The sequence below is a fragment of the Hippopotamus amphibius genome, chromosome 4 (genome assembly GCF_030028045.1).
Source record: "Hippopotamus amphibius kiboko isolate mHipAmp2 chromosome 4, mHipAmp2.hap2, whole genome shotgun sequence".
NCBI lineage: Eukaryota > Metazoa > Chordata > Mammalia > Artiodactyla > Hippopotamidae > Hippopotamus > Hippopotamus amphibius.
Genome location: NC_080189.1, coordinates 116,374,066 through 116,495,961, shown reverse-complemented (window position 1 = coordinate 116,495,961; position 121,896 = coordinate 116,374,066). Strand labels below are relative to the sequence as shown.

Below are 121,896 nucleotides of genomic sequence, written 5' to 3'. Positions count from 1 at the left end.
TAGCTCAGGGCCTCAGGCTCAAGGCATCTCACAAGGTAGCAGGCTGCCGGCTGAGATTATGATCTCACCTGAAAGCTCAAGCAGAGGAGAATCAACTTTCATCCCATTCACTTGTTTGTTGGCAGGACGGAGTTCCTCATTGGCTGTTGGCCAGAAGCCTCCCTCAATCCTCTGCCCTGTGAGCTTCTCCAAGGGTAGCTTACGACATGGCAGCCGACTGCCCAAAGGGAGGAGTGTGGGGAGATGAACCACAGTCTTCCTGTAAATGAATATTGCTACTAACACCCCATCACCTCTGCTGTATTATGTTCACTAGAAGTTAGTCACTAAATCCAGCCCACACACAAAGCGAGAGCATCACACAAGGGCTGGAAGGAAGGAGGAAGAGATCCTTGAGGACCATTTTATAGGCCACCTCCCATACCCACATGACCATTTAGAAAGGTTTAACTGAAGTATATGCAGTGTTCATCCTCTTGGTCTATCAGTCGTGAAATGTGTCACGTAACTCTTCCACAGGCTGCTATGACACTCTGCCCAAAGGATTATAAGTATGGTTATTAGCTGCTGCTGCTGCTGCTTCTTCTTAAATTGATATTAAATGTTGGGTATGAGAACATTTACATAAAGTGACATCCCTGTTTTTTATTTTATTTATTTTATTTTATTTATTTTATTTTATTTATTTATTTTTTTGGCCCTTCCATGCGTGGCTTGCGGATCTTAGTCCTCTGACCAGGGATCGAACCCATGCCCCCCCTGCAGTGGAAGTGCAGAGTCCTAACCACTGGACCACCAGGGAATTCCTGTGACATCCCTGTTTATTTGTTTTGTTTTGTTTTATAAATTTATTTATTTATTTATTTTACTGGCTGTGTTGGGTCTTTTTTTGCTGTGCGTGTGCTTTCTTTAGTTGCGGTGAGTGGGGGCTACTCTTTGTTGTGGTGCGCGGGCTCCTCATTGCTGTGGCTTCTCTTGTTGTGGCGCACGGGCCTCATTGCTCCGCGGCATGTGGGATCTTCCTGGAGCAGGGGTCAAACCTGTGTCCCCTGCATTGGCAGGAGGATTCTTAACCACTGCGCCACCTAGGAAGCCCTGTTTTTTTGTTTTTAATTAATTTTTTATCGGAGTATAGTTGATTTACAATGTTGTGTTAGTTTCTCCAGTACAGCAAAGTGAGTCAGTTATACATACATATATATCCACTCATTTTTTATTATTTTTTATAAGTTTATTTATTTATTGGCTGCATTGGGTCTTTGTTGCTGCACGTGCGCTTTCTCTAGTTGTGGCAAGCAGGGGCTACTCTTCGTTGTGGTGTGCAGGCTTCTCATTGCAGTGGCTTCTCTTGTTGCAGAGTGCAAGCTCAGTAATTGTGGCCCACGGCCTTAGTTGCTCTGCAGCATGTGGGATCTTCCTGAAGCAGGGCTCAAATCCGTGTCCCCTGCATTGGCAGGCCCATTCTTAACCACTGGGCCATCACTCTTTTTTACATTCTATTCCCATACAGGTCATTACAGAGTATTGAATAGAGTTCCCTGTGCTGTACAGTAGGTGCTTATTAGTTATCTATTCTATACATAGTAGTGTGTATATGTCAATCCCAATCTCCCAGTTTATCCTCCCCTCACCCCCCAACATCCCTGTTTGAATGAGTCTTTCCTTAAATTGGAAGAAAGAGGGTAAAACACAATGGAATGGCTGCTTCTACAGCTTCCTCGGGGAAAAGGTAGGGAAGTATAGTGTATATAGTATCATGTCTGCAGTGTAGAACCTTCCAGAAGACAAATAAGCTATAAATGACACTCACTTCTTTCCCTTTCCCTTAGCAACTGACACAATGAGTGAGGTGATGCCAGAGGACGCTCTGAGTAATACCTTTTTTCTTTCCAGCTTTCTCTCTCAATGTGACAATATTGTCCTGGGTTATGAAGGCAACCACTTTTTTTGAATACTTAAACACTTGGAAACCATGACGAAGTGTCATGCCAAAATTAAATTAAAATAATGAAGTTAGGGATCATAAAGTCTAATGTACTCATTCTTTAAATGAAGCATCTGAGTTGCAGACAGGTTACAAACGATTTGCCCTAGTTCACTGTGTTCCATGGACATTAGTGGGGCTGTAAGACCAAACCCAATTCTCTTCCCTTTGCGCTTTCATGGGTATGTCTGACCCAGGCAGAGATTTTTTTATATGTATCTGTTGGTCTTGTTAGGACTAGATTATAAAATTATGTCTTTTCTTATTCTATATTCTGATTGTGTAAAGGGGGACCTTTGTATTAACATGTGTATGGTATTCAGCTGTATAAGGTGGAGAAAGTACCCTAGAATAAGAGGAAATATTACATAAGACTGTGAACTTTGGAATCAGTCCAGAATGGAGGTTCTTACTTAGTAGCTGTGTCATCCTGGGCACATTATTAAAGTATGTTAAGCCTTAGTTTCCCCATTTATAAAAATGAGAAAACCAGTGTCTCTCAAATAGAATCATTGGGTGGATTAATGCCTGATACATATTAAGAAAGAGGTGTCTATTTCTCTCCATTCATCCATTCAACTATCCAGTGATAAAAACCTATATTACTGGACTTCCTAAGTGGTGCAGTGGTTAAGAATCTGCCTGCCAATGCAGGGCACACGGGTTCCATCCCTGTTCCAGGAAGATCCCACATGCTGCAAAACAACTAAGCCCGTGCGCCACAACTATTAAGGCTGAGCTCTAGAGCCCGTGACAAGCCCATGTGCCGCAACTACTGAAGCCCCTGTGCCTAGAGCCCATGCTCTGCAACAAGAAAAGCCACCACAATGAGGAGTAGCCCCTGCTCAACGCAACTAGAGAAAGCCCGTGTGCAGCAATGAAGACCCAAAACAGCCAATAAATAAATAAATAAATGTGTGTATATATAAACTTGTATTACCTTCAATGGAAATCACAAAAAGGGATATGTTTTCCTAGATGTGGACTGTTAAGAGTTGGTATATGGCTTGGTAAATAAAAATGAAATTCCAATCCTTAAAATATTCTGTTCTTTTCACTCTAGTTTATTCCTGCATAAGTACATAGGTTTTTCTCTCTCTTTCAAGAAAACGTTTGTAAGAAAGGAAAACTTTTTCGCTCTACCCTTTTAGATTCAATACGTGGCGTGTGTGAATTAAACTGACAACAGACAGATTAACGGGAGAAAAGGTATATAAATTTAATTGATGTTTTTAATTTTGCATGCATGGGGCTACACAGAAAAGAAATGAAAACCTAATGAAGCAATTAGACTCAGAAGCTGATATACCATTTTAACAAAGGGTGACTAGACAAAAAAAAAAAAAAAGGTGGCGGTGGACTTCTAGGGGCAGAAAATTGTAGGAAGGCATATATATGGGGTAACTAATGGAACCCATTTAAGATATGTTACCTATATAAATAACCTATATAAGCATTATTTTAATCAGGTTTGTTTGTGCAGACTCATCTTGGTGTTGGCTTTCCAGCTTCTTCAGAGCCTTAAATCTCCTAGGAGGATATTTATGGCAGTCCTCATTTCTCAGAAGTTTCTGCTTTTAGTCAGATAAAGGGAGCTCCAAGAAGTTTTCTTTTTTTCTTTTTTTTTTTTTGGCACACGGGCTTAGTTGCTCCGCGGCATGTGGGATCTTCCTGGAGCTGGGATCGAACCCGTGACCTCTGCATTGGCAGGCAGATTCTTAACCACTGCGCCACCTAGGAAGCCCATCCAAGAAGTTTTCTTTCTGCATCTGTTGATTCCTAATTGCCTTTGGCTCAAAATAATCCATATGCCAAATTGGCATACTTTGAGGAGGTGGTATAGTCTAATCCCTTTCCTATTTGTTCACTTTTTTTTTTTTATTGGTTACATTTGGTCTTTGTTGCTGCACCCGGGCTTTTTCTAGCTGTGGAGAGCAGAGGCTACTCTTCATTGCAGTGAGCGGGCTTCTCATTGGAGTGGCTTCTTTTGTGGCAGAGGACAGGCTCTAGGTGTGTGGGCTTCAGTAGTTGTGGCACTCAGGCTCTGTAGTTGTGGTGCATGGGCTTAGTTGCTCCGTGGCATGTGGGATCTTCCCAGACCAGGGATTGAACCTTTGTCCCTTGCATTGGCAGGTGGATTCTTAACCACTGTGCCACCAGGGAAGTCCTCATTCATTTAAAAAAAAATAAGAAATAATTAATTAATTTATTTATTGGCTGCGTTGGGTCTTCGTTGCTGCACATGGGCTTTCTCTAGTTGTGGCGAGCAGGGCTACTCTTTGTTGTGGTGTGTGGGCTCCTCATTGCCGTGCCTTCTCTTGTTGCGGAGCACGGGCTCTAGGCACGTGGGCTTCAGTAGCTACAGCACATGGGCTCAATAGTTGTGGCTCACGGGCTCTAAAGCGCAGGCTCAATAGTTGTGGCGCACAGGCGTAGTTGCTCCGTGACGTGTGGGATCTTCCTGGAGCAGGGATCGAATCTGTGTCCCCTGCATTGGCAGGCGGATTCTTAACCACTGCGCCACCTAGGAAGCCCCCTCATTCACTTTTGATTCTTCTGTCAAAATATGATTGTGGTCCCAGGACCCAAAGATTAACAAGCTACAAATCATAGCCTCAAGGAGCTCAGAGTCTTAATGTGAAAACAAATATAAACAAATCACTTCAATATAATATAGTGAATGTTGTAATTGAGTTGTTCAGAGGCTGCTATGGAAACCCAGGTAGGGGAAGAGCCCTAATCTGATATGTGTGTGGTGGTGGTGATAAACAATGGCCTCCCCAAGGAAATAATGCTTAAGCGACTAGTTTGAAAATATTCATGGGAGAAAGCGCATTCTAGGCAAAGTCATAAAACGTGCATCAAGGGAAGAGGAGGTCCAGTACATGCAGGTTATTATGGGTAGAACACAAACCTGTGGGAAATCAGCAGGAAATGAGAGTAGATATACAGGCTATTGTATTAAAGGCTTCTGCTTAAGACTCTGAATTTTACCCTCCAAGTGAGTGGCTTCTAAAGTGGCTTAGCACGAGGTGGGTGTGCAAGGTGATCTGTTTAAGCAAAAAATATTAGAACTTTTTTAAAAATTTCTTCTATTTTGGGATGTGTGGTATAATGTATAAATTTGTGTACTATTGCATATATACATAGTTTATATCTAAGTAAATGGACATGGGTTGGGAGTATATGCGAAACTATTGGGGAGACTTCCCTGGTGGTCCGGTGGTTAAGACTTTGACTTCCAATGCAGGGGGTTCTGGTTCGATCCCTGGTTGGGGAGCTAAGATCCCACATGCCTCTCAGCCAAAAAACCAGGACATAAAACAGAAACAATATTGTAACAAATTCAATAAAGACTTTAACAAAATGGTCCACATTAAAAAGATCTTAAAAAAAAAAACAACTATTGGGGAGGAATAACTTTGCCTCTATCCTCTTATGTTCTTAGATTGGGAGTGTGCAGATTAAACTAATAAAAGAGATTAACAGGAGAAAAGGCATACAACTTTCACTTATATTTATGTGCATAAGAGTTTGCGGAAAAGACGTGAAACACAAAGAAGCAGTTAGACTCAGGGCTCAGGTACCATTCTAACAAGGGAAAGGGGGCTTGGGTTTCAAGGGATGACAAATTGTGGGACTCACTAGGAAATGTTTGGGGGAACTAATAGAAGATAAGGATTATTTTAGTAAGATCTGTTTATGTAAACCCATCTGGGTGTCCCCTCTCCATTTCCGGTAAGAGTCACTTTCTTCTTGATGCTGGGGTTAAGGGTGCGGGTGGGGTGGACACCTTCATAAAGTGAAGTCTGTGCCCTGCGTTTAGGCAGGTAAGGAGAATTCTAGAGAACTCTTCCTGGATCTGTTGATTCTCAATTGCCTTCACCCCAAAATAATCCTTATGACGAAGTGGCACATTTTGGAGTGGCCTGTCTGATCCTCTTTAGCACCATTAACTGAAAGAATAAAAATAGAAAAGCAGTCAATAGGATTGGAGGCCAATATTAAGTTCAGTTTTAGACATTTTAGGTTTGAAGTATATGTGGTATCTTTCACCACAGTTATTCCACAGCAAAGACTTAGAAATATGTCAGGAATTATAGAACTGAGATCAATTAGATGACATATGGTTAGCTTTCTCACCACTTACCCACTAGTTCCCCTAAAGAATACTGAGAATGGTTATTCTGCTGGACAAATAGAAGTGAAACCAGAATTAGAGGTGATATTTACAAATCTCTGTCATTGTTGGTTACAATAGCTGAGAACACAATTTCTTTTTTCTCCTTTTTTCCCTCAGTTTTATTGAGGCATAATTGACAAAATTGTAAGAAAAGTAAAATGTGCATTGAGGTGATTTGACTTTTCCCCTTTCTTTTAAATCTTCATTTTAGAGTTCACTGTCTTAGCAGGATACATAATGCTGGAATAAAAGGTCCCAGGTGCACTGGTTTCACACCAGTGGGAAGGCAAAGAAAGGGCATTGAAGCTCTATTTATTCAAATTGCAAAGCCATTTAGATGATAGTGTTTATTGTTTGCAAAATGATCTAGTAATAGCTACCACTTGTAGAGCATAAACTATGAACACTGTGTTAAGTGCTTTTATTTAAATCACCTCAATTACTACTCACAAAACCCTAGAAGAAAGTACTGTTATTATCACAATTTTCAAGAATAAAATGCTGTGAAGTTCCAATAGCTAGTAAATGTTGGGCCTAGAATTTGGACTCATGAAGTCTGGCTTCAGAGAGGCACATTTTTTGCTTCCCTTTGTGGCTTCCAAACCAGTTCTCTTCCATTCTTTCAAGAGCCTTGGCCCCTTTGGGCTTGCTGCTTCTGTCTACACCTCCTGCTACGGCAATTCTTCAGAACCTTCTTATGTCCCTGTCTGTCCCCATTAATTTACTGAAGGTTTGGCTCTTTTGTCACTGTTTTCTTTGCAACCTGTACTTCTGTCAGTCTGTTAACCCCATCCACACTCAGGCACATACCTCCTTTCCCTGAACTTCCCTCCACACCCAGCTTAGATCCCACAATGCTTCTTCATAATCATTCTTTTGCAAACACCCACAATTCCTGTAGTTGTCTCTTCCTCTTTCGTTACTGTCACGAGAAAAAAAAAAAAAGCCGCAACCCTGATTAAATCTAATTGTCCATCTCTTCTGGAGAAATTGGCATATGTAGGCTGGATGGTTTTACTTTAAATTCCCGACCACAAACCTCAAGTAGCTTTGCCGGCAACCTCCATTGCTTTCACACTCTGTAGGGCCCTCCCAGGTACAAAAGCCTTTTAGATCTGTCCCAAAGGGCAGATTTAAACAGTTACCAATTAGGGGAGTAAGAAAATGCAGAAATAAAGGAAAGGCAGTCAAGAAAACAATAGTGCAGTCACAGGGCAGGGGCCTGGTTTCTCTTCAAGGGATATACACAACAACCTGATACAAAGCTCTGAGCTATTCTACAGGATCTAAGGCCCCCACTTAGCTGGAGGATGGTAACTTCAGGCTGAGTGTAAACACGTGGATCCCAGGCTGCTTGGAACCAGGAGGCAGATTCCTGGAATACCACCCTGTTGTCTCACCACCAACCTCTCAGAGGATGGTCACACACCCTGCAGTCCTGCCCCCAAATTCTGCCTATAAAAACTCTTCCCCGAGGGAATTCCCTGGTGGTCCAGTGGTTAGGACTCCTCTCTTCCACTGCTGGAAGCCTGGGTTCTATCCTTGGTCATCGGGAACTAAAATCTCACAAGCCTGTCGGTGCGGCAAAACAAACAAACAAACAAACACACACAACCAAAAAACAAAAACTCTTCCCCAAAAACCACTGGGGAGTTTGAATGTTGCTTTTAGCAGAAGCCTCCCGTTCTCCTTGCTCAGTCTTTGCAATAAACCTTTCTCTGCTCCAAACGAGACATTTCTGTTTGTTTGGTCTCACTGTGCGTTGGGCACGTGAACTTGGGTCTGAAACACTGTTTTCTCTTTTCAAACCTCCCACAATGTCTCCCTTACCCCACTCTTAGCTGATGACCTTGCCTCAAATTTCATTGAGAAAATGGGATGATCAAGGAGGAAGTCCTTCATGGACCACCCCCCAAATCTACAAGCCTATCTGTACACATATCCATCGTCTTTGTCTTCTCTTAGTATCATGGAGAAATACCTCTGCTTCTATCAAAGGCACACTTTCCACTAGTACTTTATTTATTTAATTAAAAAACTTTTTTGACCACACCGCACAAAACCTTAGTTCCCTGACCAAGGATCAAACTCAAGCCCCCTGCAGTGGAAGTGCGGAGTCCTAACCGCTGGACCACTAGGGAAGTCCCTCCACTTGTACTTTCAATGCCATTCCTTTCCATTGAAAAGATCTTGCTGCTTTGCTATCTTTTTTTTCTCTCTCTTGAATTCCCAAGATTTCCCTCCCTATTGGATCATACCCATTAGTGTACATTCACTATATCTTTCATTAAAATATACAAAAACATATAAAAAATATAAAAGATACAAAAACAAAATCCTCCCTGACTTCACATGCTCCCACAGTTATAGTTTTCTACTGCTCTTCACAATAAAATGTTTCAAATACCTGTCTTCACTTTTTCCGTCTCCAACTTAGTCTTGAACTATTCCAATCTGTCCCCACTACTTCACTGAACTGCCTCTGACAAAGTCAATATTGAGCCCCATGGTGTCAATCCAATGAGCTCTTTTCTGTCCTGTCATTTGTACTGTTGGTAACACTTAGTTAACCACTTTTCCTTTCTTGGAGAATCTCTTTTTTTTGGCTTTTACAACACTATCCCCTCCAGCTTTCCCCACACTTTACTCAGTCTCCTTTGTTAGGGACCTAACCTCTATATTTGGAAGTTTCTCAGGGCTTAGCCCTGGACCTTCTTCTCATTACATTTTCTTTGGTGATGTCATTCTCTCTTATGACTTTAAATATTAGCTATGTTGATGGTGCTCAAACTATCATCTCTGGGCCAGAACTACTCTCTGAGCTCCAACTGCCCATTTGATATCTGTATTTGGGTAACTCAGACCTTCTAAATCTTCAGGTTTTAGCCTGAACTTTGCATCATTAAAGAAGCCTTTCCTGGTGGCACAGTGGTTAAGAATCCGCGTGCCAATGCAGGGGACACAGGTTCGATTCCTGGGCCAGGAAGATCCCACATGCCTCGAAGCAACTAAGCCCATGTGCCACAACTACTGAAACCTGCACACCTAGAGCCCATGCTCCGCAGCAAGAGAAGCCACCGATAAGCCACCGCAGTGAGGAGCCTGTGCACAACAATGAAGAGCATGCCCCTCCCCGCAGCTAGAGAAAGCCTGTGTGTAGCAATGAAGACCAAATGCAGATAATAAATTAAAAAAAAAAAACAAAAAAACCTACAATGGAAAAGAAAAAAAGGTGTAAGATGTCGGAAGAAAAAAAAAAATAGGTAGCTTAAACTAGCTTAAATTAGTTAAACTAGACATTGGCTTCTAAAAGACAAAGCTGGATTTGTTCAAAGTACAGCACACCCCAGCAGACCACCACGCTGTCTCTCTCGTACGTCTGTTTTGTTTTGTTTTTTTTAAGCTCAGGGTTTGTCCTGCCCTATAATTACAATCTCTTTCCTTTGCCGTAACTTTTTGTGAAGCAGGATTATAACTAGATTTTAAGTAGAAAAAAGTCTCATGTAAATATATATATATATGCAGTTTTTTTTCTTTATTTTTTGCTGCACCATGTGGCTTGTGGGATCTTAGTTCCCAACCAGGGATTGAACCTGGACCCTCAGCAGTGAAAGTGTGGAGTCCTAACCACTGGATCACCAGGGAATTCCCCTTTTTCCATATGGTATAGATCTGTCAAGTGAAGCAGGCAAAAAGGAGAAGAATGGACATTTTTGAGGATTTTCTCAAATAATGAAATATCTAGAGGAACACTTAAATGCTTAATATAATGTAGTTTTAGGAAATAGTAAAGTCTGAACTACTATCAGAATGCAGAAATGATGGATTCTTCAGAGCAATGTATTTCTTCCAGTTAGAGATTGAATGATATCCTCACATCAGAAGGCTTCTGGTGGCTTGCTTGACATCTTCCTTTGGAAAGATGATTGCAGCATTTTCAGTCTATGTAAAAATGTGCATTAAGGCAGTGGGATATAGCAAAAAGAGCTTCAATTTTTGGAGTCCAGTGTGAGTAGATAATAGATTTACTAGTTTTGTGATCTTGAACAAATTACTTATCTTTCTGTGACTCAGTTTCTATAAAATGGGGATCATAATACTTACCTCAGGATTATTGTAATTTTTAAGATGTTTATTTACTTATTTGGCTGTGCCAGGTCTTAGTTGTGGCACTTGGGATCTCTTAGTTGCAGCATGTGGGATCTAGTTTCTTGACCGGGGATTGAACCTGGGACCCCTGCATTGGGAGTCTTATCTGATGGATTACCAGGGAAGTCCCTATTGTGATTATTAAAATAACAGTGTAAAATAGCAAATGCTTGGTAAAATGCTTTCTTTTTCTTTTTTGATCCCTGTAGTCATGATTCCTTTTTAAAACCTGATTTTTTTTTTTTTTTTTTTTTTTTTGGCACACGGGCTTAGTTGCTCCGCAGCATGTGGGATCTTCCTGGAGCTGGGATCGAACCCGTGACCTCTGCATTGGCAGGCAGATTCTTAACCACTGCGCCACCTAGGAAGCCCTGATTTTTTTTTTTTTTTAATAAATTTATTTATTTTTGGCTGTGTTGGGTCTTTGTTGTGGTGCAAGGGCTTCCCATTGCAGTGGCTTCTCTTCTTGTGGAGCACGGGCTCTAGGTGCTCAGGCTTCAGTATTTGTGGCTCTCAGGCTCTAGAGTGCAGGGTCAGTAGCTATGGCACACGGGCTCAGTAGTCGTGGTGCATGGGCTTAGTTGCTCCTTGGCATGCGGAATCTTCCCAGACCGGGGCTCAAACCTGTGTTCTCTGCATTGGCAGGAAGATTCTTAACTGCTGCCCCACCAGGGAAATCCCTGATTTCTTTTTCACACCTGATGAAAGGCAATGGATTGAGGAGAAGAAGAATTTATTTATCAACAGCATAGGTGAATCTTCTTAAGGTAATCAGACAAAATGAGAAAAAGAATACTTTGATGAAAACTTGGTGGCTACGGCCAGTATGGTGTTTTAGGACAGTTCTCTCGTAATTGTTTATCAGTGGTACAGAATAGCAGCATCTGCCTTTCTTTCTCTTTCATTACCTTTTAAATAATGGACGTGTTGGTAGTTTTTTTGTTTGTTTTAAATTTAAGTACAGGAAGCATCAACACTCTGGAAGGGCAACTTGTTTGCTAAGAATACATGGTAAGTGGAAGCAACCTAAGTGTCCACCAACAGATGAATGCATAAAGATATCATATATACATACAATGGTATACTACTCAGTCATAAAAAAATGAAATTTTGCCATTTGTAACAACACAATGGACTTGGAGGGTTTTATTCTTAATGAAATAAGTCAGGATGAGAAGGACAAATACTATAGGTTATCACTTGCATGTGGAATCTAAAAAAGAAAACAAACTAGTGAATATAACAAAAAAGAAACAGACTCACAGACATAAAGAGAACAAACGAGTGGTTACCAGTAGGGAGAGGGCAGGGGGACCCGGCAAGGTAGGGGTAAGGGATTAAGAGCTATAAATTCAATGTACAATAAATGAGTTACAAGGATATATTGTACAGCACAAGGAATATAGACAATATTTTATAATAACTATTAATGGAATACAATCTTTAAAAATTCTGAATCAATATATTCTATCCTCAATCATATAATACTGTAAATCAACTATACCGCAACAATTAAAAAAAAATAAATGGTAGGTAAAAACAGTCAATAGAGGCAAATGGCAAAAGCTGAATACAGATGAACCTACACGGGCGCCAAGTATCTGAGGTTGCTAGTAGCTTATTTTGTGGGTGGGGGGCCGCACGTCAAGCAAGAACCAGGACCAGTTCTGCATCTTTGTTTCTCTGGCCCCTGACCAGCCAAGGCCGGCCTGTCCTTACACCCAGTCAGATTCTGTTGGCAAACCCTAGCACTGTTTTGATAAAAATCGGGGGCCAGATGCCAGAGTTCATCAATTTAAGAGAAAATAAGTTGTTTAGATAAGCTGAGTTATTTTTTAAAGTTGACTTGGTCCCACATTCAGAAGAAATGACAAGACTGGCCAATTTTTTAATCCGGTGATTTCACTCGATAATTCAGGGAGATCATTCCACTGTAACTTAAAAAACCTGCTTGCTAGAACGCGGTACTTTTTAAGATCTGTATGAGAAAAGCCCTGATTCTTCTTCACCCTGGGGTACTTTTAGGTTCAACACTTAAAACTGCTTCTGAAAATTCCCCCATGGGACTTTCTTAAATCTAGGCCCACTCCTTACCAACTTGTACCTTCCTCACCAGCCATATTCTTTAGCCTCTCCAGTTTTCAACTTCCTAAATCTTTAACCTCACCCCACGAATTAGTCCAATCAAACTTTCCCTTCTTAAACCTCTTCCTTACATTCGCTCCAGGAAACCCCCATGAGAATCACGTGACTAAATTTGTCCTTAATGGCGCTCCGTAACTCGCCTACCGTTCCACCGCCCTTCCTCACCTCCTCTTAGCTCCGCCCCGCCCCATTCTCGCTTTCTCCCCCTTCCCCCCTCCCAACCCCAGTGCCTGCGCTTGCGCATCTCCAATTCAGGCGCTTTCCCTTTCCTGGCGACCAATCCACTTCCTGCCTCCGGTCCTCGAACACTCCTCCCCACCCCTGAGGCCCTGGTTTGAGGTGCTGGTTGTGGCTGTCCTGAGCATTGCCTGTCTGAAAAATTCGCTCCTCTCACCGAGCGGGCAATTCGAAGCGGTTGCTATGTGTGTGGCACCTCTCTGAGTATTTACTCGCAATCCTCCACCCCGGAGCTGCGCTAAGCGCGTGGCGAAGCCGGCGAAAAAGAGCCCCGGACTGTTTTCGATCCGGCATTCGCGCGGACAGCTGCTTCCTTTCCACCTCCCTCCGCCCCGCCCCCACTCGCAGCCCGGCCGCGCTGGTGAGTGGCGGGCGGGAGGGCAGGCGGGCGGAGGGAGGAGGGGGAGTTGAGGGAAGGCGGGCCCTTGGCTGCGAGCTAGGTGGGGGGAGGGGAGGGGAGAGCCCGAGCGCTGGAGTTGGTGCTGGGAAACCCGGGGCTAATGTTGACAACAGGCTCGAGGTGAGTCCCGGGGAACCTCCTTCCCCTCCGCTCCAACGATCGGGAGGAAGGGGGGCTGGGGGGCACCGGCCCGGACTCCGAATCCCTGGGGGACCCGAGAGGCGACTCCGCACCCCAGCGCTCCGGGGGCGGCGGGCAGGAGCCGGACCGCGGGTCCGGCGTCGTCCTCCCTCAGACACCTCTCGTCTGGAGGCGCCCATCAACGCGGGAGCCCCCGGCCCGGGGCAGGCAGCAGGGGCGGTCGAGGGGGTGCCTGCCCCACATGCCCGGGCTGGGCCTCGGGGCCGGAGGCGGGGAGCCCTCCGTGACGGGCTGAGGGGGCTTGGGGGTGTGGAGGAGAGCGAGGGGAGGTTGGGGAAAGCGCTCCGGGAACTGTGAGGGGAGCGAGAGCGAGCAAGTGGGGAGGGTGCGTGTGTGGGAGGATGTGGAGCCGGGAGAGCGGCCGGAGCGTGTCGGGCTCGGGCGGTGAGGGAGCGTGGGGTGCGAAGTTAGGGCTGGGGCAGGGCTGGCCCGCGGAGGTGAGCGGGCTGCCCCGTGGGACTGGGCGCTGCGGCGGGGAAGCGTGTGAGGCAGCGGCGTGTGGGGCGGGAGCAGGGGGTTGTGGGAGGCGAGGGTGTAGGGGAAGGGGTTTGGGTGTGCTGTGGGGTGTACTTTTTTTCGGTCCCGCGGGCTGGGGGTGCTTCACGTTGCCTTCATCGCGGGGCTGCTGGTCTTCTCTCGTTAGCCCTGTTGAACTCACGAGACGGTCGCGGGGTATTCGGTCTCAGGTTGGCCAAGCAGAGCCAGCTCTCAGGCTTGAGGGGACACCTCTGGACCGGACCGTCAGCTCCCTTGGTCTTTCAGGACTTGTACGCGGTGATGGATCAGACCTGAGGAAAACCATCCCTCACTTTTCTCCTTAGCAGAGTTGTTAGGTGTTGATGAGAACTGCACGGCTCCTCAAGAAAACCGTTTTTGAACCGTGGTGAAATTTGTAAAAACTTTGAATGAGTCCTTTATACAGAGGACGTGCTTTAAAGTCAGAGACTGGGTGGTAATGCCCCTGTGCGGTTCTGCCTTTAGAGCATTTTGAATGAATAACCCAGAATGAAAAGGAAAAAATAGCATTCTTTTCCTCTGGAGCATTTTCAGAGCAGTCTCATTGTGATTTCATACATAGTCCATATGGTACTTTGCGAAGGAATATCTTTAAAAGGGAAACACTCCTTTCTCTGCATTCTCCCCGTACATGCCATTGGTAATACCTGCTTTGCTAGTGAAGTAGTTTTACTTTCTTCTGAAAGTTCAGAGTATATTTAGAAAACCAAATAAAATATACAGCCAGGACACTATTTTGGGAACGAGGAAGGTGGTTTTAAAGCATGGCTTCCTTTTAAGGACTGTGTGAATGTAATTATACTCAGTAAAATAGCTTGTAAGAGCTAATCATATTCCAATTAAAAGGTCACTAATTTTTATCTTATTTTGAGATAGAATCTATTTAGAAGTTCTAAGTTTTTATTTGAAGAACTTTTTGAAACACTTCAGGTAAAATATATGTTTACTGAAGCATGAGTTTATAATTTAAAGAAATTTTAGCGTTTCATTAAATATAATCTAACACTCAGTTTGATTTTTGAAATTTGATATGATAGAAATGCATACTGATCTGAATCAGTCAGAGTCAGGGTATATAGTGGAAAAGAGCACTGGACACAGTTTCAACCGAGCCACTAAACTAGTTGTCTAATCTAGGGCAGGTCACTCATTGTAAAAATTGAGAATCGGAGTAGGTAAAATCTAGTACTCCTAACTCTAAAAATCTCTCATTTTAAGATGAACTTTTCAGTGTTCTCTGTGAAAGAGAATAAACATTTGTTGAATGCCTTCCTCGTGCTACTTCTAGGCTAAAAGTTTAAGAAATCTGTAATTCCAGAGAGGTAGCAATATCTCCATTTTATTGATGAATAGACTCAGAGAAGTTACATTACCCAGTTTCCATAGCTAGCAGTTTGCAGAGTTCGGATGCAAACTTAGAAGTATGACTGACTTTGAAAGCTCATATTATTTTCACAGATTGCATTGTTGCCTTTACATAAACTTTTAGAATTTCATCATATTTTTTGTTCACTGAACTTTAGTTTCAAGTGTACTTTGGGTATATGCTTGTAATAAAAGGATGAAATGATTTAAAGAAGATACCACTACCAAGACTTAAGGGTCTTACCGAGAATCTGTTTTGCCAGGCTTTAGAGTAGAATTTAATTCATGAATGACTACTACAGTTTGATACAGAAGGCACTTAAAAATCTGTTAAATAAATGAGTACTGGGGAGAGTCACAAAAGTTTGGGAGACTCTTGTGCTAATAAATGATGATCCTTTGTGAATTTGTCAGATTCCAACTGAATTTCTTAATGTTTTAATAGAACTTAACATCTAATTTCATCTTCATAGATGAGATATTAATTATACATTTTGATGCCATTCTTTTTTATATTCTGAGAACTATACTTCCCTGTGTCAGCTGCAGTGTTGCTTGTTGCTGCTTCACGTCAGAAAATGCAAATTCTATATAAACATTATTTTTTGGACATAATTACAAATATTCCTAAGTAAGATTATCTTGTTAACTAGGAATGACCTGTCCCCATATATTTTAGCTAGAATATGCCAAAAGTTAAAACATAATGTAAAAACTGCTTAGCCATTATCAGGGACTCTTTCTACTCTGAGGTACGTAATTCTGATTTGTTGTAGTCAGTATCGGTTGTCAAGTTTTCCAGCTGACAATTTCATACTCTCAAGGTTCTTGATAACTTTGGTTAAGAGTATGCGTTCAGATTCCAGCTCTGTCACTAGCTGTGGAGGCCTTGGTCAAGTTACTTGGTCAGGTCTCCATTTACTCATTTATAAAATAGGGAACATGATACCCACCTCATAAAGATTTTAGTATTAAATGAGATAATGTATGTAAAATGTTTACTCTGGTACCAGTGAGTAGTAGCTATTAGTATTTTCTCTTTTGAAAGTTTGCTTGCTTTAGGGCAAAGGTGGGTATTTAATTGAAGCTGCAAGAGAAATCGGTAACTTCACTTCCCAGATAATATAAGTATTAACACTATCTTGCTGCATAAATAAGTAGTCATGCTTTTATATATTTTAATGATTGTGCAAACAGGATTAACAGCCTTTTTTTGTCGCAGTTCCACCAGTGGGGTTAACTAAAGCCTTTGGGTGTCACTGTCCAAAAAAATGCATAGAACATGAAAGTGGAGAAGAATAAAACAGAAAAAGGGGAAGGAAGAGGTGGCTAAGAGAAGGTATAGACTATGACATGTGACTCCAAAATTACTGAAAGTGCTTCTGTTGGCTTAGATTGTCTTTGTGTGGTAATATTTTATTAGAGGGCTGAAATAAATGCTTTGTGTTTATAAAATATTTATTATTGCAAATGTTTTGTTTGCTAAACTAGTTTTTATTGATGTAATTTAAAACCTATTTTTGAAAATAGTTAAGAGTACTGTGTTTGTCTTTAGCTTGTAATAAAAAATAACTAGGTAGTTTAAGTAATTCTGTATTTTGTAAATGGAAAATATTTTGATTTTCTTGTGTATAACTTTAAGATTATTTAGGAGTTAAAACAAGAAGTACTGTCCATAAAAGAAATTATATGAGAATACTAAATTCAAAGTAGAGATGTATTTTTAGAAAAGAAAATCATGAATTTTGCTGGGGAATACATTTTGTTCCAGAATTTATTTCCAGTTAACTGTATGGAGCCTGTACTATAGAACAGTGCTATCCAAAAGATTTTTCTATGATGATGAAAATGTTCTGTATCTGTACTGTCTGGTGTTGTAGCCACTAGCCACGTGGAGTTGAGCACTTGAAATATGGATAGTGACTGGAGAACTGAATTTCAAAATCTGATTCATTTAAATTAATTTATAGTGTAAGTAGCCACATGAGGCCAGTGCAGTGGTTTTCAGCTGGTGGTGATTTTGCCCCCAGGGGACATTTGGTGGTGTCTGGAGTAATTTTTGGTTTTTAAACTGGGGAGATACTACTGGCATCTACTGGAGAGAAGGCAGGGATGCTGCATTTAAACTTTGTGCAGTGCACAGGATAGCGTCCTCCTCGTCCTCACCCAGAGATTTTCTTGCCCGAGATGTCACAGACCTGAGGCTGAGAAACCCTGGGCTGGTGGTTTTTGTATTGGCAGATATAGAACAGAATATACAGGTTTTTATAATCATCGTTATGTTTATTTATAAACTAATTTTGACTAATATTATTAAAGAGATGAAAGGTCTACTCCAATTTAGGATAGTTTATATTTGGAAGTTAGATGAGGTTAGAGCAATGAGGTGAAATTTATGAGTCTTCATAGGAGGCGAGAGCTCGTTTATGCTCCCACTTAAATACTTGTATTGAATGTTGTATGAAGTAGCATCACCAGCATTTCTTTTTTTTTTTTTTCTTTTTACTGTGCGTGGGCTTTCTTCTTAGTTGTGGTGAGTGGGGGCTACTCTTCATTGTGGTGCGTGGGCTCCTCATTCCTGTGGCTTCTCTTGTTGCGGAGCACGGGCTCTAGGTGCGTGTGCTTCAGTAGTTACAGCACATGGGCTCAATAGTTGTGGCTCACGGGCTCTAAAGCGCAGGCTCTAAATAGTTGTGGTGCATGGGCTTAGTTGCTCCGCAGCATGTGGGATCTTCCTGGAGCAGGGATCGAACCCATGTCCCCTGCATTGGCAGGCGGATTCTCAACCACTGTGCCACCTAGGAAGCCCCAGCATTTCTTAATGGCTGTCAAATGTGGGGGGGTAAAACTGATTCAAAATGTTCTTAGATACATACTGAAGTATTTATGATTAAATGATTTTTTTTGAAGTTGATAGTGGTTGAATCTGGGTGATGGGTACATGGAGGTTCCTTATATTGTGCTCTCTACTTCTGTTTGTGTTTATTTCCTTAATAGAAAGTAAAAATAAAAAAAGTACTTAGACATGGACATAACTAGTAATGATAGAATATTGAATTTTATCATAGAAATAGTATTCATTTTACATACATTTTATTTAATTTGTCACAGTTGCCAAATTGCATTAATATGTTCTGCTTAACAAAATAGTGTCACATCACTAAAAAACATCACAGTGTACACAGTGCTGACATTCTTTTACTCTTACAGATTGTCCTGGGTAACATAATGCCAGCTGAGCGTAAAAAGCCAGCAAGTATGGAAGAAAAAGAATCTTTACTAAACATCAAGGAAAAAGACTGCAGTGAAAGGCGGCCAGTGAGCAGCAGGGAGAAACCAAAAGAGGAGATCAAGCTTACTGCCAAGAAGGAGGTTATTAAGGTCCCTGAAGATAAGAAGAAGAAACTGGAAGAAGATAAGAGAAAAAAAGAAGACAAGGAACGCAAGAAAAAAGAAGAAGATAAGGTGAAGGCAGAGGAGGAATTAAAGAAAAAAGAGGAAGAAGAAAAAAAGAAACATGAAGAAGAAGAGAGAAAGAAGCAAGAAGAGCAGGCAAAGCGTCAGCAGGAGGAAGAGGCTGCCCAGTTGAAGTAAGAACGCTTATTCTAACTGTTGATATGCAGGAATGGGAAGATTGGAATGTTTTGGAACAACAGTAATTATTTGAAGTAAAACTTCCAGGGTGCAATTTCTTCAGAGTTGGGAGTATCTTAATTTACTTGTTCTGTTAATTTCACTGACTGGCGGCATGCTTACCGTGGTTTCATTCCTTACATTAAAAGAAAGCGAGCTTCTTTTTTTTTTTTGAAAGCGATCTTTAATAAATATTTTTTGAGGTGTGGGGCAGTCTGGGCTGTTTTGGTTTTTAAAAAAGGCTTCTTTTAATGGTATCATTTGCCATCTTTCTGAGTTGAAAATCTTTTTTTTTTAAATTTATTTGGCTGCGCCATGTGGCTTGTGGGATTTCAGTTCCCTGACCAGGGATGGAATCCAGGCCCCTGCAGTGGAAGTGTGACATCCTAACCGCTGGACCTCCAGGGAATTCCCGAGAATCTTTAATTCTTAATGGCTGCTCTTTGTAGAGTTGTTATTATATCAGTGCGTGTCTTTAAGGCAATACTAATGAAGTAAGCTTTGTGAGCCTGTTTTTATGGATTGACAAAAGGAAGCTTCAGGAGGTTAAATGACTTGCCTAAGGTCACAATAAATAGAGCAGCTGGGATTTGAATTTAGGTTGGGCTGACTTTAAAACCTTGTCCTTACGTACAATTCCATAGTGCCTCCCGTGCTTATCTTTATCTAAATCTACTTTTAACCTTGTAAATCTGCGTAGGTGATATAATGAACTGGTGAAAAACGAGGTAGTCCTCATGGGAAGACTACCAGGATGTAGCAGAAATGACAGTTGTTGAATAGTCCAGGAACACTTTCCTTCATATATATAATTTAAAAAACTCTTTGCAAACATGAATTTTTATGAATCTCTAGAACAACACAGTTACCTGCTTTCTTACCAAAGTTCTTTAGTACCTCTTACCTCTATTTTTAATGAGGAACTGGAGCCTTAGGTCTGAAAAGCAATAGTAGTGGCCAGTTTTGGAATATTCAGAACCATGATTCTTGAGAGTTTCTTGCTTATTTTATGTTTTACTTGAAAAAGAAATAATTCACAAGGATATTTAATTTCACTCACCCCTCCCATACAAAGCACTTAAAAAAAAACAGCCACCAAAACCCCAACTTCTTATTGGGAAATATTCAAACATGCAAAAAGTAGAATGGAATTATTTATCACCTCTCCCCATCTACCCAGCCATTTTTTTCCTCTGGAGTATTTTAAAGCATAACATTATTTCATCTGTAAATATATAAATATTAATAAGTAAACACCTTAAGTATATATATATATATGTTCATTATATATCAAAGTGTTTTTAATAAAGACGATAATTGAGTTTTGGAATGCATATACGTAATGAGTTGTGCTTTCTTTAACACGTGCTCTTGCTGCTAATCTTGTATTTCTGTGTGGCTGGGAAGCTTCCAAGAGATACTTACATGTCCGTGTTTCCAGTGATAGATGCAACTCTGTTAACATATTGTGGCTGTTAGTGGAAAAATTGTAGAATTATAGGGTAACTCAGGGATGGTTATCTGAGAAAGATGAAAAATCTATTTTACTAGAAATTTATATTTCAAAGTTACGTATTTTGGTATCTCACAAACCTCAAAGTCGCATTGTCCCCACTCTCCCACTCCTGCCCAAGTTATTTTACTACTGCAATTTAAACGTGTCCCTTCTTTTTAGTGGAAACATAGGTAGATTTGTTTTTAATTATTCTTTTCAGGATAAACAGTCTGTTAACCTTTTATTAAAGTGCTTTTATCCTATTCTTTATTCTTCTGGTTCTTATACAAGCTTTTTAAATTAACTCTTGAATTTTAAGACCTAAACCTAGCAAGGTGCTTTTATTAATAAAGGTATGTTTAATGCTGAAGTATGGAAAAATGGTACTTAACATTTCAAAACATTTTAATGCATTCTTTTATAAAGTTTATTCTTTAAAGTATTCTTTGTGGACATTTTTGGTCTGTTTTCCCAATGCTTTTATTTGCTTTAGGTTTTATATCTTTCCCAAACCTATTACTTTGTTTTTTCATATTAAACATCATGTGTTTTATCCATTTATTTGTTTTTCAGCTTTATTGAGTTATAATTGACAAATAAAAGTGTTTTATCCATTTAGCTTGCCAGTTGGCAGAATGATTTTTAATCTAGTTATTCAGAATCCTCCGTTCTGCCACTTTTGGTGTTATCAGTAGAATGCATTTTCATTATCTTAAGTCATTAATCAGATGTCTCTAAAGTAGTGAATCTTTTGTTCCTTTTGGATTCTGTTGCTTTTCTGATCACCTTTTCATTGGCTTTCACTCTTGTGGGATTCATCAGTGATGCTTCAAAATATACAGGGTATTTTACTTACTTATTTGTTTGTTTTTATATAGAGAGAAAGAGGAATCCCTTCAGCTTCATCAGGAAGCTTGGGAACGACATCAGCTAAGGAAGGAACTTCGTAGCAAAAACCAAAATGCTCCAGACAACCGACCAGAGGAAAATTTCTTTAGCCGACTAGACTCAAGTTTGAAGAAAAATACTGCTTTTGTCAAGAAACTAAAAACTATTACGGAACAACAGAGAGACTCCTTGTCCCATGATTTTAATGGCCTGAATTTAAGCAAATACATTGCAGAGGCTGTAGCTTCTATTGTGGAAGCAAAGCTAAAAATATCTGATGTGAACTGTGCTGTGCACTTGTGCTCTCTCTTTCACCAGCGTTATGCCGATTTTGCCCCATCGCTTCTTCAGGTTTGGAAAAAACATTTTGAAGCAAGGAAAGAAGAGAAAACGCCTAACATTACCAAGTTAAGAACTGATTTGCGTTTCATTGCTGAATTGACAATAGTTGGGATTTTCACTGACAAGGAAGGTCTTTCCTTAATCTACGAACAGCTAAAAAATATTATTAATGCTGATCGGGAATCCCATACTCACGTTTCTGTGGTGATTAGTTTTTGTCGACATTGTGGAGATGATATTGCTGGCCTTGTACCGCGGAAAGTAAAGAGTGCTGCAGAAAAGTTTAATCTGAGTTTTCCTCCTAGTGAGATAATTAGTCCAGAGAAACAGCAACCTTTCCAGAATCTTTTAAAAGAATACTTTACGTCTTTGACCAAACACCTGAAAAGGGACCACAGGGAGCTACAGAATACTGAGAGACAAAACAGGTGATTTTCAAATGTTTCTCAGAATTGAGAATTTATTTTGGAGCTCATACTTAAAAAATTGTAAAGTCTTCATGCCACTGAAAGAACTTGTGGAAAAGGGCTCATTGCAGGTGATTTCTTAACATTCCAGGAAAATTTCACAGTGTAACAGTCTAAGTACTCATGTTTAAATGTGAGTCTTCAATAGATTTTGTTTCTGATTTTAAAAGAAATCCAGCAAGTATATGGTCATTTCTACTTTGTGGATCTGTTTTCCTCCTGTGATTTAAAAAACTCCTTAATGTTGAGGGATAAATTTTCTTTTTCTGTCACTTTAAGTTATCTGCTATTGTTTTTCTGTGTGTTTTGCTGTTCCCTCTATAACAGGTTTGCTTTCATTGTTTTGTATTTTAGTTCATTGATGTCACTGTTGATACTCGCTCTTTTTAAAACAACAAGTGATTCATTATCAGTGTTATTTTAGATCACAAGTTTGGAAAATAGTGTACCAAAGTAGCTGTGAAAAAATTCTTTAAGTGCAACTATGCGTTTACAGGAGTATTTCTCCTGGGGACATCCATTCAGAATTCTAAAGGGATGATGTGTGTGCCTGTGGTGAAAATACCCTATTTAGGCCACCTTTGATAGTTATAAGATACTGTAGACTACTCTGTACATCTGCACCTAGAAGGCATCAGCAAGCTAGAAGTTGATGCAGTTGGTGAGTATTAGGTCAGCTTTATGGAGGGTTAGAGTTGGAGGACGGTTTAGGAGATACAGAAAGGAGGCAACAACAGTAGCCTTTGGCTGAATACTTTGCAACTATTTAAAGTGCATGTATAGGGGAGAACACTTACTCCTATAAGCCTGTAGTTGGGGAGGACTGACTGGTTTAAGTAGTTACCACTAGAAGGTGATTGACTTAATCAGAAAAGACTGCAATAGTATATGCCAGTAGTTCAGTTAGGTCAGGGGTAAGATAGGTGCAGAGACTATATGGATAAGTCCCTGGTGGCTGAAGATGACTCAGAGATGAGAATTTAAGATGGCAATGGTGCTTCTTAATGTTTCTTAAAAAAATAATTCTCGTTTTGTGCTTTTGAATAACAAGGACTGTTTTAAACTTTGAAGAGGCAACTTCAGAATGTATTTGTATAGCCAGTAATGGGTTAAAAAAGGAAAGTAGTGGTCCTCTTAATAATTCTCACATATTTAAGGTTTCTTAATTATGATTTATAGTGTTTCATCACTTTTCTAGTCTTTTTGCTTTCCCCATATGTCCTACCTAATACATCACAGCTGATTTTGAAAGTATGCTTTGAATACTTTTTATTGACTGCTTTAAAGGTTTTGTGTATGTGTGGCCTCACAGAAGCTTATAGGGTAGAGAGTCTATAATTTAATCCAATCATCCTTCCAATGCAAAATGGAATCCATTTTATAGATTTTCTGACACAAGTTATTCTTCTGAAAACTCGAGCTTAGGGCTCTGAGCCATTCCACTGTTGGACACACCCATTTGTTAGGAATTCAAGCTGAAATTTAACGCCCCATAAAATGGTTCCCTTTGGTTGACTCCTTTTTTCTGGTACAGACAGAATGAAGCTACTCAAAGTGGAGGTCCATGAACTGTTTACCTGTTCACAGTGAGTTAAGTAGAGAAACTGAGACTAAGCATATAGACATTTTGATAGCAATTTTCCATTGCCATGATATTGTCACTGTATCTTATAGCTGTGCAGTGATTAGAAAGAAAATTATTCCGTTATGGCAGATAGTTTGAGAAGCACTGGCATGGGACATGTCTCTTCTTTTACACCATGATGTCTCAAATATTTGCAGACTGCCAAGATGTTTCCCTTTCATCTTCTCCAGGCTGAATCCCTCCGGTTCCCTCAGTTTGCTGTATGATTTCCAGACACTTCACTATCCTTAGGACATTTGTTTTGGAGGCCTTCTTATCTGCCCATGACCTACAATTCCGTTAGTTTTTATAGCTGCTTAGGCAGTCTTCTGACTTTTTGTTAGACCTGAAGACTAATTTCTCAAATGAATTGCTGTGAAGGCAGTTCTTCACCTTGAAATAGTGAAATAATTTTTTTAAGACCTAATACAAACTTACCTCTTTTAAACTTTATTTAGATACTTTTGGCATATTATTGTTAGCCTAATGATGGTTGATGATGTGTGTGTGTATACACACACACTTACATAAAATTTTTTGTTTGTTTTTTTTGATGCACTGCGAGGCTTGTGGGGTCTTAGTTCCTTGACCAGGGATCAAACCTGGCCCCCCAGCAGTGAAAGCACTGAGTCCTAACCAATGGACCACCAGGGAATTCCCAATGATGTATATATAATTAGCTGTACTTATCCACTGGTTACATTTAGATTAGATAAGCAGACCTTTTTTTTTTTTTTTCCATTATTAAAGTCACAGAAGAAAATTTTGAACAAGATATATTGTTGAGAGCACAGCTTTGTGGCCTTTTCCTAGAAACTTACTCATTTTAATACAGAACTATTAACCTATGGTTGGTTATTAGAGGAGGTTATTTACTAAGTGTAAATTGACCTTAGCCTGGTAGCAGTTATTTTATCACAGGGACTGTCCAATTAGATGTAATAATTTGGGGGATGTGAGAATCTTAATCACAATGTAGAAAATAATTGGCATACAGCTTAATAAGTCACTCCTGCCTTAGGAAAGCTTTAATTTGAGCAGCCTCTGTAGTGAGGATTTAAATGCCTGACTGAGCAAAGAAGACAGGAGGAATTGGATTAGTGCAGAGTCCCTACTTGGCCTAATGTTAGTCTCCTTACTTCTAAGGGGGTACATTACAGTTAAAATGACCAATTTCCAAAAGTTTCTCCCTCCCAATCATTATCCAGTAGGTGTTTTGAAGTTTTTCTTTATCATAGGAATACATCATAGGCAGTCATTTTTCCCAGTAAGGTTTCTCTTAGGCATGATAATGCTAGAAATCTAAGTGCTAAGTAGTGAGTATGTAATGCTCGTACGTAGTTAAACTGCTTTAAACCTTAATTTAGTATCTCAATAATGATGGTTTTAAAAAAGTGAAATACTCTGTATTTTCAGTCTATAGATTATAAATGCTATTGGGTCATTTTAATTAACTTGGGAGATGGTACTGTGTTTAGGTGTTGTGAAGTGTTAGTCTGTACTCATTAAGGTCTATACTTAAAAATTTACTTAACCAATTAAAAAAATAGAGTAATAAGATCTCTGGTGTTTTCTTAAAAACACTGTGATGAATGAATGAAGACAGTGACTGAATGAGACCTGTTGAGTCTCAGCTGTTCTGTTCTGCTGTTACTTGGGCTGATAGGTATTAGATAGCTACTTCTGTTTCTAGGCCCCTGAGGGATTTACAGTTGTCAGCCAGCAAGGCAGTTGACCCTAGGGTTGGGTGGATTCTAATAAATTTGAATTTATAAGCTTTTTGTGCTTTAAGTACAAAATCTTATTTTTTAAATGCATTTTGGTTAAATGATTGCGCTGGGGAGTTAAAATTAATATTTACACATTTAAAATATCATCTAGTAATATTTGCCAATTTAGTATTGATAGCTTTACTTCTTGCTAAAGTTTGTTTTTTATTATGTTCAGTGCTCTTACTTTATACTTGAAATGCTTTGTATTTTGAGATATTATTCTCATTGAGGTAATATAACCTAGTATTTTTGGCATTTAATAAAAATTGGTTGAATAAATGATTTAATTTTATTAGATAGAACTTAATGTTAATTATGTAACAGTTCATTTCTTGCAGTATAGTGAAATCATGAATTCAGATGTTAAGTCAGAATTCTTGCTTGAGTAATTCTGAAATGTCCTAATGTCTTTTTTTTGTCCTTAATTGGTGGGAGTGGGGGCCCGTTTCTCTTTTTAGTACTGGTGAGTTATGACCTTCATGATTGCATGTTCAGTCCAACAGCAGTAAATGATTTGATTTAAAGTTTAGTAAGGAAAAAAATGTAGGTAGAATATAGGCTTTTCCCTTGTTAATAAAACCAGGGAGGTTTCTTTTATTAATGCAAATTCATGAAGTATTACTTTAACAGTGTTGAAACCTGAAAATACATTAAATAAAATAGTGTTGCTTTTACCTTTCACATTCTTTTCAGGTAAGTTGTACCTTGTCTTTACAAGGAGATTGCTTAATAAATTGTGTAGTAAGTATTTAAGCAGTATTAAAATGTTATATCACAGTGCTTTAGACTTACAGAGGCTTTAACAATTTCATAAGTGCTTCAAAATTACCTCCTTGCAGATATTTTGTAATTCAGAGTAAATGACTTTGACATAGTTGGTTAATAAATCTTTGGGTACAGTTATGCTTAACTGTTACTCTAGTCTGTTTTTGTATAAGGTTGTACAACATCCATAACCAAATTCTAAAATGAAACCACAAGAAAGTTTAAGTTCTCATGAGAATTTGACAGAGCGCTAAAGGAGATGAAAAGTGAAACCTAGTAGTTTTTCTTGGGTCTGCTTCCTGGTTATTTTTTCAAGATTTGCCATGTGTTCTGTGTTATTTTGCATGACTGCATAAGGACAAAGCTAAAATGAATTTTCTTTGTTCTTTTGAAGATTTTTTTCTTTTTAATTTGGCCGATAAAAGATCAAAATAATATTTGGTGTTGAAGTTCTTGCCTTTTCTACGGTGGACTTGGGCATTTTTTTTCTCATGAAAATACTCTTGTACAATGATACAGTGCATCAGGTGTTTGATCTCAGTTGATCCGCACAGTACCCTTGAAAAAATTACCTGTGTTTTGAAGGTGATAGGTCAGATTTAGGGATTAAAGAGCTTGCCCAATGTGACTTAGATAGCAAATGACAGAATCAGGTTCTTTCCTACCTCTTCATTCTGTATTTTTCACATCTTCCATAGTACTTATCTTCATCTGCATTTAGTACTTATTTTTAAGGTGTCTAGTAAACCTATTAGCCTTGTAGGACCTAAAAGTCAAATCCAAACAAAAGAAGGACCCAAAAGAGAATATAAAACAAGCACCTCAGTGTGGGAAGGCTTGCTTTTGGTATATGCATTTGAGAGACATTCTAATTCAATATAAGGTACCAAGTGGATAATTTTATATTAATTTGAGAGGCAGTATAATCCAGTAGTTATGAGAATGGATTTTGGAGCCAGACTGCTTTTGGGTTCAAGTTTCAGGACAAGTTACCTCACATCCCTGTGCTTTGGTTTTCTCTTCTTTAAAATGGGATAATAGTAGCACTCTACCTCTGAGGTACATGTGAAGGAGGCAGTGAACTCATATGTGTAAAAGCATTTAATAACAGTGTCTGGCACGTTGTAAGTATTCAGTAAATGTTAGTTTACCATTAATAGTATATTGCCTGCTCAATCCTTCAGAAAGGTTTTTGAATGAGAATTTCTCTTTGTGCCTTTTTATGATTTTGAAAATTGGTATGTTAAATTTCTTAAATTTTCATAGCTTATTTTAAAAATTCATTTTTGAAAACAAAACGAAATAAACACTATACAAAATAAAAGAAGCAAAGAAAATCAGGCACTAACAATAAAAAAAATGGAAAAAAAAAAAACGAATGTCTCAATACTAGAATTTTCTGAGGCATTTGTGCCTTTTCTTATTTATGAGATATAATGCTTGATTCCAGAATGGACTATTTGAGATTTTCTGTCAGTTTTACAATATTAAGTTAAATTAATATTAAATGTAATATAAAAACCACTCCAGAAATCAAGGATTGATGTACCTTAGGGGTGCTCCCAGATAGTGAGATCTCATATTTTGGGTGAAGGAGGTCTACTTGCTTATTTTTTTGTTACAATGAATAAGGCTTGGAATTAGTTTTGTTTTCATTGCTTACTTTTCATATCTTTAAGATGGTACCGGTTCCTCCTAATTGTGCAGTGATACCAGGAGAGGGAATGAACTTGTTTATAATACATTTAACAGTGATACTCAGTTATCTGCAGTTATGAAAGGGATTGGCAAACTATGGCCTATAGGCCAGATTAGGCCCACCACTCATTTTTGTACAGCTGGTGAGCTAAGAATGACTTTTACCTTTTTAAATGGTTCAAAAAAAATCGAAAGAGGAACATTTTGTGAAACATTACAATTACATGAAGTTCAGATTTCAGCGTCCATAGATAAAGTTTTATTGGAACATAGTCATACTCATTTGTTTACATATTGTCTGTGGCTGCTTTTGTGCTATATCAGCAGAGCTGTGTAGTTGCAACAAAGACCATATGGTCAGCAAAGCTTAAAATATTACCTGGCCCTTTGTGGAAAAGTTTGCTGACCTCTGATTTTTTTTTTTTAATTTTTTTTTAAATTTTTTACAATAAACTGCATATATTTAGAGTGTACAATTTGGTATCCCAGTCTCCCAATTCATTTCCCCCCAACCCTCCCCTCTTTCCCCACTTGGTGTCCATATGTTTGTTCTCTGCATCTGTGTCTCTATTTCTTCCTTGCAAACCGGTTGATTTGTACAATTTTTCTATAGTCCACATATATGTGTTAATATACAATATTTGTTTTTCTCTTTCTGACTCACTTCACTCTGTATGACAGTCTCTAGGTGCTGACCTCTGATTAATGACAGTCTCAGAAGAATGGCTTCAGTGCTACTTTCTGTAATAGATGTGCTTCTGAAGAGATTGTAATTAAAATGATATGTGATGAATCATATCTTCAGCTTGATTTTGCTTAGTGATATATTCCCATGGAATTTACATAAGAAATTTTGGTGAGATTTACACTGATGTACAGAAAAGGTACTTCGGTCAGATGTGCTATGTATGTTTAGTTCCCTCATACAGGTCTTCTAAAATTTAATCAAACTGAAAAACTTTTACTATGGACTTCATAAACTTATGAAAACTGAGATATCTATAGTACGTCCACTAGAAATTGTTTTATTTAAATTTCATTAGAACCTCCAAATGACTCTAGGGATTTTGAATTTTCAGGTACCTGTGATGGGTTCTCTCTCTGCTTGAAGTCTGTAGTCTTGTTATGTGCTGTGGGATTAGTCATATATTTAGGAAACGTATATTAAATAAATGGTCAAGGAAAATATATATGACTATATAAGTTTTGTGTATAACAGAACTCTTTTAGTGCCATTTCATTGGTATCCTGTACTGCTTTCTGACTGCTTAGTGTAAGATTCGACTAGAAAACCAGTCAACCAAAATCTCACCCCTCCACCCATGCTCCAGACTGTTCTCATTAGACAGTAACCTAAACATATAAATTACATAGTTAGGTAAGTTAGTACTGCTAAAAGTTTAACCATAGAATTGAGGTTTTGGGGAGGGCAAGGAGTATCCCTGAAGCGTCAGTTTTAACTGATTCTTAATACTGGAAAAAAGTTCATTTTCTGTTCTGATAAAATGGGCACCGCCTTGCTACAGCTTGTGTGTCATAAGTCCTTTGTGAATATTGTATAACCTAAACTGGATGTGTGTTCTTCGGATGACCAGAATGTCGATTTGCTAGAGAAGTAAAGTTCCAGGTGCATGGTATTTTGAGATATTTTCCAGTTTCGTTTCAAGCATTGAAATAATTTTGGATCTTAGTTGTCATTAGAGGTTTTGAAATCCCTTGGAACTGTTACCCCTTTTAACAGAATTTGCTTCTGAATAAATTCAAGTTTTTATTAATTAACATTTTTCCTAAAAATTGTAGAACATTTTAGAGTAACCTGCTTTTGAGTATTATTTATTCAAATTATTTATTTAATTTTAATGGCATTTTTAACTTCAAAAATGACATGATTTCTAATAAAAAGTTCTAACAAGCTCATTTAAAGTAATGTCAGTCATTTCTTTGATGGCTTGAATATTTTTAAATGCTTGGGTTTTGTTTTAATTTAAAAAATTCATTCATAAAGCTTACTGAAAGAAACTTTGTTTTTGCTTGTAAAGTTAGTCTGAAATATTTGAAGAGAGAGAAACTGTTTCTTTAATGACAATGTTTTTAGAGGAATACTTTTTAGCCTGGATTATTATGGTTAAACTATCTTGGCATTTTACTAATCTGTTTGTAGAATGGTGCTGTCTAATGTGTATTTAAATCATAAGAAAATGAGTGAAAAATTCCCACTTCAGATCCTAATAGGCCAGATTTTGGGGAAAAAAGGATTGGATTTAATGAATACTGGTTGATCTTTGTATTAATCTGTCTTGTGCTTGTAAATGGGAACTGATATTTCTAAACATGGAAAATGTTGATACTTGGAATAGTGTAGCATTTAAATAGCAGTTTCTGTGCATAAGAATGTGGTAAGATGGGAAAGTTTGGAAATTATTCCAAATAAGCAGGGATAAATAAGTAGCCATGGAGTTTCTACTTCACTTTCTATAATTTAAGAAGATAAAAAAACTCCTCTTAACTCATTTTCTTCACTGTTCATAAGAAGATTCAAAACAAGGAATAAAAATACTTTTAAATATTACTTTTGAAAATGACTTAATTTACAATTTATAATTGACTTTTTGAAATCCATGTTGTATTTGTATTAAGGTTTATAAATTTCAAATGTTAAACTACTACATAAATATTTAGTTGTAGAAAAATAGGGTCCACCTATGGACATTTCAACCATCTAAACTAATATAGTAAAATTTTTACTTGACGGTATACAATTTGAGAATTTTCATTAGTTTTACATTTCTAATTATGGGTGGCTTACTAGTGAACTGTTTGCAGAGTGGAAGAGTACTTGTGTCCTCTGCTCCTCGGGGTGGCCTGGCCTTGATTAAGTGGGTTGCTCAGTTAATATTTGTTAAATGGATAAATAACAAGTGCTTGCACAGTAGATTGAGAATTGACTATATGAAAGATGTAGGCTTTTTCAAGATAACCTCGAATCAAATCACTGTGAAAGTTTAAAGATTGATTCTTTGTATAACCTGTTGTGTTTGAAACCAACTTGTATAAGTCTGACAGGAATATGGCTGTAACAAAATACTAAAAATTATTTAGTGGCATACTGTTGAATTTTATATTTCTGCAGGCATAATTGTTAATCACACTTCATGTTTTCTGCAAAACTAATGTTAAAATTTAATTGTTTAAAAGTTTTAATTGTTTAGGTGAATTTGGTGATACAAGTTTTAATTTCAGATACATCTTGAAAGTGTTAAGTATTAAATATAAGTTGTTAAAGAAGATTGTGCTAATAAGCTTGTGTGATAAAATCAAATTTTATGGAACATTCCCAGTATAATAATACATGATCACATCTATTTTGATAGGATTATCAGATTATTTCATCATTTATTTATAGGCGTATTCTCCATTCTAAAGGAGAGCTAAGTGAAGATAGACACAAACAGTATGAGGAATTTGCCATGTCTTACCAGAAGCTGCTGGCAAATTCTCAGTCCTTAGCAGACCTCTTGGATGAAAATATGCCAGATCTTCCTCAAGACAAACCAACACCAGAAGGTAAGATATCCTTAAAAACAAACTGTGATTTTTTTTTTTTAGTAAGCACTAATCACTTGTATCTTTAGTCTTCTCAGATGTGTATTATTGAAAATGGATGCTTTAAATTTTTTAAAATGAAGTGGTATTGAGACCTAATAAGAACCTTGAAAAGCTACTTGAAATGCTTCCCTGAATGGAAAAGGCTTTGCACTTAGAAAATAATAATAAACTCATATGATGATATGATGAGTTTCTTCAGGTTCTTTTGTAAAATAAATCCTTAAATTCTCTCCAACAGGGGCCTGTCTTAAACCATACTTGGAGCTATGAAAAGATGTGCTTTATTTCTCAGATAGGTAATAAGGTAGATTGGACTTTTGTGATACTAATATTTCTGTGCTTATTTTTATTTTTAATTTAATTATTTTGAATGGTATGTTATCTTAAATTGTTACTTAGAACTGAAGTCTACCTTGCAGTTTTATAAGATAAATTTTGTTTTGTTTTGTTTATAAATTTGTTTATTTATTTATTTATTGGCTGCGTTGGTCTTCTTTGCTCCACATGGGTTTTCTCTAGTTGTGGTGAGCAGGGGCTACTCTTCTTTGTGGTGTGCGGGCTCCTCATTTCCGTGGCTTCTCCTGTTGTGGAGCATGGGCTCTAGGCGCGTGGGCTTCAGTAGTTGCAGCACATGGGCTCAATAGTTGTGGCTCATGGGCTCTAGAGTGCAGGCTCAATAGTTATGGCGCACGGGCTTAGTTGCTCCATGGCATGTAGAATCTTCCTGGAGCAGGGATTGAACCCATGTCCCCTGCATTGGCAGGTGGATTCTTAACCACTGTACCACCAGGGAAGTCCCAAGATAAATTGTTTATCATTTTATGAGTTATTTTCTATATTATTTTGAAGGTGTTTTAAACTTCCTTTTTGATAGAGCTCCTAATATATTACTCTAACATATTACAACAACTACTTGAAAAATTACTTTTGGTAGATAAATGTTAATACATTATTAATCTTAAAACTATCTGAAAATCCTGTTTACTTAAAAATCTTAAGAGTGAAGTATTTGTAAAGTATCCTTTTATAATACAAGAAGGTATTTTGTATTTTACAATACAAATATCAATTTCTCAATAAGAAAATACCCATTGTATACTGTGAATACATTTACGGTCCTTCCTTGGTATCTGCGGGGGATTGGTTCCAAGACCTCCAAGGATGCTCAAGTCCCTCATATAACATGGCTTACTTAGTATTTGCATATAACCTGCACACATCCTCCCATGTGCTTTAAATCATCCTGTAGATTACTCATAATACCTAGTACAATGTAAATGTAAGTGCTGTGTAACAAAATTGACAAAATTCTACCATCATTTTTAAATGATAATTTCACTAGGTATAGAATTTTAGGGTGAGATTTTTTTTCTTTCAGGACTTAAAGATGTTGTTCCACTGTCTTCTGTCTTGCATTGTTTCCAGTAAGAAAGCTGCTCTCAGTCTTATCTTTGTTCTTCTTTAAATAATGTATATTTTTTCTCTGGTTGCTTTAAAATTTCATTATTACTGATTTTAAAGAACTTAATTATGATGTGGCTTGGTGTGGTTTTCTTCATGTTTCTTGTGCTTGGGGGTCATTGGACTTCTTAAATTTGGGTTTATAATTGTCATCAAATTTGGAAAGTCTTGACCTTTATTTCTTCAAATACATATTTTCTTCCTCTCCCCCCTCCTATGGGGATTCAGTTACAACTGTTTTAGGTGTTTTGAAGTTGTCTTTTCTATTCTTCAGTATTTTTTTCCTCTGTTTCGTATTGGTTACTTTCTATAGCTGTATCTTCAGATTCACTGTTTTCCTTTTACAGTGTCTAATACTCTCATGTAGCGATGTGGTTTTTATCTCTAGAAACTAGTTATATTTTCCGTGGTCTCCAGCATGCATAGTGTGTCTTCTAGCTTGTTGAGAATATGAAATATAGTTGTAATAACTGTTTTAATGCCCTTGTCTTAATTTTATCATTTATATCACTTCTGCATTGGCTTAATTGATCGATTGATTGATTGACTGACTGACCTCTACACTTCTGGTAATTTTTCTACTTCTTTGCATGCCTGGTCATGTTTTATTAGGTGCATGCTGGATAGTTTTGTATTCTTAGAAATATCATTGAGCTTTGTTCTGGGGCACAGTTAAGCCACTTGGAAACAGTTTCATCCTTTCCAGCGTTGCTTCCTTAGGTGGAATCGAGTAGCTTTTATAGTCTAGAGGTAATTTTCCCTATTACAGAGGCAAATCTGTATTCTGCCTGATTTCCCATGAATTAGAAGATTCATGATTATTTATTTTCCTAGTCTCACCTAGTTCCCTCACACATGGGGGCTGATCAGTATTTGGCTGAACATTCCAGAGGGACCTTCTGCAGATCTTGGAGGCCTGTGTCTGCTGCTTTCTCCTCTCTGGTACTTTGTCTTGCAAAATCTAGCCACCTGGGCTAGTGTCCTGCCAGACTCTCAGCTCTGTCGTCCTCAACTCTGGAGACTGTTAGGGTCTGCGTGGCTTCTTCTTACTTGGCCTTGGTCTGGAAAGTATTACCAGGCAGTAAGCTAGGGCACTGAATTGTAGGGCTTAATTTTTTTGTTTCTTCTCTCACAGGAATCACTTACCTGTGCTACCTTATATTCAGTGTTTGAAAACCATTGTATTATATTGTTTGCCTGGTTCTTTAGTTGTTTTAGGTCACTTCTGTTTCATCTTGGCCTGAAGAGGCCTGAATTTTTCAGTGATCCAGAGTATCCTTTTTTACCTCACAGAAATGAGATCATATTATATATGCTATTCTGTAACTACTTTTTCTAGGTAACCATATATCTTAGATGTCATTTCAGATTAATTCATATTGAGCCACCTAATTCTTTTTTTAATTCTTTTTTTTCATTTTCTTTTTTTCTTCACCACCTAATTCTTTTAAATTGCTGCATAGTAGTATCCTATTGAATAATTGTGCTGTCATTTCTTTACCTTGTTTTATGTTGAATGACATTTATGTTATTTCTAGTTTTTAGCTGTTATAGTCTATGCTATAATAAAATCTCTATACCTTTGACTCTGTGTGTGCATGCTAGTATTTCAGGGATAAATTCCTAGAAGTAGAATTCCTTGGTCAAAAGTGTATATGCATTTTAAGTTTCAATGTATAGTGCCAGATTGTCTTTCAAAGAAATGTACATGCCACTAAGTGTATGAGGGTGTGTTTCCTTCCACTTTTACCATATTGCTGTTTTTTATTTTTACATTCTGAGTGAGGTTGAGCATCTGTAAGTTTATTGGCTGTTTTTTTTATATGTATTCTTTTTCCTGTGACATACTTGCTTGAGCCCTTTAACCTTTCATTAAAAAAAAAAATCCAATATTTATCTGTTTTAAAAAATTGAATGATAAAAGCACTTTTGCATATTAAGGAAATTATTCTTTTTAATGTGTTGCAGATATTTTCCCCCAATTTTTTATTGCTTTTTGACTTTGTACCTTTTTCCCTCAGAAGTTGAAATTTTTCACAATTTATAATTACTATGCAAATACATTATTTTTCAGATATGCAAAATATTCATGATATGTAAAATACTCATGCGTACGTAGAATAGAAAGTGAAAATCTCCTGTTATATCCATTCCATTCTCCAAGATAATCATGGTTACCAGTTTGATATAAATCTGTTTAGACTTTTTTTTTAATCAAAAAAAATTTTTTTTGGCTGCACTGCATTGCTTGTGGGATCTCATTTCCCTATCAGGGATTGAACCTGGGCCCTGGCAATGAAAGCCCGGAATCCTAACCATTAGGTCACCAGGGAACTCCCTGTTTAGACTTTTTAAAATACAAAATATATACATACGTATGCAAAATAATCAGATATCTCTATATAGCTTTATTATGAATTTATGTAGGATGTTATTTTGCATTACTTCCTTTTCTCTTTCAGTAGTGTATTTATGAGAGCTTTCGGAGTCAGTTCGGGTAGATGTACCTCATTCCTCTTAACATTTGGTTGATATTGCATAGTGTGTATATGCAGTTTGTTAGTCCTTATCAGTGGATATTTAGATTCATTCCAGTTCTGCTGTGTTACAAACAGTGCTATGATGAACATCCTTGTAAATCTTAGTTCACATTTTCTGTTATTTCTAAGGTATAGATTCCTAGAAGGAACCTTGTAGGATCAAAGATCATACTTATTTTAAATATTGATAGATTCTGACAAATCACACCCCCCCATATCAGTTTGTACTCTAGGTAATAAATATCTGAGTAATGAGAGTGCTTGCTTACTTCCCTACTATCTTGTCAACATTTGATGATATCAATCTTTTAAACATAATCTAATGGGTCAAAGTGATAACTTTGTTTTATGTAACATCCTGACTGGTACTGAGGTTAGGATCTTTTATATGCTCTTTGACTTATCTGTTCAGAGGCTTTATCCATTTTTTTCTACTGGGATTTTGGTCTTTACTTGCTGGAGCTCTGTGTCTTATGGATATTAATTCCTTTGTGTAAATATTGCCCGTAGTGTCTTCTAGTTTGCCTTTTGACGGTGTTTTTGTTGTGTTTTGCTTTGTTTTGTTTTTTGTTTGTTTGTTTTTTGGCCACATGGCACAGCTTGTGGGATCTTATTGAACCCGGGCCCTCAGCACTGAAAATGCAGAGTCCTAAGCGCTGGGCTGCCAGGGAATTCCCTGTTTTTATTTATATTTTTTATTAAACAGAAATTGTAAATTTACAGTCTTTTCCCTTATATGGGTTTAGTGTCCTGTGTTTAAACATGTTTTTTTTGGTAAGGCATATAAGTAATGAGTTAGGGAGCCAGTATTTTATTGTTTTTGTTCTTGTTTTAACTAAATGACTTTTAATAAATAATCTAACTTTTATCAGGGTTATTCTTATTTTTAAAATTTATTTATTTATTTTTGGCTGTGTTGAGTCTTTGTTGACACACTCAGGCTTTCTCTAGTTGTGGTGAGCGGGGGCTACTCTTCATTGTGGTGCAAGGGCTTCTCATTGCGGTGGCTTCTCTTGTTGAAGAGCACATGCTCTAGGCATGCAGGCTGAGTAGTTGTGGCTTGCAGGCTCTAGAGTGCAGGCTCAGTAGTTGTGGCTCATGGGCTTAGTTGCTCTGCGGTATGTGGGATCTTCCCAGACGAGGGATAGAACCCTTTTCCCCTGCATTGGCAGGTGGATTCGTAACCACTGCACCACCAGGGAAGTCCCTCTCAGGGTTATTTATTTATTTATTTTTAATAAATTTATTTATTTATTTATTTTATTGGCTGTGTTGGGTCTTTGTTACTGCACATGGGCTTTCTCTGGTTGTGGCGAGCGGGGGCTACTCTTCATTGTGGTGCTCGGGCTTCTCATTGTGGTGGCCTCTCTTGTTGCAGAGCATGGGCTCCAGGCATGTGGGCTTCAGTAGTTGCAGCACGTGGGCTCAGTAGTTGTGGCTCATAGGCTCTAGAGTGCAGGCTCAATAGTTGTGGCACATGGGCTTAGTTGCTCTGCGGCATGTGGTATCTTCCCAGGGCAGGGATCGAACCCGTGTCCCCTGCATTGGCAGACATATTCTTACACATTGCGCCACCTAGGAAGTCCTCAGGGTTATTTTTAATCTGCATGACCATTCTCTTATTTACAATTCTAGTTTGGAGAGAAGTACAGTGAGAATAGATAAAATCATGAATTGTCTCATGATCATGAAGTAGGAAATTCATTACTTGTAATGTTCTGAGCTTAAGAATCTATAGTTGTATGTAAAGGTAGACTGTGTGTGTGTGTGTGTAAATATGTATGTGGTTTTCCATCCTCTACTGAAATATCTATATATTTCTTCATCATTCTTTCCCTTCCTTTCAAGTTATTTATCAATTGACCATTTATGGCATTCTGTCTTATACCAAGTTTAATGCCAAAAGGAGGGCTGCTTCTTAGAGGCTTATGGTAAGATAAACCACAAACTTGAGAATATAATTGTGATATAAATGGTACAGAGGGTTGGAATCTTAAATAAATACTTCATGGGGGAGGTGGGACTTTAAGCTGGGTGTTTAAGAATGGCCAGGTTTATATATTTCTTCTATTGGTTTTAAGTTTCATGAAGGTGGTCCTAATATATCAAGTGGCTACTTAATTTCATATCAGTTGCTTAAAATATTTAAGAGAAAAGCGTCTTTATCATGTACTTTAGTCTGTCCTGATTTAGAGCTTTACTTAAAACACAATTTGTGATTTTTCTGGTAAAGATGGTTACATGAACAGCCCAGAGTGCTTGTGGATTGAAGAAGCCTCTAATAATCGAAACATTCAAGATTCATTGGTTTTAATTCCCTGTGATTTATTTTATTGTAGAGCATGGGCCTGGAATTGATATATTTACACCTGGTAAACCTGGAGACTATGACTTGGAAGGTGGTATATGGGAAGATGAAGATGCTCGGAATTTTTATGAGAACCTCATCGACCTGAAAGCTTTTGTTCCAGCCATCTTGTTTAAAGATAATGAAAAAAGTTGTCAGAATAAAGAGTCCAGCAAGGATGATTCCAAAGGTAAATGCTGGAGGACAAATTTTTTATATTAAAGTGCTATAAAAATTAGTTTCAAAATGATACTTGTAAAAAAAATTTTTTTTTAGTTGCTAGTTTTGTAATATTTACATTGAGTCACTAGATTAAATGAATGACAGAATAATACGGACATCTTAATTAATCTGAGTGCAGTTTATCTAATCAGCATTATTTTCCCCTCATCTTTACTACACATCCTCATGCCATGTTTGTCTCCATTCATCAGTCCATCCATCAGTTCATTTCTTCTGTGAACAGATGGCATACAGAATCGAAGAAGCTATGGTCTTTGTTTTCAATGAGCATAATGTATTTTTAAAAATCGGAATATATCAAATTTCTTGTCAGGTATAAATGTAGATTCTAAGACAAATGATGCAGATTTTGTGAATCTTCATGTATTTTTTGCAGCAGGATTTCTGTATGACCTTTAATTCAGAGATACTGATTCTTTGATTTCAAACAGAGGCAAAGGAATCTAAGGATAATAAGGAGGTATCAAGTCCTGATGATTTGGAACTTGAGCTGGAGAACCTAGAAATTAATGATGACACTTTGGAGCTAGAGGGTGGAGATGAAGCTGAAGATCTTACAAAGAAACTTCTTGATGAGCAAGGTAAACACTTTTACCAGAAATTTTAATTTTTGATTATTATTATTTTTAAACATTTTATTTTATTTTATTTTATTTTATTTTATTTTATTTTATTTTATTTTATTATTTTATTTATTTTTTGGCCACACTGTGCGACTTGTGGGATGTTAGTTCCCTGACCAGGGATTGAACCCAGGCCCTCAGCAGTGAGATTGCCGAGTCCTAACCACTAGACCACCAGGGAATTCCCAATTTTTGATTAGTGTTTATACACAAAGCTCTTGCCTGTGAATATGGGTCTTTACTCTTTAATTCCTTGCTTTCCTATTGTTTCTAGGCCATCACTTTTTTGGAATTTGATTTGGAACAAAGAATACATGTTCCATATTATGTGACTACAAACTTCAGTGATAATCTAAATCTTAGTAGATATTTCTTATACTTCTCTACTTGCTAGCATTGTCCTTGATATATTTTAATTCTGATATAATCTTTACAGTTTTAACGTAAGTGTATTTGAAAGTTGAGAGATAAAAAACAATTAGTGTATCAGTTCATCCGTGGTAATTTTATGTCTTTATAATTGAATAATGTTTTGTATTTAGTAATAAAAATATCACATTGTTAATTATTTCCTGAATACTTCCTGTGAAGTTTATTAGTTAGGATTCTTTATTAGAAGGATACCTTCTGTCAGTATTCACTTTCTCTCTATGGGCTTCATTGTTTCCTGCTGCAGATTCTCTTTCTCCATGTCATGAAGGGAGGGAGGCATGGCTGGAGGCTGCCCCTGGCTCAAAACAGCTAGTGACATCAGAGGAAAAGAGGGCTTCTCTCCCACTGTCAGTGTATAAGCCTCTTGGAAGGAGTTGGCTAGTCCTCTGTCATGCTTGCCTGTGGCTGAGAGGAGTGGTGGTGTCTCTGCTTGGGCAGCACACTTCCCCATCAGAATCCCATGGATTGCCTTCGAGGGCAAGTGATGATCGTACTGTTAATTGAAGACATGGGAGAAGGGATGCTTGACAGATAAAATAGCAGATCTGCTGTAAAGCTACATGTGGCTTATGACTTCTCATGTAAAAGTTTGCCTTTTTATAGTTGATATCTGAAAAACAATAGTGATTTAGGTTGTGATTCTAAAGATACCCAAACTTTCTAGGGTAATATCTCAAAGAAATGGTTCATTTTTTCTGAGTAAGAAAAGTGCTCTAGATTATCTGTGCCCCAGATAACTTCTTATTGGATGTTTTTATTCTTATATTGTCTGTGTATATTTTTAAACCTATTTAAAAACCAATTTTATATTAGAACAAGAGGATGAAGAAGCCAGCACTGGATCTCATCTCAAGCTCATAGTAGATGCTTTCCTCCAGCAGTTGCCCAACTGTGTCAACCGTGATCTGATAGACAAGGTATGGTTTCCTGTGTGACTTGACTCAAGCACATAGACCTTGTAGGATAGCTTGAATTAGGAATGTTTTGGACTGTTTTGGCTATAGAATGAACCATTGCTTCAAATAGAATCTGATATGGGAATCCAAAATGAACACATTCAGTTGGAGCTAATTTCTAGATGTTGTGTTTGGGGATGGAACTGTCTCTGGAATCCTGTCGGCTTGACACCTCTCTCCTCCACATAGGGATGCCACAATGAGGGAAATACTGGTTTAGACCAGAAATTCTTAAAGTACTCTCTGTAGATTCCTGGTGTCTTCTGAGGCACTCTCAGAGGGGTCTGTACAGTCAAAACTCTTTGCATACTAATACTAGGATTTTCTCCCCCCCACTTTTTCACTGTTTTTGACATTTGCAAAAGTGATGATGGGTAAAGCTGCTGGTATTGTAACACGAATTAAGCTGCATTGGTAGCAGACTCTGCTAGTAGCCATTGTATTCTTCATTGCCATGCATTTGCAATTACGAGAGCAATGCCACCTTCACTTAAGAATCTCTTTGATAAATCCATAAAAATTAGTGATTTTGTTTCATTTCAACCTTTGAGTACAGTTCCTCTTAACTTGATAAAATAAGAAGGACATGTAAAGCACATCTACTATCTCAAGGTTGCCTCGAGAAAAGCCACTTGTGTGATTGAGTTGCAAGCTAAACTAGTTGCTTTTTACATAGGATACCATTTTTATTGAATGAACTAATGGACGAACTGTGGTTACTCAAACTTGGGTATTTAGCAGACGTTTTTCTAACATGAACAAGGTGAGCCTCTCATGGGAAACAACTGAAAGTATTTTTGCCAGTGGACAAATTTGAGTTTCCAGCAAAAATTAGAGTTTTGGAAATCTCATGTCCACCATCATAAGCTTGACATCTTCCCAGTTCTTTTCTCAAGAGGCTTTATTGATGAAACTTTTCTGGTAAGATGGGTGGTGATGCTAAATAATGTAATTTAAAAATATTATGTAAGTGTTTGGAAGATCTGCATAGCTCAGTGAACCATTGTTCTGAATGACCAGTACAGAAGGTCAACAAAATCTTTCTTGGGTATTTAAAGTCCACTCAGAGTGCAGGATAGACTAATGGATTTTAATCTAACAGAGCATGAGAAGTTGATGAATGTGGTTTCAGATTTCACATTGCAACTAATGGTTAAGAAACTACCACTTGTCAAGTTTTGGTGAAGTATCAAAGAATATCTGTAATTACTGAAACTGATATTAAAATACACTTCCCTTTTCAGCTACTTATATGTGTGAAACAAGTTTCTTCATATACTTCAAAACAACACACAACAGATTGAGTGCATAAATAGATATGAGAATCCAACTGTCTTCTAAAAGAATGCCACTCTTCTGTCACTAAATTTCTTTTTCATTAAACAAAATATTTCCAAAAAATGTTAACAACTAATAGATTTATTGGTATTTTTATGTGAATTAATATTTTAAAAATTCTCTTCTAAAATTTTAACTTGTAAAACAGTAAATGCTGATAAACGTATTAACCCACGTAGACAAAGTTCTTTCAGGTCCTTAATAATTTTTAAGAGTGTAAAGGACTCTTGAGATGCAAAGTTTGAAAATCATTGCCTTAAACCTTTTTAAGTCAAGGTGTAATATATACTTTTATCCACACCCCCCTCCCCCAATGACATATCGAGGGTTTCCTATAGAGAACTACAGACATCAGGTTGTTTTTCAGCTTTCAGCGTGTTTAACATTTAGATGTATTTCAGTAACTATTCATATTTATAATGAAATAAGCTTGAAACTAATTCCAAATTGGCTAATCATCTCTTGGAGTGATTAGGTCAATGTACAGTTTTCAAGAACTTAATAATTACAGCATTAATTTCTGTGTTCTTAAGAGAGTCTTTTTCTCTCCTCTGTAGAATATAGCAGAAACTACCTTTTAAACAACTGCTTATTTTCTTAAGGTTGGGATATGATTAAACCTTTCGTCTGCTAAATTTTCATATATTCACTGGATATAAACAGCATGAGAGATACCTTGACATGCCTGCCACACCCTTGCACCCATTTTGAGTGTTATCCTGAAAGTTGAATGGGAAGATCTCATGTGACTCTGTATTGGAAAGTATCCTGCAGTGCCCAGCTCAGTAATGACCATATGTTAAATTCTGGGTTAACTCTTGGGGGTTCAGATGGAAAACAGGAGGCTACCCTGCCCTGTTGGACCCCAATGGGTTCCTCTGGGAGTCAGCTTCCTCATGAAAGAAATTTCCTCCCTGTATATTGGCAGAGGTCCAGATGGCTTGCGAGGGAAAAGTAATTGGGAAATAGAAAAATCTAAGAATTCTTTTGAATTCAGTATTTATGTAACAATATATAAATCAAAGTGAAGATTTCTTTTAGGTGACTTCTGCAGGTAATGTCATTTATGGTGATGCTTATTTCTGCATGTATTTGATGATCAGAAGAGTTTATTTTTACTTAATAAAATAAAAAATGATTGTTGAACTGTCTTTCATTTACTTAAAACGTTTTAAAATGAGTTTTTAAAAACTGCTTGTTGAGTTGTCAGGCACCACTTGTAACCCAGGCAGATAGACACCACCTCAGTGACTCCTTTGCTTTCATTTCTCCCCAGAGGGCAGGGCTGGTTAAATCTAAGAATTAATATACATGTGAAGCCTTTTTTTTTCTTTTTAATTTCCTCAAATTTATTAATTCTGGCAGTTTTTCCACTCATGTAGTCTTTTATTCATTTATTCTACATATTTATTGAGCCACTACTGTGTGTATTAGGCATTTATATGTTTTACGAACTCCTAGTCTTTGCAGAGTTTTGAGCATTATATTTTTTTTTCCTTCTAATGGCCTTTGATTACTGTGGTAGGAAAAGTGTTTATTGCCTTCTCTATTTTTATAAAATGTATTTCATAGATTGTGTAAAGTACATTTGTATTTTAAAGGGTAATGTTCTAAAATAGTTATTGAAGTACATCTTATTTTTTGTGTTTCCTAATTTATGTTGAAACATAGGCCATTGGCCATTAAATTTTTTTCTCTGTATTTTTCAAAACATGTTGATTTGAGGGTGTGTGTGTGTGTGTGTGTGAAGTTTTCCAGTGTTAACCAGTTTTCTGAGTACATGACTTTTGGGATTTTTATTATACTAGTTCAGAATTTTCCACTGTTTCGTATGGGTGAATTACTTGAAGGAACTTCAGTATATTTTCAACTTTTTTCTTATTCTAACTAGCTGTAAGAAGCTTTAATGTTACAAAATATAAACTTTAATAAAATTTATTATACTCCCTTTACAAGCAGTAGAAAAAATTTAAATTGGTTTTACTCTTGACTAATAGTGATAGTTTCAATCTTGGTGAATACTTTCAATGTGATTAGTTTCCTGGGTTTGAATGTAATCAACATTAGTTGTGTCATTTATTTCATCAAAAGTTTTAATCAAATGGGAGGTGTGTCAGTGAGTGCATCACTGAAGAGTTGAAATCCTTTATATGGAAATCTGAGGATCTTTGTATCTGATCCTACCTAAAGATTGCGATTAATGATAAAATAATCAAATGAACCTGTAAATAGTTTTTTTCTTTTTAAAGTATAACTTAAACTTGTTATTTTCTTAAACCATGTATATTGAAAATCTTTGATGTTTAAAAGATATATATACCTGTATTTAAAAAATACCATTTACTCATAGTTTTGTTTTCTAATGGCTTCCCAGAGCATACACTTCTCCTAGCTTTTCTTCTATACTTATATTAGATGTTAGACATTGATGAAATATTAAACACATTTTCATTATTAAAATTTAGAATAGTGGATTGCTATACTAAGAACAGTTACGGGTATTTATTATAGTCCTATGATGTGATTTCTTTAGTTTGTTACCAGATCGGATTGTCAGCAGTAAACCTTTCTAGTCAGTGTTGAAACACTTACCCTTACATGTTTCTGGGGATAATCTGTGTTTCTCTCTCATCTAGTTTGTCTTTATTCTTTTTTTATTATCCTTATTAGCATTAGTAATTTTCTTGGTTCCTGGCTTCTTGCTACTTTGTAACATTCTGTCAGAAAACATTCCTGATATTAACATTGATTTATGAGATCAACAGCATGGATTGCACATTTCGTGTAATTATTTGCCAAACATGTCATGGTAGGTCTTCAGTCTACACACTCGAAGTTCTATTTCTAACACTAGGTTGCAATTAAAGTTTATGAAATGTATATTTTGAGATATATAAGGAGAGAGTAGTTTAAGCTTAGTGATCTTTAATGTTCGGGATATGCTTATAATACTAATGTCTTAAAACTATTGTAAACTCTTTAGTAACTATTAGAAATCCATTGTAGCATGCAGAGTTTTTGCTTTCAGTAGCTAAATCAAGATTTTTTTAAGAAAAAAGTTTGCTTTTTCTCCTATAGGCAGCAATGGATTTTTGCATGAACATGAACACAAAAGCAAATAGGAAGAAGCTGGTCCGGGCGCTCTTTATAGTTCCCAGACAAAGGTAGGTTTAAAAAATAATAATAATAATAATTTCTTAGTGTTTTTCCCCTGCAGTGATGATTGTAAGATCTAAGTTCTTGTTCAGTTATCTCTTTAAAAATATCCCTTGTCCACAGAACTTACTATCATTGTTAGCATATTTTCTAGAACTTATTTCTCATTAATTTTTGTTCATGAGCTCTAGTGGTAATATTCCTTCTGATGCTTTCCTGTTATTTTAAGAGAAAAAGTATAAGAATAATAGGAACTTAATAACTTAATCATTGTTAGAAGCAGTTTGTTTACACTTTTGCCTCTGTGGAGAGAAAATACTTAATGGTATATCTGTTTTTGGAGAGTTTTTATTTTGTGGAAAGATCAGATTAAATTAATTGAGTTGTGTTTAAATGAAAAATTTCAAGTTTTTTTTTTGGTAATTATGCTAGTTTGGACTTGGAAGTCGCATTAGTGATTATGTTGCTAGTAATTCAAGAAGCATATTCAGTTTCATAATGCTGGTAGAGAATTCTAATGCTCTAACCTACACTAAATTAAAACCCCCATTTCACCTGCATGTATTAGGACCACAATAGGTCATAGACTGTTGACCTTAGGAACCTGGAGGAGGTCCACTTCTGTGTGTTCAACAGTGAATAATTAAGGGATTTTGTTAACTATTATGATGATTACATACATCATGGCTAAGATGGATACTTTCCCCAGAAGATAAGGATTCTGAGGGATTTCACTAAAGATTTCTTAAGCAAAATTATAATTTGGTTCATTTATTGGTCTTTTATTGGTAACATTTCTCACTGAAACCAAATCACTACTCTTTTCCTTTATATTGGTTTTTATCTCCTGTCAGCAGCATTAACATGAGCATTTGATTTTTCATTTTAGTGGGACAGGGGAGATAGAATGTACTAATATAGTGAGTAGATAATTCAGAATTATCTAACTGAGAAAATCAGAGGTGAATTGTTTCTATTGTGTAAAATTATATGCTGCATTTCATAAACTCCGAGGTGCCATCAGTTATGAGGTGCGTCATTATTTCATGTACAGCCTTATTTCATGTACAATTAAGAAAGAAAAAATATTGCCAATTTTAAGGCTTTGATTGCGAGACATATTCTACTTTCAAACTCAAATATTTTTTTCCTTAATATTTTGGACAAGTTTTTTCAAGTGATTCTTTTCTTTGCCTATATAATGGAATGTTCACTTTCATAGTTTTATTTTCAGTTGTTTATTTGAATGAAGAAACATGTAGTAACAATTATCTGGACTTCTAGCATAGAATGAACCAAATTTAGCAAAAATAAAAGGCTTTGTTAAGGAAAGAAATTATGCAGTGATATTAAGTAGTTTATTTATGAGAGAGCATCTTGTCTCCCTGTATTCCCATTCCATCCCACTCCCCCACCACAGAGAAAACTCCTGAAAAACTATATACTATTACTTGGTCTTATGCCAATTACATCCTTTATAACTGGACTTATCTGCTTAGCTCAGCAGTTAGCTGCAAATTAGAAGTAGTTGGAATCTGCTAGAAAGAGACTTGAAAGTAGTAGGGAATGACAATTTATGGTTTAAGAGGAGAGAAAAAAGTAAAGTACTTAAAATGCATAGCCTTTTGGAGCTATGAGGGCAAGAACACATAGTCTTATATACCTGAAATATATAGATATAATAATTTAGCCTGAGTGATCAGGAAAGGTTAAATTATGTTCTAAAAACTATTCACTCACTAAGGGTCTACTCTACACTGTGATTAGTGCTGGAGATACAGTGGTGAACAAGACAGATTCAACTCTTGTATTCATGCAGCTTACAGTTTGGAGAGGAAGAAAGAGGATTCGAAGTGTAGTTGACCAGAAGAATCCCAGCGTGCTTTGGAGTATATAACAAGGGGAACTGATTGATTTAGTCTCCGGAGTCAGAGAAGGCTGCCTGGAACGAGGGTCATTTAATCTGAGACCTGAGAAAGGAATGAGCTAGGCGAGGGATGGGTGAGGAGAGGGAACATAGAGAGCATTTCTGATAGAAGGAACAGTATGTGCAGAGATAAAGGCAGGAAAGGTCACCCGTCAAACTACTGCAAAAACCTCTTTCTTGGTTTCCCTGGACATTGTTGTCTAGACTGAGCTGCAAGAGGGAGGCCATACTTACTTCTTTATCCTCAGCACTGAGCACAATGCCTCACAGACAGAAAGTGATGAAGTTATGTAACATGGTATTTACAGTGCTCTTTTTTAGCTAGCCCCCTTTTAGCTTCTTCAGTCTTCATTCTAGCCACTTTTCTTGCAAAATCCGGATCTGTAATGATTTCTTGAACACCCTTTGCTCTTTACTTCCAAGCCTCTTCTCTTTATCTGGGATATTGTGTATTTTTCCACTGAAAATCTCTGGCTTAGTCTTGAATTCTTAGCATAAGGGTTGTCTTCTCTGAACAACCATCTTTATTTCCCTATGTATATATAGGTGGTCTTTTATAGACTTTCAACATAATGCCTTCATACATAGAAAGAATAGGGCACATTACGTTAGGCATATTAGGTATAGCCCAGTGTTGGTTTGCTGCCTATATCCCTATGAAACTGTAAAAATACGGGTCCTTTAAAAGAGGACTAGGTCTTTTCATTTTGAACATTTACAACATCAAATGTAGTGTTTGATGTACAGTAAGTGCTTGACAATATTTGATGAATTAATATTGGTCATATGCAAGTTTAAAACTTTATTAAAAACATAAGTAATGCATTCACAGGACTGAAAACACTGAAGCATAAAACATTGTGCTGACAAGTACCCTTCCTGTCCTTGTCTCCCCATCTACCCAGTTCCTACTCCTCCCAATAGGAAACCATTGTCCTGAGTCTTGTGTCCTTCCAAAGTTTCTTTTGCATGTGCAAGAACATGCAAACATTCTTATATTTCCTTTTTTTATCTTTTTACGTGAGGGCAACTTATTGTACCTATTGTTCTGAACTTTACTGTTTTCACTTCACAGTATATCTTAGAAATCTTTTCATATCAATACGTAAATCTTTCTCTTGTTCTTTTCTTTTAAAGCTGCATTGTTTCTTTTTATGAATGTACTGTATTTTACCACTTTGGACTTTCCAGGCTTTGCTATTACAAACAGTCCTGTATTTGTACTTTTCCTTTCTTCTTCCTCCTCTTCATTACGTTAGCTAGTGGTTTATTCATTTTAGTTTTTTTCACACACACAAAAACCCAGCTTCTAGATTATCTGTGTATTTATTCTACTGTTTTACTGTTTTCTTAATTATTATTTTTGGATTTTGTTTTTATTTTCTTTGTTTTTGATTTCTTTCATTCATTTTGTTCCTTTTTTGGCATTTAATATATTGCTGTCCTCTGACCCTGGTTTTAGCTGTATCTCTTAGTTCTGACATGTGGTGATTTCTATTTTTATGTTTTCTAAAAATTCTCCAACTTCAGTTTATTTTTCCATTGTTACCTAAGGAGATATTTGAGAGGGACTTGAAATTTCCAGGTAGTGGGGTTTTTTTGTTTTGTTTCCTGGCTCGGTTAATAATTTATATTTTTATTGCACTGTGATTAGAGAATACTGTGTTATTTTTGCTTTTTGAAATTTTCTTATGGCCTATTACATAGTCAGTTTTCATGATCATTCCACAAACAAATTGGAAAAAGGAGGCCTCTCTGTGTGGCATCTCCCTCCCCTTCCCCCCAAAGGACAAGAGTCCTAGTGAGTGTCTTTATTCTTCTCTATGGCCAGCATTCCCTCCTTTATCCATTTAGCCCATCCAGCCTGAGCCGACCAAAAACACCAGAATGAATTATTCAGTAGTTACTTGAGTGCCTATGACTGTGAGGGCCTGAAGATTTTATATGTGTGTATGTGGTAGAGAATTTAGCTGTCTTACCTAGTCTGTATGGTTTGGTTTAGGAAGCACTAAACTATAAGGTTCTTTATAGTTCTTTTCTTTAAAAAAAAAAAATCAGTTTTATTGGAATATAATTCACATAACCATACAGTTCACCCATTTGAAGTATACAGTTCAGTGTTTTAAATATGTTCAACTATCGCAACAATAAAATTTTCAAACATTTTCATCCCCCTAAAAGAAACCGTATATCCATTAGCAGGCAATTCCATTTCCTCCCTGCCCACCCTCTTCCGTGTCCTGAGGTACCACTTATTTACTTTCAGTCTCTATGGATTTACTTATTGTAGGTATTTCCTATAAATGAAATCATAAAATATGTGGCCTTTTGTGCCTGACTTCTTTTGCTTAGTATAATGTTTTCGTGATTCATCCATGTCCTAGCATGCAGTAAAATTTCCTTTCTTTTGAAGGCTGAATAATATTTCATTGTATAGATATACACCACATTTTGTTTACCCATTTGTCTGTTGATGGACATTTGAGTTGTTTCCACTTTTTAGCTATTAGGACTATGCTGTTGTGACTCTTTGTGTACCAGTTTTTGTGTGGACATATGTTTTCAGTTGTCTTGGGTATATACTTATAAGTGGAATTGCTGTGTTTTAGGGTAAGTCTATGTTTAACATTTTTAGTAACTGCTAAACTGTTTTTCACAGTGGCTGCATTTTACATTCCCAACAGCAATGTATGAAGGTTCCAGTTTCTCCATATCCTTAACAACACTTGTTACTGTCCCCATTTTGATTTTAGCCATCTTAGTGTGAAGTGGAATCTATCTCTTTGTGGTTTTGATTTGCATTTCCCTAATGGCTAATGATTTTGAGCATTTTTTCAAGTGCTTATTTGCCATTTGTGTGTCTTCGGAAAACTGTTCAAATCCTTTGCCCCCTTTTAAATTGCAGTATTTGTCTTTTTATTATTTTTGTATGAGTTCTTTATACTTTATACACGTCTCTTATCAGATATAATTTGAAGATGGTTTCTTTCATTCTGTGAGTTGTCTTTCACTTTCTTGGTATCATTTGCAGCAGAAAACTTTTCAGAATTGATGTAGTCTGTCTTTACATTTCTTAAAGATCTGATCTGAAGCACTGTTTTAACTTTCAGTTGTGTTCTTCCTTCAGTAAATAAATAGTGGTTAAAAAAAATCTCAAAAGCCTGGCATTATATCTCTTAGCCTGTTAATTTGAAGGAATGCACAGAAATGAAATTACTAGAAATCCCCTTATTTATATAGTTGCATATCATTCTACAGTTAATTTGTAGTATAACTATCCACGTATATAATTGAAATTTCACATAAAGTACTTACATCTTTTTAAAAGAATTTTATTGAAGTACAGTTGATTTACAGTGTTAATTTCTGCTGTACAGCAAAGTGACTCAGTTATACGTATATATTCTTTTTCATATTCTTTTCTATTCTGGTTTATCACAAGATGTTGATATTGTCCCCTGTGCTCTACAATAGGACCGTGTTGTTTATCCGTGCCATATATACCAGTTTGCATCTGCTAATCCCAATCTCCCAATCTTTCCCTCCCCCACCTGACCTCACCCTTGACAACCACAAGTCTGTTCTTTCTGTCTCTGAGTCTGTTTCTGTTTGTTTCATAGGTGTATTCATTTGTGTTGTATTTTAGATTCCACATATGATATCACATTGTATTTGTTTTTCTCTGTCTGACTTACTTTGCTTAGTATGATAATTTCTAGGTCCATCCATGTTGCTGCAAATGGCATTATTTTATTCTTTTTATGGCTGAGTAGTATTCCATTGTATACATGAACCACATCTTTTTGTATCCATTCATCTATCGATGGACACTTAGGTTGCTTCCATGTCTTGGCTATTGTAAACAGTGCTGCTGTGAACATAAGGGTGCATGTATCTTTTCAAATTATAGTTTTGTCTGGGTATATGCCCAACAGTGGGATTGCTGGATCATATGGCATAAAGTGCTTGCATCGTAGGTATATGTGTATATCCACACCTAGATCAAGATAGAGAATACTCCTAGCCCATCCCAAGCTTCTCTCGCCTAAGCAAACTTTCAGGTGTAAAGTCAGCCAGAATCAAGGAATGTACCTAAGCATCTTTTAGTTCCTTGTTTTGAATATAGACGAATCTGGTATTGGTTTTAGTAACTTTGAAGCCGTATCAGTTTTGCCATGTTTTAGCAGATGGATGGATGTTCAGAATCTCTTTACATTAATATAAACACAGTAGTCTTCAGAGGTGAAGTGCTTCACTTAAGTCTTGGACAGTTTTTTCTGATCCAGCTTATAGGAGCATTTGCTGGAGTTTTGGTGGGAAACTTTGTAATTGGACCTCCCCTTGCTAAAAATGAGAAACTGAGTTTTGGGAAATCTGTTAGCATGTTATACCACTGGATGGCACTGTTGCATTGGGAATGTGAACGTTGTGGAAAAAGTCACAAGAGCATTTGGTTGTCTATTTCAGAGTAAATGATCCCAATCTTTTGTTTATTATATTTTGTCTTTTTTGAATCATCATCTGCTTTAGTGTTTCCTGTGAAGAAAAACCTTCGTATTCTTTTTTCTCCCCTCCAATAAATTTATTTATTTATTTATTTTATTGGCTGTGTTGGATCTTTTTTTGCTGTGAGTGGGCTTTTTTTAGTTGTGGTGAGTGGGGGCTACTCTTCGTTGTCATGCACGGGCTCCTCATTGCAGTGGCTTCTCTTGTTGCAGAGCACGAGCTCTAGGTGCGTGGGCTTCAGTAGTTGCAGCACATGGGCTCAATAGTTGTGGCTCACAGGCTCTAGAGCGCAGGCTCAATAGTTGTGGCACATGGGCTTAGTTGCTCTGCGGCATGTGGGATCTTCCTGGAGCAGGGATCAAACCCATGTCCCTTGCATTGGCAGGTGGATTCTTAACCACTGCGCCACCTAGGAAGCCCCATATTCTTTAATTGAGCAGTAATAGTGTTCTTTGACATTAATGTCTTTCTAGGCATTTTTGACACAGATATAATTAATAGCTTTCTAAATTCTTTAGATTTTAAAGAGGGAGAAAAAAGCTGGACTTTTTTGTTTGAAAGCTGATTGATTATGAGATGAAAGCCTTTAAGATTGCTTTTCTCCCCCTCCGGAGCAAAAGTATGTAATCTTGCTTTTTTATTCTTACTTGTAGTTAGTGTCTGGGTGTTTACTTACTTGTAGGATACTTAAATGTGTGATTTAGGAGACCCTGAAAGTATAAGCAAGGCTTTATTATTCTTTAAGAAAGTAACATTCTTTTAAATGGTTCGCTCATTAATTGTTGATAAAAATAATCACGCTTTCAGATTATAAAATTCAGTTTTCAAAGGATCTAAGTTTATTTTCTAGTTCAGTTTCAGAAAAGTCAAATAAAATATATATGTAACTTAAAATTTAACACAGAAATTTGCTTTTTATGTTGATTAAAGTGTTTTATAACTTTCATGTGATTGATATAGCATTTAGCACTGCATTCTCTTTGGGCCTCCATTTGTAGGAAGGTGGAAAAGACAGAAAAGCATACTTAAATAGGACTAACATTGAAAAAATAATTAATTTCTTATATTACTTACAACATAGGGGATCTTATTTTGTGAAGTAATGAATGAACATTCACAGAACTTGAAGACTAAAGTGGGGCAGGATGACATTTAGTATCAGTATCCATTTAATTGTAAAAAGTTAAGAGTGGAAAAAGGAGGAACTTTAGGAGCTTCGTTTGAGAAGGATATGGTGAGTTTATTAGGAGTAGAGGATTCTGAGAAAATGGAATAATCTAACTAACTTCCATATGACCAATTCTGAAAGAAACAAAAACTAGGATTACTAACTGCTTGGAAAGGCTTAATTAAAAGAGGTAACATCTTCTAGGGGATCCTTAAACTAATTTTTAAATTTCTATTGAAGCTGAAAGTGCTGACCCATGTTCTTAGTTTACTGATGTGAGTCTGCGTGGATAGCACAGGCTGTTTTACTTTAAAATGGGTTGGTATATCCACCTTTCTTTTGTGGCTGGGAGAAAGCTTTGAGGTAGATTGAGCTTAATTGGAAGAATAAAAAACTGAAGCAAAGTATAGGTGACTTGCCCAGGAAAAGAAGGAAAAAGCAAATGACATATAGTTTGGTTTAAATTTTTTGATGCTACATGTTATAATCTCAAATTTTATTGAAAATACATTGAAAAAGACAATCGAGATTAATATTAATTTTGTAAACCCAGGAGCTATTCTTAAAAAAAAAAAATCCAAGTGGAGAACCATTTAGAAAATATAAAATAAACATTAAAAAGTTTAAGAATAGGCCAGATGATATGCTAGAAATATTTTAAAACCATTCAAAAACCTCAGTGAGACAGGTAAAATTTTTTTGGAAAAAAATATACATTTTCAGAATTAACTCAATGAAGACAAAATTAAATATACCAGTGATTATGGAAGAAAATGTAGAAAGTTATCAGAGTAATTTCTCTGCTGTATTGTTTTTTCCAAAGCATAGGAAAGAAAACTTGCCATTTCATAATATGAAGAAATAGGCAAAGTCTGAACAAAAAAAAGAGCAAGGAAATTAGAAGTATGGAGCAGTCTCACTTTTGGATATTGACATAAAAGTTCTAAGTAAAACACTAACAAGTTATATTTAATAGTATATTAAAAATAAAAATTGAGCATAATCAAAGAGGATTGATCATAGGAATGAAAAGATACTTTAAAAGAAAACTTATTGGACTTCCTAGGTGGTTCAGTGGTTGGGAATCCGCCTGCCAGTGCAGGGGACACGGGTTCAAGCCCTGCTCTGGGAAGATTCCACATGCCACGGAGCAGCTAAGCCCATGCGCCACAACTATTGAGCCTGTGCTCTAGGGCCCGTGAGCCACAACTATTGAAGCCCCGTGCTCCACAAGAGAAGCCACTACAGTGAGGAGCCTGCGCACCACAACGAAGAGTACCCCCACTCGCAGCAACTAGAGAAAGCCCGTGTGCAGCAATGAAGACCCAACACAGCCAATAAATAAATAAATAAATAATTTTATTTTAAAAAAGGGGAAACAATATATATAACAGCAGTAGAGAAAATAAACTATATGATTATCCCATTAACTGCATAAAAGATATTTGATAAACTAGCTCTTGTTTGATAAAATATAAAATTTGATCAAATTTAATATTCTTATAAAAATACGATGATACTTCCTTAATATGGTGAAGAATATTTTAGAATAAAAGCTAACAGTATTTGTCTAAGAAATATCTATTGAGCACCTATGAACCAGTAAGTAAATTATATACATTAGGAGGTGATAAATTCAATTTTTCAAAAAATTAGTGCAGGGGATGGAGAGGTGGAATGGATTTACCATTTCAGTGGTATATTCAGAATGGGTCTCACAGAGGGGGTGTCATTGGAACTAAGACTTGACCTTCGTGAGGGAGTAAGTGGCGGAGATAATTTGGGGTAAGCAGACTTCAGCTACTGAGAACAGCTAGTGCTGAGGCTCAGAGGATTACTAGGGGTCCGGTGAGACTGGAGAGAATAGTTGGAGATGGGGTCAGGTCAATTCATGAGATCGTAGAAATGCTGTTGAGAGAGTTAGAACCTGAGCCTCCTGACTTCCAGTGCATTGCTCTTTGTTGCCCCGTGACCTCAACTCCTGAGTCTTATTTTTCTGACCTGTAGTTATGGCGGTTGGGAGGGGTAGAACCTGGGCGTAGGTTTAATGTCCTATATTTGTAATTGATCATGAACTGGAAAAGAAAGTATTTGTTGCTAAGATGGATACGAAAAAACTAATGTTCCCCAAAAAAGTATGATATATTAAAATATAGTCTAACTAAAGTTTGAAAATTTAGAAAATAAGTTTGATATTAGTGTGAATCCATCTATTATGCATGAAAGTTAAGTGTGCTGTTGCCCTAGGGTTTTTTTGTTTTTTGTTTTTGCACTAGCAGATGTTAAGAAAATTATTACATATTTGTGAAAGTGTGTTAGAGGATACTTCTTTTTTTGTGATATCAGCGAGGAGTAATGTGACCCACACGTATGCATTTTCTTTGTGACAGGAACTTAACCTTCAATTGATAAAACTTTTTAAATAATTTAAAGAAACATTTAAAATAAAGCTTAAGACTAAATGTTTTGATTCAGCTCTTTACATAATGGATTGTACTTTTCATTTCTTTAAAGAAGGATATAATGCATTTAAAGTTTTTTGAGGTACTACTGCAGAGCCACCATATTCTTGACTTTTCTCAACCTCTGTAGCCTTATTTCTGAAATGGTGATTATAATATCTACCTGATAGGGTGGTTATTAGGATCAACAAGATAAATAATGGCTATTAGATGCCTAGGACAGGGCCTAGCACATGGGTAAGAAAAAATACATGATGTTTCTTTTGTTTTTAATTTTTTTTAAATTTGGCTGTGTTGGGTCTTGATTGCTGTGCACGAGGCTTTCTCTAGTTGTGGTGAGTGGGGGGCTATTCTTCCATTGTGGTGCACGGGCTTCTCATCACGGTGGCTTCTCTTGTTGCAGAGCACGGGCTCTAGGTGCATGGGCTTCAGTAGTTGCAGCACAGGGGCTCAATAGTTGTGGCTCACAGGCTTAGTTGCTCTGTGGCATGTGGGATCTTCCCAGACCAAGGATCAAACCCGTGTCCCCTGCATTGGCACCAGATTCTTAACCACTGCACCACCAGAGAAGTCCCCATGATAAGTTTTAAAAGAAATTATACTGGTCAAAGAGGAGTATAAAGTTTTTGAGGCTCTTAGGAGTGAATTTGAGCACTTTCCTGCCCTTGATTCCACCTTTCAAATTTATCTCCATTCTTCCTTCCTTCACTATGTCCCTTCTCCCTGCTAAGGCTGAATCTGTCCACATTGGGAGTTTTCCAGATCTAATTCTCAGCCTTTCCTGGTAGGCAGAGTTTTGTCTGATGATCACACCATTTTCATGTACTGTAGTATAGTGATATACTCAGGGAGGTGTAAGACTTGTAGAATTATTTCTGTCTGTTCTGAATGACTTCAGGTTGTTGTAGTTTTTGAGCTCTTGTTTTGAATTTTTCTAGTTTTCCTCTTCCTTCCTCACTGTCAGCTTCCATTACTTGCTGCTGTCAGTGCAGCTGCTTTTATTAGTTCCTCATGGCTTCTTGTCTTCAGAGTCTGATCTGCTGGGTGTTGAATCATGGGATGATCAAGTTTTATAAAGTAATGTCTGTGGCAGGAATGGAAAATAAATTTTTAGTTTGTGTGTTGATTCTAATTAGTAGTGGCTGCCTGGAGTGCTGGATTCTGGAGTTGCATCCAAATTTGATGAGAAAGTGCTCTGATGATGAAAGGGGGCGGCAGCATGAGTAAACACAGATTTACATTTATTGTCCAGAATAAGAGTAGAGAGGCCCCATGTGAGAATCCAAGTGGGTTCTATAATGGGTAGAATAAGTTAGTGTGTGGGCTTTGTGATTTTTTTTTTTTAACTTCTTAGATACCCTTTTGGTTATTGGTTACCGTTTTACTTTACATTGAGGTTTCCAAATAACTTATCTGTGGATAAATGAAGGAAATGATTTAAAAGAATTGTACTGTACTATTTAAGTTAACTTTATGCTTATTTACTCAGTAATTATGTGATTAAAAATCTAAGCCATGTTTTCTTCAGTATTTCATATTTTATCAAAATTGCATACTCGATCAAAATTGCAGATGTGCGATAAATGCACTGAATGGGAAATACCAGATTATTAATGAACTTTCACAAGGCAAATTGAATTTCCACATACTTCATTATGATGACAATACATAGGCATGTCTATATGATTATTGTTAGTTTTTATAATCATTAAATGTGTGAATATATCTGAGAAAGTTTAAATTTTAAAATGAGTTATTTCTGGTGTACCTTCCTTTTACACATATCACATGTAACTTTTGCAGGTTGGATTTGCTACCATTTTATGCAAGATTGGTTGCTACATTGCATCCCTGCATGTCTGATGTAGCAGAGGATCTTTGTTCCATGCTGAGGGGGGATTTCAGATTTCATGTATGTATTTAAGCATTTATTTTGTAATTTTATATATATATATATATATATATACTTATGAGTCAGGATTCTTTAGTTTAAAAATATGATTATTTTATTGGTAAGCACATTTTGAAACTTGATAGTAGTATAACAGTTCAGAATGTATGGACTTCTAAATTTTTAAAATGTAAATCTACTTAACAAAGCTTGAAATTGATAAATGCTATTCCAATTGGGAGGTGAGCTGTTGCTGCTACCTTGTTTTCCCATTGTAGGTACTGCACTTCTTGCTTTTGTTAAGTAAAAAACATTCTCCAAGGTCAAGAGAGCCAGCAGGCCTCATTGGTGTTTGCAGAAGAAACATAGGATTGGCTGTGACAAGTCAGGGCACAGTGCCTATAGGATGCTTGTCTAGGTGTCGGGGGTCCAGTGTTTGGGGCACACAAAGTTGCATAAATGCTCTGATCTAAGTGAATGCTGTCATAGACCATGTTTTTATTGATTCTTGCATTAAGAATCTTTACCTTAAAGATTCTTAATCGAGTGCCTGTGAGTGGTTCTCCCAAACCCGCGTTAGCCCCATGATCGTGTAGATACAGGCTTGAAAGGAGTAAAATGATACCTTAGTGGTGACTGAAAGTGAGCATTGGTAGAATTTGAAAAAGACGTGAAATGCAAGGGTTCATGTATGCCTATGGAAAAACTGTGTTCCTAAAATTCAGCTTCATGTAGCAAGTTGCTTGGAATGCAGATACATGTTTGCTGCGCTCAGTTGCACTCATTGCACTCGCTGTACGCAAGTCAGTAGTATGGCTGAGCACCAGAACAGACATAATTCCAGAGGTCAGGAATCTCACGATGTAATTGGGAAGATAAGGCATAACTGCTCGCAAAAGCAAGCGTAAAATAAAAATTCAAACCCTGAATATACTTGATATTATAAGGAAATGCATGCTTAATTGCCAAATGAATTGTTGGAGAGTCAGCACCTTGAGTTCAGAGGAAGCAGAAGTCTGTGTGAGGAACGGAATGGTCTCTAAAGGCTTCTTGCCATGGGTGTTAATTTGTTAGTACGAGATTTGTGGGTAAGATTTTTTCTGGGCCAGCTTTTTTGCTGAAGTGTATTTCAGACTTTCATAGATGATATTAAGCAAGGACAGGTTTCTATGTCTAGAGAAGTTTGGAAACACTGAGATCAAGAAACTTAAATTGTTTTGCTTTTGTTTTATGCTAAGAATTCCAAAGCTTTAATAGGGTAATGAACACTGTGAGCCTCCTGGAAGGGGCTGAATATACAGTCACTCAAAGGATGTGCTTTGAAACACACAGCTAATTCAGGGGCAGATGCGTCTGAAGTCATATTGTTGGTATTTTAATCCCATCATACAGATACAGACCAGACTCTGTTTTACTAGCAGGCAGGATGACTGTATTGTGTGAGTTATATGGTACCCCCTCCAGCAAAGCCACAGTCAAACGAAACATAACTTGCTGGGCCAAGCATAATTAGTGCTTTTGGTGAGAAACCTAGAATTAAGAAAATTCTGTTCATGTGTACTTCCCCTCCCATCTTTGAAAATTGGGGTGAGAGTTGAGGGAATTGGCATTTTTGTTATTGTTATGAGGTTTTTGAAGAGTATCAGGATTCCAGAGTATATTTGGGAACCACTGCTCTCGGGGGAGAGAATAAATAAAAGGTACTTGACGTCATTGATCACCTCTGCTTCCTCCAGGATCTAGCCTTTCCCACCCTCAAACCAGCAGCTTTGCCATTTATCAGGCAACAAATGTGCTCAACACTCTCCCATCCTTAAAATAAAAAGAAGAAACTCTCCTCAACTGCACCCCTCCCCCCATCCTCTTTCATTTCCTTCTTGTTCAAGTGTTGTAGAGTATACTTGTCTCTTGCACTTCTGACGTTTACGCATTGTTTTACCATCATAGCGCTTTGGCAGAAACCACCAGTGTCCTCTTCCTAATTGCCTCATCCTAGTTGATGTCCCCGCATATTCTGAACTGCTGGACTCTCCTGCCTTCTAGGGAACTCCACCATTCTGACTCCACCACATGCTAGCATTGTCACTTCGGCCAAATTAACTGAAGTGCTCCATACCTCCGCTTCCTTGCTTATTAAGTGGGATAATTTGTATCTTTTTAAGTAGGATTGTTCTTCCTGATTAAATGAGATAATGCATGTAAAGCTCATCACACAGATGCCATTATAATAATAATTACCCCTTCTCTACCACCACTCTCTCCTACTTCTCACTTAGGGCTGCTGTCCTCATATCTTTTGCTCTTTTTTCCAGCTTAGTGTACATGTTGGTGTTCCTTCCCCAGACTTTCTTCCTTCACTCTCCTTTTTGATGGAACACAGTTTACCTGGGGTCCAGTTGACATCTATTTCCCAGCAGCCTCGTGTATATATCTCTTGCCAGGACCTCTCTCCTGGTGCTTAATAAGTTCTCATGTACTTTTAGCTAAATATGCGCATAAAACTCATTTTCTTCTCAAAAATGTCTTTATCCTTCACTTCCTCATACCAGCTTCTATATTCTCCCTATAAATTTGCAATATATTTTATCTATTTTATCTAATCACTAAGGGAAATACATCTACTTTCGGCCCTCTGACCTTCAGGAGCCTGTGTTTGCCAAATTCTATTGATATATCTTCTAAAACACCTCCTCAAGGCTAGCGTCTCTCCTTCATTACCAGTGCTGCTGTCTGCTGTCTTTCACTCTCCGCAGCTTGAATTAGGAGAAGAGCTGTTTAACCAAATTTCCCATCTCTGCCTTCTATCTAGTTCCAACATATTGGCACAATCTAATCCTGTTTGCCCCTTGCTTAAGAACCTCACCTGAGAAGTAATGCTTACAGTTAGCAAAAGTGTATGAAATCTTATCTGGTAGTCAAAGAAATTCTAGTTAAAGCAACAGATTTGCTAATTTGACTAACAGGTTAGTGAAGGTAATAGAAATGAGAAACCATTCACATACTTGAGATTGGAACTTGGAGAAGGAATTTGGCAGTATATTTCAGGATCCTTAGAGGCATTCATGCAGTGGACAACTCTGAGAATCTGTCCCAAGTAAACAATCCTAAATACCCCCAAAAGCTTTATTCACATCATGAATTGTAATAAGGGAAAAAAAGGAAAATAATCTAGAAGCCCAACAATGGATTAAGAAAATGGTCATATAAGCACAATGCTGGAATGATATACAGCCATTGAAAGTCTTATTTACCAAAAAGGTTTCAAATCATAGAGAAAGTACTTTTTATATGAGGGAACACGCTAAAGCAAGCTCTAAAATCTTACACATAATAAATTTATAGTTATGTTAATATGCTTGGAAAGTACAAAATAGAAAAAAATTATGCATCGGTATATTACCAGTGGCTGTCTTTGGATAGTGGGGTTATGTGAAATTCTTTCCATTTCTAGTTTTCTTTGTTCTCCGCATTTTTAGCAAGGCCTACTTCTTTAATAATGGATAAGACAACTTTTATTTAAATATAGCCGTATCACCCTCACTGATTGACATTTTTGATATCAGTGGTCTTTTAATTTTTCTGATCAAGCCTCTCTGTTGGTAAAGTGGGTTGACCATATATCCCAGCATAGACATATTTATTTATACATTATATGCACTTGTAATTCTACCACATACTTTATATCATAAAACATACAAAAATAACGTTTAACTTATGAGATAAAAAACAAAAACATAAATAGCATTTTAACCCCCCCCCCCCCCCCCCGCCCCCGGTAGATCAAGAGTCTTGCCCTCACTACTTTGGAGATCTGTGGTCCCTAGAATAAAATAAGTTTCTTTGGGAGGCAAGTTTACTTATTTATAAACCCAGTGCCTGCTTAGTGTTTAGCGTATAGTGGACTTTCCAAAAAATTAGAATGTTTATGTAAAACAAAATGAGCAAATTATGGAGGACAGAAGATATAATATTTGGGTGAAGTTATAGACGGACCAGTTTGGGGCAAAAGGTTCTTCCTCCAGGGGAATAATGAATGATAGGCCTTGGGAATTCTTTCTTTTGTATGTTGATATATCTGAAGAGTTTTTATTAATGTATATGAATTTAGTTATTTGATTAATGTCAATTTCAGCTGTTATTAATAATTGAATTATAAGCAGCATTTTTGCTAAATTTGATTATGTAAATAAAATCTTTTGAGACATTATTGAACTAAAAATGTATAGAAGATTTTACATTGTTAATTCATCTGTATTTACTTTTGCAGAAGTGTTTGATTACCCTTTGATAATAAAGAGTCAGCCAGTGAGATTGGAAAATACTAAATGAGGAGTCAGAATAAGTTAGTCTTGTTTATAAGTCATGATCTTTTGAAAAGCCTTCAGTTTCCCTCTTCTGAAAACGAGGGATAATTGATTTCTAATACTTCATTTAAAAATTCTATAATCTTATGTTAGTTAGATTGTACCTCCTTAACCTTAATAATATTTAAGAATAATTGTGAAAGATACACTATGTTATGTGTTTTGGAAACTGTGATGCTCAGTAATACTTAAAATTGCATGATCCTCCACAGCACACTTGCTAAGAGCTTGTGCGTCCAGAATCACCCAAGGAGATTTTTAAAAGCATATATATGTATTTCCCAGTCCTACTCCCTCTAAAGATTCAGCTTCAGTATATCATTTCTGAAATGCTTCTTTATACTTTTTCTCTTGCTATATTTCTTTAACTGTAAAAGGAACCTATGCTCAGTGTGGGCAATTAAGAAAATACAAAAGTATATCAAGAAGAAAGAAGGGTGGGAAAACCTCATAATTTCATCACTTAAAGCAGACCTTGTTAATATTTTAGTATATTTTCTTTAGTTTTTTTCTTCTATAGTTTTTCATGGATGCATTTATATTTTATGTATGATTTTTCATTTTTTATTTCTCACTCAGAAGCATTTTACAGCATCATTTAGAACACTCCTCAAGCATCATTTTAAAGTTTGCATACTCTTTTGTCCTGGACATTATTGCTTAGTATCAAGTGAAGTGTAGTTATTATTGTTACTGCCACCACCATCATCACCCTTATTTTAATCCTTATTTTACCAGTAAGCCAGTAGGTTTAGGGAGTTTTATAGGAACTGTCCAAGATTATATACCCCCACCCCCACCCCACATGGCACAAAATGACCACAAGAGCTCAGGTGTTGTGACTGTAGATCTTTTACTCTTTCACGTCACTGCAATATGTACATAAACATTAAGCATTTTCATCAGTTCACTCAGTGAATATTGATTTTGTGTCTGTGTCATAGTGATACAATGTACACATGTGGATAAAGTTGATAATGGCTAACACTTATTGAACTCCTTGTGGTCCTAGTCACTATTGATTATGCTTTGTATGTATCAGTTCACTAAGACTCATAACCCTATGATATAGGCTACTTTTATTAGTTACATTTTACAAATGAGGAAATTGAGGCACAGAGTTTAAGTAACAGTAAGTGATAGAGCTAGGAGTTAAACTTAGCAAATTTGGTCCAGTCTACACTCTTAATCTAGAGTGTAGGTCAAACTTGCCTCAGAGTTTACAAAATAAGATAGATTAATAAGAGAAGCTTTTTGTATACAGTGCTTATCAAATCCTATTTGTGAAAAGGTCTTTATGAAGGCTAAATTGCAAGGCTAGAATAAATAGTCAAATTTATTCAATATTAGTTTGTTTAATATTTTTAACTAGAATATAGTTCTAATTTTTTCTGTTTATCTCCAATCTCAGAGTTATTTTGTGTGCTTGAATGATGTGATTAAAGTTCTATAAGTTGAGTTTTTGTGATTTTATTTTTAGTTGCAGTTTTGCTGATGCTTTAGATTAAATATAGTTATAATGAGATTCTAGTTTGCTCTGATTTTTTAAAATGAGTAAACATGGTTTTGTTCAAAAATTATCCCTGAAGATCTAAGAAATCTAAACACCTATCTCTGCTTGCTATAGAAAGTAGGTCCTTAAAAAGAAAGATGATAGGTTCCATTTAAGCGTTAGCTGTCTATGTAGAAGTTTAATACTTACGTAAAAGGTTGTCACTAATTTTCCGGGTGTGGTTGAGGTTAGGACTTACTTTGAATCCCAGCACATGGTAGAGCAGCGGAATTCTCAAGTTTGAGTTAGGAGTCTGGGGTTTTGGTACTGATCCTTGGTCAAGTCATTTGACAGCTTTGTGTTCTATTGTTGTTTTAACTATTAAATCAGAATTATACAGCTTTTGCTCCTTTCTCAGAGTGTTGTTATGTGGAACAAATAAGATAGGATAGTGTTCTGAAAAAATAAGGAACACTAAACTAGTTCAAAGCACTACCATATTGTTATTGTTGTTCACAGAAAAGGCTTCTAGGCTGCACGTTTGGCTTCCTGATGAAAACGTAATTCTGAGGTTAAATCCAATTATATTTATCTTGACATGTTTATTCACATTGTACTGTTGTAATGGGATTTTATGTTCAATATTTCTTGAAAAGTGTGCCTAAGTAGAGGGCTTATATTTGCAAAGGATTTGAACTTTGATATACGACTGTGACTGTTGATAAAAAAAAGTGATTGTATTGGAAACTTCATCATACTAATGAATTTACAGTAAAAAATATAGAATATAGTCCATAACTATAGTATACTAACTGAGCCTTAGTATTTTTGCTTAAGTGAGCTCTTGGTTTATTATTTTTAAAGCAACATTTCCTAAAGTGTATTCCTTGTAATATTAATTTAACAAACTAGTAGTTGTTAACATTTCACAAGAGGGGTTTGTGTTGCCAAATAAATTTGAGAAACATTGAATTAAGTTAAACAGGTTTCTTTGAGAGCCTTTTTTTTTTAAGAAGCTCTTTATTGGAATATAATTGCTTTACACTCTTGTACCAGTTTTTGAGGTACACCAAAGTCAATCAGCTGTATTTATACATATTGAGAGCCTCTTTAAGGCTGATGAAATGCATTGTTTCCCCTAGTTATTTGACCATGAAACTGTTTTGCAAAGCACGTCCTGTTACTGGCATTCCACAGAGCTTATTTTGCCTTAAAATAATTTGAATATAGCAAGCAGTTATATCCAAATTTATTTAAAATATCTGGAGTGAACACAGTCTTATTAAAATAATTCTTATCACAGATTTCAAAGTGTTAATTATCTAAGCAATATCTCTTTTCTCTTAATTTGTAGGTGCGAAAAAAGGACCAGATCAATATTGAAACAAAGAACAAAACTGTTCGTTTTATTGGAGAACTCACTAAGTTTAAGATGTTCACAAAAAATGATACACTGCATTGTTTAAAGGTTAGTGCTGAATCATTTGAAATATTTTTTAATAGACACGTCTAAAGTTTTAATGCTTTAGTTTATAAGTGCTGGAAAATGGTATAATTAAGAAACATTTGATTACTCTGCAGGAAGACAAAAAAGGAGTGAAAAGAAACAATAAGCAGATGAGCAAAATAGAGAACAGATAATATGATGGTAGATACAAACACAGCTGTAACAGTAGCTACATGAGATGCAGAAGGACAAACTACGTTAAGTAAAAGCCTTAAGAATGTAAGACTTGATTAAAGCAACATTATATGCTTCCTACAAGGAAGATGCCCTTAAATATTAACACCAGGAAGCCTAAAGTGAAAAGATGGGGGAGTATACCATGGAAGCACTATGAATGAATGAATGAATGAATGAATAAATAAATAGATAAATGCAAGCACTTGGTTTCATTATTATCGGACAAAGTAGGCTTTAAGGCACAAAGCATTATTAGAAATAAAGAAGCATAGTTCATAATGATGATGAGGTCCTTTTACTAGGAAAGTGTTACCTTCCTGAATCAGTATGCATTCAATAATGTATTTTCAAAATATATAAAGCAAAAAATCAACAAGGGAAGAGAAATAAATCCACAATTATAGTGAGAAACTTGAGAACACCTTTTAGTAGCTGAACACATAAGCAGACAACATTAATAAATATATACAAGATTGAAAAACACAATTAACAACCTTAATCTGATTGACACTGTACCCAACAGGATCAGAATTTGTAATCTCTTCAAATGCACATGAATGATTTACCAAAATCAACCAAAGAGAAAGTGGCAGCAACTTCAAAAAAATTGAAATTATTCAGATTATGTTTTTTTGTCCACAATAGAATTTAAGCTAGAAATTCATTAGTGACTAGTTATGTTTGGTAAAGCTGATGCAGCATAGATGAAATAATTCTACATTTGGAATTGGTCATTACTAACAATAACAAATGTTTCATCAAGTTAATTTCCTTGAGATATTGCTAGGCATCCATGGGTCTCATGGATTCAGATACATTTGGAAAACCCTGAGTTAAACAGATTCTTTACTTGATTTCTTAAGAGTATTTAAAATATTAATAATCATTGTAAATATTCAGGGGGTTAAGTTTCCTAAACCTGCTTGGAGCATCTCAGGAGACTACAAAGTACATTAGGGAGACTTGGACAGCATTTTAAGAGGGTTTGTGAAAGTGTTTTCAGTGCCGTCATTGAAAGGAATCATGCCATGAACAACTATTTCTTTGTATTAATTATGACATGTATAGGAAGGATATACATTTATTTGACACAGGTTCATTTCTGTAAATTCGTTTTAAGGAAATAATCATAAACGTGCACAAATTTATCTGCAAAGGTGTTTGTCACACCATTGTTTATAGTAGCAAAAAATCGTAAACAATATGAATGTCCCATAAATAAGAATCAATTAAGTTTTAGTATAGTTCATATTAAAAGTCCTATGCATCCTTTAAATCATGCCGTAGAAGGATAAATACTCATGGAAAAATACTCATGTTAGCCATAAAAAACAAATTATTAAATGATATGTGTATATCTGTTTTGGTTTAGAAAATGTGCACAGAAGAATATTGGGGGGATAAATACTAAAAGGTGGTAATGTGTTGTGCTTATAAATTTCGTACAGTAAGCCTTTTATTGTCAGAATTTTAAAGGTAAATATCATATAAACCAAAACCAAAAAGCTATTTAGAAAATGTTAGCTGTGTATGTGGTATTTTCCTAAGTACATAGCATCTCCTGATAAATATAAAATGGGCTTTGATAAGTAGTTTTCATATATCTATCTAAAAGGAATGACATTAAATATATTGAAGTTTTTAGATAAAATTTTATGGCCGAACACAGAAGATACCCAGCGATGAAGCTTGGCATCTAAAGTAGACTAGCTTTTTTTTTTAATTGAAATATAGTTGATTTACAATGTTGTGTTTAGCTTTTGTTTTTTCTTTTTACACTGACATTTTAAAAGTTGTTGCACACATTAGGTGTATAATGTTTTCTTTCTCTAATAGGATTGAAATGTTGTCTTTGTGGTTTTTCATCATTATTATTATTACAGATGCTTCTGTCAGACTTTTCCCATCACCATATTGAAATGGCGTGTACCCTGCTGGAAACATGTGGAAGATTTCTTTTCAGATCTCCAGAATCTCACCTGAGAACCAGTGTACTTTTGGTAAGGGCTCGAGGATCCTAGCGAGAGCTTGAGGTTCTTGATTTACTCCAGGGGTTAAAAATTTTGACCAGTGCCTTTTATCTTGCCCTGCCATTTGGACACTTCTGCCTAAACTAGAACTCCAGCCATTCCTGGAAAGCTGTAGGAATTTTTCTCATTTGGATGCCAGTGAGTTCACATTATTGTAAAGGGGGATTAAATTCAGCCCCAGATAAGTTTTGACAAAAGATGCAAAGGAGCAAGTACTCTAAATACTGCTGTGTTAGAGCCCTCTTTGTGGATATTCTTGGTACATTGTTACTGTGCCCTAAGCACATAAATTATAAAGCTTAAATTTTTTAAATTAGAAAACATAAAACATAAGCTTGAAAAATTAACTTGGGGGAGAAGATATTTCTTAAGCTAATTAGGATGCCAAAATGGCCATCAAGTTTATTAAGCAATTAAGTTATTATGCTTATTGATAGTATCCATGCATTCACTTGCAGTCTTTGCAGGGGAGGGGTGTCAGTGTTAGTGTTAAAGAGAGCCCTGGTTTAGGAATCTCCTGGCATAGACTGTCATATCAGTGTTGCTTTTACAGAAGTGTTGATTGCGTCATATTCTCTAGGTGTGTTTTTTCTATTTTTATTTTTTATTTTTTATTTTTTTTTTTGGGGGGTACACCAAGTTCAATCATCTGTCTTTACACACATATTTCCGTATTCCCTCCCTCCCTCGACTCCCCCCCCCCCTCGAGTCCCCCCCACCCTTCCCATCCCAGTCCTCTAAGGCATCTTCCATCCTTAGGTGTGGTTGTTTTTTTAGAATCTAGTTGTAAGCTTGAATACGTCTCTGCCAATGGTATTTAAAATGAAAAAACATTGGAATTTATTTCTAGTAAACAAAAATATTAATGTGAAGGCCATCAAATGGAATTGATTTCTACATTCTCTCAAGGCTTATTCATATAATAGTCATTCTAAGTTCAAGGTTTTATTGTAACACGGAAAAAACTTTCCCTCCTCTTTGACTCAGGCTGGTAAGGTTAAATGAAATACTGCATGTGATAATGTAATAGAGATGCCAAGAAAGCTTAACTTTTAAAAATGTCTGTATGTTGTTTGTAATCTTGAGCCCTCCGTGTTTACTTTTTGCCAGGGAATGTTTACTAGTCGTGGTGGTGTGGGTGCTTACCCACTGCTGAAAGCCAGAGTCCTTCCTGCGCGACTGGTTTTCTTGCAGCAAAGGCAGCCAGCCTTTATCATTATTGCCTTGCTTTCTGGGTAGGAGCCTGGTTGACTGTAATGCTCTTCGGGCTCCTCCTACGTGTCAGGCACTGAACTCAGTTTTGCAGGGATGTTATTGCTGGTTGGGAGGGGTTAGTGCAAAGGAATGAAATATAGTTGCCATCTTCAAAGTCATCCATAATAGTGCTAATTCCAATATAGTGTTGTAAGTGCTTTGACAGAGAGAGATATGCAGAGGATTTTATGGGCTCATGGAGGGAGTGTTTAAGCCAGACTGAATGAGTCAGGAAAGATCTTCCATAACAGTTTCACAGTAATCATTGAGTGCAGTCTCTTCTGTCAGACCCTTGGGATATAAAAGTGAAAAAGATAGTGCCTGCCCTCATGGAGTTTGCAGATTAGTAATTAGACAATTGGGACACGTGGAGGGAATTGCAATATAGCACTGTGGGTCAGGGTAGGGTATTATGTGTATAGATAGAAGAGGCACTTAATGCAGTCTTGGAGTGTCAGGAAAGGTTTCCTGGAAAAAAATGGTATTTTTTAGAGATTAACCTGAGTTGTAAAGGCAGAGAAGAGAGACACACTGAGTCAAGCGGCTGCAGGTAAGACTGGAGAGGTGGGCACAGCTCTTGAGTGTGAGCGCTGTGCTGAGGAACGAGGGTTTCCCCCCATTGGTAGTGAGTAGCTATTGAAGGACGTTAAGCAGGTAGAATATGTATGGGCAGTTTTTTGGTGTTAGAAAGATCAGTGTGGAGGAGATAATTGAGGTGGCTGAGGCCAGAGGTAGACAGAACAGTGAAACAATGAAGAAATGGTAAGGATGGTGGGGGAGGGGGGATAATACTGGCTGTGTGAAGAATTTTAAGTAGAACTGACAAGTTGTGGTGGTGAGATATGAAGGGTGAGGAGGAGAAAGTGCTCTAGGACCCAGATTGCAGTGTGAGCATCTGAGCAGATGATGGTGCCAGTCAGAGTAAGGGAATAGGAGGATGGAAGAGATGGTGAGTTTGGTTTGAAGCACACAAGCGCTTATGGGATGATCTAAAATATATCCATATTTGTTTGGGAACACATGTAACTTTTTAAAAAAAATAGATTTTATTTATTTATTTATGGCTGTGTTGGGTCTTTGTTGCTGGGCGTGGGCTTTTCTCTAGTTGTGGCAAGTGGGGGGCTACTCGTTGTAGTGCGTGGCCTTCTCATTGTGGTGGCTTCTTTTGTCGTGGAGCACAGGCTCTAGGCGCATGGGCTTCAGTAGTTGTGGTGTGCGGGCTCAGTAGTTGTGACTCGAGGTCTCTAGAGTGCAGGCTCAGTAGTTGTGGTGCACAGGCTTAGTTGCTCTGTGGCATGTGGGATCTTCCTGGCCCAGGGCTCAAACCTGTGTCCCCTGCACTGGCAGGCGGATTCTTAACCTCTGTGCCACCAGGGAAGTCCAGGAACACGTGTAACTTTTTAACTGGTTTGCATTTAAAATTATTCTTGGCTGATGATAAAAATAGTTTGGTGTGTGTTTGGGGGGAAATGGTTCTAACATAGTTTAAATAACAGGTTGAAACTAATCTTGATTTGAAACTGTGTTATGTATGTATGGTGATAGGTTAAGTGATGCGTTATGTTTTGTCTAAAGAACTCACAGGGTGTGGTCATTAGCTCTAGCGCTACTCAGCACAGAACTATGCTCTCTGAAAGAGTGAACATTTAATAAGCATTCACAAATTATAAGATAGATGTCAGGAGATGAGCTAGGTTATAGCTGTATACTTTAGTAGATTCATAGGAGAAACAATTGTGAAACCTTGGTATACCCATAATTGAACTTATAATAAAGAGCAGGATTGCCCCCCAATATATGGTGATTTTGCATGTGTAGAAAGGCAGACTGGGAGAGATTTGAATGTGTTTAAAAAAATTTATTCATTAATTTTTTTGTATTAATAAACAATTGCAAGCCTCCCATGTGCTAGGCCAGGAACTGTTTTAGGAGCTGGGTTTACAACAGTGAACACGATGCAACACCTGCCTTCCCTGATCTTATAGACAGAGTCATCTTTCCAAAGCGTGACGTCTTGCCTCCACCCGCCGCCACCTGCCACCCCACTCTAGACACCTGCTTAAGCTTGTCAGCACTTTCCCTTTACATGCTTCCAACCCCTTGTTACCATGGTCTGCAGAGTCCGGTCTCACTGAGCCCCTCCCCACCCCCTTAAAGCTACTATCACACCATTCCGTGCTGCTGCCACGCTCTGGCCTTTGTGCAGTTCCCGTTACAGATCCTTCTGTCTCCTCAGAGTCTCTGGTCTTGCTGTTGCTTCTGCTTCAGGTGCTCTCTCTGTGGCTCTTCTCAACCTTTTGTCGTCCTTCAGAGCACAACTTAAATGTCACTTTTGTGGAGAGGCCATCCCTAACCCACCCTGACTAAAGTGGGCTCTTGTTACTTTCTATCTTAGGGCCTTGTTATTTTCCTTGTAACACTAATCACAATTAGTGTTTAAAAAGTTGTTAGTTTATTTGTTGGCTTGTTTATTCTGCCTTCTAACACCAGACTCTAAGGCTTCACAAAGGTAGGAGCCATGTCTGTCCTGTTCACAGTGACTTCCAGCACCTAGCATAGTGCCTGGCACACGGTAAATGCCAAGTAAAATGTTGAATGGCTGGATACTGAATACATTCAGTAATCTTAATACTTAGTATGGTGCTGTTTTAAGAACTAGGACTGCTGTTTGAAGATCTTCAACTGGTTAGTCTGTGGTTCTCAACTGGCACCTGGTGGATAGAGGTGAAGATTGCTGCAGAACATCCTACAGTGCCCAGAACACCCTCCCCTGACACTCCGACAAAGAACTATCCAGTCAAAGATGTCAGTAGTGCTGAGGTTGAGAAGCCTGAAGTAGATGATGATTGACTGTGTTTTTTAATCACCTTGAGCTGATGTTGAGGGCTCTGGACAAGTTATAAGACGTTGGGGGCTTTTAGTTTTCTTGTCTGTAGAGACATGTCAGATTTACCTGGTACAACATTGGATGGCACAAGCTTTAAGAATAAAGTTATTCTCAGTTGTTGCATGTGGAACAGCCAGAGGCATTTACTCCTTTATTTATATTCTCTGTCTTTAATTTCAGTCACTCATATATAAGCCTTGTTTTACATGGAGTTCATATAATGTGGCAGAGTTATAAGTAAAGTTGTATTTGTAGCAAAGGTCTTTGAGTATTTTATTGGACAAGGCCTAAGACCAAACAGTTATGGACTAATTTGTTCTAAAAACATGATTAGTGATATAACAGTACACTTGCATACTCTTAGAAATACCTAGTAATTGTTTTTTCCCTTTTCTAGCCCTTTATCTTGAAATCTTATCACTGAGAGTAGAATTTAGTTAGGAACAAAGAAACCTTAGAATGAAAGTATTTTGACTAATTTAGACTTTGTATTTTAGGAACAAATGATGAGAAAGAAACAAGCGATGCATCTCGATGCAAGATATGTCACAATGGTGGAGAATGCATATTACTACTGCAACCCACCTCCAGCTGAAAAAACAGTGAAAAAGAAGCGTCCTCCTCTCCAGGAATATGTCCGGAAACTTTTGTACAAGGATCTCTCCAAGGTTACCACTGAGAAGGTAAATCTTAATGAAATCATAGAACAGTAGTCAACTTGAGATTTGTGGTAGTGCTAAGCTTAAATAACATTCAAGCAAAGTAATTCTTTTTCATCCTAATGATAATAGTACTGATTGCAGTGCTCTTTCCTTCTAGTCCTGCACCAGATTGTTTTAGGTCAGGGACATATATTTCTCTTTTCCTAGATCAGCTTATTTATCATTTGCTTCAGTGCCCCACAAAGTATAGATAAGAAATGTAGTTTGCATTAGTCACATTTTGTAAACGGAGAAATTGAAACAGAGCTGTTAAAGTCCTAGCAGTGGAGTTTTAGGAGAAGTAGGATTAGATCCCACGTTCTGTTGTGATTGATTCCATACCGGCCGTCACAAGAAGGAATTCATATGATGATACATAATGTAGGGGACATATGTTTTATTTTCCTTTTGTGATAGTAACTCCTTATTCTAATTAAAATGGTAATTCTTCTAAGTTAATGTTGAGACCATGTGTATAATTGAAACTGTTGTTTTGTCTGATATTCTGTAATGAATTCGCCTTTAAATATTTTGCTTTCAGTACAGGGGTTCTTAACCTTAGGTAGGCTTTAGGAGGCCCATGATCCTCTGGAACTTAATGATTTTGAATCTCTGGGCCCGTCTGTATTTTTCTGGAAGAGAGTCTATAGCTTTCTTTAGATTCTCAGCATCTGAAGAAATTTAGATGGGGTCAGTTTCTAGAAATGGTTAAGAACCATCGACCTGTTACCTTAATTATTGTAGTTATCGTGCTAGACGTTGCACTTTTAAGTAAGACATGCTGAATAAACATTTTTTGGTTAACTCTACAAGTTGAAACAACATGGTATGGAACTTTTTTCTTTTCAGGAAAAAGAAATAAAGCAAATTAATTTCTGGACAGAGGAAACCTATGGGGAGGATAAGAGGCATGGAGTAATGCATGTGTCACACGTGGGCAGGGTAGCAGATAATGAGGAATGAGCACAAGTTTGAAAATTGAAGCCACCTTCAGGGAGCCAGAGACAGTAGTTGTTTAAACAACAGGATTTGAAAGCTGTTTTAGAATTGACTAAAAGATTGAGAAGTATGGAATGCTTATGCATTTGAGATGACATTAACATTTCCATTGAAGCTCATATGAGAACATATTTAGTGCTTGAAAGATGAATTGTGGGTATAGAGTAGAGATGAAAGGACTATTTTACAGTCTGCCAATAGTATCCATTTTCTTTCAGAATAAAAATGGAAAGATCTTGATGATAAGTGGAGCTCTGCTGATTATCTCATTACCAGTAGAGTTTTTGATAGTAATAGGTAACTTTTTGGGATACTTGTAATGCGCCAGACACATTTCTATGTACTTCATTCACTTTAATTTGTCTAACACTTAGAGTAGACTTATGGAGTAAGTGCCTGTCATCCCCCCTTTACGTACAAGGAAACTGTGTGATGTCAGTCTTGATGTCGTGTCTTCCATCTTAAGTGATCTTTTAACCAATTGACCTTGGATTTATTTCCTTATTGGAAATTTTTCACTTATAAAAAGAAGTGTTTGAGATTATTTACATCAAATGATGCACAAAAGAAAGCATTATCTTTGTTAAATCTTGGGTATTTCTTTCAGTGACCTGAGTATGAGTGTATACTGTTAGCTTGATTGAAGTCCTGGAAACTCTAGAAAATTTGAGGGCATTATGGAAAGATAAAGGGAAGATGTGAACAAATTTTGCCAATAATTAGAAGAATCTTATTTTTCCTATCTCTGAAGTGAAGAGGCTGATAGAATATCTCTAAAGTATTTTCCATTTCAAAAGTTCTGTGACTGTACAATCATAAAATATTTGTTTTATTGGGTGTGTTGGACTACTTTGTGTTTATCTTAGTAATTTAAACAAAGTTCTCTTCATTTAGGTTTTGAGACAGATGCGGAAGTTGCCTTGGCAGGACCAAGAAGTGAAAGACTATGTGATTTGTTGTATGATAAACATCTGGAACGTGAAATATAACAGCATTCACTGTGTAGCCAACCTCTTAGCAGGACTGGTGCTCTACCAGGAGGATGTTGGGATCCATGTTGTGGATGGAGTTTTAGAAGATATTCGATTGGGAATGGAGGTAACAAAGACTTGCACCAAATTGGAACCTGTGGACCATTTAGATAGCTTTTAAATCCTATTATTGAAAAATAAGGATTTGGAAACCTTCGTTTCCCCATATGGTGTCATTTACAATTACTTTTTTGAAGATAGAGATTTCTTAATAAACTCTGTTGTGGCAGATTTCCTAGTCTTCTCTCGGGCTAATGTTGAAGTATTTTTTGCCTCTTTCTCAAGTCCAGTTAAGCTTATTTTAGAGGAGTATAGTAAATTTTTATTATTTCTGGGTTACTGTTGGGATTCACGTTATAGGAATTCATAAATTTATTAATTGGGAGAATTGATAATCATTTGATAAGAATTTCTGTAAGCAGCTCCCTCTCTATAGGCTTGTTGTTTTCTTAATTCATGGATTATGAAGAAAATAAGTTATCGAGGGCTGATAAGGAGAATTACATTTTAACAGTTTCATAAACTATTAATTCATTTAACAATAGCTTAATATTAAATTTAATATTTAACATGTTTTTTTATTAAAACATTTTAAAGATAGACATTTCCTAGAGAGAGAGAAAGGATGTCCAGAAGTGATTACCTGTTAGAAAAGAACCCATTATTTTTCCTCTGTTCAGTGAGTGATGTTGTCAAGAGACAGAGGGGAATTTTACCTCTTTGTAAACACATTGCTATTCTTTAATGGAAATCTGCTTTTTTTTTTCTTCCCCCTTTAGGTTAATCAACCTAAATTTAATCAGAGACGTATCAGCAGTGCCAAGTTCTTAGGGGAGCTTTATAATTACCGAATGGTGGAATCGGCTGTTATTTTTAGAACTCTTTATTCTTTTACTTCATTTGGTGTTAACTCTGATGGCTCTCCAAGTTCACTGGACCCTCCTGAGCACCTTTTCAGGATTAGACTAGTGTGCACTATTTTGGATACCTGTGGCCAGTACTTTGACAGAGGTTCTAGTAAACGAAAACTCGATTGCTTCCTTGTGTATTTTCAGGTATATAAATTGAAATAAGCAGTTGGGCATCATTTAATGCATTGCTTGTGTTACAAAAATATTAGAGAAGAAACGCTGTAGCATTCATATTTTATGTATAAAGTATATTCATAGTTAGATTAGATTCATTCTTGCAAGGATGCTTAGCTTTAGAGGTTTTAAAATATATGATAGAGACTTCCCTGGCTTGGCCCCCCAAAAAAAAGAAAAGAAAGAAAGTTAACAAAATATATATGTATGATGAATTCTATCATAAACATTCTGATTGCATTTTAAATTTTATGATTGATGACGATTGGTCAATTGTTTTGGTGCAGTTTATAAATTTGGTATAATATGGATTATTTTGTATTTGGTACAGTAATTCATGAATCAAATTACTTGTAATATTTATACATTTGATAATATGTATAAATACTACATCTTGTTCTGGTTTCATATTTAAAATTCTTATTTCTAAATTAAAAAAAAAACATCATTAACAGTAAAAGAAATAATTGTTCATTTACTGCTAAACTCTTGGGTTGTGCTTTCCATATCTTAAGTTACTTATGTAAACTTGTGATTTAGAGAAGTACAGTATAAATTAAATTCAGATATAAATACAGAAATAATTCTATAGCTTCTGTACAATTCATGTTTTAAAAGTTAGCTTGTAGCTTGGTCGTTTGGAACCTAATCACTATTTCCCATCAAATGCAATGTTGTAAGTACTAATTAGGGGGAACAGCTCACTGTCGAATTCTCCAGATGTTACTGTAATAAAATGGTACCATTCAGTTCTATTTGATCATTCCTTTCTATCTATTCTGTTGTTAATGTTATTTTTGTTTATCCATTGATGAAGAAAATAAATTTAAAACTACAACTTTGAGGTATCAAAAATACATCCACTTAGTAGCTGGTGTTAAGTGGGGGTAACTACTCTTGGGGAAGAGCTATTTGTTAACTTTCTCCTACCACTGTACCTTTGCATTAGAGGATAACTTGTTACTCTCTTGTTTTCTGAATCAATGAGCCATACATGGGGAAGGGATGTTGCAGATTTGAGACTCAGATTCCCTGTTGCATGTAAGGAATGCCTTAAGTTGGAGACTGCCTGTGTTGAAAACCAGAGTTTTGCTGCAGAATATCAGCTGTCATTATCAGTGTCCAAAGCAGGATCCCTTTCAGAAGAGTATTCTTACTTGCACTCACTCTTACATCACTGGCAGAGAGAAAAGAGCCCTTCAGAAATATTCAGGAGTAGAAAGAGATGAAAGTATTTTCCACATTAATTATTAGCAGGAATTTGTAGTTGGGATATACTTAGGGCATGGGAGTAAGAAGTGAGTGAGGCCTAGGAGATGTGGTCAATGTGTGCTGCCTGTAACACAATATCCAGTTACATATTGGAAGGCAGTTAGAAAGGATCACCTGCAGCAGTTCTAAACTTCTGTACACACACATCACTGGAGATAGTCTTAAGATGCGCACTGTGATTCAGCTGGCCTAGGGTGGGGAGCGTCTTAGATTCTATGTCTAATAATCTCCGAGTTCCCACACTTTGAGTAGCAAAGACCTCGAACAAACTGGAGAGGAAGATTAAACACCCAGAGGAACACCTGTTTACATACAAGTAAACTCATGGGTTGTGCTTTTTAGTTAAACTTGAGAATTACAAGTACAAAATAGAATGAAGGAGCCAAGCTAGGAGATGAGGGGAAATGTCTAAACGGTGCCATATACACAGTAGATGTTCAATAAATGCTTGTTGATTACTGGTTTTTATGTATTCAAAACCCTGTCTTCAGATACTTTGATTCTCTTAAAAAATTAAAGTAGGTAGTATAGAGAAAATAGTTAAAATTTATCAAAAGCATGGTTGTTTCTGTAAAATTAAATATTTTAGCCCTATTTGGGATCTGGGAGTGGAGTTTCTGCCTGGTTTCAGTACCTGAAAATTTATTTGATGTTTTATTTGTTTATAATTTTTCCTTGCCTTTAAAAAAGGATTGACAGTTACAATAAAAATATATTTAAAGTCACTAAATGGCTTAGAAACTGTAAGTAAATGTGCTAGGATCATTGCTGTTGGCCATTAATAAAAATGGTAGGGGTCTTGTACAACTCTTTAGCTTAGTTGTTATAACTAGGTGATGTCACAATACAGATTATTTTAAATATTTTGTTATTAATTTCTTATAGCTGAATATATTTTTCATTTGTTGTCAGCGTTATGTTTGGTGGAAGAAAAGTTTGGAGGTTTGGACAAAAGACCATCCATTTCCTATTGACATAGATTACATGATCAGTGACACACTAGAACTGCTAAGACCAAAGATCAAACTCTGTAATTCTCTGGAAGAATCCATCAGGCAGGTACACGACTTGGAACGAGAATTCTTAATAAAACTAGGTAAGCAATTAATTACAGAGAGAAAATAAAGATGGTATTTGGCAGATTGTTTCTAAAATTTGCTTTATAATGTTTTTAGTTAGCATTTACTTTTGTATACTTTCTATTTTTTGATGTTGAGTGTTACATAATAGTGTTAGGTAAGACTTGGGTGGCTTACTTCTTGATTTCTTTAAATAATCCCAATTGGAGGAAAACAGTCATATAAAACTTGAGGCAAATGATAGTGATGGAAAAATATAATCCTGTCAGCCTCTCTTAATTTTAGTATTTTTGGTTTCTAATTTAAAACCTACTTTTGATTAAAGCATCTTATATACAGTATGTATTTTCGACAAGCACTGTTTCCTAAGACAGTGCAGGCTTGACACTGTATAAGGGGAGTGCCGGTTAGGAGTTTGAAACTGTCCTACCCAATTTCAGACCCCAGTCACTGGGGGAGTTGTCTCTGTTTCTAAAGACAGAGAACATGTGAGAAATGTGCTACGGGAGGATTGATCTTTTTACTTTCTCAGTATCCTTCTGAGATTGTTCTGGAAGAAGCGTTAGCGTTTGAATGGCTCCCATAAGGGACTGCAGGAGCCTACTAGCCTTGCCAGTGGAAATAACTGGAACAAGGTGGGGCCTTCACAGTCTGGTTTGCTTGCTGATAGTTCTTAGCATGTTGTATTGTGGTCGTTTCAGAGTGACATATGGTTTCAGCCTATGAAGCTAGTATTTTATTAGGAGATTATTTAATAGGAGATCCTTACCTTGACCAGTTACACCAATTGTACAAATTTACTATGTTGCATGTCTGAAAAACCACTTTTCATGGCAAAGGCATTGGTGATTCTTTTCCTCTAAAACTATTCTCATATTACATCCAGCATATTAATAGGGCTTCTTTCTCCAAGGTGAATCCTCTTTTGGAGAACATGACTGCTGTTATCTACCTGAACGTTATGTGCAAGGTGCTGCTGATTATGCAGCTATTCACATTTCCTAGTTCTCAACCCATAAGGGCGTGTGTGATTCTTTTTGTTCTTTGAACTTTGTCTCAAGTTATCTACTTTCTTTTCCTTTTCAGATTTCTAATTGTATAAAATGATCATTTCAAGTAGAGTGTTTATCTGCGTACTTATTTCATTTACTTTATATGCTTTGAAATAGTCTTAACCTCGTTTCCAAAGACTTTTATGAATGGCATTCTCTGTATAGTGGGCATGAGGAAATACTACTTGGGCATCCAGTTTGGTAGCAGTAAAGAGAGCAATATGCTTTATCCTTTATAGAGCAAAGAGTTAGAGGACTTTGGGCTTCTTCTGAGAAGTCTCTCCTTGTTTAGAATATGGAAAGGAAAAAAATAGGTCACCATTTGTGAATGCAGCTCTAAAGATGGTGGCAACTAGAATCAGTATGCTCCCAAGTGGTCCCATTTTCCTTCTGTTTTAGAGTCTAAATATCAGAGAGAAGATATACATGAATAAATCTATGCTGTGTATTTCCTGTTGGTAAACCATAAGATAATACAGCATCTTGCCTTGGGTAGGTTTTGTTTTCATGCACTTGCAAACTCATTATAATTTTAGTTTTGTGGCAGCCCAGTGCTTACTCGACAGCTAGCAATTTCTTATAGTTTCAAAACCATTCTAATATTATTAAAAGTAAAATGTTCGTGGCAGAAATTTTGAAAAATGCCAAGAAAACAAAAATCACTGATATTTTGTACACAGGGATAATCATGTGTTAACATTTTGATATATATTCTATTTAAAAAAATTTCTTCACGTTTGCTGTTTTATAACGATTTTTTCCTACCTAATATATTATGAAATTTCTTCCTGACATGAAATATTTTTCTAAATCTTTAATTTTTTTACAAAACTGGCTATTTTCCTTTGTATGAATGTGTTAATTCTGTTCTTTGACACTTAGTTTATTTCTAATTTTGCATATCTTTGTTCTCTCAGGATAGAATTAATGGCTCTAAGACATTCTCTTTAAGAACAAAACCAAAATGGTAGTAGGCAATGCAATTTAATTTTGGTTTGGAAGTTCTAGATTATATTATATATAATATAAGGAACAGAAATGGGAGGAATAAAAATAAAAACAGAGAAGTCATATGAATAAATTACTTATAAAGCAGAAGAGTGTATTTCTTAAATTAGAAATAAAATCAGTAGAATAAAATAAAAGACCCAGAAGTTGCCCTAGTTAATACAAAACAATTTAGTGTATGATGAAATAGGAATCTTAAAAATAAGAAAAGAGCAACAGGTGAGCATTTGGGGGGGGGGAATTGATACAGAAACACATCTTATATCATCAAACTCCAGATGGATTAAAGAGTTAAGTATTTATTTTTTAAAAAGTTAAAAATAGATCTGATCATCAGTTATTTGGAGAGGTTCTAATTTTCCTAAATTTTAAAATGATGCAAGGAAGCAGGCATATATTGGCAGATTTGGGTGTTTAAAACTTTTGTACAATGAAAAAAATAACTAAGATCGAAGTGAAAATAGTTTCTGTGCCAGGTTATTATCACTTACATAAAGAACACAGGCAAATTGATACACAGTAGGTAAATGAACATAACATAATCAAATGAGGAAGGGCAGGGAAGAGTTGGTATTTTTATTGAGTACTTCCTGTTTGCCAAAATTAAAGTAGGAGGTAATGTTGTTCATATTTGACAAATGAATTATGTAAAGCCCAAATCAAAACGCTAGGTTAGCAACTGGGCCAGACTTCAAAGACTGTGTTCTTTCTGACGTATTAAGTGGGGAAAATGCTCAGCATCTCTGGTGAGCAGAGAAATACAAATGAAAACGATTTGAAAGGAAGTATTACAATTATTACTATCTTTGTTATGAGCAGGAAAACCGAGGCACCAGGCAGCTCAAATTCAAGAGAACAGTGTTTGATTTTGGTCCCCAAGTACACTTAATTCTGACCCATGTTTTTAATATTTTACTGTCTAGATTTTACATTTTATTAATGCTGTGTCCTTTGTATGTATACTTTTATCTGCATTGTTTATTTTAGATTGACAGTGTCCTAGAGGTCAGCAACTGAACAGTTTATTATACAGCTTCACAAATGCAAAATATATTTATAAACTGCTTTTGAAACTCACTTGCAATGCAAATGAAAATGTGTTAGAAATAGTAGTATTTTCCTTACAAATTAGAAGTATGGCTATCAAAACAAAGCTACTTATCCATTAGAGTTCTTCCTATAACACATACTTTAAAGTGGCTATAAAAAAGGTATAATGGTATATTAGGCCATGTGAATTTATCAGCACGGTGATATTTTTATTGAGTGTGCTTAGATTTATATAGTCCTGACTTTTAATTTTTTGCCTTTGATAACGTAAAAGCCCAGTATTTTGCTTCTGAAAGTCCATATAAATAAATAAAATAGTAAGTTAATGGTATCTCAATCTGAGATAGTAACTTTTCCCCTCAGTATTATTTTTCTTTTAAAACATCTCTCTGAACTTCATCCATCTTTTCTCATTTTTTTTTTTAAATTTCCAAACTTGAATGTACCTGCTTTCATCACTTTGTACATCTGTATTTTTGTCAGTTCTTAATTAATTGCTTAGACCTAAGACACTGGAATAATTTTTTACTCTTGTTGGTTGTGTTAGTTATTCAAACTTTTTGGGCTTTGATATACCTCATAAAATGAAAGGGTTAAATCACATCACTTAAGTTTCTGTCTGCTCTAATTGTCTAAAATTCTGTGAATAAACAAGTATTTACTAAACACCTACTGTGTATTTATCAATATATGGCCTCTAATAAGTTTTGTATATGTAAAAGAAGGTTTTGTTCTCAAGGCTCTTATAATCTGATGTAACATTTATTGAAATCATTAGAAAAACCATTACATGGTGTATCTTTAAATGTGAAGTGCTGTGATCAATTCTCCAAGTGCTTTAGGAGCAAGTAGGAGGAAGAGCAATACTCAGTTTATACAGGAAGTGAAACTTAGATTGAATTTGGAGAATGTATAGGATTTGAAAGTGCATACTGAAGGATATTCTATATCGAGAAGCGTATTTGATGAGCAGGACGCCAAGATAGTGTGCTTTACAACACGGAAAAGTCTGACCCAACTAGAGGAGAAGGCTGGATTAGGACTAGGGAGCGCGGGGAAAAGTCAGATCGGATGAGGCCATAGTATGTGTATCTTGAAAGTAGAGGGTAGTTTGGAACACAAATGCTAATAAAGAATTAACTAAGCAGTGAAATGTGGGTGAATGTGGGGAGGTGGAAGCAGATTCAAGCCCCAGGGAGTTCCCTTTGGAGGAACATGCTGTTACTAAAGAAGAAAACAAGCTCTTTGGTGACACAGCTCTTAGATGTGTCACCATATAGCTTTGCCTCCTTCCCTCAGTCTTAATTTGCAAGACATTCAAATTGATAGCCAAATATGACTTCTCCGTTAAAGTGATATAATTTTATTATATCCTTGAGTTTTTAGAGATTCTTGAAATAGCATTTGATAAAAAGTGTGACCAAGGTTGCATTGTATGTGACTGAATCTGCACCTTATGTGCCGCTACTGTTTGCCTTTGTTCATCTGAGACTGAGATTAAAAGTTTGAAGCTCTGAGAAAGGAAAAAAAAAAAATTTTTTTTTTTTTTTGGCTAGTGGTTAAGAAATGTGTCAGTGCTCCTTTGTTGAAATAAAGATTGAATTATTTAGTTTTTTAAATGGTTCTCAAAATAGTTTTAAATTCTGTTCTTATTTTATTCTGAGAACATTGTTGTTGAGTTATCTTAATACATACTTTAAGTGGTGTAATATTCACTGTGAAAAACTTGCCTTTATCTTTTTTGGTGTCTTTTTCTACTTTCTCCTCACTTCAAGGCCTAGTAAATGACAAAGACTCAAAAGAGTCTATGACGGAAGGAGAAAATCTTGAAGAGGATGAAGAAGAAGAAGAAGGAGGAGCTGAAACAGAGGAACAATCTGGAAATGAAAGTGAAGTGAATGAGCCAGAGGAAGAGGTGAGGACTTTTATTTATAGCAGATAGATACATTTGTACAAGAGTATTTTGATTATATGAGCCAAAATTTTCTTTAATGTAAAAAATAAGATCTCCTTAGTTATTAGAGTAAATGTAACTAGTAGTATATGTCTATTATAAAACGGCTTGATTAACTAAGAAGTGTTCGTTTTTTTTTTTTTTACAAGTGATAAAATACTGATCATAGGATTTTTAAAAATAACTAAGACCATTTTTTAGAGCAGTTTTAGGTTCACAGAAAAATTAAGGGAAAGATACAGAGATTTCCCGTATATCACCTACCTATTTACACAACCTCCCCCCACAATATCAGCATCCCCTACCAAAGTGGTACATTTGTTACAATTGATGAACCTACAGCAGCATATCAGAATCACCCTAAATCCATCATTTACATTACAGTTGACTCTTAGTGTTGTACTTTCTGTGGGTTTAGGTAAAAGTATAATGACATGTATCCATCATTATGGTTAGGATTTTTATTTAATAAGCAGTTTGAAGACAGAAATTGTTTGATCCACTGTGTATTTTAATCTCACTTTTGAGTGTGGGCTTTTTAACCTGTGGGTTTTATGGAAAAAAATATTGACTAGATATTAATAACTTTGCTTTTTCCCAGATCTAATAGTATAGGAAATCTGAAAATTATCATGTACCCATAATCATTGATGTGCCCTTTTGTTTTTACGACTCTGTTAGGCCAAACCATATGAAATGTCTTCTACCATTTTGGACCTACCAAAATGTCATTTTCATATATGATTCAACCTAATAAGTTTTAATTCTTTCCTTTTTTCTTCTAAACCTGCTTAAGTTTTAAAAGTTCCATCTAAAACAATAGAGTATCTGGGTTTTGCTTCATAACCTGAACAATATAGAAGAAACTATAACCTGACCATTAGCTAATAATTGTTCAGTTGTGTAATGAGTAAGGGTTCATGATGCTATTCTAGCTACATTAAAATATATTTAAATTAGAAAGTTAAGAAAATGAAAAGCAGGATGAATAAGAATAACAATAAAATACTAATGAACATAGAATTTAAACCATGGAATGAGCACTTTTTCACTTTGTAAGCTTATAATTATGATATCGTGTGTATGGTTTTTTGTGTTCCTTAGGTGCTAAAAGCATTTAGGAGAGTGATAATTTAGAACTGTGATTTTAATTAAATATTGAAAACGTTTAAATTTATAATCAAAATTTAAATGTTTTATGGAAATTGAATTTATTAAATTTTAAAGTTTTGATTTGAGTAAATAGAATGCAAATGTTTAGAGGATATGGGTTGTTTAATGTATAAAGGAATGTAAATTGTTTAAGACATTTATAAGACAGATTCATAAACTGGATTTTTAAAAAGCTTCATTTAGCATGAAAGAAAAATGACCCTTAATTTAAGGTAATTAAGATTTTCTACAGTTAGAAGTAGAAATCCCTAAGTCTTTGTTTCTTTTAGCCCTGAAGGTCTGCAGCTATTAATGAACATTTCATGTTATTTGACTACATAGCAAATAGCTTTGCGGTTAGTTAAAAATGAATGATTGTGTAAAAGGCAGCATAAATAATAATGTATGGCTTTTATAATTGGCTAGCATTTATAGGCAGTAGAAATGTACCTTTATGTTATTATTTTGCTACCACTTCCCCCCCCAGTTTTGTTGAAATGTAATTGATATAATATTGTATTAGTTTAAGGTGTACATATAACATAATGATTTGATATATAGAGGGGGAGAGAGAGAGAGAAATGATTACCATAATAAATTTAGTTAATATCCATCACTTCACATGGTTATAAATGTTTTTTCCTTGTGATGAGAACTTTTAAGATCTACTCTTAGCAAATTTCAAATATATAATACATTATTGCCAGCACTTTCTCTTTTCACCCTGATAACTCCCCTAAAGTAGATATAAATAAATTGATAAAAATTTAGAACTGGAGTATGTTTCTATAATTGATTTCTCTGTAATAGATGGGCAACAAAAAATAGTTGTAATAAAAAAGCTATATTGCTTTTTTAAAAATGAGGTTGTTGTTGAAACATTCAAATATATAATTTAAATTGGCTTATTAAGTATTTTATAACAATAAAAACAAATGAGAGAGTATTTCCATTTTGTATTTTTAGACTAATCTTATGGCTGTCTTTGGATTTTGCTCCTGCACTAATTAGATACAGATAAATTAAACATCCTCAGTAAATGTGACATTAAAGAGTGACTCATTTTCCTCTAAATTTCTTATTTGAATAGTTGTGATGTATTATATTTTTTCCTCTAAATGCATTTTCTCCTTTTCAAAAGTGAGCTTTATAATTTTAAAAATTGTATCATTTTTAACCATTTTTAACTATTTCTTACTTTTCTGGTTGCCAAGTGGATATCATACGTAACATGTGTGTGTTTACTAAGTGGAAAAAGTGTTTAATAGGATGACTCGTGAGCCTTGTCTGGGAGGAGAATTAAAAGGAGTGGTTGGTTTACTTTAAGGAAATGGAGTTGGAATTGTTTATTCTCCCACCTGAGACCACCCTTTTCCACGACTACCCTCCAAACATAGGGAGGAGAACATTTTTAAAGAGTCGAGATGGGTTGATTATAAAGTAGTAAGAACAATGTAGGATGCTCTGTAAATAATTGCCGTGACTGAGAAAGAACAGGGCTGGAGTGGAACTCTTCAGAAAAGTTGTACTCTTCTTTTCCATCTTGGTTCACAACTCTTCCAAGCTCCTTATGGCCTTTTGAAGTTATTCTTAGCGCATAACAACCAGAATATTTTCTTCTCAGTATCAGCTGTGTAAATTAAAAGTAACTTTAAAGATGAAGTAAATGTTCTTCTGCTAAAATTCTAATTTTCTGCAGCTTTTTTAGAGAAACTGTAAGATTTATTATTGTAATAGCAATCATTTATTGAGTATGGTCACTATATTCATTTTACCATTTCTCTTGGCACCTTATAAGTTAGGTAATAGATAAGGCACAGATACGATAATGATTTGCCCCAGGTCCTAACGAGCCAGTATTTGAACTTGGACAGTTTGACTTCTGCTATGCTGCCCCACCTGCTTTCCTTACCAGCTCGAATCTTGTGGTCTGTTAACTTCCTCACCTCACAGGTTATTATGACCGTGTATATGACCATGGATTGGGACAGGGAGATTCTTGTTCAATGTTTTAATTTCAAAAGTTAATCTGTGTTATTTCGCCTGAGCAATATAAAAAATGGTGAAAGAAAAAAGTGCTTTTTAGCTTAGTTTTTGAATAGGAAGTATCTTTCAAGTGTTAAGAAATGATTAATTTTTTCCAAGGGCCAATTTAAGAGCATTTCTATTGCAAATTTAATTTTGAATATAGAATTATGTCAAAAAAAGTTAATGCATTTGAAAAAAAAGTTAATGCATTTCTGTACTTTCCTCACATATTTCCACTTTAGAAATTATAAAAGTTTTCAAATGTCTGTAGTAAGTAATAACACACTGTTTGGATTTTTTAAGTTAATTGGTATGTATACTAAAAGTATTATAACGAATTTAAATCATTTGTTTTCTCTTAGAAATTATTTCTCATTCACTTTATTTCTCTTGGCACTATAAGAAGCAGCTGGGTTTAGTGCAGTCTTTTTTTAAAAAAACTTTTATGAAACAGAGTGGGAGTGAATTGTGTTGGAAGGATACTCAGATGGAATGCTGCCACTGTGTGGCTGTGTTTTTTTCAGTTTTGGTTATGGTTATAGTTTTGGTTTTTTGGTGCCTCTTTGAAAGTTCATTGAAGTTCTGCCCAGTCTTCTGTTTGAAGAGGACTTTTGGCTGATAGAAGAGGGTGGGGGGACTGACAGGAGAGGATGGGGAGTTATAGTACTTGAAAGCCACCAGCAAGGGGAGTCAGAATGTCTAGCTCTTCTGCTTAAGAAAGCATGGCGAATCACTTAACTTTTCTGAGCGTAAGTTTTTTCACATATAAAAATGAGGACGGTAAAGCTTATGTGTCCTTCAGAGTTAGGTAACGCAAAGAAAATGCTGTGAGAGCACTTTCTAAACTGAGGTGCTTTATACAGTGTAGTGTCATTGCTTTCAAAGGGTAACGATGTTAAATGTGAATTGTCAGATTTCATTGCAGAGTTAGATGGGTATTAAAGAACTATTATGAGAAAACCAGTCTCTAGTTAGGGAGGAGAAAAATACAGGAGGTTCAGGAAACTCGTTCCTTGTGGACTTGAAGGAGGAGTTTCTGCAGAGGGTCTTTGTATTACTAGATCAGTGGAAGGTGTGAAATGGGTTTTCAGCTGCTGGTGTGTAGTAAGTGTTGCCAGCTGATGTTGCCCTACCACTCTAGGCAGACTGCATAAAAGGCTGAAACTGGGGGATAATCAATAATTATACAGAAACTTTAACATCTTTTTAAGACATGTAAAAGTAGTAACATTTTTCAAAGTGTTTTAATTTTCTGCAAATGTTACTTCCAGGAGGGCTCCGATAATGATGATGATGAAGGGGAGGAAGAAGAGGAGGAGAACACAGACTACCTCACGGATTCGAACAAGGAGAACGAAACCGACGAAGAAAACACTGTGCGTGTGTCCGAAAGTCCGCTTTTTGAAATTGCGCATCACTGTCATAGTATTTCTATTTCAGCCACTGAAGTTTTAGTTTTTGTGATTATTGAAGTAACATTTCTTTGGAAATTCATTTTTAATTTGTTTTGCTATATAAGTATTTTTCTTTATTAACAAGTTCTTTGAATATTTAATGAGGTTATATATTTTGCCCCCTCATTCCTTGAGTTGTGTTGAAAGAGTTATCAATACAAAAGATTACAGTTAGAATTTCTGGTCTGAATTCTTGTTTCTGTTTTGTTTTATAAGGAGGTAATGATTAAAGGAGGTGGACTCAAACATGTACCTTGTGTGGAAGATGAGGACTTCATTCAAGCTCTGGATAAAATGATGCTAGAAAATCTTCAGGTATTAAGTGTTGCTCTATTCCAGAGTACTCAATACAAAATACTGCAGCACATTTGATTGTGGTTGGAGGATCTATCTAAACATTCACCTCTGTAGCAGCTTTTTCCTAATTTAGACAGTTTGAAGCTGCCAATACTTCTGGCATCCCACCTCCTGATTTGCCACATTTCTTTGAAATAGGATAGAAAAAGTGTAATAAGTATAAGATTGGGACAGAGTAATTTTATTGTATCACCCTCCACGTTTTCTCTCTGAAGTCATATCTCTGTTTCTAAGACCCTTTACTTGCAGTTTGTTTAGGAGTCAAACTGCAGAAGATAAATATTTAGGGAAGTTTAGCTTAGTAAATTCTTAAGTTTGATTTATAATTTGAATAACTTGTAGATAAATACCTAGAGGAAATTGGTCATTTGATATTTAAAGAAATGTTAATTGTTTAATGTATTCATGATATTAAGATACTAGATTTTATAAAAAGCTCCATCTTCCCAGTGACTTAGGTAATTATGTTTTTCTATAGTTAGAGGTAAAATCCCATGGACTGTTTACTTCAGCCCTATATATAGCTGTTGTTAAACCCTTTGGTGGCTTGAGAAGAGGGCTTTTGTTGGAATGGTGGGTGAAAGCCCCATGGAGTGTGGGCTCAGTGGGAAACGGAAAAGGAGGAAGTGAAAATACTGGATACAGGTAGAGCTGATTTGAGAAGTTTTACTAGAAAGGGAAGAGAAATGGGGGTATAGCTAGAGAATGTCAGAGTTAAAAGGGGAGGGTTATTTTTAAGATAGAGGGTGTTATGGAGTACATGCCACTGGAGTAATCCTTTAGGGAAGAAATACTAGATTTTACTTTCACTGATGCTACTAAGGCCAGAAGCTACGATAATGTACAAACTAGTGGTACAGGTATATTAGGCCAATTTGCTTTTTCCTACCCATATTAAAATTTCTTCATACATTTAGGAAATTCTTAATTTATGAAACAAACCTCATATTCATGTCATCTAGGAGCACAAGTTATCAAATAAAACATAATCATTATCCCTTTGAAGAAGTAATAAACAGTTTAATCCTTAAAGAAATTTTTCCTGTCTTACATGAGTCAGTAGCCATTTATTCAGTCATTCATTTGTCTAGCAAGTATTTGTTGAACACCTCCTGTGTGCCTAGCACTGTTCAGGCTTAGTATAAAATAGTAAATAAAAATAGACCTGGTTCCTGCTCTCAGATAATGTATTTTTACGGGTCAGATAGATGTTTAACCACAAATACATAATTTGAAGTTATGATAAGTGCTAAGGAACTAAAAGAACAGAATGGTTTGGTAGAGAGTAAGGGAAGGGCCTTCTTTAGATAAGATAATCTGAGAAAACATCTCTGAGAACATGACTTTTAGACAAGATAGGTACAAAGGAGCCATCTGGGTGAAAAATTAGGGTAATGTGAAAACGGTGTGTCAGAGATACTGAAGCAGGAAAGAACTTGTGTTTGAAAAACTTAAAAAAGGCCAGTATTAATAGAACATAGTCTGTGGATGGGTCACAGCGTGAGAACAGGTAATTGGGAGTGGCCCGGTCCTTTAAGGAGCTGGTTCAGACTGGGGCAGGACTGAAAGGGAGACTAACCAGGGTGCTGGTTAGAATGCTGTGTGGCGACCCAGGTGAGAGATGAAGGCTGTCTGTCTAGGAGAGTGGCAGGGCTCATGGACAGAAGCCTGGATTCAAAAGCTGTGTAGGAGGTAGAATGAACTGGATTTATTTGGTGCTTGATTGTCTGGAGGTCAGAAGAGAAGCATAAATGGAGCGGTTGTTAGAGCATATTTAAAGCCATGGCAATAACTGGCTCACCCAGATGTAAAGTGTGGAGACAGAAAGGAAGCAGGTTCAGGGACCTGAGGAGCCCAGCCTTTAGAAATAAGGTAGAAGAGCTGATGAAGTCAAAGGAATGGGAACTTTTGATGTGGTCCAGCTTATTGAGTGTTCCTGAAGAAGTGAGCTGGAAGGATGGGAGGATGTGATCAGAGAGCAGGGAAATTTGAATTCACATTTTTGCAGTTGTGTGTATGTACTGTAGGACACCTCATCCTCTATTAGGCACTGATTGTAAATCATTATCAAACACCCAGAGGAAGAGTCAGTATTGTGAAGACATTGTTTCTCCATATATCAGGTCCTTAAATTTCATGCAATCCTAATTCTATCCCACCAGGGGAATTTGGGGACGGGGTGGGGGTCGGCAGAAGAAAAGAACAGGGACATGGATGCAAAAACAAAATTATTCTTAAAAGAATCTGTAAGAATAAACAGAATAGTTAGGAAACTTGTAGAAAATGAAGGGTAAAATACAAGATAATAAAACATTTTAAACATACATTAATAGATTGGTGAAGAATAGATTAACTACACAGAGGAGAATCCAAAATAGACGTTAGGACATGGCGGTTTAATTGTGATGAAGTTAGCGTTTCAAATCAGTTGAGGGAAAATGGTTTATTTGACAAATGGTCAATAAAAATAAAGCTGGATTTCTCTTTTATTTCCATGCCAGAATTAATTGCAGATCTCTCAAAAAAATCTTAATAATTGTGAAGACTATTGAACATTGCATTAAGACTTTACATTTATTCTTCATACAGTGCTGTTGAATACTGTTCATATTCCGACGTTTCAGTTAAAGAAACAGGCTTGGAAAGACAAAAACATTTGCTTAAGGTGAAAGGGTAGTTAATGATGCAGTCTCTTAACAACCATTTGTTATATTACTTTTCAGCACAGAATGCCATAACAACCTTTAAAAAATAACTAACCAGGAAAAAAAAATCTGTAGCCAACACATCTAATCTACCAGATTTTAAGTAAAATCTACCAAATTTTAAGTAAAAAGTCTTTATAAATCTTACGAACCTGGGAGAACTTCAAGCAAATTCTAACAAATTGGAATTTAGAAGTCAAAAACAATAAAACCTTACACCTTTATTACTATTTTGCTGATTTGCAAGTCTTCAGCAAATATGGTGCGTGTATCAAAATTGAGACTATTTAAATAGCAGTAAAGCAGTTTTAACACCTTCATGGCCTTTCAGCATTACCTGCTTAGCTTTGAAGAGTCGTGTTCATCTCTTTTCTCATTCGTGCTCTGTTCATCAGACTTAAAAAATTATTTGCAGTTCCCTAAATGCACCTGCTGTTTCACATCCTTGTTTTTGCACCTGTTTTTCCCCTGCCTGAATTCCCTGCATATCCCCCAAACTGCTCTTTTACCATCTGCTTGGAAGAAAATCTGTGAGGTCTTTAATGTTCTCAAATGTCCCATTTTCATTCAACCTTTTGTGAAATCTCAGCACCCACACACTCTCAACCAGGACTATGTAGTCACTCCATCCCCACACACGTTGTATACAACTCGGATGAATCGTAATTAATTTGTCTCTCTTACTTAACTTACTTATGCGCTCTTTGAAGGTAGACTGTCTTTTTCATATTAGTATCTCCAAGCCTAACATGCAGTAAGTCGTCAGTGAAGGTTTGTTTAAATAATTGGTTGATAAATCCAGTATAAATGTTAAAAAGAATTGATATTAACAAGCAGGAAGTTAATTTGAACATTAGTAGATTCCATTCACTCTTAAATGTTGAGCACCTGCTGTGTGTAAAGCACCACCAGAGGACACTAGGGAAAGTGTACAGGGATGAACCCCACCAGTCAGGTGGGGCTTCTCATGGATAAGCAGGCAGATGTTGCCCATGGTAATTACGAAGGAAGATGTGTGTTGTGGGTGTGAATGAGAGGGCAAGTGCGCTCGAGGAAAGGGAAGCAGTAGAGCGTACAGCATTGTGTGTTTGAGCTTAGGAGAGGCTGGAGCCGTCAGCAGGAGGCAGATCGTTTGGTTCTTGCAAGGCCTGTGGAGGCGGGGGACCCCTCTGTGGTTTCAGAAGGATGACTTGGCTCTAGTGCTTGTTCTGAGAAATACAGCTCTGAAGGAATTGTTTGCAATTTATTGGGCTATTTACATTTTTTTCATTTCTGTCTTTAAGCAACGAAGTGGCGAATCTGTTAAAGTGCACCAACTTGATGTTGCCATTCCCTTGCATCTCAAAAGCCAGCTGAGGAAAGGGCCCCCACTCGGTGGTGGGGAGGGAGAGGCAGAGTCTGCAGACACGATGCCGTTTGTCATGTTAACCAGAAAAGGCAATAAACAGCAGGTAAGAATCTGTCCACTGTGTATTCACAGTTGGTAGTTAGCTATCAAGTGTAAGTGGTAACATCATTTTATATGTTCTAAATTATCTTTTGCTTATGGGGGAAAAGACTGGTAACGTTTAAAGTATTCAGTGGTAGAAATAATTTTATCTGTTATGTGTACAGATGACTCATCTGACTTCTATCAAATGGGTATTTTTTAATGGAAAGGACATTTAAAATTTAAATCATGTGTTTGTTAGAAGATATAAATAATTTGACTTTCAGTAGGAAGGTTTCATCAGTAAGCTCAGGGTGAGAAAGGAAAGGAGGGTGAGGGCAGATAATCTCAAGAACATGCTCACTTGCCAAGATTTCTCTTGGAAAAAACAAAAATCATTGTTTTCTGACACTTGATCCTTCTCCTCTGTTCTCCTTAAACCACCTCTTCCTTCTTTCCTTTATCTTGCAGATGGCCCTCAAAATCATTTCCCCGACTCCTAAGCTATCACTTTGGTTCATACATTCACTCATTGAATATTTTTTTTTAAATTTTATTTATTTATTTATTATTTTTGGGGGGGTACAGCAAGGTCAGTCATCTTTTTTATACACATATCCCCATATTCCCTCTCCCCCTTGACTCCCCCCCCACTCATTGACAATTATGTCTACTATGTGGCAAATATCATCCTAAGTGTGAGGCTACAGTGATGAACAAGATGTAGCCCTGGCCTCGGGAGTGCACAGCCAGCTGAGGGAGAGAGACAGCACAGTATATTTGCAGATAGTGAAAAGTGCCCTGAAGGAAATAGAGCCTGGCTCTCAGACACAGCTGTAGGATACATCATATATTACCAGTTCTGTAAAAAGATTTCACACTTTCATATTTCTGAAATCAAGCTGCCTCTTAGAGTTGATGGAATCTTGGGATAACTGACAGCATTTTTTTCTGTTTTAGTGATATGTAAATAATGGTGCATCTTATAATTAATGGAAGCGTCTATGAAATACAGTGGCTACCACAGCTTATCATAGACAAGTTCAGCACCTGGCTCCCACATTCATTTAAATAGTCATTTAACAGGTATTTATTGTCGGCTTGCTACGTACCAGGCACTGTTCCACATGCAGAAATACAGGAGTCATCCAAGTCTCTCCTCTCTTGGGAGCTTTCATTCTAGTATTGAGGAGCAGACAGTAAAGAAATAGTGTCAGGTTGGGGACGATGTTATGTTGGAAAATAAAGCAAGGTAAGAGGATAGAGAGAGACTGGGGTGGGGAGGAGGTGATGAGAGGGAGACTGCTGTTGTAGGGAGGTGACCAGGGAAGACCCGGAATGAAGTGTCCTCTGTGAGGGGAGGGACATTCTGTTCTCTCCCTCCCAGCACAACCTCTAGGAGATGATGCCTACCTTAATTTTTTATCTCTGCTTTTGTCAGGTAATTTCTTGTTACTCAAAAGGTCAAAGTTGTACAGTATACCATTATTTTGCTATAGTGCAAATAAATCTTGAGATATGAAAACTGAATACCAATTAGGATCACGGAATGAAGGGCTGGGAACAGGCTTTCCATCAGGACTCATATTTAATAAGTTAACTTTGACTTCAGTTCCGAGCACTGCTGTATCTTTTTCAAACACTGTCTTGGTAATTCCTTTCTAGTCAACAGGCCGTTCCTCCATCCCAGGTTCTAGGGTTATCAAATTTTTAGGAAAGTTCCCCCCTTTCTCACCCTTAGGCCAGAGTTGAGCCCTGATATTTCCCCTCTCCCTCGCCCTCCACCCAGTCCCTAGAAAAATAACGGTTTGTGGTTTGTTTTTGATCAAGACCCTAAGCTTGGTGTTGGAGTGAGATGTTTGTAAAGCTGCTCTTCTCAGCACTGGAAACTGCTAGTGCACCATGGTTACCAGGATTCTCGAAGCCCAGAGTTTTTGCTTTTCTTTTCTAGAGTTGACTTAGTTCTCTGAGTAGACTTTTCTATTTCAGTCATCACAGTTTAGGTCTGATTCATTTTCTTTTTCTTTAAAAGCTCTCAGCTTCCCTCTTCTGCTGCCTTACTTTCCCCTCATCACCAGATTTCTTGGCCAAAAAGGAAGATTTTTTTGTTTTGTTTTGTTTTTTGATTGTGAAGGGAAGTACATGGCAACTTCAGTTCGATAGGCCTTGATTTCCATTCCCGTACAACTCAACATTCGTACTATGTTGGCACACTTCTTGAGCCTTGATTTTTCTTACTTAAAAGGGGCCTTAGAAATATCTTTCTGTGAAGATCAAAGTACACAACAGTAAATAATCAGTTTTCTTCATTTATCCCTCCCTTTTCTGAGGCACACGTGAAAATTCACTATACCTGTATCAATTTGCACACCCCATTTCATCTTTTCAAAACGTGTAGGCGTAAAATTAAAACCTACTTTCAGAAACGTTGGAGCTTTGAAAAGGAAATTCGTTTCGCTGGTCCTGAGTTCTAAATTGTATGGGTCAAAATAGACTATGTGTCTGTATTTTAGAAGGAATATTTTTGTTTCAAAGTGGATAGATTATATACTGTGTAACCCATATAACTTCAGAATGAGTGAAATCCTTATTTCTTAAATGTGAAATTTTGTTTAAGGAAACATTTTATTGAACTTTATTTTAAAAATGTTAGCAAACATGAAATGAGCTCAGAGTACTTGGTTATTAAGTAAATTTTCAACTCAAACATTATTTGGTATTTTGGAAAATGTTCAATTTTAGGAACATTATTTGAAGAAACATCACTGTTATTTTGTGGTCTGAAGAAGAAAGTATATTTTGTTCTGATTTTTATTTCTTTATTTGACTTTTGGGTGTTGGTCCTTCTGGTGCAACGGTTTTTCTAGAAATGTGAAATGTGTAGCCTTATAGGAATCTTTAGTTCTTAAGTGAAAGATCTCTTTGTGTACCAGATTTGTGCCCAGAAATAACTTTCTTCTGTAGTCAGTAGGAAAAGAAAAATTTGCACCAATGAAGTAAGTAGTTGAAAAGAAAGGGTAACACTGTTGATAATGTCTTTCTTTAAGTGTCTGTGAATTAGAACAATGAATTAAAATAAAATGTTTTGGTCATTAAAGCAAAAGTTTTAATGTAATAGAGCCATTATGTAATGTTTTAAAGAACTTTTTGTGTTAAACAAATGCACAGTATATTCATTGTAATTTAATATTTGTTAACAATTCTGAACCAGGGACATCCTGATAAAAACAAAACATCCCATAGACAAGACCTTTCCACTATAATAGAGAAGTAGATCTCATCGGTCAGTTGCTTAAGTCTTTATTTTTTCAACCGTCACAGCTATCTTTAGAATATGAAGGTCTGTTAATCCTGAAGTTGGACTAGATTTGTTCTGCATAGTTCAGGAGGGCAGAACTGATTCCAGAGGGTAGAAATGCAAATGGTGCAGATTACAGCTTGCTGTATGAAACCCTTTCTGACAGCCACATGTGATAGGGTCTGCATAGTGAGAAGTGATCCCTTGTTGCTTAGGTGTGTGCTTCCACACAGTGGACAGGAAAGAGGAGTGTTGGCTTTTCCTGGAGGTTGAATTTGATGGCCTTCCACTTCCCTTTCAGCCCAATGGGCTTGTCTCTAGTAGAGTAACACTGTTGTATGTTTATGTTCTTAGATGATACTGTCTTTATTGACTTACTAGGAAAGGAAAGATTATTATTTTTCCAAACTCATTTAATTCTACATACTAATTTATTTGAAATCTTTTTTTCTCTTGATTTCCTCAAGCCATTTGTGACTTCTTTATTATTTTTTTTCTCAGTTTAAGATCCTTAATGTACCCATGTCTTCCCAACTTGCTGCAAATCATTGGAACCAGCAACAGGCAGAACAGGAAGAGAGGATGAGAATGAAAAAGCTCACACTAGACATCAATGAACGGCAAGAACAAGAAGATTATCAAGGTATCAGATCGTTTTCAGGATGGAAGTGGAAAATCGTGATGCCTTTTGGGCTTTTAAAATACAGAATATCAAAGCTATTATTCTGCACCTTTTCATGTCATGTTTGTATATATTTAGCCTGAGAAGCTTGGTTGTTTTTTATATTCCATTCTGTCTTCATTTTTCTCTCACTTATTTGTAAAGTAACACTAATGTAATTTTTTCATATTTTGCTTCCCCCATAATTCATTTAATTTCTATAGTGTTAAAGTTATGTTTGCAAGTGAGATAATACCAAGTTTTAATTGCCTCATGTTGCCAGTCAACTGTGAGCAAATTATTGTTCAGCAAATATCATCTCTTTTGTCTATTTGGGAATCCTGGTCTCAAGGACCCTCTGTTCTTTCAGATTTGAGGGCATCAAGTTAGGATTCCAGCTTTATGCAAACATACCCAGCACACTTGGATTAACTGGAACTTTACATATAGATTCCACTGGCACTTCATAAGTTAGCCTTTTGGCATTCCCCTGGCACCCAGATTTTAGAGCCATAACATGGCTGTTTGTGTAATGTTGTACTCACAAACTGCTTTTTGTGCAAGAGACTGTTGTATAAATAAATAGTTGATTTTCTATCTTTTTTTAAAAATAATTATTATTTATTTTTTTGGCCGCACTGTGCAGCATGTGGGTCTCAGTTCCCCGACCAGGGATTGAACCTGTGTCCCCTACAATGGAAGCAAACAGTTTTAACCGCTGGACCGCCAGGGAAGTCCTGGTTTTCTAACTTTAAATCCCATTTCTAGAATCTTCTCTTCTAGTTGATACCCAATGTTCTTAATAATAAATAATGGTAGGGAACACTCAGTATAAGTGCTTACTATGGCCGCATGCTTACATACTTTATCAAATCATTTAATCCTCATAACAATTCCAGGAGATAAGTGCTTAGTATTATTCCCATTTTACATTTAGGGAAACTGAACTGAGAGTCCCTTAGCTAGTATGTGAGCTAATGTTATCTGGCTCCAAACGCAGTGCTCTTAGCTGTTGTATTATACTGCTTCTTCCACTGTTTCCCTGCCTCACAACACTTGTGTCAGGGCCACATTGACTATGAGGGGAGCATTGGGTGTTAAATGATACTCAAGAGCATATCTCCTCTTGATGGCTCTTCCTGTACTTCTTATCACTTTAGTCCGTGTAATGGTTATTTTTATTTAGTCAGCTACCTGACAGAACTGATAACCTTGATCTCCGTAGGATTTTGCTTCTTGGGAGTGCATTTACCAACGTTAAACGCCTTTTCTGTTTTACTGCTAATTCCAGAAATGCTGCAGTCTCTTGCCCAGCGCCCAGCTCCAGCAAACACCAATCGGGAGCGGCGGCCTCGGTACCAACATCCAAAGGGAGCACCTAATGCGGATCTAATCTTTAAGACTGGTGGCAGGTAGGATGGTCTCTCTTATTTCTGCCTTAGCTATTTTTCACAGTGTCCAGGTGAATAAATTAGATAGTTCTGGTTTATACCTAATGATCAAGGCCTAGAGATTGGCAAAATAGAAAAGTCTTTGAGTTGTAGATATTTGAGAGAAGAAAACCTATTTATAAAATAGTTACAGTTTTTTTTTTTTTTTTTTTTTTAAATCATGATTTCAGCCACACCAATCTTGGCTTTCACTTTTTCTAAGTGAACTTCTTTGGATTTTTTAATTTTCTCTTTTGCATTTATAGAGAGGACTAGTTATAGATTAGTTTGAGAGAAGTCACAGGCTTTTTGTTTGAATCTCTCAAGCCGGTGTTAAGTACTCGTAATGTTTACAAAAACTCAAAACCTAAGTTGCTAGACTTTCAGGCATGCAGATTGAGTTTGTTTTGAGGTATTTTGTTTGTTTTTAAATTATAAAATGTCCTGCTGGGATCTGTGCCAGTTCTTCTTAAACCTGAGTTGCTTAATGTGAAATAATTAAAACTCTATAAGGTATTTCACATAGAAGGTATTGCCTAATAAGACCTCACTCATCTTTTTTTAAGGAATAAAGTTGTTGAAAGTTTTGCTGGGATCTGATCTAAAGACCCATACTCATCAACTTCATTTTCTGCCTTGTGTTTGGGTTATTATCAAAAGTAACATAGGCTTTGTGTTCTTACTGGTCTTCCTTAAGGTATTAGTATTTAGACTGAGGCTCTGCAGCAGCCCTCAGATGTCACCTGGTTGCTGGAGACAGGCGAGCAGGTGTAGAAAAGAGGTGCTAGGGTAGCAGAAATGGTCCACTGCAGAGAGTTAGTAGCGTTGGAGAAAATGCACATATTCCAGTGTCTTTACTCACAAAATGTATTGTGTTACTGATAACATATTTCTTTGAACTATATGCTCCGACAACTCTAATCAAATTGAGTTTAGGAAATTGGTTTGTCACTGACAGTTTAGGAATCTGTTTTTTAACATCCACTGAGTGTAATTTTTTTTTTTTAGAAATCCAGGTTACAACTGATGTACAAACCTATCTAATTAGGCATAAGATATTAGGTTATTTTAAATTACTTGACCTCATTAAAGTCCTTTAGTAATACCTTTTATTGTGCTGAGGTGTGGAAGCCAGCTGGGTTAAGAAAGAGGCCATGGAAATTTTTTTTTTTTAAATTAATTTATTATTTTTTGGGGGGGTACACCAAGTGGCCATGGAAATTTTAGTTTCCTCCTTTTACATTTTCTTAGAGTAGCTTTAAATATGTACCATTGTGTTCTTGGTAATGTCTGCTCCCTCTTGCTTGACGTTTTTCATCTTCACCTGCCGTATTGCAGCCTAACATCTCTGAACAGCATTGTTTCTGTTACTCCTTAATCCTTTGTTCAGATATTGTAACTGTAGCATCTTTTCCTAATTTTTCAATGTTTGGGTGACTTTACAGAATCAATAAATATGACATTTGATACATATACTATTGGCAGTAGGATATGCTCCCTTCAGCTTACATTTCATCCAGCACTTTCCATGGGTTCAGTCTTGCACTATGGAAAATTCAAAAGTAGAAGACAGAGTCTTTACTCTCAAGCTTTTAGTCCAGTGTGTAAACCAGGTACAGGTACTTGAAAGAGTTAATTCTGCCCTAGTCATGTATTTATTTAAAAAATCATTGATCGAAAGTCTAAGTACCAAACATTTCTTAGGGAATATGGAATAAAAATATGGAAAAACAGGTGTGTCAGCTTACACGTGCTGCTGTAGATGTGTATATGAACACAGAGGTGTGCCTTTCTTGCTTTGCTCCCAGTTGTTTTTGAAAGTTCTTTGTTACCTTTCTGTTTTCCTTCCCTCCCTCCAGCCCCTCATGAGGCAGACTTGGAATTGGCTACATTGGCTCTCTCTCTCTCTCTCTCTCTCTCTCTCTCTCTCTCTCTTTCTCATCTTGCACTCACTGTGCTTCTGCCTCCCTGCCCCTTCTGACAACCGCCGTGGCCTTGACCTTGGCCTGGGCCACCACAGCCATCTGAGAGGCTGTCTCGGAGCAATTTGCAGGTGGGCCCTCCTCTTTTGGCACCCTCTCTTCCCTTGACGTCTGTGACTCTGCTGTCCTTTCTGCCCTTTTTCTTCCCTCCCTGCCTCCTCCACTCCTATTTCCTGACTCCAGTGCAGCCTTGCTTCCTCCTGGAGACTCCCCTGTCCCTCTGGCTGGTCCTCGGCCCTTTTCTCTTATGCTGAGTGCTCTCCGCAGGAGGTGTTCCCTCCCGTGGCTCCTTTACCAGCTGTATCTCCAGCCCAAGCCTCCATACTTTGTTTTCTGACTGTGCACCTGCTGTCTTCTGACCAACCACCTAGACGTCTCCCGGGAACATCAGCCTCAGCATGTCCCCACCCCAGCCTCTCCCCTCTCTGTTCTCTAGACCAGTGAACGGAAGCTGTTGTCCAAACTAGAAAAGGAGGTTTTATTTTTGACTCTTCCCTCTCCATCAGTCTCTTGGTGCAGTTAATTAACAAATACTCTGATTCTACTGGTAAGTGGCTCTGTCTCACTGGCCCTGTTTACTCCACCTCTGCCCGGAGATCCTGGATCACGCGACCGTCACCTCTTATCTGGGTTTCTGCCCGCAGCCTCCTGATCTGCTTCTCAGTCTCCAGTTTCAGCCCCTTCCAATGCATCCTCTCTGCTCTCTGTACAGTGTTCTTTCTCCAGTGCAAACCTGCTGTCTGACGTGTGAGTGAACTTGTGTGCTTAAACCCTTCGGTAGCTCCTCGTGGCTTGTGGGATAAAGTCCCAGCTCCTCACTTGGCTAACACGACCCTGCGTGATGGGAATGCGCTCCCCTTAATGCCTTTATCTCTTGCTGTTCTTGCCTTCTTGCTAAAAGGCCCTTCTCTGGCCTTTTAGCTCTTCTAGTTGGGCTCTTTTTTTGCCCCCCTCTGTTTGGAACCCTCTCGGGCTCTTTCCCAGATAACTCCTGCTCCTCTGTCAGGTCTCCCCTGGACACTCGGAGTCTGCCCTTGCTGCCCTGGCTCACTGTGTTTCCCCAGACCTTGTTGTGCGTTGTCACCTGCTAGCCTGGCTCCATTCCCAGGTGACTGAAGACCCAGGGCAGACACGCAGCCTTGTCTTGCTTTCCATTTGATCTCCCCCACAGCTCTTGGTGCCTGGCACATAGTAGATGCCCAATAAATATTTGCTGCATGGACAGAAGGACTTCAAAAAAAATCTACATTTAGTCATTTAATAAACTTTCTTCCTATGTTATGCTCCCTAGCACTTTCATTTCCTTTTGTTTTCCTGATTTTGTGAGACTCCCAACTCTTGAGCTACTTACTTTACCTATGTTAAATCTCTTCCTAAAATAATGACTTGAGGGAAAAAAATCCTAACTTGTCCAACACTCTTGGAGATGGCCCTCTGTAAAGTCTTATGGTTTTATGGTCTTCTCAAAGCCAGTGCTCTTAAAATTCAGGTTCAGATGAACATTGTAGAGGATCAGGCAAATGTGTAAAAGTGAGTTTTTAAACCTTTCAAGTACCAAATGTCCTTTGCTGTTTTTTAAACTAAAGTGAAGAAATGTGGTCATGTGGTAGAACATTAGCTAATGGGGTGGTGTCTTTTGGTGGTTTGGCTCCTCTTTATTTTCTTTTATTTTTAACACTGAGCCAGACTCAGTAGGAAGCTGTGCATCTAGAGCTGTGGTCCTTGGGTGTCTGTGTGCTGAAGTTCTGTAGAAGCAGGCAGAGGGAGCTTCTGTGAGTGAGGTCTGTGAAACTCACAGAATCTCTGGCTTTTAACTTGGCTAGTACTTTCTTAAAAAAGTTATTAAATTGTTGACATTATATGGCAGACAGAGGGAAATTTACCTGGAAACTGGTTATTAAAGCAGTTTTAAGTTTTTATTACCTGTAGATTTTGATAAGGTTCCCAGACATTAATTATAATGATTTTTATATTTTCTAGTCAGGATTGAAAATAGGGCTGTAAGTTAAAATTTCAGTCCTTCTCCCTGGGCGGTAATGCTCTAACAAAGTATAGGCATTTGCTTATAATGAGTGAAAATGGCAGTAGTGCTCTAAGTAACACAATTACCCAGGTATTCTGTAGTGCAGGATGGGGTTGCTTTCCACTCTGCTAATGTTGAAAAAACTGTGAAACTCAGCATCTTTGGCAAGTGTTAGTACTAATATAGTTTATATGCTACAAATTCGTGTGGATTATAGCAGTGTTCCTCAAACTTTAAAATACATATTTTAACCATCCTGACTCTTACTTAACTGCTGGTTTTGATTAGTTTCTGACAAGCTCCTGGGTGACGTCAAAGCTGCTGAAGTGTGGACCACACTCTGAATAGCGAGGGATTATAAGTGTCTTACTTATCAAAGACTGAACGCTTTTCCTGTCATTCATTGCATTTATCTAAAGTATTCTGCTTTAGACCATTGCTTTGTCTAGACATCAGGGGAGAGACTGTTTCTTTCTCTCGGGGAATACTTGTGTTACTGACCTTTCCCCATTCTGTCCAGTTGATGTATCCAGCTGAAGATAGACTTTCCCATATTTGCATTTTATTCTTTCAAAAGTTTCTGGCTAATGCAACTTGCCTTGTAAGAGACAACCTGTACTAGTTTCCTAGACCTGCCAAAAGAAAGCATGATAAACTGTGTGACTTTAACAACAGAACTGTTTGTGTCACACTCCTGGAGGCTGAAATCCAAGGTCAAGGCAGGGTTGGCTCCTTCTGAGGCTGAGAGGAGAATCTGCTCCAGGCTGCCTCCTGGCTTCTGGTGCTTTGCCAGCAATCTTTGGCAGCCCCTGGCTCCCACACACCATCTGACCCCTCCTTCTTCTTCACATGGCGTTCTCCCCACGTGTGTGTCTGTGTCCAAGTGTCCTCCTGTTATGAGGACACAGTCCTACTGGGTCAGGGGCCCATCCTACTCCAGTCTGGCCTCATCTTAACCAATTACATCTGCAGTGACCCTATCTCAAAATAAGGTCACATTCTGAGGTATTGGGGTGAGACTTCAACATATGAATTTGGGGTACACAGTTCAACCATGAGGCAAACCATGAATTTTCACCATCTTAGAAAGTAGTTACAGGAGAGCAACTGGGACTACCCCTTCCAATCACTGTCAGAATTGCTCTTTTTAGTGCCCTCTGCCGTCCGTTGTGTCTTAGTCCAGTAGGAGTTTGTGTGCTCTTTAAAAAGCACTGACTTGTCTGCAGACGTCAGTGAACAGTGGCTGGTGGTGTTTAGGGGGCCTTTTCTTGCCAGAGGGTCGTCCTCAGTCCTGGGTCTTTAACGTTGCCCTGTTTGTGCCTCTAGGAGACGTTGACGCAGCAGCACGTGTCATTTCATTAGGTCCTGTATCTGATGTTGTGGATAGTGGAGTCCTCCAGCAATTGAATGAGAGCAGTGAACACATCTCAGCATGTCGGTCTAGAGAGTGCGAATCTAAACCTGGGACAGGCTGGGGCCATGAGGCGGAAACAGCAGCCTCTGCCAACACCGGAACAAGCCGACGCTTCCAGATAAGGCGGAAAAGGCCTTTTGTGATGGAAATCACGTGAGGGTTCATCTTCTCTTGAGAATGGCAGTCAAGAAATGAGATGGTTGACTTGACTCGTGAGCAGTTACACCAAGAAGAGCATCAGTGAGATGATTGAGCCGGAGAAGAAACGGTTGTAATGGTAATGGTATGGGGGAAATGAACTTGAGTTTAAACTTGATTTGAGTTACAGTGTCTCTGAATTGAACATCCCATGTTGGAAGAAGATACATTTGGGGGCTCCAGGACTACAGTAGAAAAGTATAGAGCAAGCAGTAAAACCTCCTAGTGAAAACTTACATGCAGGACAACAAAATGATGAAAGATATCCAAATACCAGCTAATCCACCAGGAAGGCTTTTGTTTAGGAATTTATTTCAAGAGGGACAAGGGATGAGGGAGAAAAATCAGTTTTATCCATCGGAGTCAGTAATAAAACGTTGCCTCTTAGGGTAAAAGGAGAATGTGAAGACTGTTAGTATACAAAGCATGAACCCAGATGGCTTAGGGGAGTCTGACACCAGCCTAAGAACAGGGATAGTTGAGCCCATTGTAAGTATCATTGAAAACAGCGTGCCAGGCAGACGTCACAGAAGATGGACGAAGGACAGTGAGAAGGGGATCCGGAGATTTTGTTGACCTTCATGGGTTTACAGCCTCTGTCTCTAAACAAAGTATGGAAACAGTAGAGCTTTTATTTTGCTTTTGTTTTTGTTTTGTTTTCTTCTGTTTCCCACCCACTAAATAGAAATGAGGGTTCTTAGTCTGTTTCTGGCAATCTGTTAATTTATTAGGGTAGTTGTCTTTCGTTTGCTTTCCAGTAGGTGTAGTAAATTTAGTTAAAGAGCACATCTGTATGCTACAACTTGATTACATCTTTTTTCCAGCTATTTTGCATTTTTTTCTTTTACCATGTTTCAGTTTCTGCATGTAGAATTAAAATAAGAAACAAAACTTGTAAAATTGTAACATTTCACATGGAAATGCTGCCCGATCTTCACCAGCTTCAGAAATCTGACCTTTGCCGATGCTGCAATAAAGTGTTGTGATTTAGGTTTGGTGTGGTTGTGTTTTATTTGGTTTGGGTTTTGGAAACCTATTAAATCGGTCATCTTCATTCTTCATCATAAAAGTAGTTTCAGAGACGATTTCTTCAGCATTTCGCTAGTATTGTTGCTCTCACTTTAGCGTCTGTTATTTGCATTGTTTTCCGGGGTGCCTGAGTTGGCTCACCTTTGGGGTCAGTATGAAAGATAGCCAGTGGAGTCCAATAGAATAAACATTTTTAGAATAGGCTTGAAGGTGGTTGGGATGGAAAATTCTGGTACAGCATGGTCTAGCCTGGGGCAGTGGTTATGATCTTACTCGAGTGTGTGCGGCAGGACTGATAAACGCCTCTGTAAGGCAGGCAACTCAAGGGAATCGGGAGAACCATTGTTTTCAGTTTCATTCTAGATGTTCATTCCAGGGCTGACTTAGACAATCAAGAAGGCTTGACTGTAATTACTCTTGCTAAAATTTCTAAAATTCAGCTGAGAGTCATTTGAATTTGAAAAGAAAAAAACTGAATAAAAAAAAAAGTTTCAAAACTCGACTTAATTCTCTTAACCCTATTTTCCACCCCCATCACCATCTTCCCCGCTGACCTGTGTACTATTACTTGCTATTCTGTGTTGGGGAGGATGGTTTACAAGTTTTGTCATATGTATATTGTTAGAGGAAACAAGGGATAATGCTGTTGTTTATCATGCACAAGGCAGAGAATATCTGAAAATCTTCTGTGATAATTCACCTTTGTTCACTTTTCATCTTTCATCCAGAAGAAACAAGGTCACTAGCAGGTGTAACCGTAAAGAAAGTAGACCAAATAAGATGGTGTGCAGCACTGTGCTTTATTCAGGTAGATTTCAGTAGCAGAGAGAGGTTACTGGTGACCAAAAGATTAGTTCTGTTTTAACCACCAAGGAGCTTGCTTATATTAAAAAAAAAAAAACAAAGGGGAAAGCCTTCTGAATTTTGGAGAAGACTGATGCTCATACTTGGTCTGTCTTTTAGCCTCTTCCCCCCACCCCCCCCACTTCTGCCCACTTGTGATCCACCAAAGGTAAGCAAAGATGTTAAGAAACCTGACTTTTGCTGTCAGACTTCTCCCTTTGGTCCTTTGATGCCTTTTGGGGAACTAGAAAGCTGAGAAGGCCTCTAGGCAGCCTAAGGCTCTCTCTGCCAGTGAGTCCCTGCCCTTGCCTACGAGAGCCGCCTTGGCCCTGTGTGCTCATACTCCATATAGTACCTGACCTGTGTGAGACCCTGGGGCTGGACAGACAGCACGCAGCAGTGGGAAGAGCCCAACAAGGAGCCAGACTAGAAAAGGCAAAACCACATAAGCAGGGCACGGAAACAAAAGGGGAAAGAGTGTGGCACAGGACCCCACGAGACCCCGTGGAGTAGTGATCCTGGAACATGTAGAGTGTTAGACCTGGAAGAAACACTCAGTTTGCAGATGGGGAGTCATCATGAGCAGTGCAGTCACTTAACATTCAGTGTAGTCAGATCCGTTGGTGGTGGTATCAGGATTTTTGTGATTAGTAGAAATAACTTTGTTGTGGAAAGGAAATAGGCCCAGAGTGGTCAGGCCAACAGCAAAGAGAGGTAGACGTCAGATTTCCAAGTAACTCCAACTGTATCATATAATGTCTTTGTAACACTCATAATGGAAGACCTGAGAATTTTTTTAAGACAGAATATCTTCTTATGAAAGGCAGAGATGAAATGTATCTCAGATTCCTTTCTAAAACGGTTTTAAAATTTATTGTGCTTGGGTGGGGGGGTAAACATCCAGCTTTTTAGAAGCCTCTTTCCATTTAGTTGCAAAATAAAGAGACCCGATTTGAATTGACTTAAACCCACAGGAAATTATTGTAAGCATCCTAAAGTTTGAAGCCAACATGAGAATATTGTCAGGCTTTAGAGATACCTAAATGCAATCAGGACCCTCCGGTGTGTGCGCTTTCTGCTCCTCGTCTGCTCAGGTGTGCCCTAATGGAATACCACAGACCAGCAGCTTGAGCTGCGGACACTCTTCCTCACAGTTCAGTTTCTGGTGAGGCTTCTCTCCTTGGCTGGTAGCCAGCACCCTCACGTAGCCTTTATTTTGCCTCCCTGGTGTCTCTTCCTAGTGTGAGGACACCAGTCCTATTGGGTTAAGGCCCCACCCTTTTGACCCCATTTAACCTTAGTTGCCTCCTTAGAGGCTCCATCTTCAAATACAGTCATACTGTGGGTTAGGGCTTCAACCCTAACCAAAATGTTGAATTTTGAATTTTTTCGGGTTGAGGGGCGCACAGTTCAGCCCATGGCACTCATTGTAAACTGGGCTGCCAACAGCTTCTGAGTTTTAAATCCTGCAGCTACAGAAACAACTTGATGGACAGTGCAGCCAAGTCTGCATACCCACAGATCTGCTGGTCCATCTTTGGACCTGTGATCTGTGGTCAAGGGGGCAGGTTCTGTGAGGCCATGGCCGCTCAAGCAGGAGCCTTAAGAATGACCTGGAGGAGGCCACTTCCTACACTCAGTTATCCATAATTGGGGTTCTCTCACATTTTAAACATGAGGTTTTCCACATAGCTATATGTTTATTTCTCTTTTTTTAAATTAATTTATTATTGGCTGCATTGAGTCTTCGTTGCTGTGTGCGGGCTTTCTCTAGTTACAGAGACCAGGGGCTGCTCTTTGTTGCAGTGCACAGGCCCCTCATTGCAGTGGATTCTCTTATTGCGGAACACGGGCTCTAGGCGCACATGCTTCAGTGGTTGCAGCACACAGGCTCAATAGTTGTGGCTCACGGGCTCTAGAGTGCAGGCTCAATAGTTGTGGTGCATGGGCTTAGTTGCTCTGCGGCATGTGGGATCTTCCTAGGGCAGGGCTTGAACCTGTGTCCCCTGCATTGGCAGACAGATTCTTAACCACTGCACCACCTAGAAAGTCCCTATATGTTTATTTCTAAAGTTTGATTTTTAGAGGACTCCAAATGTCTTATCTATACAAACTCTCATTAAAACATCTCTTTCTCCCTGTGGCTGGCACCAGGGTGTAGCTGTTCCAGCTCTGTCTAGTGCTCTTCCCTAGATGTGTTTTGAATGAAAACAAAATGGAGGTGGAATCAATTTAAAAATACTTAGCATGCTATAAGTAAAATCACGTTTTTGACGTTCTTCTTTAAATGGGATTTTTTTTTTTAAACCTTTGGACAAAGTGCAAAGGACAGCCAGCCATCGTCTTCTGTTATCTCAATAGAAATGCTACTTTCTGGAGGAGTAACTTTGAAAATTGTTGGATTATTATTCAAATGTTTGTTTCCTTGGAAGCGGTTCTAGTTTTATAGTTAGTGGGGAAAGTATTTCAGATTCTGCTGAGTGTGTGCATGTGTGTGTACAAGTGCTCATGTTTTTACCCTCTCTTTGGTTTCCTATGTGATCCTGTATAGTCAGTCTGATTGGATTCATGGATTTAAACACTTAGATGAATACTTGGTGACCATGGAAAGAGAAGGATTGCTTGACCCCATTCTGCACCAGGAACTGGGGATACAGCAGTGGGGGAAAAATCCCTGCCCCCATGGGACTGACGTTATAGTAGAGGGGACAGGAGAAATGTGAAAAATTCCATGAAATTAAGTGGTGGTATGTGTGAAGTGCTTAGCGCATTGCGTGGCACACAGGAAGGGTCTGTTTGTTGATGGCTAATGTTATATGACACGTTTGTATATGCCATTTCCTCTGCCAGAAATGTCCTCTCCTTACTGCCTGGCTTGTGCTACTGGCCTTTCAAGATGTAGTTCACGCTTCCCCTCCTCTAGGAAACCTTGCTGTCCCTTCATCCCTGATTTAGATGCTTGCCTTGAGCTTCATCAAAAGGACCTCTGCCTGCCCACCCGCCCCTGGGGGTTGAGGTTAATGGGAGCGACTGTTCTGCAAGAGGCACATAGAGCCCCTTGATAGGAGCACCATGCTGGGACTGGCAGACCCTGTGAAGTGCTCAACACACGCTTCCCCCGGACTGCGGGAATTCTGGGGGGGGTCTGCTCCACCCAGTAAGCGCGCGTGGCCACATTCCCAACCACCTGCCCTGCCACGTCTGCATCAGGACTTCCATGCTTGACCCAAATGCTGCTGGACCTCAGGCTTGCTGACAGGCTCTCTTGTCTGCTTGACCAGGTGAGCTCAGGACTTTGGAGGGTGGACACAGTTTCCGCTAATCTGCCATTTCCTAGGTCACCCTGACTCTGGATGGTGGCCTGGCATCTTTGGGGTCAGCACTGGCAAGGCATTTCTCTTCTCGACGGATGGGCAGAGAGCATCGATCTAGTTCCATGCACTGTTTGCTTTGTAATCTAAGAGGTGAGCACGTGGGCTTCATATGTCCCCCCGAGAGCTGTGTGCACCTGTACACACTCGCCACTAGGGAGCCCTCAGGCCTGGAACATTTTCTCACTAGAGGCCCAGGGGCCGGAAACACCTCCTGTACCCGGAGAGGCAGTGGAGGTGCCAGGCTGACTCCCTCACTCACTCATTAGATGTTCATTGAGCACCAACTCTGACACTTCCTACTTGTCTGAGCTTGGGTGGTCAACCTCGAAACCTCAGTTTTCTCATCTGTAAAATGGGGATAACTTACTAGGGTTGTATGAGGAATTAACGAGATAGTGCACATGACGGTCTTTACATAGTGGCTGTAATAAAGGTTGTCTAGGAGTGGTATAATATTACCTCCACAGCACCTATGTGCCACATATGGTGCTGGGTACAAAGTTGGCCAAGCAGGCTTGGCCCTCAAAGAGCTCGTAAACCCTTCAAGTGTGCAGAGACCGGGGGGCTGAAATCACACATAACTTCCAACAAGCTCTACTTTATTACCCACAGAAGAATGTGGCTGAACAGCCGTGGGAATGCCACCTTTCAGGTGAACCAGGCCTGGACCACATCCTGTTTCCTTGCTAAGGAGAGAAATTATGTTCCCATCTCTCCAGACATCAGTGGCCACTTAAATTGAGGCATAAACCTTTTATTTTCTCAATTTTTTTTTCCTGTATGTCTATTCCCTCCCTAATAACGGAGGGTTGGTGGCTGACTTGAATATTAAGAAAAAATACATGGGATCCTAGTTCATCTGACTCCAAAAGTAGCACGGCAGCTTTGAAGTCCTCCAGCATCCTGGACAAGCATGGGCTATTGGCTCAAACCACCCCAGGATAGATCATGGATGGGGGTCAGATCCACAAAATTCCAGGATGCTCTTCGGAAGAGACAGGAGTTCTTGAAACCCCACAGGCAGTGACTTCCTTTTGGCAAAAAGAATGGGTCCGGCAAATGCTCTAGAGTCCTCTTGAGACTGGGGTGGGGTTTTTGCCAGGCTTCCTTGAGGGGGCATTGGCAAAGGAGAAGCAGCGGACGGAGCAGAAGAGGCAGTGGATTTGAAAAGAGAAAGCAGAGTTGTCTTCAGCTTAATCAGATTGGTCACCCGCTTGTGTAGCACAGGGGCACATAGGGCTGGTTTACTGCATTTGTGTGTGCATGGGGGCCGTTGACTAAACCCCAAGCTCAGGAGGAATTGTAAGGAATGGCCCAAATCCCCCAGTAATTTATAATCTCGTTCCAAGCCACACACGGAATGCGCAGCCTCCCACGTCGGCCCGGGGCCATCACGGCACTGCCTCTTCCTTGATTCTGATGAGGCCGGGGCGCTGGCTGGGGGCTACCCGGAGCCGCCTGGGATTCTGCTCTTGCCGCTTCTTGGGTAAGTTTCTTAACCGAAGCCTTGTTGACGTCGTTTGTGCAATGAGACTCAAACGATAACTTTTCCAGGGTGGTCGTGAACAGGCTGCATTCACCCAACACCTACCAAGTGCTAGGCTGACGTCCTGGTGACACACCAGGCAGCTTCCCTTCTTGGAGGGAGAGACACATAGGAACAAAAAATTAAGAAAAATATCCAAATGAGAGAAGCTGAGATGGACTGTGATGCCAAAGGCCCTGTTCTAGGATGGATTTAGCTGCAGGTGCAGGAGGGGGCTTGCCTAGATCCACGTGCCGGGACTGATGCAGCAGGAGCACGAAGGCCTGGCATCCTCAGCCTGTCAGGACAACTCAGGGCCAGTCCAGCTGCCGTTGAACCCGCATCACAGCCACCTTGCCCCTCTGCCTGTCTTGTCAGCCCCCCCACAGCTGTTGGTCCCAAGGGTGCTCCCTAATTGACATTGCGAGCTCTGACCTCCTTCCCAGGCTCTGCTTCCCTGAGACCAGACTGCAGCCCAAGTGCTGTGCAGGGCGAGATGCTGTGACTGGTGGCCCCTCAAGACTGACCTCCTGAGTGACAGGAATCAGGCCCTGGAAGATACACATTCCAGACAAGAGATCAGAGTGGGAGCAACGAGCATGGCCTGCTTGAGGAATGGAGGGAAAAACCAACGAAAGGGCCCGTATAGGAGAGGACCTGTAAGCCAGAGGGAGACAAGTGGATTTTCTTCTGAGTGTGATACGATTGATTTGGTCTGACTTTACAGGCTCATCTGGCTGCTGAGTGGAGGTCAGATTGTAGGGGCTAACGTAGAACTGGGGAGACCTGCGAGCAGGGTACGGCCAGGGCCTGGAAGAGAGATGATAGGGATGATGGTGGAAAGAAGGGGCCGGTCTCCCAAGTGGAGGGGCGAGGGCTGTATGATGGGTTGGTGTGGGAGGCTCCGGGTGGGTCCTGGCCTGTGAGGTGGATGGATGCCGCTTGGGGAGGGAGGAAACGGGTGCAGCCGGTCCCCATATGCTGTCCTTCACTGAGGGGAGCTGCCGGGAGGCCCCCACCGCCTCCCTTCGAGGGTTTGCATAGCCCGGATCCCCGCCTGAGGTTTTCATAGGCTGTGGGGAAAGTGACCACTGCCAAATGGACCTGGATTCTGGAGTTTCCTAGTCTGCAGGTGGGCAGGCAAAGGTCTCGGCCAGAGAGCTGAGGTCATGACATTGCTCTGGGCAAGGGGAGGGGGGCACCGAGGCCTCTCCTCCAGAAATGCTGTCCAGCTATGCTTTTGGAGCACAGGCCCTGGGCTGGGTGAGGAGCGAAGGGGCCCTCCCGCTGGCCCCACGCAGACTGGTGAGACGGGCTGACTGTAAATGGATCTCTCTCTGTTCTGCCTGACCTGGATTTTCCTTTCCTTTTAATTTGACTTTTGTTTGTTTGCTTTGCATTGTTTCTGAGAGACTCTGGAGACAGACCTGAGGCGGCCCGGGCCGGTGGCTGCACACCCGGATCAGGCCACGGCTGCCCGGCCACAGCCTTGGCCCTCCCAGAGGCCCGGGGCCTCCCTTCACAAATCCCCAGCTTCCTGCAGCCTCAGCACCAGGCAGACTGCACTCACCCAGGACCTCTCTTCCCCTCCTCTCCACCGCCCGCTGCAGTAGGAAGCTGGAGGTGCCATTGGCCCACACAGCCCCCTCGGGAGAAAGCCATCTGGTCACTCCCTTGGGAGCAGCAGAGGGTGGGACAGAAGATCTGTGTATTTAGGTCCCTGGAGCCAGCAACACGTGACTTTGGTGCCCCGCCCCTTCCCTGGTCCACTGGGTTTTCTGCACCGGCTCCTGGGACGCTCCGTTCCTGCTGATCTAACCTGCAAACAAGCATGGAGAGCCAGTGCATGAAAACCGGGCCACCCCAGTGTTGCTGGGGGAGGAAATCTAAAATAACTGCGAAATCTCTAATCCCATTTTACTTTTTAACAGCTTTTTATCTAGAAATAAATACAGACTCACCAGAGGTTGCAGAAATAGTCGTGTCCTGCAAAACCCTTGGTCCAGCTTCCCCTAGTGGTGACATTTTATATGATGATAGTACAGTATCAAAACCAGGAAACTGACATTGGTTCAATACTGGTAACTAGACTATATAGGTCTCATTCAGTTTCCGCGAGTTTTTACATATGCACGTGTGTGTGTGTGTGTTTCTACAGAATGGGATTCCATGTGTAGATTTGTGTAACTCCACTACCATCAAGAGACAGAAATGTTCCAGTACCACAAAGGAACTCCTCCTTGTGTGCCTACTCCTTGACCCCTGGTGTATTAGAGTTCTTTGGAGAAACAGAACAAAAAGGATAAACAGAGATATATATGGGGATATTTTATTATAGAAATAGGCTCATGTAATTATGGCGGCCAAGATGTCTCACAGTCTGCCATCTGCAAACTGGAGAAGCAAGAAAGTCAGCTCTACAGTTCATCCCTAGTCTGAGGGCCTGAGACCAGGGGTGCTGATGGTATAAGTCCAAGTTCAAGGGCCCAAGAATCGGGGGACCGATGGTGTGAGTCCACTCTGAGTCTGAAGACAAGAACCAGGAGCATCCATGTCGGGGGGGCAGGGGAAGATGGATGTCCCAGCTCGAGCAGAGAGAGCAGGTGTTCCTTCCTCCACCTTGTTCTCTTAACGCTCTCCGTGGGCTGGCGTATGCCCACCCACATGGGGGAGGGGGTCTGCTTTACTCAGTCCACTGATTCAAATGCTCATCTCTTCTGGAGACGCCCTCACAGACACACCCAGAAATGATGTCTCACCAACAACCTGCATCCCTTAGCCCAGTCAAGGTAACACATTAAAATTAGTCATACCTGGAAACAACTAACCTGGTTTCATCTGTATAGTTTTGTCATTTTGAGAACATTATGTAAATGAAATCGCACAGTGGGCATCGATGATGGATTTATGCTGCCTTGAGATGCTCCCAGGTCGATGCATATGGTTCCTTTTTATTGGTGACTGGTACCCTGTTGTATGGGTGTCCATGAGTTTAACCACTCACCCACTGAAGGACATTGGGGTTGTTCCCAGTTTGAGGCTATTCTGAATAAAGCTTCTATGAATATTTCTATGAATAGTACAAGTTTTTTTTTAATTTTGGTAAACTATCCATAAAATTTACCATTGTAACCATTTTTAACTGTGTAACTTAGTATGTGTACAGGTTTCTGTAGGGATATAAGTACAATTGCTGGGTCGTGTGGTAAGTGTATGTTCAGTTTCTTACGAAACAACTACCAGACCATTTTCTGGAGTGACTGCACCATTGTCCGTTCCCACCAGCACTGTAGGGGAGATGCAGTTGCTCCCTGTTGTTGTCAGCATTTGGTCTCATCACTGTTTTTATTTTTTATTTTTTATAAATTTATTTATTTGTTTTTGGCTGCGTTGGGTCTTCGTTGCTGTGCATGGGCTTTCTCTAGTTGTGGAGAGCAGGGGCTACTCTTCATTGCTGTGCACAGGCTTCTTATTGTGGTGGCTTTTCTTGTTGCAGAGCACGGACTCTAGGCACGTGGGCTTCAGTAGTTGTGGCTCGCGGGCTCTGGAGTGCAGGCTCAGTAGTTGTGGCGCACAGGCTTAGTTGCTCCGCGGCATGTGGGATCTTCCCGGGCCAGGGCTCAAACCCTTGTCCCCTGCATTGGCAGGCAGATTCGTAACCATTGTGCCACCAGGGAAGTCCCTCATCACTGTTTTTAAATTTTAGCTGCTATAATCAGTGTGTACTGGTATCTCCTTGTTATGATTTGCGTTTCACTAATGGCTGATGATGTTACACATCTTTTCGTGTGTTTATTTGCCATTCATATGTCCTCTTTGGTGAAATGTCTGTTCATGTCTTCTGCCTTTCTAATTTAATTAGAAGGAGGGCCTGAATTTGTGTATTTACTGCATTTATTATGTTTTTGAGTTTTGAGAATTCTTTAAATTCTTTTTGAGTCTTTAGATATAAGTCAGATATGTGGTTTTCAAATGGTTTGTCACAACTGTAGCATGCCTTTCATCCTTTTAACGGGGTCTTTTGCTCAGCAAAAGTTTCAAATTTTGATGAAGTCCAACTTATCTTTTTTTTCCCGTAAATGATTCTTTTGGTATCATGTCTGATAACTCTACTCTTTGCCCAGCCCTGCATCTCAAAGATTTTCTGCTGTCCTTTCCTAAAAGTTTAATAGTTGTACATTTTACATTTAGGTCCGTGATCCCTTTTGAGTTAATTTTGGTGTAAGGTGTGAGGTTTAGGAATTTTTTAGCCTGTGTATGATCAGTAGCTCCGGTGCCATTGGCTGGAGAGGCCGTCATTCTCCATTGGATAGGTTTTGTACCTTTGCCAAAAAGAAACCCACAGAACCTACCGTATGGGTCTGTTTCTGGGTTCTCTATTCTGTTCCACTGATCTCTGGGTCTGCCGCTTCACCACCACACTGTATCACTGCAGCTCTGTGGCGAGCCTTGGTAGCAGGCAGAGTGATTCCTCCCACTTTATTCTTTGTCAAGCTTGTTAGCTGATCTAGTTCTTTTGCCTTTGCATATAAATTTTAGAATAAGCTTGTCTCTGTCTGCAAAAATATCTCGCTGGAATTTCCATAGGAATTGCATTGTTATTTTTGAGCTACTGTGAATAGAATTGTTTGTTTTGTTTTTTATAAATTTATTTATTTATTTAATTGGCTGTGTTGGGTCTTCGTTGCTGCACACAGGCTTTTTCTAGTTGTGGGGAGCGGGAGCTACTCTTCATTGTGGTGCACGGGGCTCCTCATTGTAGTGGCTTCTCTTGTTGCAGAGCTTGGGCTCTAGGCATGCAGGCTTCAATAGTTTCAGCACATGGGCTCAATAGTTGAGGCTCACGGGCTCTAGAGCACAGGCTCGATAGTTGTGGCACACGGGCTTAGTTGCTCCGTGGCATGTGGAATCTTCCCAGAGCAGGGCTCGAACCCGTGTCCCCTATATTGGCAAGCAGATTCTTAACCACTGAGCCACCAGGGAAGTCCTAGAATTGCTTTTGTAATATCATTTTCAGATTGTTCATTGCTAATACATAGAAACACAGTCGATTTTTTTTACACTGCTTTGGTATCGTGTGATGTTGTTCAGTCCAAATAGTTCTAGCAGCTGTTTAGTGCATCCCTTGGATTTTCATCATACAGGGTCATGTCATCTGCAAATACAGTTTGACTTCTTGTTTTCCAGTCTGGATGTCTTTTCTTTTTCTTACCTGATTGTACTGGCTGGAATCTCCGATATAGTAACCAGTAGAAGTGGTGAGAGTGGACATCCTTGCCTTGCTCCTAATCTTAGGAGAAAGCATTCCGTTTTTAATCATGTAATATAATACAGAGAGTACCATATACTGACCAAGTACCAGGGCCCTGAGGAGGGGGCGGGGGAGGTGTTAGGTGAGGGCATCTGGAGCAGCTTCCCAAGGAGATGGGTTGGGAGGAAGATGAGCTCACCAAGGTCAGGAAGTCTGTGAGTTTGTTCTGACATTCCAGTGCGGGAACTGACAGCTGAAGAGGACCAGCTTAGCACTGCTGATGCTATTGCAGGCTTAGCTGTGCTTCCCTGAGAAGGTTGACCTCCTCTCCCTCCCCACCACGCCCGCCCATGAATGAGACAGCCAATCAACCCCTAAGGGTCCTGTGCCTCCACAGGCTGCATCTCACTCCCCATCACTCCAGAGGGGGCAGGGACAGGCAAACTGAGAGGCTCCCAAATGATCCAGGGAAGAAAGACAAAACCAAGCGTGTGAAACTCTTGCCCTGGATTGCCGGGGGCAGCTGCCACCAATGGGGATCCTGTGGACCTTCTTCCCACAGTAGGAACCTGACCTTCATTTGTTCCTCTACCTATTAATCCATTCACTTATTTAATGCATTTGTCTGATACCTGCTAGGTGCAAGGCATCTTTTGAGACATGGCATGGGATGAAATAGACTAACAAAGTCCTTATTCACCAGATTTGTAATTTACAACAGAGGGATGAGTCTCAAATGCTTATACTTCAGGAACAATGTGATCCCTGGGACGAGAGAAGCGTAAACCAGTGGTTGTTCTGAGAAAGGAAACAGCGTGTGTGTGTGTGTGTGTGTGTGTGTATGTGTGTAGGGGAGGTGTGGTTAGGGCAAGTGGGATGGGGGTTGTTGCCAGTAGGGGGACATAGGCAAGCTGAACCCTAAACGATGTACAGGATTTTGACAGATGCCTCGCAGGAGCTTTCGGGACACTGTAGAGCAGTGATTCTCAAACTCTCCTGTGGGCATGACTTGACTGAGGTCTTGTTAAAGTGCAGATTCTGACTCCATGGGTCTGTGAAAAGATTTGAGAGTTCTGACAAGCTCTCAGGTGAGCCTGATGTGCAGGTCAGAGGGTCACCCTGAGTCACAAGAGTGTAGAGAACATCTGATATGATTTGGCTGGAGAACAGTGGGAGAGGAGGAGGGTGAAACTGGAAAAGTAGGTGGGGGCCAGATTCCAGGCTGAGGAGTTTGAACTGTATTTGGCAGGCAATGCACAACCTCTGAAGGTATTTGGGTCACGAAATGAGCCAAGCCGGACGTTAGGAAGATTAGCCCGGAAATTACTCAGTGGAGAGACAGAGCAGGCACAACTAGAGGGACAGTGATTTGTCATCCATCCATGTATCCACCCACCCAGCTACCTCTCTCCACCCACCCACCCATCCCTCTACCCACCCATCTGTGCATCTACCCAACATCTGTCTGCCATCCACTAACGTTTGTTAGATACATTATGCTCCAGACCCTGGGGAAGGATGAAGAAGACCCCGTCCTGCCCTCCCTCAGGGATCCCAGAGCCCAGTGGGATTGATGAACCTGTGTTATGTGTGCAGGTTCTATGGGAGCACAGAAGAAGGGGGTGGGAAAGGGGCTTCCTGAAGGAGGGGACCCTTGAGAGCTTTTGAACAGCAGTGGGAGTTACTTGGATAAAAGGAGTCCAGTTAGACCCTCCCGGTTAGCAGGAGCCTCTCAAGCAAAGCTGGGGACTGGCAGCATGTGGTGCGTGTGGGTAATGGCTGGGAGCCTGGGCTCACCCAGCAGGGGCTCCAGAGATGCAGTGGGGTCCCTTGTCACCAACCACAGGGACTAGCTCTGGTTATGACAGTGTACTTGTGGCTCTCAGAACTGAGCAGAAGGTTGGAGAACCAGCTTAGGCAGGTACCCAAAGTCAGGCTGTGTCTCCCCACCTCTCTGAGGATTGTCTCCCAGTGGGTAGGGTGAGATCAGCCACAGCACAGGGCTGCTTGGGCTCCAGGGATGCAAGAGGTGCTCCAGATGGTACCAAACGCAATTTGGGTCCACTTGCCTGCCATGCAGCAAAGCCCATCTTCACCACCGGGTTGTGTGAAGGGAAATACAGCCTTTATTGCAAGGTGCCAAGCATGGAGAACAGGCAGCTGACACTCAAAAGACCTGAATTCCCTGATGGCTTTCAGGGGAGGGGTTTTAAAGGTGACATTTGGGGTGAGGGTTGCAGCTCGTGGACTTTCTTCTGATTGGTTGGTGATGGGGTAACAGAGTGATGGTTCAGGAATCTTAATCATCAGCCTTGTGGTTCCATCCAGTCTGGGGTCTGTGTGTGTGTGTGTGTGTGTGTGTGGTGGGGTTGGGGGGAGCAGTTGTGTCTTAATTTCTGCAGAATAGCTTGAAGATACGCATCAGATTGTCATGTGTCTCCCTTGAGGAGGACCTGGGACTCTATTTCATAGCTGAACTCTTGTCATTACTTTTCTTTCTTATCTGCTTTTCCTGTGTTTCTGCATTCCCTCACTTCCCTAATCAGTAACTGCTTGAGTCTGCTCTTTGGAACTCAAGGAAGCCCTAGGAGACTAAAGCCTTTTTCTACAGACAAGCAACAGGGGACATGGAGGGGTTTTTGTATCCGGGAGGGCCCCACAGGGTCCTGCTTGGTTTCACAGAGAGGTCTCAGGGCTGCGGGAGCCAGAGGCCTGGCTTTAGAGCACGGTGGCCAGCTGTGGACCAAGGGAATATTCCTTAAGATCATAACCAGAGGATGAGCGTCTGTTGGCCAAAGGCCTTTGTTGCCTCTTTGGGCCAAACGGTTGAGAAGCAGGTCACCAAACAGACATGGCAGCAGTGCTCTGCATAGAGGTGACCTGGAGGCGGGGATGGGGGACAGAAAAGACCCCAGGAGAGGGACACTGCTAAACAGAGTCAGCACCCTACACACACACACACAGACACACACACACACACACACACTTTCTGTCTCTCTCCTCCCCACCTTTCTCTCTGGTACCCCATCCCTTTAACTCCTCATGGACTCTGGGTCAGGGGGCCTTTGCCACTGAAGAGATTCGGGTGGTGCGTGGGGCTGGTGAAAGATGGCCAAGATCTACTGAAAGAACTCTGTGGAAGCAGAAACTCGCTGCCAGAGATGATATCGGAGACAGAGCCCCTGTAACCTCGGGAGACAGGGACTGGGAGTTGCTGAGTTCCCACTGGGGTCCCAACCATCTTACTGAGTCCAGGATGGCAGAGGGAAAAGCCCTGTCTGCCTGGGCTGCCATAACCAAGTCCCACAGACATCTGTTTCTCACAGTTCTGGAGGCTGGAAGTCCAACGTCAAGATGTTGGTGGGGCTGAGCCCCGGTAAGGCCTTTCTCCTTGGCTTGCAATCAGCCGCCCTCTCACGGACTTTCCTCTGTGCATTTGTGGGAGTGAGGAAGGGTGCTCTGGTGTCTCTTCCTCTTCTTATAGGGATCCCAGCCCTATCGGATCAGGGACCCATCCTAGCGACCTCATTTCACCTTGGTTACCTCCTTAAAGGCCCTATGCTCAAATATGGTCACATTGGGGTTTATTTGGGGCTTCAACACATGAATTTGGGGGACATAAATCATTTGGAAAAGGGCCTAAGAGAGCTTCTAGTCCAGTCCCCTTATTTTACCAATGAGGACACTGAAGCTCAGAGAGGTTAAGTGGTTTGCTCAAGGTCACACAGCTGGCTGGCAGCACCATCAGAACCGGAAGTCAGGGCCATCATCTCCCAGATGTGTGGGGGAAAAGACAGTGTCTTCTAGCTGTCAAGGCTGTGTGGTGACGCCTGCGGAGGCATGCCCTCCGGTACCAGCCCTCTGTTTATGTGAGAGACAGGGGTGGAGGGGAATAGGCCCACCCCGAAACCAGAAGGATTTAGCTCAGACCTCAGAAAGTCTCCCTGTTTGAAAAAGTGGGGAGTTACTGCCAAGTATGGCCAGGGGCGGTTATGGGGCTTCTTCTTCTGAAAATGGCAGAAAGCTGGGCAGAGGGGCAGGGGAATGGACTCGTAACCGCTTCAAGCTCCTCCTAGACTTAGGATTCTCTGATGACAATTAGGGAACTACTCAACCGAAACCACTGGAATCCAGAAGCTTTGCCAGGAGGAAGCAGGCACTGAAACAATCTCCCTGTGCATACCTTTGGCCCAGCAGCCCGACCTTGGGGGTGAGGGCAGGGCCTGGGCCCTTGCAGGGCTGTTTACCTTGGTTAGGCAACGCAGATAAGTGGCCTTGCTTGTGTTTGCGGACAAGGCCAGCGTGTTCGGGTGGGCAAGGTCAGGCCGGAGCGGCTGAGGAGCTGTGGGAAGCCGGCCCGAGGTCAGGGGCCGCGGTTGGGGCTGGGGGAGGGGAAGAGCGGCTGCGGGCGTCCTCTCTCTCTACTCTGCTCTCCCAGACTGCTTGCTCTCTGTCAGTTTTCTCTCTCTCTCAATCTCTCCACAACCCACCCCTGATAACATTCTATACTGACCCAGGCCCGAAAGACTTTTTTTTTTTTTTTGAGAAAATGATGTTTTCATTGAAAAATGAATTTGGGCAATCCCTTTCAGACCCACAAATGCCTTTTTTTTTTTAAATAAATAAATTTATTTATTTATTTGTTTATTTATTGGCTGCGTTGGGTCTTCATTGCTGCATGAAGGCTTTTCTCTGGTTGCAGAGAGCAGGGGCTACTCTTCGTTGTGGTGTGTGGGCTCCTCATTGCCGTGGCTTCTCTTGTTGTGGAGCACAGGCTCTAGGCGCATGAGCTTCAGTAGTTGCGGCACATAGGCTCAACAGTTGTGGCGCACAGGCTTAGTTGCTCCGCAGCATGTGGGATCTTCCTGGAGCAGGGATCGAACCCGTGTGCCCTGCATTGGCAGGTGGATTCTCAACCACTGCGCCACCTAGGAAGCCCTCACAAATGCCATTTTTAAAAAAACAGGTGATTCTGAGACCCACCCTCTCAGGTAATAGTGTTTGCCTCTCTGAGCACTGTCACCCCTGATTTGTGGTGGGAGAGCACTGTCTCTGGAGAGGTCTGCTCTTAGTACAGCCTGATTATGACCTGTGTCCAGCGTGTTCTGGCTCCGTGTAATAAAGCCATCGCTCCCTGGAGAAGGAAGAGTCAGGAAAGGCATCTATGGTAGGGGGCGAGGAGGTGGGGGGTGCTTTCTGCCGCCGAGGTCCCCACTTGCCCCCAAGCCTGTGTGGCCACACCTAACATAAACCACATCCTCTCTATAAAGAGATTCTGAAAGACTTTTAGAACACACACCTCTTGGAACCTGTTATTGCGTTGGGAGAAAGCCATGCTCCCAGGGGCTCCATGCTCCACCCCACCCCACATCTTCCGTGGACCTGCCGGCCAGTGGAGGAACTGCCGGGGCTGGCGGGGTTTGCTTGGTTTATTTTGGCTGTGCCCACCCTTAGTGTGCGGGAGATGGGAGTTGGGTGGGGGTTACATCCAGTGACGGCGGGGCCCAGGTTTTGGTTCAGTTCCTACTTCAAACACTCGGCCTCACTGTCCCCAGAGGCAGCCCCGGGTGGAGACTGTGGATTTTGGAAGTGTGGTCAGTGGGCACATAGCCCTCGTTCCCCAGCGCCTGGTTTACTAAAGAAATGAGTGCATTTAAGACCGGAGTGGACTCTGCAGATGGCGGAAGGCCCTGCTTCCTGCTGATGTGGCAGAATCTGTTCCCATCCTAGGGCTCTCCTTTAACCGGGGTCAGGGTGCCCCCACGAGCAGGGTGTGATCTCGCCTCTGCCCTCAGGTCCTGTTCTGCTGTGACTTAGATCTCGGGACTGCTGGAATGGAGGCTGTAACCCCTTCCAGTGAGTTCTTGTAAGGCCTTGATCTGTATCTACCCAGCTGCAGACAGGATGTTTGCATGGTGCCCCTGACGCAGACGACTGACCTCGGACATGGGGACACCGCCTGACCAGCCTGTGTGTCCCCGGAGCATCCTCCCACAGGGTGCTGGCTGTGGGGGTGCAGCAGGTGTCAGAAGATGGGTTTTGTGCCCAGTGTCGCCCGGTCACTTGCTGGCTCTGTGACCTTGGCCTCTCTAACTTTCAGCTTCCTTATCCTTCAACGGAGATAATAAAGGAAATACTGCACAAGTTTGTCATGAAAAGGAATTAAGGTGACCCACGTCCAGCACAGTACCTGGCCCAGAAATACTCAAGCATGGGAGCTCCGGCCAGGTATTGGTCAGAGCATGGCCCACCTGAGGCGGAATCATGCCCGAGGCCAAGAAGCCTGCTGCTTACTTGGCAGTGAAGACAGCGAGTCTGCGTTTGGATGTGAAGAGTCCAGGCTCAAGCTGTATGGCATGGTCTCACCTCCGAGGGAGCCTCGTTGGCCTTAAGCAATAAACTCAGTTCGAATAAGTGGACTCCATGCCCTCCCCTCACAAACTGAGCCAAGAGGTGTCAGGGAGGCCCCTCCCTTCCCTACAGGCCCAAAGTCACCCTCGGCTGAAAGGGCCCCTGGGGTCCCGGCGAAGCACGGGACAGGCTGCTCTAATCTCAGCTCAAGCCCCTTCCTCAAACCCCCGAGGACTGGGTGTGCAGCCAGAAGCCAGTGCAAAAGCCGTGAGGGAAGACAGCGCAGGGAACATTCCGGCAACCTGTCCTCTGGGCCCTGCGGGTAACTTCTCAAGGCCCGGAGCATGATGTCATTTCTGGCCTGTCCTGGAAGTTACCTTTTGGGTGGGTCTGGCCACCCTCTGTCGGGGCCTCCTGTTCCCTAAGGGTGGGGCCTGGGCAGCCCAGGAGCTGAGATTTAATGTGGAGCCAGAGGTGCCTGGAGATTGAAAGGATCTCCTGGGCTGATCAGTGCTGTGGCCTGAACTCCCAGCCAGGTCCCAGTGGGGCTCGGTCTCCCTGGGGCTTCCATGCAGCCCTCTCCTGACAAGAGGCCTCAGAATGGAATGTTCTGGGACCAGCAGGTGTGTAACAAATGCTACAAATGCTTGCTCACTGATGTCAGAGGATCAGGGCTGGCCCTGGGCCAGATGCAGAGGTGAAGGCTGACTTTGCTAATCCCAGCTTCCCTCCCTCCTCTTTGTACCTTCTGCTGCCCTTACACATCCTAGGCCTCTTCCTTGCTCCTCTCTCCTGACCTTGAAACTTCTCCTTGGGAAAGGGGAGTGCACTTAGACTATAGTGTAAATGACTGGCAGCCCTCAGTGCTCTGCCATCCCTCTTCATCTTTTTAACAAGCTCAACGTGGCCTCAGTCTTGGGCTTCTGAAACTGGGATCATGAATCCCTGGGGCTACCTGGTGATGTTCTGGGGGACAGACAAGGCAGAGGAGAACCCACTGCACCTTCCTGGAACTTCCTTTTTATTCGATGATGAGAAAACAATTATCTATAAAAATAAACATAGGTGTGTTATAGAGTAGAAAAAAGTTGCCTGGATTTTAAAGACAAAACAGAGTCTACTCTCCCTACGCAGCAGCTAAATTTGTTTCCTCAAGGCTCAAAGGAGCATAGTACCCACCTGATCACTCCAGCCATGGCCTGTGGAAACATCCGGTGATGACAAGACAGCCCCTCCCAGTCATTTATCATCTTATCAACACATTGGTAGTGACCTGCTCTACAAGACCTACATGCTTTTCTGTACATGTAAAGAATATTTTTGAGATGGAGGTTAGACTTTGTGTAAGTGTAACCCATGTTACGCATTCTGGACCTTACCCAGAGCTTAAAGGGCATCCACGAGATTGCCCTGGTGTTTACTTAAAGGCTTAAAAGTTTTAAGAAGTACAAACAGGACTGCACCAGGTGTAAAACTCTGAGAAATCACAGGTGAAAACAGTTCATGAAACCTTGGTGGAGAGCCCAGGCTACAAGGACAGAACTCAGAGCACAAAGGTGGACTTGAGAACATGGAAGAAAGCTTGGAAATAGGGAGAGAGGGCCACCACCAGGAGGTCACACAGAAGAGCTAGGCAGGGAGAGTCAGGGGCTGCGGGAAGGCTCTAGGCTCTGCAGCGACCTGGACCCTTGTCCTTCTTGCACCTACATCTGCCACACACACGCCCCACGTCTCTAAAAGGAGATCGTTCCCTAGAGTCCAGCCATCTCAAAGTCAAAGCCACAGCAGCTGACTTTTGACGGAATCTGCTTCTGGTTTCCAAAGCTTCTGTTTGCTCTCCGATGACTTCTGCCGCAGTGAGATTGTGCTCAGGATTCCCACTGTTATAACCTGTCAGTGGATGCAGGAGGAATGAAGTGAATCGCGTTGA

The 121,896-nt window shown here is 38.9% G+C and overlaps 1 protein-coding gene across 2 annotated transcripts; it reads left to right on the top strand.

Moving 5' to 3' along the window:
- The first annotated feature begins 13,102 nt into the window (after window positions 1-13,102).
- Window positions 13,103-102,573, top strand: UPF2 (UPF2 regulator of nonsense mediated mRNA decay). Of its 2 annotated transcripts, XM_057731963.1 has the most exons (22): window positions 13,103-13,218; window positions 18,391-18,770; window positions 21,187-21,966; window positions 31,268-31,428; window positions 37,811-38,008; window positions 38,493-38,642; window positions 39,930-40,033; window positions 44,489-44,574; window positions 56,433-56,541; window positions 63,731-63,844; window positions 65,944-66,060; window positions 70,729-70,914; window positions 72,826-73,029; window positions 73,742-74,017; window positions 76,232-76,415; window positions 81,284-81,423; window positions 85,914-86,018; window positions 86,313-86,411; window positions 90,442-90,609; window positions 94,387-94,528; window positions 95,838-95,958; window positions 101,308-102,573. In XM_057731963.1, exons 2-22 carry the CDS (start codon window positions 18,409-18,411, stop codon window positions 101,315-101,317), a joined length of 3,816 nt encoding a protein of 1,271 aa, XP_057587946.1. In that variant the 5' UTR covers window positions 13,103-13,218; window positions 18,391-18,408; the 3' UTR covers window positions 101,318-102,573. The 2 variants fall into 2 exon arrangements, with proteins under 2 accessions (XP_057587946.1, XP_057587947.1); XM_057731964.1 differs by lacking the exon at window positions 101,308-102,573 and having other exon boundaries at window positions 95,838-95,962.
- The last annotated feature ends 19,323 nt before the right edge of the window (window positions 102,574-121,896 follow it).

What these genes read in the sequence shown, in the direction of transcription:
- UPF2 (XM_057731963.1), top strand. Translation starts at nt 18,409, where the DNA reads ATGCCAGCTGAGCGTAAAAAGCCAGCAAGTATGGAAGAAAAAGAATCT. An exon ending in ACCGTGATCTGATAGACAAG is followed by an intron (nt 40,034 to 44,488) that starts GTATGGTTTCCT and finishes TTTCTCCTATAG; the next exon opens with GCAGCAATGGATTTTTGCAT. An exon ending in TGAGAACCAGTGTACTTTTG is followed by an intron (nt 66,061 to 70,728) that starts GTAAGGGCTCGA and finishes TTTGTATTTTAG; the next exon opens with GAACAAATGATGAGAAAGAA.